Genomic DNA, 144,179 nt, shown 5'->3' with positions numbered 1-144,179 from the left:
ATTTACGTACAAGTATCCAGCAGAGTGGCAAAGAAGACATCTCGAACACTTGCCTACATTGGTCAGAGCATTGAGTATAGGAGTTGGGACGTCATGTTGTAGGTGTACAGGCTATTAGTGAGACCACTTTTGGAGTACTGTTTACAGTTCTGGTCATCCTTCTATAGGAAGGATATTAATAAATTAGAAAGGGTTCAGAAAGGATTTACAAGGATGTTACCGAGACTGGAGCAGTTTGAATTTTAAGAATAAGTTGGCTCGGCTGGGAACTTTTCTCCCTGGAACATTGGAGATTGAGGGGAGACCTTATAGAGGTTTATAAAATCATGACAGGCACAGCCAAAGTCTTTTCCTCGTGTTAGGAAGGCCAAAACAATAAGGCATAGGTTCAAGATGAGAGGAAACACCAACATTTTTTACAAACACACCGACTCCTACAGCTACCTGGATTACACCTCTTCCCAGCCTACCTCCTGCAAAAATGCCATCCCGTATTCCCAATTCCTCTACCTCCGCCGTATCTGATCAGTTCCACCACAGAACACACGAGATGGCCTCCTTCTTTAGAGACCGCAATTTCCCTTCCCACGTGGTTAAAGATACTCTCCAACGCATCTCATCAACATCCCACACCTCCGCACAGAGACCCCACCCCTCCAACCGTAACAAGGACAGAACCCCCCCTGGTGCTCACATTCCACCCTACCAACCTTCGCATAAACCAAATCATCTGCCGACATTTCCGCCACCTCCAAATGGACCCCACCACCAAGGATATATTTCCCTCCCAACCCCTTTCCGCAAAGACGGTTCCCTCCATGACTACCTGGTCAGGTCTACGCCCCCCAACAACCCACCCTCCGGTCCTGGCACCTTCCCCTGCCACCGCAGGAATTGCAAACCCTGCGCCCACACCTCCTGCCTCACCTCCATCCAAGGCCCTAAAGGAGCCTTCCACATCCATCAAAGTTTTACCTGCACATCCACCAATATCATTTATTGTATCTGTTGCCCCTCTACATTGGGGTACTGGACGCCGTCTAGCAGAGCGCTTTAGGGAACATCTCTGAGATACCCGCAACAATCAATCACACTGTCCTGTGGCCCAACATTTCAACTCCCCCTCCCACTCTGCCGAGGACATGGAGGTCCTGGGCCTCTTTCACTGCCACTTCCTCACCAACCGACGCCTGGAGGAAGAACGCCTCATCTTCCGCCTTGGAACACTTCAACTCCAGGGCATCAATGTGGACTTCACCAGTTTCCTCATTTCCCCTTGCCCCACCTCACCCCAGCTCCAAACGTCCAGCTCAGCACTGTCCCCATGACTTGTCCTACCTGCCTATCTTCTTTTCCACCTATCCACTCCACCCTCCTCTCTGACCTATCACCTTCATTCCACCCCCATCCACCCATTGCACTCCTTGCTACCTTCCCCACATTCCTCCCTGCCCTATAACCTTCATCCCAACCCCCACTCACCTATTGTACTCTATGCTACTTTCTCCCCACCCCCACCCTCCTCTCATTTATCTCTCCACTCTTCAGGCACTCTGCCTGTATTCCTGATGAAGGGCTTTTGCCCGAAACGTCAATTTTTCTGCTCCTTGGATGCTGCCTGAACTGCTGTGCTTTTCCAGCACCACTCTAATCTAGAATCTGGTTTCCAGCATCTGCAGTCATTGTTTTTACCTAGTTGACCTTAAGATGAGAGGAGAAAGATTTAAATGGGGATGAGGGATAACTTGGTAAAAACCTTTGTAAGGATGCTTGCCTTGAAGATGTTTTCCTCCTCTCTCTATAAGGGCTACTTTCTCCCCACCCTCCTCTCATTTATCTCTCCACCCTTCAGGCTCTCTGCTTGTATTCCTGATGAAGGATTTTTGCCAGAAACATTGATTTTACTGCTCCTAGGATGCTGCCTGAACTGCTTCCAGCACCACTAATCCAGCCCCAGGGTGAGGGATAACTTGCCAAAGTGGTAAAGGTCGGTACAGTAACAACAGTTTAAAGGAATTTGGACAGGTTCATAAATTGGAAAGGTTTAGAGGGATGTGGGCCAAATGCAGGCAAATGGGACTAGGTCAGATTGGGATGTTTGGCTGGCATGGATGAATTGGACCAAAGAGTCTGTGTCCATGCTGTATGAATCTATCACTCTATAAATACAGTAGCAAGAACATCATGCACACACTATCTGTGCAATTTTGAAGAATTCTTATCAATAATACCAAGAGAGTCATAGCTATAAATACAGTCCTAGAGATATAGAGATGTAGAGCATGGAAATCGCCTTTTCAGTCCAACTCGTCCATGCCGACCAGTTATCCTAATCTAGTCCCATTTGCCAGCACTTGGCCCATATCCCTCTAAATCCTTTCTATTCATATACTCATCCAGATGCCTTTTAAATATTGCAATGGTACCAGCCTCCATCACTTCCTCTTGTAGCTCAGTCCATACACAGACCACCCTCTGTGTGAAAAAGTTGCACCTTAGGTCCCTTCGAAATCTTTTCCCTCTCACCCTCGACCTATGCCTTCCATTTCTGCACTTGCCCACCCAAGGGAATATTTGATTTTATTGGTTTTTTTAAATTTTAGGTACATCACACTTTTCAATTTTTTAAACTATTGAAGTGGAAAACAAACTGGCATTGCACAACAAAGTATCAGTACTGAGTTTCCTTTATAATTTCAGTGTATAAACATGGTTATAGAGGAATCAATGGTACTGAGGGAATAGTTGTTAAAAACAACTTTTAGGAATGGTTTCTCAATCAGTATGCTTGTGTGCATGCTAACATATTAAAAATAACAATCTTTAATATCATATCTTCCTCAAATCACCAAGGAAAAGGACAATTAAACTAGATCAATGTGAAAGCCAATTGCAAAACTGATGCAATTTACTGTTGTTAAATTAATGCATCCTATTGTCATTCCTATTCAATGTTAAGTTGACAGCTACCCATTTAAGTTGAATTTTATTTCACTGTTACGAATTATTTTTAAAGTAGCCTTTGGTGTTTGTTAATGTCCATCAGTTCAATAAAAGGTTTATAAGATGAATAATTCCTTGCTCTCATGCACAGACTGTTTGGTTCATTGCAAATTAAGCTTTGTGATTAAAGTGACAAAACGATTAGTCACAAGACTAAGACTAAAATTGGGCCCTTGAAGACAGAAACAGGGGAATATATTACGGGGAACAAAGAAATGGCAGAAGAGTTGAATTGGTACTTCAGATCTGTGTTCACTGGGGAAGACACAAGCAATCTCCCAGAGGTAACTGTGGCTTGGAGGACCTGAACTGAAGGAATTTATATTTGCCAGGAATTGGTGTTGGAGAGACTGTTAGGTCTGAAGGTTGAGAAGTCCCCGGGGCCTGATGGTCTACATCCCAGGGTACTAAAGGAGGTGGCTCTAGAAATTGTGGATGCGTTAGTGATTATTTTCCAGAGTTCGATAGATTCAGGATCAGTTCCTGCGGATTGGAGAGTCGCTAATGTTGTACCACTTTTTAAGAAAAGAGTGAGAGAGAAAGCAGGAAATTAAAGACCAGTTAGTCTGACCTCAGTGGTGGGAAAGATGCTGGAGTCAATTATAAAGGATGAAATTATGACACATCTGGATAGCAGTAACAGGAGTCAGCATGGATTTATGAAGGGGAAATTATGCTTGACTAATCTTCTGGAATTTTTTGAAGATGTAACTCTGAAGATGGACAAGGGAGATCCAGTGTATGTAGTATAACTGGACTTTCAGAAAGCCTTTGATAAAGTCCCACATAGGAAGTTAGTGAGCAAAATTAGGGCGCATGGTATTGGGGGCAAAATACTGACTTGGATTGAAAATTGGTTGGCTGACAGGAAACAAAGAGTAGTGGTAAACAGCTCCCTTTCGGAATGGCAGGTGGTGACCAGTGGGGTACTGCAGGGATCAGTGCTTGGACCGCAGCTTTTTACAATATATATTAATAATATAGAAGATGGTATTAATAGTAACATTAGCAAATTTGCTGATGATACAAAGCTGGGTGGCAGGGTGAAATGCGAGGAGGATGTTAGGAGATTACAGGGTGACCTGGACAGGTTAGGTGAGTGGACAGATGCATGGCAGATGCGGTTTAATGTGGATAATTGTATGGTTATCCACTTTGGTGGCAAGAACAGGAAGGCAGATTACTACCTAAATGGAGTCAAGTTAGGTAAAGGGGCAGTACAAAGAGATCTGGGTGTTCTTGTACACCAGTCAATGAAGACAAGCATGCAGGTGCAGCAGGTAGTGAAGAAAGCCAATAGCCTTCATAACAAGAGGGATTGAGAATAGAAGCAAAGAGGTTCTTCTGCAGCTGTACAGGGTGAGACTGCACCTGGAATGTTGTGTGTAGTTCTGGTCTCCAAATTTGAGGAAAGACATTCTGGCTATTGAGGGAGTGCAGCGTAGGTTCACGAGGTCAATTCCTGGAATGGTGGGACTATCTTATAGAACATAGAACATAGAACATAGAAGAATACAGCGCAGTACAGGCCCTTCAGCCCTCGATGTTGCGCCGATCAAAGCCCACCTAACCTACACTAACCCACTATCCTCCATATACCTATCCAATGCCCGCTTAAATACCCATAAAGAGGGAGAGTCCACTACTGCTACTGGCAGGGCATTCCATGAACTTACGACTCGCTGAGTGAAGAACCTACCCCTAACATCAGTCCTATATCTACCCCCCCTTAATTTAAAGCTATGCCCCCTTGTAATAGCTGACTCCATACGTGGAAAAAGGTTCTCACTGTCAACCCGATCTAACCCCCTAATCATCTTGTACACCTCTATCAAATCACCCCTAAACCTTCTTTTCTCCAATGAAAACAACCCCAAGTGCCTCAGCCTTTCCTCATAGGATTTTCCTACCATACCAGGCAATATCCTGGTAAACTTCCTCTGCACCCGTTCCAGTGCCTCCACATCCTTCCTATAGTATGGCGACCAAAACTGCACACAATATTCCAGATGCGGCCGCACCAGAGTCTTATACAACTGCAGCATGACCTCAGGACTCCGGAACTCAATTCCTCTACCAATAAAAGCCAGTACGCCATATGCCTTCTTCACTGCACTATTTACCTGGGTGGCAACTTTCAGAGATCTGTGTACATGGACACCAAGATCCCTCTGCTCTTCCACACTACCAAGTAGTCTACCATTAGCCCAGTAATCCATCTTTTTATTACTCTTACCAAAGTGAATCACTTCACACTTAGCTACATTGAACTCCATTTGCCACCTTTCTGCCCAGCTCTGCAGCTTCTCTATATCCCGCTGTAACCTGCCATATCCTTCCTCACTGTCTACAACTCCTCCGACTTTCGTATCATCCACAAACTTGCTCACCCAACCTTCTAACCCTTCCTCCAGGTCATTTATAAAAATGACAAACAGCAATGGTCCCAAAACAGATCCTTGCGGAACACCGCTAGTGACGGCACTCCAAGATGAACCTTTGCCATCAACTACTACCCTCTGTCTTCTTCCAGAGAGCCAATTCCTAATCCAAACCTCCAACTCTCCCTCAATGCCATATCTCTGTATTTTCTGCAGTAGCCTACCATGGGGGACCTTATCAAACGCCTTACTAAAATCCATATATACCACATCTACCGCTTTCCCCTCATCTACCTCCTTAGTCACCTTCTCAAAGAATTCAATAAGGTTTGTGAGGCACGACCTGCCCTTCACAAAACCATGCTGACTATCCTTGATCACATCATTCTTATCCAGATGTGCATAAATCCTATCCCTTACAATTCTCTCTAAGACTTTGCCCACAACAGAAGTGAGACTCACTGGCCTATAGTTACTAGGATTATCCCTACTCCCCTTCTTGAACAAGGGAACCACGTTTGCTAGCCTCCAGTCCTCTGGCACTACTCCTGTCGACAAAGAGGACACAAAAATCAAGGCCAATGGCTCTGCAATCTCCTCCCTTGCTTCCCAGAGAATCCTAGGATAAATGCCATCAGGCCCAGGGGACTTATCTATTTTCACCCTTGCCAGAATTTCCAACACCTCTTCTCTACATATCTCAAAGCCATCCATTCTACTTATTCGTGCCTCAGTATTTATATCGACAACAATGTCCTGTTCCTGAGTGAATACTGACGAAAAGTATTCATTCAGCGCCTCCCCAATCTCTTCAGCCTCCACACGCAACTTCCCATTACTATCCTTGATTGGACCTATTCCTTCCCTAGTCATTCTTTTATTCCTAACATACCTATAGAAAGCCTTAGGGTTTTCCCTAATCCTACCAACTAAGGACCTTTCATGTCCCCTCCTTGCTGCTCTTAGCTCTCTCTTCAGGTCCTTCCGGGCTACCTTACAACTCTCAATTGCCCCTATTGAACCTTCACGCCTCATCTTTACAAAGGCCGCCCTCTTCCATTTAACCAGGGATTCCAACTCCTTATTAAACCACGGCTCCCTCACACGACCCTTTCCTCCCTGCCTGATAGGTACGCACTTATCAAGGACACTCAATAGTTGCTCCTTGAACAAGTTCCACATATCAATTACGCTCTTGCCTTGGAATCTACTTTTCCAATCCACACATCCTAAGTCATGCCTCAACGCATCATAATTTCCCTGCCCCCAGCTATAACTCTTGCCCTGTAGTACACACTTATCCCTCTCCATCACTAGAGTAAAAATCACCGAATTGTGGTCACTGTCCCCAAAGTGCTCACCTACCTCTAGTTCTAATACCTGGCCTGGTTCGTTACCCAGAACCAAATCCAGTATGGCCTCACCTCTTGTTGGCTTATCTACATATTGTGTCAGGAAACTCTCCTGCACACATTGCACAAACACTGACCCATCTAACGAACTTGAGCTATAGCTTTCCCAATCAATATCAGGAAAGTTAAAGTCTCCCATAACAATCACCCTATTACTATCACTCTTCTCCTGAATCATCTTCGCAATCCTTTCTTCAACGATTCTAGGACTATTAGGAGGCCTGTAAAAGACTCCTAACAGGGTGACCTCACCTCTCCTATTCCTAACCTCAACCCAAACTACCTCAGATGGCAAATCTTCGTCCATCTTCCTTTCCACCGCTGTAATACTATCTTTGACAAGCAAAGCCACACCCCCCCCTCTTTTGCCCCCACCTCTGACCCTACTAAAACATTTAAACCCTGGAACCTGCAACAGCCAATCCTGTCCCTGATCTAGCCATGTCTCCGTAATAGCCACAACATCGAAGTCCCAGGTACCAACCCACGCTGCGAGTTCACCTACCTTATTTCGTATACTTCTGGCATTAAAGTACACACACTTCAAGCCACTCTTCTGTTTACAGGCACCCTCCTTTAAGATTGATGCCATATGTTGAAAGATTGGAGCGACTGGGCTTGTATGCCCTTGAATTTAGAAGACTGAGAGGGGATCTGATTGAGATGTGTAAGATTATTAAAGGATTGGACACTCTGGAGGCAGGAAACATGTTTCCACTGATGGGGGAGTCCCGAACCAGAGGACACAGTTTAAAAATAAGGGGTAGGCCATTTAGGACAGAGATGAGGAGAAACTGCTTCACCCAGAGAGTGGTGGGTGTGTGGAATGCTCTGCCCCAGAAGGCAGTGGAGGCCCAGTCTCTGGATTTGTTTAAGAAAGAGTTGGATAGAGCTCTCAAGGATAGTGGAATCAAGGGTTATGGAAATAAGGCAGGAACAGGATACAGATTGAGGATGATCAGGCATGATCGTAATGAATGGTGGTGCAGGCACGAAGGGCAGAATGGCCTACTCCTGCACCTATCGTCTATTGTCTATTATTGTCTATAATCTTGGAATTCATTACCTGAAAGGGTTGAAGGGTTTACTTTTAATACTCATTCATGGGACATGGGCATCACTGGTTGGGCAGCATTAATTACCCATCCTTTGTTGTCCTTGAGAAGTTGACTTGCACCATATAAAATACAGTGACCTAAGAAGAAGATTTGCCACTGTTTTGTCGAGGACAAAGAATGGGAAATAAACTCTAATTTTGTCAGTGATATCCATACCCTAAATATAAATTATTTTTAAATAGTAACAAGATTCTCCATACAAACTTGTCCAACCTAAATGGAATAACAGACCTCCTAAGAAAAATGTACTTATTACAAAGAGACTGAGTAACCTTATTGATGGGACATTAAGCTGTAGAGACTGTGTAAGCAATTTACTAAGAATGTCTTGGTACTGGAAAAGCTTGCCCATCGTCCAGGTCTGTTGGAGTGCAGGGATGATGTGGGAGATTTAATCTGTAATGAGGGTAAGTAGGCCAAAGCTGAATAGCAGCAAAGCGAATGAATGATCGACAGGATTGCTCCTCTGTAATTGTAAATCTTGGAATATTTCTCAGGTGGTTTAATTGGATACCTTCTAAATTAATACAGGCTTGGTCTGTGGGCAAAGGGGAGAATTCAGATTTTCCCTTCAATGTACTTATTCAATTTCTTTTGAAATTGTTTTATTGAATTCTAATTCATTCATCCTTTAAGTAAATGTACTCGAGTTCGATAATTTTTCTCTGATTGCCCTTCTTTCTTTTTGTCAAATATCTTTCTGTTTGTTGCTTACCAACTCCTATGAAAACTTCCTTAACGAGCAATAGAAAGCTAACTTAAAACTGCATAAATAATGTGCAGTTTAGTGAGTTTTGAGAAGATTTGCAGCTCAGGTTGATGTTCTGGATGCTGATCTGGAAGCTTCGTTTTCAGACATTTCGTCATCATATAAGGTAAAATCATCAACGAGCCTCCGGAGAAACACTGGTGTTAGTGACCCACTTTCTATTTATGTGTTTAGGTTTCCTTGGGTTAGTGATGCCATTTTTATGGTGATATCATTTCCAGTTCTTTTTCTCAGAGGGTGGTAAATGGGGTGCAATTCAATGTGTTTCTTGATACAGTTCCAGTTGGAATGCCATGCTTCTAGGGATTCTCACGCATGTCTCTTTTCAGCTTGTCCTAGGATAGATGTGTTGTTCCTTTGTGGTGTGTCAAAGTGGTGTCCTTCCTTATCTGTATGTAAGGATGCTAGTGAGCGTATGCTATGTCTTGTTGTGGTTAGTTTTCTGCTTGTTTGTCCAATGTAGTGTTTGTTACAGTTCTTGCTAGTTATTTTGTAAATGACATTGGTTATGCTTGTTTTCTCTATAGGGTCTTTCAAGTTCATTAGCTGCTGTTAGACCATAAGACCATAAGAACATCAGAAATAAGAGTGGAAGTATGGCCATTCGTCCCATTGAGTCCACTCCGCCATTCAATCATGTCTGATGGGCATCTCAACACCACTTACCCACACTCAAACCGTATCCCTTAATTCCCTGCGAGATTAAGAATTTCTCAATTTCTACCTTGAAGATATTAAACGTCCAAGCCTCCACAGTGCTCCATGGCAATGTGTTCCATGGAAATGTGTTTCACAGGCCCTTCACTCTCTGGCTGAAGAAATAGCTCCTCATTTCTGTTTTAAAATGACCCCCTCTAATTCTAAGGCTGTGCCTATGAGTCTGAGTATCCCTGCCTGACGGAAACAATTTCCCAGCGTGCACCCTTTCTAAGCCATGCATTACCTTGTATGTCTCTATCAGATCTCCCCTTAAACTTGTAAACTCGAATGAATACAATCACAGGACCCTCAGCCAATCATCATTATGTTAGACCTACCATTCCAGGGATCATTAGTGTGAATCTCCACTGGAAAAGCTCCAGTGCCAGTATGTCCTTCCTGAGGTGTGGAGCCCAAAACTGGACACAGTATTCTAAATGGGGCCTAACCAGAGCTTTATAAATTCTCAGTAGCACATCACGGCTTTTACATTCCAATCTTCTTGAGATAAAGAACAAAGAAAATTTACAGCCCAGGAAAAGGCCCTTCGGCCCTCCAGCCAATCCAAATGTACTGTCTAAACCTATCGGTCAATTCCTAAGCATCTTTATCCCTCTGCTCCCCACCTACTCATGCATCTGTCCAGACACATCTTAAATGAATCTACTGTGCCTGCCTCTACCACCTCTACCGGCAAAGTGTTCCAAATGCCCACCAACCTCTGTGTAAAGGAAGGACATTGATGCAGATGGACATTGATGCAGATGCAGTGGGGGGGACAATAAACTGGACGCTACGTCCAGAGCCCTGATGGAAACGGTCAAAGACGCCAAGCTGCACAACATCTTCAGCACCCCTGCAGATGGAGCGCAGCGTAGATACACCTGGTCACGGGCAGACGGGTCTATCCGCTCAAGGATAGATTACCTGTTTGTGTCCCAAACGCTCTCGGTCAGATCCACCGACATCAAGCCGGTGTTCTTCTCTGACCACTGCCTCCTGCTGGCCGACTGTCACCTACAGGACGAACAGCGGGCGGGCAAGGGAACGTGGAAACTGAACACTAAGATGTTGACTCCGGGAAACATCGAAGAGCTCAAGAGGGATTACGCAGGTTGGAGAACCGTGAAGCCCCTCTTTGAGTCTCCAGCAGACTGGTGGGAAACGGTAAAAGGGAACATCAAGAGGTTCTTTATCCTCAAAGGTGTCCAGGAGGCGAGAGAGAGGGGGGAAAACTGTCCCAGCTCCAGGAAAGTATGCAGAACCTGCTCCTGCTGCAGACGATGGAGGTCGATGTCACGGAGGACCTCAAGGAGGTGAAGGGCCAGCAAGCCTCGCTCTTTGCCTCGGAGGCCTCCAGGATAATCTTCTGGTCCAGGGTCCGCTCGGTGGAGCAGGACGAGACGTGCTCACGTTTCTTCTTCCAGAAGGTGCACAAAGAGAGCTCCGTGCTCAGCAGCCTGAAGAAAGAAGATGGCTCGGTAACGTCATTTCAGGCTGACGTCATGAGGATCAGCAAATCCTTCTACGCCAGCCTGTATGACTCGAAGCCAACCGACAGCGCGGCCTCCCAGTCATTCCTGTCCTCTATCACGGAGGTCCTAGATGACGGAACACGAGAGAGGCTGGACCAGCCGCTATCTCTGGATGAACTGACCAAGGCCCTCGAGTCCTTCGAAAAGAATAAAACTCCCGGAAGCGACGGCTTACCGGTCGAGATTTATTCCGCTCTTTGGGACTTGATCGGCCAGGACCTGCTGGAGGTGTATGTCAGTATGCTTCGGGCAGGTACCATGAGTGAATCCATGAGGAAAGGCATCATCACCCTCACCTACAAGCGGAAGGGGGAGAGGGAGGAACTCAAAAATTGGAGACCGATCTCACTGTTAACTGCAGACTATAAAATCTTGTCAAAGGTCATCGCCAACCGGGTCAGGTCTGCTCTGGGATCGGTGATCCACCCGGACCAAACCTGTGCTGTACCGGGCAGGAAGATCTCTGAGAGTCTTGCACTCCTCAGGGATATGATCGCCTACGTGCAGGACAGGGGGGTGGACACCTGCCCCATCAGCCTGGACTAGGAGAAAGCCTTTGACAGGATATCGCATACATATAGGAGGGATGTCCTCTCCAAAATGGGCTTTGGGGAGGGAATCGGAAATTGGATCAGACTGCTCTACACCAACATTGTCAGTGCAGTCTCAATCAATGGGTGGGAATCAGATAGCTTCCCTGTAAGATCTGCCCCCTCTCACCCGTCTTGTTTGTGTGTTGCATAGAGCCATTTGCCAAATCCATCAGGAAGGATGCGAGCCTGAGAGGGGTGACTATTCCTGGCAGCGGGGGCCTGCAGGTTAAGGCCTCCCTGTACATGGATGACGTCGCTGTTTTCTGCTCGGATCCGCTGTCCGTGCACAGACCCGTGTGCATCTGTGACCAGTTCGAACGGGCCTCGGGGGCCAAGGCAAACCGAGGCAAGAGCGAGGCCATGCTCTTCGGGAACTGAGCCGACCAATCCTCTATCCCCTTCACCGTCAGGACTGACTACCTGAAGGTGCTGGGTATTTGGTTCGGGGGGGCTGGGGCGTGCGCCAAGACCTGGGAGGAGCGGATCAGGAAGATGAGACAGAAACTAGGCAGATGGGGGCAACGGTCGCTCTCCATCGCGGGAAAAAACCTGGTCATCAGGTGTGAGGTACTCTCAGTATTGCTATATGTGGCACAGGTCTGGCCTATCCCCAGGACCTGTGCCGCCGCAGTCACCCGGGCCATCTTCCAATTCATTTGGAGATCAAAGATGGACCGGGTCCGAAGAGACTCAATGTACAAAGACCAGTGCAATGGGGGAAAATACACGCCCAATGCCACCCTCACCCTGATGGCCACCTTTGTGTGTGGCTGCATCAAGCTGTGCGTGGATCCCCGGTACGCAAACACCAAGTGTCACTACATACTGAGGTTTTACCTGTCCCCGGTGTTGCGAAGGATGGGCCTGGCCTCGCTGCCGCGGAACGCTCCGAGTAGTTGGACCGTTCCGTATCACCTGTCCTTCGTGGAGAAATTTATGAGGAAAAACACCTTTGACCACAAGTCCATCAGGAAGTGGTCAGCACGTAGCGTCCTTGAGACCCTTCGGGAAAAGGAGAGGGCGGATCCTGTCGAGCGGTTCCCTGAGCACTGTCAAATCCATTTGGCAGAATGCCTCATCGCCAGAACTTTCCAACAAGCACCAAGACGTGGCTTGGCTGGTGGTGAGAAGGGCTCTGCCTGTGAGATCCTTCATGCACGCCCGGACTCTCTGCCGCACCGCACGCTGCCCTCGAAGTGGCTGCAGGGGGGACGAGACTGTCACACACCTCCTTCTGGAATGTGCCTATGCAGAGGAAGTCTGGAGAGGAATGCAGTGGTGCTTGTTGAGGTTCGTCCCGAGCAGCGCCGTGATGCGGGACTCCGTGCTCTAAGGCCTGTTCCCCGGGACTCACACCGAGACGAACATTAACTGCGCCTGGAGGATCATCAACTCGGTGAAGGACGCTCTCTGGGCGGTCCGAAACCTGTTGATCTTCCAGCTGAAGGAGTTGACCCCGACCGAGTGTTGCAGACTGGCACATTCCAAGGTCCAAGTCTACGTGTTGAAGGACACGCTGAAGCTTGGGGCAGCTGCCGACAAGGCGCGGTGGGGAAAGACCACCGTGTAAGATCGGCCTGCCTAAAGAAGAACAGGGGGCCCATGCGGACATTTTTTGGGCTCAGCTGATGCCTCAGCCAAATATATGTATAAGATTGAAAAATGCACAGACCTGTATATGACAAGGATAAAATCGAATCTGTGTTTGTAAATGTGGACATATGTATGGCATGACCAAATGTATAGACCATCAAATCATTTTATGAATAAAGTATATTTTTGAAATTAAAAAAAGTTCACCACTTGCTTAAAATTAAGGCAATCCCCTACTTTAAGCATTATATTTTGCTGTTTACAGTGGCGTTTCAGTGTCTCCTTCGAGGGGACTTGTATAGGGGGACACGAATGCCTTGTCCCCAGGACTGGCGCTTTGGTCTTACTTGTAGAATAATTCGATCCAATCCTCACTTCCCAGGTCCTGTACACAGAACAGTCTCCTGCAGGCTAACAACGGCGCTGTAGCCAAATCCTAAGGTCACCTTAAGTGGTGCTCTAGGACCACAGTCCATCTTCATCTTGTCCTAGGGGATCAGGCTGAGGTCAGATTAGACCACAGCCCTTCTCAGGGGATCAGTGTGCAGATGGCCAGGTTAAACCTAATGAAGTAATTTAATGCAATTTTGCCTCGGGGATCAGCCTGCAGGCTCAGGTCAGGATCACACATGAAACCAATTGAAGCAATTTTAATTGGTCGCACAAACCATGCACAGCCAATTGTACACTAATTGAAGGTTCGCCAATTATTGACGACACTAATAGAGTGAGAGACCCTGCAATGAAGGGAACAACTCACTACGCCAATTGTTGAAGAAAATCACAAGTAGACCTTGAGCATTCACTAGTTTAGTGCACGATGCATCATGGGGAGACCCTCAATTCTAACCGTGGCTCAGTAGGACTTCAAAATATAGCAAAGCACTACAAGATTATACAGGAAAAACTGGCAGGGGGAACTGACCGTTATTACAAAGTTTTAGCATGATTACAAGATGGTACTGAATCAGAGGTCACAACTAAGTAACGCAACACATTCCACAAGTTGACATAATTACCCAGCATACTACAGAGATCCATAACAAATATAAAACAGATGTCCTTAATTAGATGAACAACATTACATTGGGCAATCTATCATAAACTAATTGATGGGGCTAAGCATGCTGGAGCAACAAAGCTATATGTTCTCGTAATACATCACAGTGGGGAAACGTTGAGCAGGCAAACTATCGCAGCTAAGTTACACTTTTAATAAGGGGGCTGTGAAACAGCCACAGCTAATGTGTTTAGTAAATTGTTCTCCTGGAGTGAGTTGCACTTGGTTCCTCAACTGGGAGAGATGTCAAAGCCAAGAAAATGGCTTCCACAATTAACTCTTCTCCAGGTGTCTGTTATTACATATACAAACCACCCTGAGGCCCTTGATTAGATTCCAATCTGAAACTCACTCCTGGGTATCAGATTCTATATACACACTACCTCCAATGTCTCAATTAGATGCTGATCTGAAACTGACTCCACAGCATCTGTTATTCTACACTTAACCCCTTGGTTAGCTTCTAGTCTGTAACTTACTCTTGGGTATGTGTCATTCTGCGCATAAACCACTCCAACTGCCTCAATTAGATTGCAGTCTTTATTTCTCCTGGGTATGTGTTGTTCTATATATAAACCACATCAAACTGCTCAATAAGACACCTCAATTCAAGGCCCCAAAGGATCCTTCAACATTTGGCAGAGATTTTCCTGCACATCCAAACACCTCATCTACTGTGTCTGTTGCTCTTGATGTGGTCTCTTCTACATTGGGAAGACAGGACACCAACTCACACAACGTTTCAGTGAACATCTCAGCGATACATACACCAAACATCCCCACCATCCTTTGGCTGACCATTTCAACTTCCCTTCCCATTCTGCCAAGGACATGCAAGTCCTGGGCCTCCTCTACTGCCAAATCCAATTCACCCGACACCTGATGCCTCATCTTCTGCCTTGGAACCCTCCACTCACGTGGCATCAACGTCAATTTCACCAGTTTCCTCATCTCCTGTCCACCCGCCTCATCCCAAATCCAACCCTCTATTTCGGCACTTCAAGTGTCCCATCTTCCTTCCCAACTATCTGTTCCACCCTCCGCTCTGACCATCACTTCACACCTGCTTCTACCTATTACCTTCCAAGCTACCTTCCCTCCCAGCCCCATCTCCCTCCTATTTATCTCTCAGGCCCATTTTCCCCCCACCTCACCACCACCCACATACATTCCTGCCGAAGGGCTTATATCCAAAATGTCAACTCTCCTGCTCCTCGGTTGTTGGCTGATCTGGTGTGCTTTTCCAGCGCCAGACTTTTCGACTCAATTAGATTCCAGTTTGTAAATAATTCCCGGATATCTGTTGTTTTCTAGCTCAACCACACCAAACCCCTCAATTTAATTCCTGTCTGTAACTCACTCCCGGGAATCTGTTGCGAAGTCTCGAAACCACTGATTAGATACCAGTTTGTAATGCACTCCCAGAAATCTGTAATTCCAAACATAAATTGATTATATTCTAGCCTGTAACTCCCTCCTGGGTATCTATTATTGTATATTTTAACCACCCCACACTCCTTGATTAGATTCAAGTCTGTAATACACTGTTATTCTCAATATAAAATACCCCAAAACCTTTGTATAGATTCCAGTCTGTAACATACTCCCAGGGGTTTGTAAACCATAACAAACTCATCAATCAGATTCCAGAGTGTAATGCCTTCATGGGTATCAGTTGCTCTGTGTATAAACCACCCCAAACCCCTTGACTTGTTTCCAGTCTGAAACTCACTCCCAGGTAGCTGTTGTTCTCAATATGAACCACCACGAAACCCTTGAATGGTTTCCAGTCTGTAATTCACTCCAAGAGGTAAAAACAATGACTGCAGATGCTGGAAACCACATTTTTGGATTAGTGGTGCTGGAAGAGTACAGCAGTTCAGGCAGCATCCAAGGAGCAGCGAAATCGACGTTTCGGGCAAAAGCCCTTCATCCTCATTAAGGGCTTTTGCCCGAAATGTCGATTTCGCAACTCACTCCAAGAGGTAAGTTGTTCTGTATGTAAATCACCCCAAACCCCTCAATTAGATTCCAGTCCGTAACTTCTTCATGGGTATCTGTTGTTCTGGAAATAAACCACGCAGAATCCTTCAATTATATTCCAATCTGTAACACCTGTCCACATATCTGTTGTTCTACATGTAATTCACCCTGAACACCTCAATAAGATTCCAGGTTGTATCTCACTACTGGTTATCTGTTATTCTGTATGTAAACCAGCCCGAACCCCTCAATTAGACTCCAGCCTGTAACTCACTCCCAGGGATACATATTTCTGAAAATAAACCAACCCAAAGCCCTCAATTAGATTCCAATCTATAACTCACACCTGAGTATCTGTTATTCTATATATCAACCAACCCAAACTACTCGATTAGTTTCCAATCTGTATCTCACTCCCGCGTATCTGCTGTTCAGTATACAAAGCACACTGAACCCCTTGATTAGATGGTAGTCTGTAACTCACTCCTCAGTATCTGTTGTTCCATACGTAAGCCAATGTCCCCAATGACTCTGCTTCCACCACTGCATCTGGCAACACATTCCATCCATTCACAACTCTCTGCGTAAAGAACCTACCTCTGATGTCTCCTTTATACCTTCCTCCTAATATCTTCAAACTATGACTCCTCGTACCAATCAATCCTGCCCTGGGGAAATGTCTCTGGCTATTGACACTATCTATTCCACTTGTATATACTGTATATGAACCCAGAAACCATCTGAATCCAGATTGTAACTGACTTCCAGGTATCTGTTATTCTACCTATAAACCTCTCTGAATTCCTCAATTATATTCCAATCTCTAACTCCATCCCAGGTATCTGCTATTCTGGATGTAAACCACCCTGAACCCTCGATTAAATTCCAGTCCGTAACTCCCTCCTGGCTAACTGATGTTCTATATATAAACCATCATGAATCTCTCGATTTGATTCCAGTCTGTAAGTCACCTTTGGGAATCTGTTATTCTATATATAAATGATCCTGAACTCCTCAATTAGATTCCAGTCTGTAACTCACTCTCGGGCAGATGTTATTCGGTATATAAAGCACCCCGAAACATCTGATTAGGTTCCACTCAATAATTCACTCTTGGGTATGTGTTGTGTAGATAAACCACCCCGAACCCCTTCAGTAGTTTCTAGACTATAACTTATTCCTGGGTATCTGTTATTCTATATATAAACCACCCTGAACCCCTCAATTAGATTCCAGTCTGAAACTCAGTCTTGGGTACGTGTTATATAAAGTACTCCAAAAGCCCCAACTAGATTCCGGTCAGTAACTCATTCCTGGGTATTTGGTCTATATATCAACCACCCTGAACCTTTTGGTTAGATTCCAGTCTATAACTCACTACCAGTGATCCTTCATTTTATGTCAAACCATTCCAAGCGCCTCAGTTTGATTCCTGTCTGTAACTTACTGCCGAATATCTGTTATTCTATATATAAACCATGCCGAACCCCTCTATATTAGGTTACAATACGTAATGCATGCCCCAATTTCTGTTATTCCATACATAAACCTCCCTGAAGCCCTCGATTAGATTCCAGTCTGTGAATCACTCCGGGGGAACTATTACCCACCTGGAACTCCTTGATTAGATTCCAGTCTATAACTCCCTCCCGGGTATCTGTTATTCTATATATACACCACTCCAAATGTCACAATGAGATTCCAGCCTGAAACTCACTCGCTGGTATCTGTTGTTCTGCACATAAACCACATCAAACTGATCAATTAGATTCCAATCAAAGGTATCTGTTGTTATATACATAAAACAGACTGAATGCCTCAATTAGTCTGTAAAACACTCCTCGGTATCTGTTGTTTTATATATCAGCTACTCGCACCCCAATATTAGATTCTTGTCTGTAAATCACTCCTGGGTATCGTTTGTCCTAGAAATACACCAATCCAAACGCCTTGATTAGATTCTAGTCTGTAACATCTTCCCACCTATTCATTATTCCAAATATAAACCTCCCCGAACTCATTCTGAGTGTAACTCACTTCCGGATATCTATTATTATATGCACAACCTCCCCGAATCCCTCCATTACTTTCCAATCTGTAACTCCCTCCCAGGTGTCGTTATTCTGGATGTAAACCACCCCGAACCACTCGATTAAAATCCAGTCTGTAACTCCCTCCCAGCTGACTGTTCTGTATATAAACCATCCTGAACTACTCAATTAGATGCCAGTCTGTAACTCACTCTTGGGCATATCTTTTTCATTATAATATAAAGCACCCCAAAACCCTGATTAGATTCCACTCGGTAACTCACTTCCAGATATGTGTTCTCTCTATAAACCCCCCTAAAACCTTTGGGTAGTTTTGAGACTGTAACTTACGCTTAGTATCTGTTATTCTATATGTAATCCACCCCAAATCTCTCAATCAGATTTCAATCTGTAACTCAATCTTGGATATCTAAGACTCCAATCTTGGAGTCTTAAACTCACTCTCTGGGTACAAAGCACCATGAAACCCTGATCAGATTCCAGTCAGTAACTCACTGCTGGGTATGTGTTCTTCTATATATAAACCAACCCAAATTCTTTGATTAGATTCCAGTCTAAAACTCGCTACCAGTTATCCATCATTCTATATCAAACTATCCTAAACATCTCAATTTGATTCCTGTCTGTAACTCACGTCCAGTATCTGTTATTCTGTATATAGGCCACGCTGAATCCGTTAATTATATTCCAATTTGTAACTCCCTCCCGGTTACCTGATGCTCAATATATAAGCCAACCAGAAACGCTTGATTAGATTCCAGTCTGTAACTCACCCCTGGGCATCTGTTATTCTATGAATAAACCATACTGAACCCCTTTATTAGATTCCCATCTGTAATTCACTCCTGGCTATTTATTATTTTAGACATGGACCACACCAAAACCCTTGATTTGATTCCTGTCTGTAGCTCACTCCTGGGAATCTGTTGTTCTGTATATAAACTACTCCAAACCTATCCATCAGATGGCAGTCTGTAACTCACTCCCAGATATCCGTTATTCCAAATATAAGCTAACTCAAGCACCTCAATTATATTCCAGTCTGTAACTCTCTCCCAGAAATTGTTGTATTTCTAAACCAACCAGAATCCCTCAATGAAATTCCAATGTAACTTACGCCCAGGTAGCTGTTATTTTTGATATGAACAACTCCGAAACCTTCAAAAAGGTTCCAGTCTACAACTCACTCCCAGGAGTCTTTTGTTCTGTACATACACCACCACAAACCCCTCAATTAGATTGCTGTCTATATCTCCTTCATGGGTATCTGTTGTTCTGTATGTAAGCCTCCCCAAAACCCTTGATTAGATTCCAGATTGTAACTTCCTCCCATGTATCTGTTATTCTATATACAAATCACCCCAAATCCCTCATTTAGAAATAAAATGGCCCCATAGTGACCATTAATTGACCTCAGTAAGTCAATTTACTGGCAGAAAGCAGGCAGGCTTTCTGACATCTTCTCCACTCACTGTAATATGGGAGATATGTTTCACCCATATTATTTTCTGAGTCCTCCCATGCCTCAATTATGTCAGTTCAGAACCTCAATGATACAAATGATCAGGTTTTGGTATCATAAAATTATAGAATCCCTACAGTGTGGAAATAGGCCATTTGGCCCAACAAGCCCACACCAAACCATTGCAGAATAAACTATCCATATCTATTGCTCTACCCTATTTCTCGACATTTGCCCCTGACTAATGCATCCAGCCTACATATCCCTGTACATTATGGGCAATATAGCATGGCCAATTCACCTAAACCCCACATCTTTGGATTGTGGGAAGAAACTGGAGCACCCAGAGGAAACCCACTCAGACATGGGCAGAATGCGTATACTCCACAGAGGCAGCCGCCCAAGGCTGGTAATGAACTCGGGTCCCTGGCGCTGTGAGGCAGCAGTGCTAACCACTGAGCTGCAAAAGATTGCTAGTTTCCCAAGAATGTACCATTGCCAAAGGAGTACCATTGTTACATCTTGCTGTGTTTCCTTTTGTATCCTGTTTAGGCCTCGCCATCAGTGGCAGAGGTCTGCCTCATAGGTTTAGGCCTCTTGGTGGCCCTGAAGTCTTTGAGGAGGTGATATCTGGATTTCCTGTATTGGTCTTGGCTATCTGACAATAAATGATGCCCATCTGGTCTTCAGTAGGAAGTGGAGTTCCTTGTTCATCCAAGGTTTATGGTTGGGGAACTCACGGATTGACGTCTTTGTTACGCAGTTTCACATATTTTTTAATGAAGCCTATGATGGTGGTGGCGTACTTGTCTATGTATTTGCTGAGTACTTAAATACGGTCCAATCCACCAATTCCAAGCAATCCTAGAGACAGCCTAATACATCCTCGGACCAGCAATGTACTTCCTTTTGTGAAGGATCCTCCTGTTTCTGCTTCTGCTTATAAGCTGGGAGGAGGAACACAGCACTGTGATCGAGAATGGGGCTGTGGGTTTTGTGGTTAATGCAGCAGTGTTCCAGAATCTTTAGTCATCTTGTTGGTCAGGAGGTACTTTGGCAGCACTCAAAAGATCACAGCAGGGTCCATTGCTTTCTATAATTTACATAAACGATCTGGATGTGAACAGATGGGGTACAATTAGTAAGTTTGCAGATAACACCAGCATTGGAGATATAGTGAACAGCAAAGAAGGTTACCTCAGAGTACAATGGGATTTTGATCAGTTGGGCCAAAGGGCCGAGAGTGGCAGATGGTGTTTAATTTAGATAAATGCAAGATGCTGCATTTTGGATGGGCATATGAAAAAGAAGGACTGAAGGTTACATGGGCCAAGAGCTGACAAATGGGACTAAATCAATTTAGAATATCTGGACAGCGTGGATGAGTTGGACCAAAGGGTCTTTTTACATGCTGTACACCTCTATGAATCTATGACTCCCTTGAGGATTGGCCTGGTTGAATTTGTTGTCCACAATAAATAGGGCCTCATGGAATTTTGTCTCTAGAGTGTTTGTGGTGGTGCAAATCATGTTGAGAGCATCTTTCACATCCACATTAGGTGGTGTGGAGAATGCTGTCATGATGGTGGAGATAAACACTAAAATGTAGAAGGGGTGGTATATCAGTGTAAGGTATTCTTGGTCCAGTTGTGCAATGGTTTGTCAGGGTCACTACGTCCGAGCTCTAGGAGCCTTTGACCAGGAAGCATACCCCACCATCCTTCGCCTTGCCCGAGGACACCATGCACCATAATTGTATGGAGAACCTGTAAGGTTGTATGGCACAGTTGGGAATGGCAAGGGTGAGCCAAGTCTCCCTGAGTGAGCACACAGCAGCCTTTCAAATCCCTCTAGTAAACCTGGATCTGAGCAGATAGGGGAAGCCCTTTACTTTGGTTTTCACTAAGGAAAGGGAGCTTGTTGTGAATGAGAAATTTGAGGAGCTGGGATACAAGCTTGACCAGATCAAGATTGATGAAGTTGATGTGCTGGAAACTTTGGCAAACATTATGATTGATAAGTCCCCAGGGCCAGACCAGATTTATCCCAGGTTGCTCCCGGAAGTGAGAAAGGAGGTTGCTAAGCCGCTGGCGAAGATCTTTGCTTCCTCACTCTTCACGGGAGTCGTACAAGAGGATTGGAAGGAGGCAAATGTTGTTCCTCCTTTCAAGAAAGGTAATAGGGAAATCCCTGGCAATTATAGACCAGTCAGTCTTACGTCTCTGGTCAGCAAGGGTTTGGAAAGATTTATGAGGGATAGGATTTATGACTATTTGGAAAAGCATAGTGTGATTATAGGCAGTCAGCATGGCTTTGTGAGGGGCAGGTCATGCCTTTGAGAAGGTGACAAGACAGGTTGACGAAGGTCGAACAGTGGATATGGTGTCTATGGACTTCAACAAGGTATTTGATAAGGTTCCCCATGGTAGGCTCATTCATGAATTCAGCAGGTATGAGATACAGAGAGACTTGGCTATCTGGATTCAGAATTGGTTGGCTGACAGAAGGCAGAGGCAGAAGGCACTGGAGATCAGTGTTGAATGGGGTCCCGCAGAGCTCTGTTCTTGGGCCTCTGCTCTTTGTAGTGTTTATAAATGACTTGGATGAGGAGGTTGAGGGGGGGATTAGTAAATTTGCAGATGGCAGAAAGGTTAGAGGTGCCGTTGATAGTATCAAGGGCTATTGCAGACTGCAGTGTGTCATAGACATGATGCAGAAGTGGGCTGAGAAATGGTAGATTGAGTTCAACCTGGATAAATGTGAAGTGATGCATTTTGGAAGGTCGAACTTGAATGCTGAATATAGGATTAAAGACAGGATTCTTGGCAGTGTGGTGGAACAGAGGGATCTTGGTGTTTAAGTACATATATCCCTCGAAGTTCCCACCCAAGTGGATAGGTTTGTTAAAAAGTATATGGTGTTTTGGCTTTCATTAACAGGGAGACCGAGTTTAAGATCTGTGAGGTTTTGCTACAGCTCTACAAGTCGCTGGTGAGACCACATGTGGAATGTTGTGTCTCGTTCTGGTGGCCCTACGGTGGAGGGTGCAAAGAAGGTTTACCAGGATGCTGCCTAGACTGGAGGGCTTGTCTAATGAAGGGAGGTTGACTAAGCTCTTTGGAGAGAAGGAGGATGAGAGGCGACCTGATTGAGGTATACAAGATAATGAGAGGCATGGATAGAGTCTATAGCCAGAGACTTTTCTCCAGGGCAGGATTGACTGGCACAAAGGGTCAAAATTTTAAGATATTAGGAGAAAGGTATAGAGGAGATGTCAGAGGTAGTGTCTTTATGCAGAGAGCTGTGAATGTGTGGAATGCGTCGCCAGAGGTGGTGGTGGAAGCAGAGTCTTTAGGGACATCTAAGCGACTGTTGAACATGGACATGGACAGCAATGAATTAAGGGGTGCATAGATTAGGTTATTTTATTTTACACTCGGATTAATCTTCGGCACAATATCATGGGCCAAAGGGCCTGTTCTGTGCTGTACTTTTCTATGTTCTATGTTTTACAAGTTTATCCATTTTGTTGTTGATAGACTGGACATTTGCTAAGGAAGGAGGTCTTGAAACCACATTCTTTCAAGCGCACCCTCAGGCCAGTACATTTTCCTGTTTTCTTGTGGGTTTCCTGCATCTGGATGGTCCCAGGAGTCAGAAGATAAGTGAGTTGGGTCTGGTCAGGCTGACCCTCCCCAGGGGCTGGAGGTTGCTGGGTTGTAGTTCGGACATCAGCTGGTCTGGTCTCCTCCGGGTCTGGTCCTAATGGTGGAACTTCCATTCTTTAGCAGTCCTGGGTGCTGATGGAGCAAGTCTTCTCTTCCTTCCAGTAAGTGTATCGGGCTGGGTCAGGCTGGGCCTACACAGGGACTGGTAGCTGGGGGATCTGGAGCTGGCCTTAGGACAGGTGGCATCTTCAAAGCCACGCTGCTACTGGTCTCAAGTCAGTCGGGCCTCTAATGGGTCAAGGAGCTGTTGTGGCCGATTCCGTTCCGGGTCCTGATCAGCTTGTTGTGGCTTTTGGGTAGGTCAGTGTCCTCATGGGTCCTGCAGGAAGCCGGTTGGTCTGTCCTGGATCTGTGAGTCCAGCATCGCCAATACTCAAGCCTGGATGGCAGTAGAATCATCAAACATGTAAGTAGATTTAAAATAACATTATTAGTAATTTTTACACATTTGGAATTTAAGTATAACAGTGTAGCTTAGTTGTAAGAAATGTCACAGTTTGGATCTGTTGTAAGGAGCTCAGAAGGAGTTGCACAGTGTCTGCATCATCTTGGATCGACTTGTTCTGGATATCAGCTCCATCCTGATAGGAGCTTCATCACCCCTCACATTATTTTAGAAAAGAATCCAATATATCACTATTTAAAGAAAAAATTAACAATTTTATTTCTCAACAACTATTTACAACTTCTTTCTCTTTAACCTATTTTTACCTCCCCACTCTACAATAATGGTCCAATAAAAACCCTCATTAAGATTTACAAAAAAATTTAAATTTCAAAACCAGCCAGCTGTCAGATCTTCTGTTTGTATCTTCCTTGGTAGATTTTCCTCTGTTGTCTTTTCTTCAGTATTCTGCTTCACATGACTTTCATATGAACAGGTACATTTCAGAGAGTGAATCTGTGTGTGCTCTTTGCCGATCGAGCTAACTGCTCAAAATGCTTGAATATTTAGCCCCAAAACATCGGACTATCTCATTGGTTTCATGTCATCAAAACATTATATTTCAAATTTGATCGGACGTTGGTATCTTGCGGCAAAATTTAAATTGATTGGCCAAACTCAAATTTGTTGTGTACCATGGCAACTCAGCTGCACTATTGGTTTCACAGTCAAATGACAATGGTACCTAAGACTATGCGGTTTCAAGGCACCACCCTCACCCCTGCTTACTCCTCGCAAATGTACAATCTCTGCAGAACAAAATGGGCAAACTCAGATCATGGCAGTGTGAATTGTAGGACTGCTCCCCAAATCTTGAATGCCTCATCATCAAATGCCGCCCCTTCTATCTACCACGGGAATTTACCGCTGCTATACTAACTACTGTGTACATATCGCCACAAGCAAAGGTTGAGAAAGCTCTGGATGTCCTGTAGTCCACCATTAACAGATTCTGGATTAGTGGTGCTGGAAGAGCACAGCAGTTCAGGCAGCATCCAAGTAGCTTCGAAATCAACGTTTCGGGCAAAAGCCCTTCATCAGGAATATGAAGGGCTTTTGCCCGAAATGTCGATTTCGAAGCTACTTGGATGCTGCCTGAACTGCTGTGCTCTTCCAGCACCACTAATCCAGAATCTGGTTTCTAGCATCTGGAGTCATTGTTTTTACCTCCACCATTAACACCCTGGAGACAGAATACCCCGAGGTCCGGTTTATTGTAACTGGTGACTTCAATCAAGCCAATCTAAGGAAGGTGTTGCCCAAGTACCACCAGAACATTACCTGCTCCACCAGGGCCACAAACATTTTATAGCACTGCTACAAAGGACTACATATAGCACTACATCCTACTGTGAAGGATGCCTACCGTCCATTCCCTGCCCTCATTTCAGGAACTCTGCCCACAATGCCGTGTTTCCTCTCCCAGCTTGCAGGTAAAAGCTCAAGCAGGAGACCCCCCTCATGGAAACAGGTCCAGTGCTGGTCGGAGGATGCAGAGGATCAACTCCAGTTCAGCTCATTGGGCCATGTTCAAACAGTCCACAGATATGAGTACCACTGTCACAGACTTTATCAGCAGGTGTGTGGAGGATTGCATACCAAGGATTGGGAACACCAGTGCCAGATACTAGACTCCTCTAAGGGAGAGAGATGATTTACTTCAGGGGACCAAGTTTGGTGCCAAAACAAAGGACCTCAGCTATTTACAATCTATGTTCATGACTTGGATACAATCCCTCTGTGTCGGCTTAGGATTAGAATCTTAGATGTTAGTATGGGATCAATGTTTAATATTTTCAATCTGTGTTGATGTCACCACTCTATCTTGCTCTTCCCTACTTATAATGTCAGTGTCAGTGATGTACTAATGTAAAATGGCTGCCATGAAGTTGATTGATACATTTGGGTCTGAAACTCTGTCAGCAAGGGAGAGGGGGGATGTGTCAAAACCCATGACCATTTATTGATTAAAATGCAAATTCCAGAAACTGCTTACAGGAAATGCCTGAGGCAATGTCACATTTCAGTAATGTCTGCCTTACTTTGCAAGCTTCAAGCATTTGAAAGATTTGAATATACACACGTTTTGTTCAGAATCAGAGCCTGTCGCACATTGTGACATCATCCCAAGATCAAGTTTATATCAAATTCCATGCTGATCTACTCTGGATTCAAATTATTCAAATTAATGTCTTCAGCGAAAGGGGAAAACATGGGGACAGTGCTCACAGGAGACAAATAGGGAGTCACTCAAGCAGTTCAGTTTATGACTTCATCATAAAGTTTGGCATTGCTCTGAGCAAAAGGAAATTAATCGCGGTCCATTTTAACCTTTCAGAGCAAGCTTTCAATAATTAGATTAGATTTCTTTAGATTAGATTACTTACAGTGTGGAAACAGGCCCTTCGGCCCAACAAGTCCACACTGCCCCACCGAAGCGCAACCCACCCATACCCCTCCATCTACCCCTTACCTAACACTACGGGCAATTTAGCATGGCCAATTCACCTAAACTGCACATTTTTGGACTGTGTGAGGGAACCAGAGCACCCGGAGGAAACCTACGCAGACACGGGGGACTGTGCAAACTCCACACAGTCAGTCGCCTGAGACGGCAATTGAACCCAGGTCTCTGGCGCTGTGAGGCAGCAGTGCTAACCACTGTGCCACTAATCTGATGGCTTTTCCTCACTATCCCACATCAATACCTGGAAAAGTCTGGGAATGCAGCATTTGTCCCCCTAAAGGAGCGGCACGGTGGCACAGTGGTTAGCACTGCTGCCTCACAGCGCCAGAGACCCGGGTTCAGTTTGCACCTTAATAGGTTAGGGACCCAGCATTCTGGCAGGCAGGTTTGCTACTGCAACACAGCTACGTTTAAACTAAATGGCGGGGTGGGGGGGGGGGGGTGCGGGGAGGGGACAAACTGGATGTTTAAGAAGGAAATTGATGGGAAAGTTAGAATAAGAGAAGTCAAGAAAGACAACTGTATCAATGAGGTAGAAAACTCAAAAAGGGATCAAGCTGTAAGGTTGAGTGAAATAAGAGTTGATGGGAAGGGTGAGGGCAGTAACAAATTAAAAATACTATACATGAATGCACAAAGCATTAGAAATAAGATGGATGAGCTTGAGGCTCTTTTGAAAATTGGCAGATATGATATTGTGGGGATAACTGAGACGTGGCTTCAAGTGGACAGGGCCTGGGAAATGAATATTCAAGGCTACACGTGCTATCGTAAGGACAGACTGACGGGCAGAGGGGGTGGGGTGGCCATGTTGGTAAGGGATGATATTCAGTCCCTTGCGCGGGGGGACCTAAAATCAAGGGATGTAGAATCAGTGTTGATAGAGCTGAGAAATACTAAGGGTAAAAAGACCCTCTTCGGAGTCATCTACAGGCCCCCAAACATTAGTCTGGATGTCGGATGTAAGTTGAATCAGGAGCTGAAATTGGCCTGTTGCAAAGATGTTACTACAGTTGTTATGGGGGATTTCAACATGAAGGTAGACTGGGAGAATCAGGATGGTATTGGACCTCAAGAAAGAGACTTTGTGGAGTGCCTCAGAGATGGATTCTTAGAACAGCTGGTGCTGGAGCCGACCAGGGAGAAGGCAATTCTGGATCTGGTATTGTGCAATGAACCAGAATTGGTCAGGGACCTCGAAGTGAAGGAGCCATTGGGAAGTAGTGACCATAATACAATAAGCTTCAATCTGCAATTTGAGAGGGAGAGGGTACAATAGGAAGTGACAATATTTCTGTTGAATAAAGGGAATTATGGAGCTATGAGGGAGGAGCTGGCCCAAGTTCAATGGTGCAATACCTTAGCAGGGATGACAGTGGAGGAACAATGGTGAATATTTCTGTGTATAATGCAGAAGTTGCAGGATCAGTTCATTCCAAAAAGGAAGAAAGATCCTAGGAGTGGGTGGCCATGGCTGACGAGGGAAGTTAAGAAACATATAAAGATAAAAGAGAAAAAGTATAACATAGCAAAGATAAGTGGGAAAACAGAGGACTAGGAAGCTTTTAAAGAACAACAGAGGATTACTAAGAAGGAAATACACAAAGAAAAATGAGGTACAAAGGTAAACTGGCCAATAATATAAAGGAGGATAGTAAAAGCTTCTTTAGGTATGTGAAAGGCAAAAAAATGGTGAAGACTAAAATTGGGCCCTTGAAGACAGAAACAGGGGAATATATTACGGGGAACAAATAAATGGCAGAAGAATTGAATTGGTACTTCAGATCTGTGTTCACTGGGGAAGACACAAGCAATCTCCCTGAGGTAACAGTGACTGAAGGACCTGAACTTAAGGGAATTTATATTTGCCAGGAATTGGTGTTGGAGAGACTGTTAGGTCTGAAGGTTGATACGTCCCCAGGGCCTGATGGTCTACATCCCAGGGTACTGAAGGAGGTAGCTGGAGAAATCGTGGATGCATTGCTGATTATTTTCCAGAGTTTGATAGATTCGGGATCAGTTCCTCGGAGGGTGGCTAATGTTGTACCACTTTTTTAAAAAGGTGGGAGAGATAAAGCAGGAAATTATAGACCAGTTAGTTTGACCTCAGTGGTGGAAAAGATGCTGGAGTCTATTATAAAGGATGAAATTACGACACATCTGGATAGTAGTAACAGGATAGGTCAGAGTCAGCATGGATTTATGAAGGGGAAATCATGCTTGACTAATCTTCTGGAATTTTTTGAGGATGTAACTCTGAAGATGGATGAGGGAGATCCAGTAGATGTGGTGTACCTGGACTTTCAGAAAGCTTTTGATAAAGTTCCACAGTGGAGATTAGTGAGCAAAATTAGGGCGCATGGTATTGGGGGCAAAGTGCTAACTTGGATTGAAAGTTGGTTGGCTGATCGGAAACAAAGAGTCGTGATAAACGGCTCAATTTCGGAATGGCAGGCAGTGACCAGTGGGGTACCGCAAGGATCAGTACTAGGACCGCAGCTTTTTACAATATATGTTAATGATATAGAAGATAGTATTAGCAATAACATTAGCAAATTTGCTGATGATACTAAGCTGGGTGGCAGGGTGAAATGTGAGGAGGACGTTAGGAGATTACAGGGTGACCTGGACAGGTTAGGTGAGTGATCAGATGCATGGCAGATGCAGTTTAATGTGGATAAATGTATGGTTATCCACTTTGGTGGCAAGAACAGGAAGACAGATTACTACCTAAATGGAATCAATTTAGGTAAAGGGGCAGTACAGAGAGATCTGGGTGTTCTTGTACACCAGTCAGTGAAGGTAAGCATGCAGGTACAGCAGGTAGTGAAGAAGGCTAATAGCATGCTGGCCTTCATAACAAGAGGGATTGAGTAGAAGCAAAGAGGTTCTTCTGCAGCTGTACAGGGCCCTGTTGAGACTACACCTGGAGTACTGTGTGCAGTTCTGGTCTCCAAATTTGAGGAAAGACATTCTGGCTACTGAGGGAGTGCAGTGTAGGTTCATGAAGTCAATTCCTGAAATGCAGGATTACACTGAAAGACTGGAGCGACTGGGCTTGTATACCCTTGAGTTTAGAAGACTGAGAGGGGATCTGATTGAGACATATAAGATTATTAAAGGTCTGGACATTCTGGCGGCAGGAAACATGTTTCCGCTGATGGGTGAGTGCCGAACCAGAGGACACAGCTTAAAAATACGGGGTAGACCATTTAGGACAGAGATGAGGAGAAACGTCTTCACCCAGAGAGTGGTAGCTGTGTGGAATGCTCTTCCCCAGAAGGCAGTGGAGTCCCAGTCTCTGGATTAATTGAAGAAAGAGTTGGATAGAGCTCTCAAGGATAGTGGAATCAAGAGTTATGGAGATAAGGCAGGGACAGGATATTGATTAAGGATGATCAGCCATGATCATATTGAATGGTGGTGCAGGCTCAAAGGGCAGAATGGCATACTTCTGCACCTATTGTCTATTGTCTATTGAGGGATATGGGCCAAAAGAAGGAATGTGGGGTTAGGCTGCAGATCAGCCATGATCCTATTCAATGATGGAGCACGCTTGAGGGGCTGAATGGCCTACTCCTGTTTCTATTCTCCAAAATATATATCCTGCTACATTATTTCCATCAAACACTCTCAGGACAGGTATAATAAGGGGTTTGATACCTGGTAAAGGTGCATTTACGTTACCCCAAAACCAGGGCAAGGACAACACAGACTTAGATACAGAGTGAATCTCCCTCTACACTGTCCCATCAACCACTATTTGGACAGGTAAAGAATTGGGTTTGATACGTAGCAAAGTTTCCTTAATGATATCAGAACCAAAAATTTTAACAGCAGTTACAATCTGACAAGAGATGCTGATTTAAACTTATGCTACTCTCTCCACCTTGCATGCACCCACAACTCAAGTGGAATTACTCCATAAATTCAACACTAAGTTCTTTGTTTGATTCTATTTGTTCTATTCTAATTCCCTAATAGATTGCTGGTTCTGAATATCTTAATCCCATCTACCATGTCCTGCTCCCTGGGGAGATGCTATGGAGATGGCTTCACACCAGGTTAAACCTGATATTCCCATACCTGGGAGGTTGCGGTGAAAACAGCATTGGGAACACCAATGCCAGACACTAAACTCCCCTAAGCAAGACAGATGGTTTACTTCATGGGATCAAGTTTGGTGTTGGAACCAAGGACAACCTTCGACCCCAGCCATTTACAGTCTACATTAATGACTTAGATCCAAGTCCTGTTTGTTGGGGACCTTAAGGTCTTAACTCTTAAATGTTTGTGTCAGATCAATGTTTAATATTTTCAACCTGGATTGATGTCGCCACTCTTTCTTGCTCTTCCCTATTTATAAAGTCAATGTCAGTGCTATACGAACATAAAGTGGCTGCCCTGAACAAATTTGGTTAAAAATCACACAACACCATGTTATAGTCCAATAGGTTTAATTGGAAGCACACTAGCTTTCAGAGCGACGCTCCTTCAACAGGTGATTGTGAGGAGCGTCGCTCCAAAAGCTAGTGTGCTTACAATTAAACCTGTTGGACTATAACCTGGTGTTGTGTGATTTTTAACTTTGTACACCCCAGTCCAACACCGGCATCTCCAAATCCTGAACAAATTTAGACAGGCAGGAGGCTGGAAGAACACAGCAAGCCAGGCAGCATCAGAAGGTGGAGAAGTCGACATTTTGGGTGCAACTCTTTTTCAGGATTGGGGTTGGGTGTAGGGGGAGCTGCAGATAAAGGGGTTGGGTGGGACAAGATAGTGAAGTGGGGATAGGTGAAGACAAGCAGAGCTTACGATCTAGTTAGTCAATGGGAAGAATGAATCCAGTAGGTGGCTGGAAGGAGTGGAAGGGAGGGGGCATGTGTGGGAAGAGAGTCGGGGGAAGGGAAGGGAGGTAAATTGAAATTTGAAAACTCAATGTTGAGTCCTCTGGCCTGTAGGCTGCCCAGCTGGACGATAAGATGTTGTTCTTCCAATTTGCATTTTGGTTCGATGTGGCAGTGGAGGGGACCAAGGATGTTCATGTCAGAAAGAGAGTGTAAAGTGGAATTAAAAAGGGCGGTTACTGGGAGATCTGATAGGCCCATGCAGGCTTGGCTGAGATGCTCAGTAAACCATTCCCTAAGTTTACGGATGGTCTCCTAATATAGAGAAATCCACATCAGGAACACCTGATGCTGTAAACCAGGTTGGAAGAGAGGCAGGTGAATCTCTGTCTCACCAAGAAGTACTTTTTAAGGCATTGGATTGAGGCAAGGGAGGGGTGATGTATCAACCTATTTTGCATCATTATCTACCACTCTGCCCTCATCTATCTCTGGTCACTTTCTCAAAAAAAACACAATCAAGGTGTGAGGCATGATTTCCCATGTGCACAGCCATGCTGACTATCCTTAACCAGTTCTTGCCTCTGCAAAAGGATGCAATCTTATCTCTCAAAATCCCCTCCAACTGATTATCCATGGATATCAGACTCAGGCTTCTATAGTTGCCAGGCTTCTACTTATAGCCTTTCTGGCAAATATTAGTCACCCTCTAGTTCTGCAGCACCTCACCCTAGCTCAGAGGCACAGAATATTTTCCCTAGCTTCCCACAATGTCTTGGGGTACACTTAGTTAGGTCCATGAGATTTACCCATCTTTATGTGTTTTAAGAACTCCAACACCACCCTCCCATAACGTAGACTGCTCTCAAGACATCTGAATTTATTTCCCTGATATCCTTAAACTTCACCGTAAATAATGACATGAAATATTCATTTAATAGCTCTTCCATCTCTTGTAGTTCCACACATAGATGACCTTGTTGATCTTTAAGGGGCCCTATTTTCTCCTTTATTGCTCCTTTACTCCTAAAATACATGTTGAATCACTGAATTATCCTTATCTGCCAAGGCTATGTTATACAGAATCATGTAGTCATACAGCATGGAAACAGACCCTACAAAAAACTAGTCCATGCTGAACTTAAGCCCAAATTAAATTAGTCCCTCTTGCCAGTTCCTGTCCTCGATATTTCCAAACCTTTCCTCTTCATGTGTCTTTTCTACGTTGTATTAGTACCTACATCTAATACTTTCTGAGGAAGTACATTCCACATGAATCACTGTGAAAACATTGTCTCGTGTGTCTTTTTAAATCTTTCTCCTCTCACTTTAAAAATCTGCTCCCAATCTTGAAATTCCACACTAGTTTTCTGTGACTCATGAATGAGGACACCCAGATCCCTCTGTACCCAAGCACCCTGAAGTCTCTCCCATTTAGATAATAAAGTTGCCTTCCCATTTTTTCGACCCAAATGCATGACTTCACACTTAACAAAGTTAAACTCCCTCTGCCACATTTTGGTCAATTCTCCCAACCTATCAATATCCATTTGTAAGTTCTTATTTCCTCTTTGCAATTTACTGTTCCGCCTATTTTATGTCATCCACAAATTTATCTATAGAGCCTTCTATCCCTATATCCAAGTAATTATTGTAGATTGTAAATAGCTGGGGTCCAATGTAGCCATTGGTTTCAGCACCAAACTTGGCCACCTGAAGTAAACTATGTTTCTCGCTTCAAGGAACCTAGCATGCAGCACAGGCGTTCCCAGTGCTGTTTTACTGTAACACTCCACTTTGGGAATATCAGCTTTAACCTGGTGTGAAGCCTTCTTCCCATCAGCAACTCTGCTGGAGCAATCCCTGTAGTTTGTGTGAGGGATGATTCTACTATCAAATAGGAACCAGGACAGTTTGGTATTGAGTGAAGGCTGTTGGCTTTTCATTTAAGTCTGTCTCTAATGCATGACTGCATTTTCCACTACACTGGTTTCTGGTGTAGCGGATCTGACATGTAAGTGCACGCTTGCCTCCATGATTTGAAGATATCTGCCACGGCCAATCAGATCCAACAGAACAGTCAGTAGCAATCAATATGCACTTTTATCTTCACTGCAATACTTGAATTACCTGATCCCCAGACTACCAGATCCCATGGAGGCTCGGCCCAACGAAGCCCAGCTCATTTACCTGCAGCAGGAGAAGACTCACTCCATTGGCACCCAGGATTGCCAAATAATGGAAATTCCACCACCGGCACCTGTTCCTGAGGAGACCAGATCAGCCCAGGAGCGATGTACAATCTCACAAAGTCTAGCCCCTGGGGAGTCTTAGCCTGACCAGACTCATCTCACTCATTTATCTTGGTGAAAATGAGGACTGCAGATTAGATTAGATTACATTACAGTGTGGAAACAGGCCCTTCGGCCCAACAAGTCCACACCGACCCATCGAAGCGCAACCCACCCAGACCCATTCCCCTACATTTACCCCTTACCTAACACTACGGGCAATTTAGCATGGCCAATTCACCTGACCTGCACATCTTTTGGGCTGTGGGAGGAAACCGGAGCACCCGGAGGAAACCCACGCTGACACAGGGAGAATGTGCAAACTCCACACAGGATTGAACCCAGGTCTCTGGCGCTGTGAGGCAGCAGTGCTAACCACTGTGCCACTGTGCCACCCAGATGTTGGAGATCAGAGTCGAGAGTGTGGTCCTAGAAAAGCACAGGTCAGGCAGCATACAAGGAGCAGGAAAATCGACGTTTCTGGCAAAAGCGCTTCATTAGGAATGAGGCTGGGAGCCTCGGGGTGGAGATATAAGTGGGAGAGGCATGGGGCTAGGGGGAAGATAGCAGAAAATGCCATAGGTGGATAGAGGTGTGGGTAATGGTGATAGGTCAGAGAGGAGGATGGAGCGAATCGGTGGGAAGGAAGATGGACAGGTCAGACAGTCAGGAGGGCAATGCTGATCTGGAAGGTTGGAATGAGGACAAGGTGGGGGGAGGAGAAATTGGGAAATTGGTGAAGTCCACATTGATGCCAAGGGGTTGCAGGGTCCCGAGGCGGAAGATGAGGCATTAAGTCCGAAATGTCGATTTTCCTGCTCCTCAGATGCTGCCTGACCTGCTCACCCACTTCCGAGAGTCTGGTGCTGGAAAAGCAGAGCAGGTCAGGCAGCATCCGAGGAGCAGGAGAATCCACGTTTTGGGCATAAGCCCTGATGATGGGCTTTTGCCCGAAATATCAATTCTCCTGCTCCTCGGATGCTGCCTGACCTGCTGTGCTTTTCCAGCACTACACTCTCAACTCTGATGTCCAGCATCTGCAGTCCTCACTTTCTCTGTTCACTCACTTTTTCCTGCTCACTCACTTTCTGCTGCTTTCTTGCTGAGGAATAGACTCGCATGACCAGTGGGCGGCATGGTGGTTAGCACTGCTGCCTCGCAGTTCCTGCCTCAGGCGACTGACTGTGTGGAGTTTGCAAGTTCTCCCCGTGTTTGCGTGGGTTTCCTCCAGGTGGTCCGGTTTTCTCCCACAGTCCAAAGATGTGCAGGTCAGGTGAATTGGCCATGCTAAATTGCCCGTAGTGTTAGGTAAGGCAAATGTAGGGGTATGTGTGGGTTGAACTTCGGCGGGTCGGTGTGGACTTGTTGGGCCGAAGGGCCTGTTTCCACACTGTAATGTAATCTAATCTAATCTAACACCGTCCAGATGCAGTAGACGTATAAGGAAACAGGGAAAATATGCTGGCCTGAAGGTGAGGTTGAAACAACATGGTTTCAAGACCCTCTTTCCCCAGCCTACTTTGAGCAAATGTTCAGGCTATTGAAAACAAAGTAGATGAACTCAGATCCGAACGTACCTACCAGAGGGCACTGACAGGCTGTTGTCTGCTCTGCTTCATGGAAACTTGGCTCACTACTGCAATTCCCAACTGCACCCTACAAGCTGACAGGTTCTCCATACACCACAAGGACACCACAGTGACTTCAGGCAAAGTGAAGTGTAGTCAGGTGTGCTTCCTAGTCAATGCCTCCTGGTGCTCGGATGTAGCAACCCTGACAAGTCTTTGCTCCCCTGGACCTGGAATACCTTACATTAAAATGCTATTCCTGCTACCACATTTTAGAATTCAACTCTGCCAAACCTGACAGTGGTCCATATACCACCCCATGCAAATGTGCAAAGGTATGCAGGAGGGGAAGAGGTATTCAAACAAGGGTAAACAATATGGTTAGGTACATGGATGAAAGAAGTGGAAACACCTGGAATCAGTGCAGATTTACGATAATCTGATGGCTTTTCCTCACTATCCCATGTCAACACCTGGTAATCTGTTAACACAACATTTTATCGCCTAAATGTTGACTGAAAGGAGCAGGTTAATTTCCTGTGATTTGTCCTTTTTCCATTTCACTCTACAAGCTATCTCTGCTGAGTCACTGCTTATGTCTAAGACAGTCTTGATCTGGTGCCACTTGGAACTCCAATTAATCTTCTATCCTTTCCTAACTGATGTTCTCTGTGTCAGTGCTTCTCTCCTGTCATTCGGAGTGAATGTAAACCTCCTCGCACAGTAGTTGAATCCTGTGTGGCTAGACTTATTTTTGAGTTGATCCACAGTGGGTACTTTCTCCCCTCTCAAATCTGGTTGTTCTGTATATAAATCATCCATTTCCCTCAATTCGATTTTAGTCTATCATTCAAAATGGATGAACTCCATTCTGTGAGGCAGACAGTGAAGATGTCAACTGCATTAAGATATAGATGGGCTAGTGGAATGGGCAAATAATGAATGAGACAGATAGAATTCAATACAGAGAAATGTGAGATGTTGCATTTTGAGGAAGGAAAGAAAGGAATTAGAGACTTAATTCGCAGGAAAAGAACCTAGAGGATTGAAAGGACATTAAGACAGTGATTATAGAAAGATATGGGATCCTAGGTTTCATAAATAGAGCTTTGAGTACAAAAACAGGAAGTCACACCAAACTTTTATGTTCAGGTCCACTCCTACAGAATTGCATCTAATTCTGGTCAACACACTTTAGAAAGGACGATACTTCAACAGTTTACAGAAAATAAAACAGAATGGTTCCAAGGATGAGAGATTTTAGCCACAAAGTTAGAGAAGCTTGAAAGAAGGGAGAGTTGAGGAAAACTGATAGTTGTCTGCAAGATTATGAAATATTTGGATAAAGTAGCGAAAGATCTGATAGTACAAGAACCAATGGATTTAAGATGTACGGCATGAGATGCACGAGATGCATGCACTTCTTCCTCTGTAATATGGACAATTTTCAAGATGTAACCATCTATTTCCTTACATCCAAATCTTCCATGTCCTTTTCCACAGTAAACTCTGGTGCAAAATATTCGTTTAGTATCTCCCCCATCTCCTGCAGCTCCACACAAAGGCTGCTCTGCTGATCTTTGACGGGGTCTATAATTATCTGGCTTCCACAGCCTTCTGTGGCAATGAATTCCATAGATTCACAGCTCTCTGGTTGAAGACATTTCTCCATTCTAAAAGGTAGAATGGAGATAAGGAGAAACATCAAGGGCTCTTTGTTCTCTGGTTTCACAACCTGCCTCTCCTTTGTCTCTCTCACTCAGCAGTTTTCTTTCTCTCCCTATCTCTGTCCTTTTGTTTCTGTCCCGGATCTTTCTCTGACCTTGGCTCTCTCTATCTCCCCAAGGTTTGTCTCTCTCTCTCTCTCTCCCCCTCTGTCTCTCTGTCTCTCTCTCTCATACTGTCTTCCTGTCTCTGTCCCTTTTACTCTGTCCTTGACCCTGATGTTTTCCCTTCCTATCGGTCCATCTCTGTCTTGTTGTTCCTGTCCCTGAGGTAGATTTGGTCTCAGTGCCATATGGAGCTGTATGCACATTGTTAACACTGTGGGATTTTTCTGTGGCCCGTATATCTCTTTTTTTGTCCAAACTGTCGGGGCAGGTGAGGGGAGATAACACACTTTTCACAGTGGGGCTTTTGGCGCATAGTGACAGGATCCTGGGGACTAGGATCTTGCTGTGCATTAAGGGGGAAGGGCAATTTTTGAGTAGAAGGTCAAAAATTGCCAGAGATCACTGGTCGAGGTAAAATGAGAGGAGAGCAATAATGTAAAGTCTGAAAAATAAGGTGGGGGAGTTGCACAATCGTGGCGGCTGCAAAACCTGTGGATGGCAGAAGAGTGGAGGGGTACAAAATGAAGGCATTACATTCCACTCCCACTTTTGGCCTTCCCCAAGCTGGGGCTGGAGGTGGGGGGGGGGGGGGGGGGGGGGGTGGAGGGGGAGCAAATTGTGACAGATTTGAATAAATTTGAGCTAAATTGCAAGATGCAAAATGGTTGGCACTGCAAAATGTGGGGCATGAGATCCTGACCAAGGCAAATTTAGTGAGAGGAGTTTGTGAAGTGGAATAAAACTACCCAGGAGGGGAAATTAGACATGGTATCTGGGGGTCATTTGGTAGGGGTCCTCAGTTTCTCCTATTTGGTAGAGGCTGCATAATTGGAGCTAAACACAGCATCCAGGGATCATGGCAAAGCTTGGGTTGGGCACATAATTGGTGGGAATATATCAGATAAAACCCCCTGTCACAGTGATGAGTGGATGATAAATGCCATTGTTGCATTAGTCTTCCTTAGCTACTGACTCAAACTGCAAGTTTACCTTGAGAGAATTCTGGACATGAACTCCCAAGCTGGCTGGAGACTGGCTTGCTGTGCATGCCCATGGTCAGTCAAAAGGCCATCGAGTCTCTACATAAGCTCACTGTGCGGAGTACATTGTGCTTTCAGGGAGCAGTGGCTTCCACAGGACAGGTATTTAATGAAGGTGTTCAGGTGCAACGCCTGAGGAGCCCGGGGCAGGACCTGGATCATTTCATGAGGGTTGAGGCATGATGGGCCGAATATCCTCTTTCTGGCCATGGAACCTCAGTGATTCTGGGATGGGAATCTTGCTGTTCATTGAGGACCCAATTGCCTTTTGCTGAAAACAGTTCCAAAGGCGTCTGACCTTGTAGCTCCTACCAAGCTGAAACCCTCATTAGCCTCAACCAGTGATGTGACACTGAGTCAATGTTGTATCTATTCTGCTTCTACCTCTTCAGCCAAATGGGCATCAATTATTCTCACAATTGCAATATGAGATAGTCTTTAATCCACATGAAGGAATTGGACCCAGACAATTCCATTTACACTGTCTCCAAACAATTTTCACAGGATTCATATTGCAGCTGAACAGTGTTCCCAATGAACACAAGGTTCCATACAACAATAAGCTCCCATTTAAGCTGTACCCATTGAAATCTTCTGGGTAGGTAGAGAATTGGTGTAGGTACAGAGTAAAGATTCCTCTGCAATGTCCCCATCGAAATGCCTTCTTCACTATCCTATCTACCTGCGACTCCACTTTCAAGGAACTATGAACCTGAACTGCAAGGTCTCTTTGTTCAACAACACTCCCTTGGACCTTACCATTAAGTGTAAAAGTCCTGCTAAGATTTGCTTTCCCAAAATGCAGTACCTCACATTTATCTAACTTAAACGCCATCTGCCACTTCTCAGCCCATTGTCCATTTGATCAAGATCCTGTTGTAATCTGAGGTAACCTTATTCGCTGTCCACTGCACCTCCAATTTTGATGTCATCAGCAGACTTACTAACTTATACCTCTTATGCTCACATCCAAATCATTTATATAAATGATGAACAGTAGTGGACCCAGGACCCTTGTGGCACTCTACTGGTCACAGGTCTCCAGTCTGAAAAACAACCCTCCACCACCAACCTTTGTCTTCTACTTTTGAGCCAATTCTGTGTTCAAATGGCTAGTTCTGACTATATTCCATGAGATCTAACCTTGCTAACCAGTCTCCCATGGAGAACCTCATTGAGTGCCTTACTGAAGTCCATATAGATCACATCTACCACTTCGCCCTCATCAATCCTCTTCGCTACCTCTTCTTAAAACTCTACCAAGTTTGTGAGAGATGATTCCCCACGCACAAAGCCATGTGGACTATCCCTAATCAGTCCTTGCCTTTCCAAATACATGTACATCCTGTCCCTCAGGATTCCCTCCAACAACTCGCCCACCGATGTCAGGCTCACCAGTCTATAGTTCCTTGGTTTGTCCTTACTACCTTTCTTGAACAATTAGCCAATGTTAGCCAAACTCCAGTTTTCCAGCACCTCACCTGTGACTATCAATGATACAAATATCTCAGTAAGAGGCTTAACAAGATATTCAACTTCCTTAGTAAACCACAACTCCTACACTCGACAATTTTCTCCCTGTCTGACAGTAGCTGTTCCTTGAATAATACCCACATTTCTCCCATCCCCTGCAGTTTCCTTCCCTATCCTTGTCCAATTGCAGCATAATTGCCTTTCGTCCAGCTGTAGCTCTTACCATGTGTACCTGTCCTTTTCCATTACTAAAGTAAACATAACAGAATTGTGGTCAGATTCATCATGGTGCTCACCGACCTCCAAATCTGACACCTAGTTCATTACCCAGTACCAAATTTAATATGATTTAAAAAGATTTCGAAGCTCTTTGGATGCTGCCTGAACTGCTGTGCTCTTCCAGCACCACTAATCCAGAATCTGGTTTCCAGCATCTACAGTCATTGTTTTTACCTCCCAAATTTAATATGGCCTTGCCCCTTGTTGGCCTGTCTTTAAACTGTGTCAGAAAACCCTCCCACACGCAATGGACAAAAACGGACCCATCTAAATTACTTGAACTATAGGATTCCCCGTCAATATTTGGAAAGTTGAAGTCCCTCATAACAACTACCCTGTCACTCTCCTCCTATCGAGAGTATCTTTGCTATCCTTTCTTCTAAATCTCTAGAACTATTCAGAGGCCTATAAAATCTCTCAAAAGGGTGACTGCTTCTTTCCTGTTTCTAATGTCAGCCCATACTATGTCAGTTGACAAGTCATCAAACATCCTTTCTGCAGCAATAATACTGTCCTAGACTAACAGTGCCACACCACCCCCTCTTTTACCAACTTCTCTGTTCTTACTGAAGCATCTAAATCCCAGAACATGAAACAATCGTTCCTTTCCCTTCTTTACTCATGTCTCTCAAATGGCCACAACATCAAAATTACAGGTACCGACCCATGCTGCAAGCTCACCCGCCTTATTCCTGATGCTCCTGGTGCTGAAGTAGACACACTTCAAACCAATTTCTTGCTTGCTGATGCGTTCTTGCTATCATGAAATCTTAGTTCTGACTTCACTACTCTCATCCTCCCCATAGTTGAGGTACAATTTTGGTTCCCATTCCCCTGCTGAATTAATTTAAACCCACCCGAAGAACATTAGCAAATTCTCAACTCTCCCCACGCACCCCCTCTCCCCAACCCCCCCACCCCCCTGCACCACCCCAGGATATTGTTACCCCTCTGGTTCAGGTGAAGACCATCCTATTTGTAGAGGTCCCACCTACCCCAGAAAAAGCCCCAATTATACAGGAAACTAAAACCCTTCCTCCTGCACCATCTCTGTAGCCAGATGTTCAACTCCTCTCTCTTCTTATTCCTTGCCTCACTAGCACATGGCAAGGGCAACAAACCAGAGATAACAACTCTGTTTGTCCACCCTAGCTCCCTGAATTTCTGCCTTAAATCCCTATCTCTCTTCCTATTATGTCATTGGTGCCCATGTGGACCCCGACTGGGACTGCTTCTCCCACCCTGCAAGGATCCCAAAAACATGATCAGAGACATCATGAACACTGGAACCTGGGAGGCAAAACACAAACTGTGAGTTTCTCTTATTTCCACAGAATTCCACAGTTAAGGTGTGATCTGATCAAAGTCTTCAAGGTATTAACAGGATGAGACGGAGTAGATCAAGACCAATGATTCCCACTGTTTGTGGAGATTCTAGAACAAGAGGGAGCAGAGTTTGAGAATTTGTGCCAGAGCAGTCAGGAAAGATGTTGGAAGCATTTGGACACCCAAAGGGTGGGAGAGATTTGGAGCTTTCTTCCACAAACAGCAGTGGATTCTGGATCAGTTGTTCAGTTTAAATCTGAGAGAGATGTATTTTTGTTTAGTGAAGGTACTGAGGGATATGGGCTTAGGCTGCACATCAGCCATGATCCCACTGAATGATGGAAGAGGCTAACGGGCTGAATGGCCTACTTATGTTCCAAAATAAATATTCTGCTATACTGTCCTAATCAAAGACTCTTAAGACATTTATGATATGCATTAGATACATGGTAAAAGTGCATTGACTGTATCCCCATCAAACATCCTAGGCCAGGGTCAGCACAGGATTACATACAGAGTTTAACTCCCTCTGGGAACATTGCCCCACTTAATCACTCCCTTGACAGATAAAGCATTGGGTTTGATACAGAGTAAAACTCCCTTAATGACATCATAATGAAAAATTTTAAAGTCAGGTGTACTCTGTCAAGAGATGCATATTTAAAGGGCAGACACACACACACACACACACCAAATGAAATTACCCAATAAATTGAATTAGAGGTGCCATTGTTGGACTGTGGTGTACACAGTTAAAAATCACACAACACCAGGTATAGTCCAACAGGTTTATTTGAAGGCACTAATTTTCAGAGCACTGTTCCTTCATCACATGGTTGTGGAGTATAAGATTATAAGACACAGAATTTATAGCAAAAGTTCACAGTGTGATGTAACTGAAATTAAATATTGAAAAATATTGTTTATTAAGTCCCTCATCTTTTAGAATTAACATGTTGGTTTCCCTCCTTTCATATGTAAATTGCAGAACTTTTTTTTAAAAGTTACATTCTCAAGTGAACTTTAACAATTGGTGTCATGTCAGCCCAGATAATGCCTTGAAGGTGTGAGGTGCCCTGTGTAAGGCTGGAGTGTGTTGCTGGAAAAGCACAGCAGGTCAGGCAGCATCCGAGGAACAGGAGAATCAACATTTCGGGCATAAGCCCTTCATCTCCTGCTCCTCCAATGCTGTCTGACCTGCTGTGCTTTTCCAGCAACACACTCGCGACTCTGATCTCCAGCATCTGCAGTCCTCACTTTCGCCCTGTGTGAGATTGTCTGTGCCCCAATATTCAGACTGATTCTATTCTAAAAGAGGGATTTACAGAATCTTACATGAATTCATGCAGTTTTTGAGCAAGATAAGATGTAATTCTGCAAATACAAACTCACCCCACAAATTTGAGTGTGTGTGTTTGTGCGCGCGTGTGCATGCACATGTGGTTGTGTGTGTGCGGGTTGGAAGTATGAGTGTCTGTGACAGAATGTGTGTATGAGTGTGCGTGTAAAGGGGTATAAGTCTGAGAGAGGGTGGGTGTGTGCATGTGAGTGTGGGAATGTATGTGTGAGCATAAGAGAGAGAGCTTGTGTATGAGAGAGAGTCTGCATGAGTGTATAGGTCTGTAGGAGTGTGTGAATATGTCTGTGGGAGTGTCAGTGTGCCTGTGTGCGCGTGTGTGCGCGTGTGTGTGTATGTGTGTGTGTGTGTGTGTGTGTGTGTGTGTAGTACAGTATAGTCACCTGTAGTGTGAAAGGAACCCAAGGTCCTGTTTGAGGCCATCCCCATGGGTACCGAACAGCCTCTGCTCGGCAACTTTGTGTTGCTGTTTGTCCCGAAATCTGCCTTGGAGGATTGTCACCTGAAGGTCCCAGGTCAAATGTCCTGGACCGCTGAAATGTTCTCCATCTGGGAGAGAACATTCCTGTCTGTTGATTATTGTGCAGTGTCCATTCATATATTTCCGTAGCCTTTGCTCAGACTCGCCAATGTACCGTGTTCAATAAATTCAACACCAAGTTCTTTGTTTGAGTCTCTTTTGATCCTGGTTCTCAACATCCACATGAACAATTGTCCATGTGCTATACCCTGCTTCCAAACACAGCATCTTGATTCCAAGATAGTGACAAGATATTGTTATAGATTGAGTTACTGATAGGAATATTGTCGAGGGGTACAGTGTGGTTGATATGTTAATCAACTGATACTATGAGGAACATCAAGTGAGGTATTGACTGGAATCTCATTGAGGAGTCTGGAGTATTTATGTATAAAATCACAGACACTCAGGAGTCAGATACAGACTGAAATCTAATTGAAGGGTCCAGATTATCTTATACATGGTACAACAGATAATTGGAAGTCAGTTACAGACTGAAATGTTATTGAGGCGATTGGGTATTTATTTACAGGATAACAGATGCTCCGGTACTGAGTTACAGACTGGCAACAAATTGAGGAGATAGGGATTCTTTACGTATAGAATATCTGATATTCCAGAGTGACTTACAAACTGGAATTGATCGAGCATTTTGGGGTGGTTCATGTCAAGAGTAACAGCTACCTGGGAGTGAGTTACAGACTGGAATGTAATCAAGGGATTCGGGTTGGTTTATACAGTAATTACCACCAGTAATGATCACCATCAATCTACATTCTAGCTCAGCATAATAAAGCTCTGTTACAACAGTAGTATACTTATCAATCTACACAGAAGCAGTGTGATAAAGCCCTGTTACACCTGTAACAATCACTGTCAATCCACAACCTAAGACAGCATAATACAGCTGTTACAGCAGTAATAAATTCTGTCAATCTACACTCTGACACAGTGTAATAAAGCTCTGTTACATCAATCTATTGATCTATACTCTAACATAGTACAATATAGCTCTCTTGCTCCGTTAATAAACCCTATCAAGCTACACTCCTAGCACACTGTAATAAAGCTCTGTTACACCATTAATAAACCTAATATCGGCATGCAAGGTTTTTTTTTGGCATAGTTGGCACAGAGTCTCTGGTTGCTTAGGATCACACAGGTAAACTGTCCCTTCTTGTACACCAATGCTGGCAATGGCAAGTCCACACAGCAGAGCAAGTTCGATCTTCATCAACTCCCCCCACTGCAAGGGGCTCATCTGATGAACTTGCAATGATGAACATTTGGCGACCTTAGCAGCAGTTGGAGTGGTGAGGAGGACCTGGAAGAGTCCTTCCCAATGAGGTTGGAGGCCATGGAGTGTCCATTGTAATTAAGTATAAACCATTTTCGCCTTGCCCAAGTATATACAAAATACACATAATCAATTAAAATAATCAGCAGCAAAGAAGGAACACAAACTTGTCCAGTACGGGTCACCCACATTCTGGTTTGAGTATCAACAGAGTACCCTATTTGAGGTAAAAACAATGACTGCAGATGCTGAAAACCAAATACTAGATTAGTGGTGCTGGAAGAGCACAGCAGTTCAGGCAGCATCCAACGAGCAGCGAAATCGACGTTTCGGGCAAAAGCCCTTCATCAGGAATAAAGGCAGTGAGCCTGAAGCATGGAGAGATAAGCTAGAGGAGGGTGGGGGTGGGGAGAGAGTAGCATAGAGTACAATGGGTGAGTGGGGGAGGAGATGAAGGTGATAGGTCAAGGAGGAGAGGGTGGAGTGGATAGGTGGAAAAGAAGATAGGTAGGTCGGACAAGTCCAGGCAAGTCAAGGTGACAGTTACTGAGCTGAAAGTTTAGAACTAGGGTGAGGTGGGGGAAGGGGAAATGAGGAAACTGTTGAAGTCCACATTGATGCCCTGGGGTTGAAGTGTTCCGAGGCGGAAGATGAGGCGTTCTTCCTCCAGGCGTCTGGTGGTGAGGGAGCGGCGGTGAAGGAGGCCCAGGACCTCCATGTCCTCGGCAGAGTGGGAGGGGGAGTTGAAATGTTGGGCCACGGGGTGGTTTGGTTGATTGGTGCGGGTGTCTCGGAGATGTTCCCTAAAGCGCTCTGCTAGGAGGTGCCCAGTCTCCCCAATGTAGAGGAGACCGTATCGGGAGCAACGGATACAATAAATGATATTGGTGGATGTGCAGGTGAAACTTTGATGGATGTGGAAGGCTCCTTTAGAGCCTTGGATAGAGGTGAGGGAGGAGGTGTGGGCGCAGGTTTTACAATTCCTGCGGTGGCAGAATGGGAGGGTGGGTCGTAGGAGGGTGTGGACCTGACCAGGTAGTCACGGAGGGAACGGTCTTTGCCGAAGGCGGAAAGGGGTGGGGAGGGAAATATATCCCTGGTGGTGGAGTCTTTTTGGAGGTGGCGGAAATGTCGGTGGATGATTTGGTTGATGCGAAGGTTTGTAGGGTGGAAGGTGAGCACCAGGGGCGTTCTGTCCTTGTTACGGTTGGAGGGGTGGGATCTGAGGGCGGAGGTGCGGAATGTGGACGAGATGCGTTGGAGGGCATCTTTAACCACGTGGGAAGGGAAATTGCGGTCTCTAAAGAAGGAGGCCATCTGGTGTGTCCTATGGTGGAACTGGTCCTCCTGGGAGCAGATACGGCGGATGCGGAGAAATTGGGAATACGGGATGGCATTTTTGCAAGAGATAGGGTGGGAAGAGGTGTAATCCAGGTAGCTATGGGAGTCGGTGGGTTTGTAAAAAATGTCGGTGTCAAGTTGGTTGTCATTAATGGAGATGGAGAGGTCCAGGAAGGGGAGCGAGGTGTCAGAGATAGTCCAGGTAAATTTAAGGTCAGGGTGGAATGTGTTGGTGAAGTTGATGAATTGCTCAACCTCCTCGCGGGAGCACGAGGTGGCGCCAATGCAGTCATCAATGTAGCGGAGGAAGAGGTGGGGAGTGGTGCCGGCGTAATTACGGAAGATCAACTGTTCTACATAGCCAACAAAGAGACAGGCATAGCTGGGGCCAATATGTGTGCCCATGGCTACGCCTTTGGTCTGGAGGAAGTGGGAGGATTCAAAGGAGAAATTGTTAAGGGTGAGGACCAGTTCGGCCAAACGAATGAGAGTGTCAGTGGAAGGGTACTGTTGGGGACGTCTGGAGAGGAAAAAACGGAGGGCTTGGAGGCCCTGGTCATGGCGAATGGAGGTGTAGAGGGATTGGATATCCATGGTGAAGATAAGGCATTGGGGGCCGGGGAAACGGAAGTCTTGGAGGAGGTGGAGGGCGTGGGTGGTGTCTCGAACGTATGTGGGGAGTTGCCATAGTTTGTGCTGTTCAGCAGAGGCTTCCCCCATGATTTCTCTACCTTACCCAGGTCTGGCATACCTGCCCTGTGTCTAACTGGGTTTTGCTGGGGACCAGAAGTTTGGGGTGTAAGGCTGCCTACTTGACAGCTGCATCCATTTGCCCACTACTTTGGAAACAGTATCAGTTTCTCGGCATGAGCCGAACATCTTGATAACTGCCAAGTTGATTGGACAAAACAGCATCACTATGACGCTGCCCCTTGGTGGTTAAAAGTCTTCAATGTTCCCACAAGGCTCCAAAATTGTGGATCATACCAAAAGCACAATGTCAGCCTAAATTAGTAGATTTTCCTTTTGCTAGGACGCAAGTATGTTGATTCCCCACATCAGCTCCAAGGTAATATTAAAGACACATCACTCCCTAGTGACCACATTTCAAAAGTTTAAGCAAGGTCCAGCTAAATGTCCCTTCGGGATTTTGCTGTCTTGTTCCCAGTCTCAAAGATGAAATGCTGGGGCCTGCCTGTCCGCATTTTCAGGTTCCACCCCTGGTGCTAATCAACCCTGTCAGGGCTGGCATTCAGTATTTGAGATCGCAAAGGCAGTGGATATAATCAGTTTTACTTGTAACTTGCTTCGTTGTTCAGTCTGCTTCTGCCATCCCAATAGAAAACCATCGCTAACCTCACTTGCAGCTGGAAATTCCTGGACTGGTTCGTACTATTGGTCCGGATCATGTCAGTGACTCCAGGTGGAAAAGTTGCAAAAGCTAATTGGGCTTCTTGGTTATTGATCAATTGTATATCACTTCCATCAGACAGATAGCCACATCTTTCAGTATTGTTACACAAGCCATTCATATTCAGTCTACTCCCAGAATGCATTTACAGTCATATCACCCTTGGACATACTGAGCAATTTGGGCCGGTTTGGTCTTGCGGACAGGGGCATGCTTCATTAATTCCTGAGATGGGACCCAGTTTAGGATGGCAGAGGCTACTCATCCCCATGATATTGGCTATGAAGACTGGATGCTTCATTTTCAAAAGAAGGAAAGGTTTGTAATAAATGGATGATGTGCTGGGGACTGAGATGTTAGGGGCTCAGCTGTATCCAGGAACAAAATACCCATCCTCAAGAAAAGGGTTGGTATACCAAACGTAGATTCTACTCAGAATCCCGAGCCTAAGTTCTTTATTTTACAGTGTTGTTGCTTTAACCCTGTTTGTATATTCCTCAACCTTAGTGGCCTGATACCGTTTCTCATGTCCCTTTTAATTTTTTTTAATCTATTGTCCCTTTTATTTTTCATATACTCATTCGTGGTCACCTCCCAGCTTTTGGGAGTTCCGTCTGCTCTATACCTCTATCCCCCAATTACATGCAGTAAGGTTACTGCAATTACTGGCCAGTAAGGTATCTTCCCATTCTTTAGTTAGCAATGAATTAATGCAGCCATGCTTCAAATTAACCATGAGACAATGAGACAGGTCACTGACAATTTGTGAAGGAATAAAACCAATCGATCCTGCCAATTAATTTTGATTTTATGATTCGGGCTAATAGAGTTGATTATTAAAAATAATTTTAAAAATAATCATTATCTATAATTCGGAGATGGAAACTAAACACGTGACTAAGGAATTTTAAAAGTCATTAATATAAATTGGATTCAATATTTAAAATGTAAAATATATAGTTTCCAATTTTGAAATCCACTATAATTAACTGGTTCAAGTCCCTTAATTTAAATCCAAGATTAGGTTCCTTAAGGGGTCCTGACTAGTCATTGCTCATATACAATGCTATAGGTCGTGAAATAACCTAAAAAGGTCTTGTCTACTCACATGGTAACAAAAAACCTCTAATGCACGAATAATGACCAAATCCAAAGACACAGATATTAACCATAGGATATTAATTTTGTTACATGATTTATCACAACCTAATGTTGAACTGAAACTTCAATTGTCTTTGAGGGACGGGATGCCCTCAATAAAACTATGACTGGCACATCATAATCACCAATGAAACACAGCAGTCTTAAAATTAAATGGAAACAAATGAGTCTGAAACAAAAAAAGGGTTATAATGTTGTCTTCCTCTATATTAAACTGATTTGAAATTTAAGGATAAAAGAGATTAGTTAGAAACTGGCAGTAAGGTAGTCATGGCCTGTAAAAAGAACAGGGGTTAATATTGCATTCATAACCTTTAAACTTAAAAGAAATCATGTTAAATTTCCAAAATGCAAATCAACTCCAAAACAGTTCTGGATTCGAGCTTCAGGCAACAAACACACCATTCAATCACCAAAAAGCAAATGTGCATCCAAACCAAATCTGAAAGGGTTAAACTTTCTGCAAGCTGTGTGGTAGTCTCACGCACACACACACTCCAACAGTCAAAGTTAGGGCGTTTTACCCTTATAAATCCTGGCTGTGGCACATAGCTGCTTAACTAAGTGTGCAAGAATTGTATCGCTGGCCAGCTTTCTTTTTTTTAACACAACAAAGGCAGCACTCACACTCCATATTTCATAAACAAAGAACAAACACCAAAAACGAACAGAACAAAACAAAGCAGCAAAGCAAGACAAGTCAAGCTGAACAGATACAATAGAAATAAACTTGATGTAAAACTTTCACTAGTCAACAGCCTAACAACGAACAACAAGACTAGTGAGTGGCCAACCATGGAACTGCACAGCTCTGTTGACTACCAGTCACCGGTGACTTTTCCTTTTGTTTCTGTTGATGTTTAACTCGAGCACATACATTTTTGAGGACTTCAATAGATTTCATGGTACCATTATAAGTTAATTCAATTCCCAATTTGGTGGTAGTATCCTGCCATGAGTGCAAAACTGATTCTTTGCGTCTTTCGTCACAGAATTGCCACCACAGTCTAATTAATTATTTTCTTTGAGCCTATGTTTCATCGCCAAATCAATTGCTGGGCTGATTTAATCAATTGAGTGTTGAGCAATCAGCCACCCAGACGTGAGTTTTTCATATCCGTCTGGTTTTCGTCTCATTCAAGTAGTAGTTGACCTGACCCTTCGCTGTCTATCACCTCAATCCAGCCTGTGACAGAGTGGTCTCAGTAAGATTGAGGGTTGGGGACCCTAGATAAAGAGAAAAGAAAATGATAAGATAGAATCCTAGCAAGTTAGGGACCTGTAAGCAGAGTTGGGAACTCTGATTAAAGAGAAAAGAAAATAAATAGAAAAGATAAGGTAGGATCCTAGCAGTTCGGGGACTTGTACGCAGAGTTGGGAACTCTGATTAAAGAGAATAGAAATTCAAGAGGAAAGAAAAGATAAGATAGAATCCTAGCAGATCGAGGATCTGTAAGCAGAGCTGGGAACTCTGATTTGCTCACATTGGCATTATTCAAATTGGTACTTAAATTGTTCTGTGAGATAAGGAAGTATCACGATATATATTAGGGGAGAAAGTGAGGACTGCAGATGCTGGAGATCAGAGCTGAAAATGTGTTGCTGGAAAAGCGCAGCAGGTCAGGCAGCGTCCAAGGAACAGGAGAATCGACGTTTCGGGCATCAGCCTGAAGAAGGGCTGATGCCTGCAACATCGATTCTCCTGTTCCTTGGAGGCTGCCTGACCTGCTGCGCATTTCCAGTATCACGATACATTATACTAGGATTATTGAGGGTTAAGGAAAGTCGAGAAGGGTCTGTGGAAGTTGCGGAAGTTGGTAGATTGTTGTGTGTTGATGGGCTGTTAAATAGTAAAGGTTTTGGGTCAGGACTATAAAAGGAAGATTGTTTAAGGTGGGTAATACTATATGTATGAGAAGTTTCCAGAGAAATCTGACAGTCTGTGGAAGCTTTTGGTGCCTTAAAAAAGACATTAGGTGACGAGCAGTGGCCCTAAAAGTATTCAATTTCATCGCCAAATCAATTGCTGGACTGATTTAACCAATTGAATACCTTTAGGACCACCTACTGGCTACTGCTCATCACCTAATACCAATTTAAATGATGCGAATCTGACCCAATCAGAGTTCCCAACTCTGCTGACAGATTCCCAATCTGCTAATGGAAGTTCCCAACTTCTGTAGGATTCTCGAACCTATCTTATCTTTTCTTATCTCTTTAATTTCTTTTCTCTTTAATCAGAGTTCCCAACTCTACTTACAAGATCCTATCTTATCATTTTCTTTTCTCATTATCTAGGGTCCCCAACCCCCAGTCTTACTGAGACCAATCTGTTACAGCTGGACTGAGATGATAGACAGCAAAGGCATCCAGTCAACCACTACTTGAATGAGACGGAAACCAAATGGATATGAAAAACTCACACTTGTGTGGATGATTGCTCAATAGTGGAGGACTCAAGGCTCTTAAACTGCTGTCCACAATCCGTCCGTGCCGGATCTGAATCACAGGCAACTTATGTAGATCTGAATCCCGGGAGGGGCCTCTCAGATCCGCGATCAGTCAAATAAATACAAGCAGCTCGGTCTGATTCAACAATGTATTACAATGCCAGGCATTGGTTATCCAGCAACACAGGGGTTAAGCACCTCTGTGTACTCTGTAAAAGCTGCTGCGCTTTAGCATAAACACAGGCAACTTTTATAGGTCTCTTAACAAACAGTCATGATTTGGAGATGCCGGTGTTGGACTGGGGTGTACAAAGTTAAAAATCACACAACACCAGGTTATAGTCCAACAGGTTTAATTGGAAGCACACTAGCTTTCGGAGCGACGCTCCTTCATCAGGACAATCACCTGATGAAGGAGCGTCGCTCTGAAAGCTAGTGTGCTTCCAATTAAACCTGTTGGACTATAACCTGGTGTTGTGTGATTTTTAACTTAACAAACAGAACAGCTTTAATTGCAAAATTAGTCCAGTAAAATGAAATGAAATGACAAGTAGACATAAGATTAAGCCAATGATATTTCCTTGGAACTGACTTGTTTTGTGCATCTTTATCTCTCTGCACCTGTGTCTACAAAGCCAGTTAGGGTATTTTAATAATGTCATATCTTGCTTAGTTAATTCATAATATGAACAGGGCATTGTTTGCTAATCTCTTTCAATTAGTTCAGGAATGCAGTTTTCAGCAGAGTTAGATGCCATTACAAACAAAATTGTTAATTTGCTCCTAGAAGCCATTTTGTTATGTTATTTTATGTTATTTGCATTAAGAAACCATTTCATAATTAATAAAAGCATGCATTAATTGGATGCTCCTGACAACATCCTAAATCCAGATTTTAGATCCTCACAGGCAGCATCCGGGGAGCAGAAGAATCGATGTTTTGTGCATAAGCTCTTCATCAGGAAGGCTTCTTCACCCTAACCTGGTATGGAGGGATGGTCTTGCATGGTATGGAGGGAAGGCTGAGGGACTTTTGGCTCTTTTCATTAGAGAGGAGAAGGTTGAGAGTCGACTTAATTGAGACATATAAGATAATCAGAGGGTTAGATAGGTTAGACAATCAGACTCATTTTCCTTGGATGGTGATGGCTAGCACAAGGAGATATAGCTTTAAATTCAGGGATGATAGATATAGGACAGAGGTAGTTTCTTAACTCAGAGACTAGTTGAGGCATGGAACACACTGCCTACAACTGTAGGAGACTCGCCAACTTTAAGGCATTTAAATGGTTATTGGATAGGCATATGGATGAGAAACCGGGTGCTCCGGTTTCCTCCCGCAATCCAAAAATGTGCAGGTTAGGTGAATTGGCCATGCGAAATTGCCGGTAGTGTTAGGTAAAAGAGTGAAATGTAGGGGAATAGGTCTGGGTTGGTTGCACTTTGGTGGGTCAGTGTGGACTTGTTGGGCTGAAGGGCCTGTTTCCACACTGTAAGTAATCTAATCTAAAGTAGTATGCTGGAAATCAGAGTTGAGATTAGAGTGGTGCTGGAAAAGCACAGCAGGTTAGGCAGCATTCGAGGAGCAGGAAATCGACGTTTTGGGCAAAAGCCCTTCATCAGGAATGAAGGCAGGGAGCCTCCAGGGTGGAGAGATAAATGGGAGGGGGTGGGCCAAACCTTAGTCATCAGGCAGAAATATTTGCATCATCTATAGCTACGAGTGGCTTATGTTGTACCTTTGTTTAAGAAAGGTTGTAAGGAGAAACCAGGGAACTACAGACCTGCGAGTCTGACTTCAGTTGTGGGTAAATTGCTGGAGTTGATAGGATTTATGAAGATTTAGAGAGGCAACAAATGATTAGGGATAGCCAGCAGGGTTTTGTGTGAAGAAAATTCTGTCTCATAAACTTGACTGAGTTTTGTGAGGAAGTTACAAAAAAGGTTAATGAAGGCAGAGCAGTAAACATTGTTTACTTGGATTTTAGTGAAGCCTTTGATAAGGTTCCACATGGTAGACTAATTAGTAAAGTTAGGTCACAAGGGATTCAGGGTGAGCTTGCAAATTGGATGCATAATAGACTTAATGGCAGGAGACAGAGTAATGTTGTAGGGTTGATTTTCAGACTGGTGGCCTGTGATCACTGTTGTTCTACAGGCATCAATTCTGGTCCTCTTTTGTTTGCCATTTATATGAAAGCGTGGTTAGTAATTTTGTGGACAACACTAAAGTCTGTGGCAGTGAAGAATATCAGAGTACAATGAAAAGCTTTGTTCACTGAGCAGCCCAAGCAGATCATAGTAAGCAATGATGTACAGAACAGAGATTATAAACAATCTTAAATGGAGGTTTACAGGTTACCTTGCACAGGGCATGTGCATGGCAAGATCAACGTCAGCAAGATCAGCATTATTTGAAGTGACAGAGTTCACTCATCAATCTAAGAATGGCAAGGAAGAAGCTGTCCCTGAACCTACTACTGCATGTGTTCAGGCTTCTGTATCTTTTGCCTGACAGAAGGAATTGTAGTTGATCATTACTGAGGTGAGATGGGTCTTTGATGATGTGGCAGCCTTTCTGCAGCAGTGAACCAAGTAAATTGAGTCCATGGATGGAAGGTTGACATTGGTCTGTGCTGTGCAAAACGTCTTCTGTAGTTTTTTTACAGTCCTGAACAGAGCAGTTGCCGTAAAAGGCAGTTGTGCACCTGGATAGTCTGCTTTCACTGTTGCCTGTGTACAAGTTGGTGAGGGTCCTTATGGATATATCAAATTTCCTGAGCCGCCTGAGAAAGAATAGACATTGTTGTGCCTTCTTGACCATTGCATCCACATGACAAGTCCAGGACAAGTTGATGGTTATTGTGACTCTGAGGAACTTGATGCTCCCTGCCCTTTCAAACTCAGTTCTGTTGATGTAGACATGGGTGTGTTCTCCTCCTTTCTTTCTGAAATCAATTGTCAGTTTTTTAGTTATACTGACATTGAGAGAGAGATTGTTCTCTTGAAAAATGGTAGATGGAGTTCAATCTCAATAAATGTGAGGTATTCTATTTTGATAAACAAACAAGGGGAAGGCTGAAACAATTAATGGTTGCGCCTTTGGTAGTGTTGTCGAACAGAGAGACTGAGGGATGCAGGTACATAATTCTTTGAAGTTTGCAACATATATAGAGAGAGAGTGTTTAAAAATGTGTTTCGGATACTTGCCTTCATTGCTAGTCCTTTGAGTACAGGACTTGGGAAGTCATCTTGAGATTGTACAGGATATTCTCGATCATAGAAGTCACAGAATCCTTACAGTGTGGAAACATGCCCACATTAACACTCCAAAGAGTAATTCACCCAGACCCATTCCCCTACCCTATGGCTCTACATTTACCCCTTACTAATGCACCTAACCCACACATCCCTGAAAACTATAGGCAATCTAGCATGACCAATGCAATTTACCTCATAAAAGTCATAGAGTCACAGAGATGTACAGCATGGAAACGGACCCTTCGGTCCAACCCGTCCACGCCAACCAGATATCCCAAACCAAACCCAGGGATATTCTTACAGATAGCTGAGATCTCCTTCCAAGTTTGTTTCTCAATTTCCCTCTGACTATTAAGGGGTCTATAATACAATCCCAATAAGGTGATCAGCCCTTTCTTATTTCTCAGTTCCACTCAAATAACCTCCCTGGATATATTTCTGGGAATATCCTTCCTCAACACAGCTGTAATGCTATCCCTTATCAAAAATGCTACCTTACCCTTTGCTTCCCTTTCCAGCCTTCCGGTAGCATTTGTATCCTGGAACATTAAGCTGCCAGTCCTGCCCATCCCTGAGCCATGTTTCCGTAATTGCTATGATATCCCAGTCCCATGTTCCTAACCATGCCCTGAGTTCATCTGCCTTCCCTGTTAAGCCCCTTGCATTGAAATAAATGCAGTTTAATTTATTAGTCCTACCTTGTTCTCTGCTTTGTTCTCAACTGTACCAGTCTCAGATTGATCTCTTTACTCACTATCTCCCTGGGTCCCACCCCCCACCTTACTGGTATAAATCCTCCCGAGCAGCTCTAGCAAATTTCCCTGCCAGTATATTTGTCTCCTTCCAACTTAGGTGCAATCTGTCCTTCTTGTACAGGTCACTTCTACCCCAAAAGAGATTCCAATGACGCAAAAATCTGAATCCTTCTCCCATACACCAGCACCTCAGCCATTCATTCATCTGCTCTATCCTCCTATTCCTGCCCTCATTAGCTCGTAGCACCGGGAGTAATCCAGATATTACTACTCTTGAGGACCTCCTTTATAAGTTTCTGCCTAACTCTCTGTAATCTCCCTTCAGAATCTCAACCTTTTCCCTTCCTGTGTCATTGGTTCCAATGTGGACAATGACTTCTTGCTGGTCCCTCTCCCCCATGAGAACATTCTGCACCCTCTCTGAGACATCTTTGTTCCTGACATCAGGGAAGCAACATACCATTCTGCTTTTTCTCTGCTGGCCACAGAAACGTCTGTCTGTACCTCGGACTACAGAGTCCCCTTACACAATTGATCTCTTGCAACCCAACGTACCCCTCGTTGCATTAGAGCCAGTTTTAACACCAGAAACTTGGCTGTTCGTGCTACGTTCCCCTAAGAATCCATCACCCCCTACATTTTCCAAAACAGCATACCTGTTTGAAATGGGTATATCCATAAAAGAGTCCTGCACTAGCTGCCTACCTCTCTTACTTTTCCTGGAGTTAATCCATCTATGTGACTGTATCTAAGACTTTCCCCCCCTTCCTATAACTGCCATCCATCACATACTGTTGCTGTTGCAAATTCCTCATTGCTTCTAATTGTCTCTCCAACCGATTCATTCGATCTGATAAGATTCGCAGCCAACAGCATTTATGGCAGATATAATCCGCAGTAACCCTTAAACTCTCTTTAAACTCCCACATCTGACAAGAAGTACATCTCACTCTATTAAAGACCATTTTTGCTCATTCGCAATCTGCAGACCTAGAAATTAACACCATCTTATTCCTCTACAAACACTGCCCCAGGTAAAATTAATAGTTATGGCTTATATTTTAAGTTTAATCAAGAGACATATCTCCAAAAACATATAATCAAGAAAGAATTCACTTTACTCACTACTGCAGATTCTCTGCAGGCCAAACTTAAAACAACGATTAACTTATCTGATTCTGTGCTGTGAACTTCGCCCAATAGTTCCTCCAAGATCAGTTGTGAATTTCACTGTTTGTTAATTTTCTCAGATGAACTCCGATGTCCAACAATACATGTATTCAAACAGCAAAGACAGTATCTGTGCAGTTTCTCTCCCTCTCCTACAATGACCTCACCTTCCTTTGTCTGTTGTTCTCCCTTTTAAAACTGCTGTTGTTTTGACTTTTTTTTTCCAAAGTTCCAAAACAATGCAACAGCATATGAAACAGTAATTGCTTCTCCTGGAATTTGAGGAAATCACCTCCATATGGGAGGAAATCGGAGCACTCTAGGAAACCCATACATACACGGGAAGAATGTGCAAACTCCACACAGACAGTCGCCCCTGGCTGGGATCGATCCCAAGTCCCTTGCACTGTGAGACAGCAGTGCTAACCACTGAGTCACCATGCCACCTTAAAGCTTCTTGAATTCATGAAGCTTCTTCTGGAATATTGTGTCCAGTTCTGGTCGTCCAATTAAAGAAAGGATATTATCAAGCTAAAGAGGGTTCAGGAGAAAGAGAGGACTGCAGATGCTGGAGATCAGATTTGAAATGTGGAGATCAGAAAAGCATAGCAGCAGAAGCTATACAGGCTGATCCTAATATAACGGCCCCGAGGATTGGTACAGGTAAACATAAAATTACCCTTTATGCAGATGATGTTCTTCTATTCCTCAGTAATCCTCTGATGTCCATGCCTCGCTTAATCCAAGTTATTAATACATTTAGTGCATTCACAGGCTATAAAATTAATTTTTCAAAATCGGAGGCTATGCCAATGGGTGGCCTTGCTATGACACCCCACTTAGTGGACGGATCCCACTTTTCCTTTCGGTGGTCCCTGGAGGGTTTCTTATATTTAGGCATTTTTATTGTCCCAGTATTTAGTCAGTTATACAAGGCTAACTTTGTGCATTTACTGGAAAGGATAAGGCAGGACCTCCAGTGATGGGGAGACCTTCCAATTTCCTGGCTGGGCAGAATAGCACTAATTAAAATGAATGTCCTGCCCCGTCTCCTATACCCTATGAGAATGCTTCCGGTGATGCTGCCGAGGCTGGCACTACGTAGATTATATGGCTGGTTGGGTTCCTTTATCTGGAATCATAGACCGCCCCTCATTAAGCTGAAGAAGCTATGTTAGGAAATATCAGTTAAGCTCCCTATTAAGTTACGTAGCTGATTGGCTCTTGTCTGACCCGCAATCAATCTGGCTGGACATCGAGGCTACTCAAGTAAAATGCCCACTTATTAACCTTTAATTTTCAGACAAGAGGAAAATCATTATGGATCACTGTAAAACCCTATAATGCTAAACACAATTAAAGCTTGGAATATAATGTGGCAAAATAAAACATCCCCCTATGCTCCGATAGTGGGAGCATGGGGATTTCAACCGGGGTTTACAGATGCCACTTTTAAACTCTGGAGATCCAGGGGTATCTCATGTCTAGGGGACCTATTTAAAGAAGGGGTCCTGATGTCTTTTGAACAGCTGTGTCAGAAATTCAGACTACCGAATGGAGACCTCTTTTGATATTTCCAAATTCGAGATTATATACAGAAGAAGACTACATTATTAGATAGTCTTTATAAATCAGATAGAGAATGTAGAGTGCTACGACCAATGGGGGTATCTTCCGTCAGTACTAGTTATCATTTACTACATGATGAAGTATCGGGAGACAATCTGCTTAAAACATGGGATCAGGATTTGGGACTAGAAATCTCTATAGAAACGTGGAATGACATCAGGCTATCCAGCTGAAGATACTTCATAGGGCCCACATAGCACCGGATCGATTGGCAAAATTTAAGGCAGGAGCATCTCCAATGTGTCCCAAATGTAAAATAGAGGTGGACACTCTTGTACATTGCCTAGGGACCTGTCATAAGATCCGTAGATATTGGACTAAAGTAGCAAGTACCCTGACAGAAATTTTAGGAACAAAAATTAAAGTGGACCCTGTATCTCTCCTTTTGGGCTTTTCGAACTCACCCTCCCTGGATATGCATGGGAAGAGATTATTTTCTATTCTCTCTTTCTGTGCAAGGAAAAGTATTTTGGTAAACTGGGTGGCTGAGGGCCCTCCTGGCCATTCAAACTGGCACAGATTAATTATGAAATGTATTCCCCTTGACTTCCTTACAAATATGGTGCACCGAAAGACTGAATTATTTCATAAAATATGGCAGCCCTTCTTGAATTATATAAATACAGATATTTCGGCTATCCTAACAAGGGCTTTTATTTAATTGAGATTGCGAACCTGGCTGGTTCGGGGCCCCTTGGGAGAGGAATCCCGCACAAATACGGGTTTTGTTACATTTGATGTTAACACATTCCGAGCATGTATCTCACTATCCAATTTCTGTGTTATCCGTTGGTTTTTATTTTTCTTTGTCTTATTTGAATAATGTAAGAGACTTAATTATACACTCTGGTTAATTGTATCTTAGATTAGTAGTTAGTTGAGTTTTGTTTTTTTTCTCTCGGTACTTTTGTTAAATTTTGGTTATTATTTATTTAAGATTTAATTGTATATTAATGATTGTACTTGAGATTTTTGTTTAATTTTGTAAACTTGTAAAAATGTTAAATTTCCAATAAAAATATCTATTAAAAAAAAAGAAAAGCAAAGCAGATCAGGCAGCATCTGAGGTGCTGGAATAAGGGCATAGGGCCTTCATCAGGAATGTGCGGGGGGATGGGCTGAGAGATAAATAGGAAGGTGGGGATGGGGAGAAAATAGCTGGGAAGACAATAGGTAGATGCAGGTGGGGGGTTGATTGTGATAGATCATTGGGAAGGGTTGAGCAGATAGGTCAGAAACTAGATGGACAGATAGGAGAGGTGAAGAGGGCAGTGCCGAGGTGGAAGGTTAGTTCTCGGATGAGGTGGAGGGAGGGGAGATTTGGAAATTAGTGAAGTCAATGTAGATTTCTTGTGTTTGAAGGGTCCTAAGGCAGAAGATGAGGCATTCTTCCTCTAGTCATTGGGTGGCTTGGATTTGGTAATGGAGGAGGCCCAGGACTTGCATTTCCTTGGTGGAGTGGGAGGGGTAGTTGAAGTTGTTGGCCACAGGGCAGTGGGTTGTTTGATGCATGTGTCTCAGAAGTGTTCAATAAAATGTTCTGCGAGTTGGTGGTCTTGTCTCCCTGATGTAGAAGAGATCAAATTAAGAGCAACGGATGAGATGTGTGGATGTGCAGGAAAATCTCTGCTGGATGTGAAAAGATCCTTTCAGGCTTGGATGGAGGTGGAGTGGGAGGTGTTTTACAAGGGAAGGTACCAGGTGTGGAGGGTGGGTTGGTGTGGGAGTGGATCTCATGAGGATGGAGGGAATGGTTTCTGCAGAATGCAGATGCAGATAGGGGTTGTGAGGGAATTATATCTTTGGTAGTGGAATCTGATTGTAGGTGCTGGAGGTTAATGCGCTGTATCTGAAGATTCGTGTGGTGGAGAGTGAGGACGAGGTGGGTTCTAGCCATGTTGCGGTTAGAGGGGTGAGGTTAAAGGGCAGAGGTGTGGGAATGGAGGAGATGAGCTATGGGAATTGTTGATCACATAGGAGGGCAAATTATGGTCTTTGAATTAGGAAGCCATCTAGGATGTCCTGGAGTAGAATTCCTTGTTGCACTTGGAAGAGATGTAACAGGGTGTGGCCAGGTATGGAAGGTTTGATTTATGAAGAAAGGCTAGATAGGCTGCGACATTTTTCACTGGAAGATAGGAATTTGAGAGGTGCCTGATAAAAGTTTATAAAATAATGAGGTAGTTTTTTTTCCCAAGGATGGGGTTTTCAAGATTAGATTTTTAAGGTGAGAGGAGAGATATTTAAAAAAAGGCTTCAGAGGAAAGTTTTTGACACAGACTGTGGTTCACGAATAGAATAGAATAAACTTCCTAATTATAACTTTTCAAAGACATTTCGATAACTACATGAATAGGCAAGGCTTGGAGGAATACGAGCCAGGAGCAGGCAAGTGAGTCTAGTTTAGTTTGCAATTATGTTCGGCATGGACTTGTTAGACCAAAGAGTCTGTTTCTGTGTTATGTGACTCTATGACCCTTTGTGTATTACAATGTGTTAACGTGTAGATTTTTGGGTCTATCTTTGGTGTCGGAGAGCTTCATTACCCAGGGTTACAATGTAGATTGATACGATTTTAACCGATGTAACACAGCTGTATTGCACTGAGTAGAGAGAAGACTGATAGGCTTTATTACTGGGGTAACACAGCTGAATTACATTGTGTTGAAGTATGGATTGCTAGTGATTATTACTAGTGTAACAGAGCTTTATTACACTGTGTTAGAGTGCAGGTTGACAGGATTTATTACTGGTGTAAGAGAGCTTCATTATACTGTAATATGTAGATTGATTGGGATTATTACTGGTATAACAGAGCAGTATGACATTGTTTTTGAGTGTGGATTGATAGTGACTATTATAACAGAGCCTTGTAACAGATATAACAGACCCTTATCACGCTGTGTTAGAGTATAGATCAATAAGGTATATTACTGGTGTAACATTCCTGATGAGTCTTTTGCCTGAAACGTCGATTCTCCTGTTCCTCGAATGCTGCCTGACATTCTGTGATTTTCGCCACACTGTTTGATTGTGTTACAGTGCAGAGTGACAGTGTTAATTACTGATGTAACAGAGCTGCATTACACTCTGGTAGAGTGCAGAATGTTAGGGTTGATTAATGACACAGTGTTAGGGCATCGATTGATAGAGTTTATAACTGGTGTAATAGAGCTTCATTACATTGTGTTAGATTATTGTAAATTGTTAGGGTATATTATTGGCATATCATATTGGCTTTATTATTAGTGTAAAAGAGCATTATTGGACATTTTAGAATGCAGATTTATGGGGATTATTACTGGTGTAACTGAGTTTTATCCCAATGTGTTATTGTGTAGAATGATTGGGTTTAATTCTAGTGTAACAATATTATTGGTCTAACAGAGCTTTTATTACACTCTGTTAGAGTGTAGATTGAGAGGGTTTATTACTGGTGAAACAGAAGTTCATTAACTTGAATAGAATAGAACATAGAGAACATAGAACAGTACAGCACAGAACAAGCCCTTCAGCCTGAGAAGCTCCACCGCTCTCATCATCCAAGGTTCCTTTATCTTACCACTTCTTGCCTGTCTCAGAGGGACATATTTATTCATCACTTGCAACAACTGTTCCTTAAACAGTCTCCACATGTCTATAGTGCCTTTACCATGGAACAATTGCTCCCAGTCCATGCTTCCTTACTCATGTCTAATCGCATCATAGTTTCCTCTTCCCCAATTAAATATCCTCCCATTTTGCCTAATCCTCTCCTTCTCCATAACTATGTAGAATGTGAGGCAGTTGTGGTCACTATCATCAAAATGCTCTCCCACCACAAGATCTGATACCTGCGACGGCTCGTTTCCGAGCACCAAGTCTAGAATGGCCTCTCCCCTCGTCGGCCTGTCAACGTACTGAGTTGGGAAACCCTCCTGAACACACCTTACAAAAACAGCTCCATTCAAATCTTCTGCACTCTTGCAGAATGTAGATTGATAAGGTTTATTGTGAAGCACCAGATCTTTTCAGTTTAGATTGATCAGGTGTATTACTGTTGTAGCAGAGAAGTATTAGATGTTTTGGAGTGCAGATTGACAGAGATTGTCACTGGTGTAACAGAGCTTTATTGCCCCGTGTTAGAGTATATATTGATAGGGCTTTGTTTCACTATTGCAACAGTACTTTATTAGTCTGCATTAGGTTTCATACTGGCAGAGTTTTTCAGTGGTGTAATAGAGGTCTATTGCATCTGAACCCTAAGCAGATTTATAGAGTTTATTACTTGTGTAACAGAGCATTATCACACTGTATCAGCGAAGATTGAGAGGGTTTATTACTAGTGTAAAAGAGCATAATTACACTGCATTAGAGTGTAGGTTGATAGAGTTTATTACTGGTGTAACAGAGCTTTACTCTAACACTGTGTTAGAGTGTAGGTTGGTTATTATTCTTGCAGAAGAGATTTCTCACACTACGATAGGGTTTATTTGGAGTCACAGAGATGTACAGCACAGACCCTTTGGTCCAACTCATCCATGCTGACCAAATGTCCTAAATTAATCTCGTCCTGCTTGGCAGCATTTTACCCATATCCCTCTAGACCCTTCCAATTCATGTTCACATTCAGATGCCCTTTAAATGTTGTAATTGTCCCAGCCTCAACCACTTCCTCTGGTAGCTCAGTCCAAAAACAGGCCACCCTCTACTTGAAAAAGTTGCCTCTTAGGTCTCTTTTAAATCTTTCCCCTCTCAACCTAAACCTAGAGGTAGTTCTGGATTCCCCCACCTCAGGAAAAAGACCTTGTCTGTTTACCCTATTCATGTCCCTCATGATTTTATAAACTGTAATAAAGTCACCCCTTAGCCTCCGATGCTCCAGGGAAAACATCAACTAGTTATTCAAAACTTATTCAACTAGTCACTATAGCTCCAACCCTGGCAACATTCTTGTCAATCTTTTCTGTACCCTTTCAAATTTCACAACATCCTTCCTACAGGAGGGAAACCAGAATTGCATACAATATTCCAAATTTGGCCTAACCTGTGTCTTGTACAGTCACAGCACGACGTCCCAACTCCTATACTCAATGTTCTGACCAATAAAGGCAAGCGTTTCAAATGCCTTTGTCACTATTTTATCTATCTGCAACTCCACCTTCAAGGACATGTCTTCCAAGGTTTCTTTATTACTCTGTGTTAGATTCCAGATTGGTAGGCTTTACGCCAGAGGTTTTTTACACTGTTCTACAGTGCAGATTGATAAGGTTTACTACTGAGGTAACAGAGCTTTCTGACGCAATGTAAGTGTGCAGATTGATGGGATTTATTACTGGTGTGAAAGCGCTTTACTACAATGTGTAACAGTGTGGATTGACAGGATTTATTATTGGTGGTGGAGGGGTTTATTACCCTGCATTATAGTGTAGATTGATGTGGTTTATTACAGGTGTGACAGAGCTTTACTATGCTCTCATGCAGATTGTTTGGGATTATTACTGGTGTAACAGAACATTATTAGTCATTTTTAGAGTGCAGATTGATAGGGTTTATTAGTTATGTAAGAGAGCTTTATTACACTGTGTTGGAGTGTAGACTGGTAGCATTTATTTCCAGTGTAATAGAGCTTTATTACCCAGTGTTCAGGTGTAGACTGATAAGAGTTTATTACTGGTGTAAGAGAGCTTTATTATACTGTGTTAGAGTATAAAGTGATAGGCATTATTCGTGGTATGTCGCAGCTTTATTGTACTCTTAGAGTGTAGATTGATGGGTTTTGTTACTCTATATTACATTTTGTTAACACTTAGATTGATTTAGGTTTTTAGTTGTATAGAAGAGCTTAATTACACTGTGATGTGGAGGTGCTGGTGTTGGACTGGGGGGGGGATAAAGTTAAAGATCACACAACGTCAGGTTATAGCCCAACAGGTTATTTGAAAGTACAAGCTTTTGGAACGCTGCTGCTTCATCAGGTAACTGGTGAGGCAGGATCATAGGACACAGAATGTATAGTAAAAGATCAAAATGTCATACAACTGACATGATGTATTGAACAAGCTTAGATTGCTGTTAAGTCTCCAGTCACTGAGAATGGGATGCAGATTTTGATTGATTAATCTGTAAATCTCAGAACTTCTTTCACAATTGATACAGGTCATTACTGATGGAACAAAGCTGTAGAGAGCTCTGGTAGAGTGTAGAATGATAAAGCTGATTTTTGATACAGTGTTAGGGTGTAGATTGACAGGGTTCATTACTGGTGTAACAGAGATTTATTACACTATGTTACAGTGTAGATTGATAGGGTTTATTATTGGTGTCAGAGAGCTGGATTACCCTGTAGTTACAGTGTAGATTGTTTGGGTTTTAACTGATGTAATAGAGCTTTATTACATTGTCTTATAGTGTAGATTGGTAGAGTTTATTAGTTGTGCAACAGAACTTTTATTACACTGTCTTAAGAGTGCGGACTGATGGGGATGATTACCGGTATAGCAGAGCTTTATTATACTTTGTTAGTGTCTAGACAATAGACAATAGGTGCAGGAGTAGGCCATTCTGCCCTTTGAGCCTGCACCAGCTTTCAATATGATCATGGCTGATCATCCTTAATCAGTATCCTGTTCCTGCCTTATCTCCATAACCCTTGATTACACTATCCTTGAGAGCTCTATCCAACTCTTTCTTCAATTAATCCAGAGACTGGGACTCCACTGCCTTCTGGGGAAGAGCATTCCACACAGCTACCACTCTCTGGGTGAAGACGTTTCTCCTCATCTCTGTCCTAAATGGTCTACCCCGTATTTTTAAGCTGTGTCCTCTGGTTCGGCACTCACCCATCAGCGGAAACATGTTTCCTGCCGCCAGAGTGTCCAATCCTTTAATAATCTTATATGTCTCAATCAGATCCCCCCTCAGTTTTCTAAACTCAAGGGTATACAAGCCCAGTTGCTCCAGTCTTTCAGCATAAGGTAATCCCGCCATTCCAGGAATTGACCTTGTGAACGTACACTGCACTCCCTCAGTAGCCAGAATGTCTTTCCTCAAACTTTTGAGACCAGAACTGCACACAGTACTCCAGGTGTGGTCTCACCAGGGCCCTGTACAGCTGCAGAAGAACCTCTTTGCTTCTATACTCAATCCCTCTTGTTATGAAGGCCAGCATGCTATTAGCCTTCTTCACTACCTGCTGTACTTGCACGCTTACCTTCACAGACTGGTGTACAAGAACACACAGATCTCTCTGTACTGCCCCTTTAGCTAACTTGATTCCATTTAGTTAGTAATCTGCCTTCCTGTTCTTGCCACCAAAGTGGATAACCATACATTTATCCACATTAAACTGCATCTGCCATGCATCTGACCACTCACCTAACCTGTCCAGGTCACCCTGTAATCTCCTAACGTCCTCCTCACATTTCACCCTGCCACCCAGCTTAGTATCATCAGCAAATTTGCTAATGTTATTACTAATACCATCTTCGATATCATTAACATATATTGTAAAAAGCTGCGGTCCTAGTACTGATCCTTGCGGTACCCCACTGGTCACTGCCTGCCATTCCGAAATTGAGCCGTTTATCACTACTCTTTGTTTCCAATCAGCCAACCAACTTTCAATCCAAGTTAGTACTTTGCCCCCAATATCAAGCGCCCTAACTTTGCTCACTAACCTCCTATGTGGAACTTTATCAAAACCTTTCTGAAAGTCCAGGTACACTACATCTACTGGATCTCCCTCGTCCATCTTCAGAGTTACATCCTCAAAGAATTCCAGAAGTTTAGTCAAGCATGATTTCCCCTTCATAAATCCATGCTGATTCTGACCTATCCTGTTACTACTATCCAGATGTGTCGTAATTTCATCCTTTATAATAGACTCCAGCATCTTTTCCACCACTGAGGTCAGACTAGCTGGTCTATAATTTCCTGCTTTATCTCTCCCACCTTTCTTAAAAGGTGGTACAACATTAGCCACCCTCCGAGGAACTGATCCCGAATCTATCAAACTCTGGAAAATAATCAGCAACACATCCACGATTTCTCGAGCTACCTCCTTCAGTACCATCAGGATGTAGACCATCAGGCCCCGGGGACTTATCAACCTTCAGTCTCTCCAACACCAATTCCTGGCAAATATAAATTCCCTTAAGTTCAAGTCCTTCAGCCACTGTTACCTCAGGGAGATTGCTTGTGTCTTCCCCAGTGAACACAGTTCTGAAGTACCAATTCAATTCTTCTGCCATTTCATTTTCCCCATAATATATTCCCCTGTTTCTGTCTTCAAGGGCCCAATTTTAGTCTTAACCATTTTTTTGCCTTTCACATACCTAAAAAAACTTTTACTATCCTCCTTTATATAATTGGCCAGTTTACCTTCGTACCTCATTTTTTCTCTGCGTATTTCCTTCTTAGTAATCCTCTGTTGTTCTTTAAAAGCTTCCCAGTCCTCCGTTTTCCCACTTATCTTTGCTATGTTATACTTTTTCTCTTTTAACTTTATATGCTTCTTAACTTCCCTCGTCAGCCATGGCCACCCACTCCTAGGATCTTTCTTCCTTTTTGGAATGAACTGATCCTGCATCTTCTGCATTATACACAGAAATATCCACCATTGTTCCTCCACTGTCATCCCTGCTAAGGTATTGCACCATTGAACTTTGGCCAGCTCCTCCCTCATAGCTCCATAGTTCCTTTTATTCAACAGAAATATTGTCACTTCCGATTGTACCCTCTCCCTCTCAAATTGCAGATTGAAGCTTATTGTATTATGGTCACTACTTCCCAATGGCTCCTTAACTTCGAGGTCACTGATCAATTCTGGTTTGTTGCGCAATACCAGATCCAGAATTGCCTTCTCCCTGGTAGGCTTCAGCACCAGCTGTTCTGAAAATCCATCTCTGAGGCACTCCACAAAGTCTCTTTCTTGAGGTCCAATACCATCCTGATTCTCCCAGTTTACCTGCATGTTGAAATCCCCCATAACAACTGTAGTAACATCTTTGCGACAGGCCAATTTCAGCTCCTGATTCAACTTATATCTGACATCCAGACTACTGTTTGGGGGCCTGTAGATAACTCCCAAGAGGATCTTTTTACCCTTAGAATTTCTCAGCTCTATCCACACTGACTCTATATCCCCTGATTCTAGGTCCCCCCCCGCGCAAGGGATTGAATATCATCCCTTACCAACATGGCCACCTCACCCCCTCTGCCCATCAGTCTGTCCTTACGAAAGCACGTGTAGCCTTGAATATTCATTTCCCAGGCCCTGTCCACTTGAAGCCACATCTCAGTTATCCCCCGTTATCTCCTTCTCTCCAGCGAGAAAAGTCCATGCTTAATCAACCTCTCTTGGTAAGACAAGCCCTTCAGTCCAGGCAGCATCCTGGTAAACCTTCTTTGCACCCTCTCTAAAGCCTCCGTATCTTTCCTTTTACTGATTACTGATGGAACAGAGTCTTATGTTAAGGTACAGATTGGTCGACTGTGTTGCTGGTGTAGCAGAGCTTTATTACATTGTGTTAGAGTGTAGATTGATAGGGTTTTTCAGTGGTGTAGCAGAGCTTTATTATACTGTGTTACAGTGCAGATTAATGAGGTAAATTACTGGTGTAATAGAGGTTTATTATAATCTGTTTGAGTTTTGATTGATAAGGAATATTTCTAGTGAAACAGATTAATTGCATTGTATTAGAGTATAGATTGATTCAGATTATTACTGGTGGAACAGAATTGTATTATACTCTCTGAGAGTGTGGATTGATACTGATTATTACTGGTATAACAGAACTTTTCACACTGTGTTAGAGTGTAAATTAAGAAGTTTTAGTACTGGTACAACAGAGCTTTATTTCACTGTTTTAGAGTGCAGATTGATAGAACATAGAATATAGAAAAGAACAGACCCTTCAGCTCACAATGTTGTGCTGAAGATTATTCCTAACCTAAAACAAAATACTCTAACCTACGCACCCCTCAATTCACTGCTGTCCATGTGCATATCCAACAGTCACTTAAATGTCCCTAATGACTCTGCTTCCACTCTCTGCTTAAAGAAATCACCTCTGACGTCTCCTCTATACCTTCCTCCTAATATCTTAAAACTATGAGCCCTCATGCCAGTCAATCCTGCCCTGGGGAAAAGTCTCTGGCTATTGACTCTATCCATGCCTCTCATTACCTCGTATACCTCAATCAAGTCACCTCTCTTCCTCCTTCTCTCCAGTGAGAAAGGTCCACGTTTAGTCAACCTCTCTTGGTAAGACAAGCCCTTCAGTCCAGGCAGCATCCTGGTAAACCTTCTTTGCACCCTCTCTAAGCCTCCGTATCTTTCCTATCATAGGGCAACCAGAACTGGACATAATATTTCAAGTGTGGTCTCACCAGGCCTTGGAGAGCTGCAGCAAAACCTTGCATTTATAAATAAATAGTATTTATTATTGGTATAACAGAGGTTTATCATATGTCTTAGAGTGTGAATTGATGACGATTATTACTGTCTAGCACAGCTTTATTACACTTAGTGAGCTTGTAGATGTTTGGGGTTCATTGCTGATGTAACAGAGTTTTATTACATTGTGTTAGAGTGCAGATTGATAGGGCTTATTACTTATGTGTAACATAACTTTATTATACTGTCTTAGAGTGTGTTGACAGCGTTCATCATTAGTGTCGGGGAGCTTTATTATCCTTTGGTAGGGTGTAGATTGATAAGGTTCAGCTCTGATGTAACAGAACTGAAGAATATGTTTCAGAATAAAGATTCAGAAAGATTACTACTGGCATAGCAGAGCTTTTATTACTCTGTGTTACAGTGTGGATTGATAGCATTTATTATTGGTGTAGGAGAGCTTCATGAACCTGTGTTAGAGTGTACATTGATAGGGATAATTACTGGTGTCACAGAGCTTTATTACACTGTGCAAAAGTGTTGATTGATAAGGTTTATAACTGGTGCAAAAGAGCTTCATAAGGTGCATTACTGGTTTTATTTATTACTGCTGTAACACAGCCTTCTTACACTTTGTTAGAGTGTAGATTGATAGAGTTGATTATTAGTGTAACAGAGTTTTATGATACCGTGTTAGAATGTAAATTCAGTGGTATTTTTGCTGATGTAACGGAGCTGTATCACATTGTGTTCAGTTTGATGACTGGTGTAACAGAGTTTTATTACACTGCTCTATGTATATTTCTGGTGTAACAGAACTTTATTAGATGTTTCAGAGTAAAGATTGATAGGGATTCTTACTAGTTTTACTGAGCTCTATCATATTGTGTTAAAGAAAAGAATTATATAGTTTATTACTGGTGTAGCAGAGCTTTATAATGTTGTTTTACAGGGTAGAGTGTTTGTGTTTTATACGGTGTAACAGAGCTTTATTACCATCTGTTACAATGCAGATAGATAGGGTTTACTACTGGTGTAACAGAGCTTTGTTGACCTGTGTTAGGCTGGAGATTGATAGGGTTTATTACTGGTGTAACAAAATACACTCTGTTATAGTGCAGATTGTTGGGATTTTTTACTGATGTAATAGAGCTATACGATACTGTGCTAGACTGTAAATTTAGAGAGTACATTGCTGATGTAACAGAGCTTTAGAGCACTGTGTTAGGGTGTAGATTTATAGGGTTTATTACAGATCTAACAGAGCTTTATTACATTTTGTTCGAGTGTGGATTGATATGGTTTAAAACAGAGCTTTATTACACTTTACAAAGTTAAAAATCACACGGCACCAGGTTATAGCCCAGCAGGTTTATTTGGAAGCACTAGCTTTTGGAGCGCTGCTCCTTCATCAGGTGGTTGTGGAGTATGTGGAGCATGGTTGTGTGCTTCCAATTTAACCTGTTGGACTATAACCTCGTGTTGTGTGATGTTTAACTTTGTACACTGCAGTCCAACACCGACATCTCCAAATCATTATTACACTGTGTTAGAGTGTAGATTGATAGGAGAAAACGAGGACTGCACATACTTGATGAAGGGCTTATGCCCAAAACGTTGACTCTCCTATGCCTCAGATACTGCCCGACCTGCTGCGCTTTTCCAGCACTGCACTTTTTGACTGTAGATTGATAAGGGCTTATTACTGGCATGACAGAGCTTTATTAGATATTTTTAGAGTGTAGATTGATGTTGTTTATTACTGGTGTAGCAAATCCTTATTACACTGTGTTAGAGTGTGGATTGATAGGCTTTATGATGTTGGTTTCAGAGTTTTATTACATTGAGTTAGAGTGTTGATTGATGGTGATTAGTATCAGTCTAGCAGAGCTTTATTTCGTGCTGTTGATTAATTGGATTCATTACCTGATGCAGCAGAGCTTTATTACACTGTGTTAGAGTGCAGACTAGTAGCATTTATTTCTGGTGTAACAGAGCTTTACTGCCCTGTGTTGGGGCGTAGATTGATAGGGTCGAGATTGTGGTGCTGGAAAAGCACAGAAGGTCAGGCAGCATCCGAGGAGCAGGAGAATTGCAAAAGCCTTTCATCAGGATTGTATATTTATGATAAAGGAATTTTGTCCGAAACTTCGATTTTTCTGCTCCTTGGATGCTACTTGACCTGCTGTGCTTTTCCAGCACCACACTCTGATCTCCAGCACCTGCTTGCAGGTTGATAGGGTTTATCGCTGTTGCAACAGAACTTTATTTCCCTGGATCAGAGCGTAGAGTAATAGTGGTTTATACTGTTGTAACAGAGCTTTATTACCCTGTGTTAAGGTTGTAGATTGATAGGGTTTCTTACTGGTCTAACGAACCTTTATTACACTGTATTAGGTTGTAAATTGAGAGGTATTATTACGGACATAACAGATTTTTATAACACTGTGTTAAGAATGTAGATTGAGATAGGTTATCACTGGGGTAACAGAACTTTGTTAGAATTTAGATCGATAGCTCATCCGCCTCCCAACCCATGTTACAAGTTCACCCACTTTTTTCTGGATGCTCCTGGCATTGAAGTGCACACATTTCAAACCAACATCTTGATTGCCGGTGCCCTCTCGCAACCTTGTAAAGCTATCCCTGACCTCACTACCCTCAACATCCTGTACACTGGAATTACAATTCAGGTTTCCATTCCTCCTGCTGCATTAGTTTAAACCCCCCAAGAGCATTAGCAAATTTCCCCACACAGGATATTGGTATCTCTCTAGTTCAGGTGAATACCATCCTGTTTGCAGAGGTCCCATCTTCCCCAGAAAGAGCTCCAATTATCCAAGAATCCAAAACCTTCCCTCCTGCATCATCCCTGCAGTCATGTGTTCAACTCAGCTTTCTCCCTGTTCCTCGCTTCACTAGCATGTGGCATGGGCAACAAACCAGAAGTAACAATTTTGTTTGTTCTAGCTCTAAGCTCCCTGAATTTTTGCCTTAGATCCCCACCTTTTTTCTACCTATGTCATTGGTATCTATGTGGATCACGACTCAGGGCTGCTCCCCCTCCCCTCAAGAATGCCAAAAACATGATCAGATCAAGCCCTGGCACCTGGGAGGCAACACACCAATCATGAGACTGTCTCGTTCCCACAAAACCTCCTATCTGTTCACCTAACAATGCAGTCCCCAATGACTAAAGCTCTGCTCCTCTTCATCCTTCCCCTCTGAGCAACAGGGACAAACTCTGCGCCAGACACCTGTGCCCCATTGCTTACCCCTAGAAAGTTATCCCCACCCCCCCAACAGTATCCAAAATGGTATACTTGTTGTTGAGGGCAATGGCCACAGGAAATCCCTGTACTATCTGCCGGTTCCCTTTCCTAACCCTGACGGCAACCCATCTACCTTCTTTATTTGGCTGTGGAGTAACTACCTCCCTGTAACTCCTCTCAATAACCTCCTCTGCCTCCTGAATGATCTGAAGTTCATCCAGCTCCAACTCCAGCTCCCTAACACGGTTTTCAAGGAGCTGGAGTTGGTTGCACTTCCCACTAGTGGTGACTCTAACCTCCCACACACTGCAGGAGGAACATTCAGCTGCCCTAATCTCCACTCCCACTATTCAAAATTCCCAAATAGACTGCTGAAATGAAACACAAAACACTTGCCACTTTACCAATCTGGCGCACAGAACCTTTTTTTTGGGGTTAGAGGAAGATGATGGGTGGGAGACACTCCCAGAGTAGTGTTTTGGGTAAAGCAATCACCCAAATATGTAACCTCATGACCTCTCCGACTGCCTCCAGGAAGTGAAGAACACTGGACCTAAAAGTAAGTAATTTATATTGACCAGGTTTAGGTGGAAAAGATGTTTTCTACAGTTCGAGAAATGACAGTTAGGGTCATTATTTAAAAATATGGAGTTGCTCATTTAAGACATTTAAGGATTTTTTTCTCTCAGCGGTTGACAAGTTCTGAATTCTAGTTTGGGGCAGCAGACCCACCACCAGACACACTCACCATCACAGAATTAGAATCTAATTGGGCCAATTGTTCTCGAGAGGTGGATGCACAAATAAACAAACTGCTTCTGAACAAAACTTATAAATGATCATAATTTCTAAAACAACAACATTCCTTTGCAGAATTAATGATGACAACTGAGAGCTACCAAAGTAAGTGAATAACTGTCATAAATCATCATAAATGCATTCACCTCATTGATAAGAGAATAATTTTGCAGACAATTTCTCCAAACAAATATCTGCTTTACGTTTTGCCTAACACCTGGTAAAATTTCTCAATACAGGCATCTCTCATTTACATTTAGAACAAGTTTATTGTTAGAGTATAATGTGGAGGTTTCAGCTCTGATCTCCAGCATCTGCAGTCCTCACTTTCTCTGAGAGGAAAGAAGCAACAGACAAATTAGCTGCAATGTGGGAATGCCATTGTAAATGGTGAGATGGTCACTTGTAAGGGAAATAGGCATTTCTGTGGCTGCAAGTGAGATTTCAGGATGAGATGTTACCTCCTGCATGCTAAGGTCAATAATGTCGCAGAATGGCTAGACATAGGTAATAAAAGAGAATGAGATCCACAAGCAGCTTATAGGAAGTTAGAATGAAAATTATAAAGTAAGCCTTTAAGGTACGAGGTGTCAGTAGAAATAGCAGGATTAATCAGATGAGTACAGGGCTGGAGTGATGTTGCAAAGGGAAGGATTTCAGATTCCTGGAACATGGGGACTAGTTCTGAAGAAGATGGTACCAGTACAAGCTTTATGGGCTGCACCTGACAGAAAGACAATGGAGGACTGAAAGATAGGCAGTGTGGTACCTTTATTCAAAAACTCAGCAAGGGATCATTAAGGAAACTCCAGGCTAAGCACAATAGTGGGGAAACTATTGGAAGAAATTCTGAGGGTCTGAATCAATCTGCATTTGGAGGGACAGAGATTAATGAAGAACAGTCAGCGTAGTTTTATTATGGGGTGGTCATTTCTGACAAAATTGATTACATTTTTCAAAGAACTGACCAGGTGTGCAGACGAGGGCAATGCTCTTGACATAGTTTTCTTGGACCTCAGCAAGGCATTCGGTAAGGTCCTGCATGGGGAACTAATTGCCAAAGTCAGAGTGCATGGGATCCAAGGAAATTTGGCAATTGGTTCCTAGCCATCTGCCATTTTAGTTTAAACCCTCTCTAATCACACTGACGATTACTCTCCCTGGGATATTAGTTTCGGTGCTGTACAGGTGCAGCCCGTACAGCTTGTAATGGTACCATCTGGCAGTCCCATGTAATCCTTCAAACCCCAATGTTATCATGGTAATTCAGCACTACACACTTTCCCAAGGTTGGTTTTGACGAGGATTCGGTTACTGTGTAAGCACAACTATCATTCTAATTCTAAGCACAGTCATATATCTCTATTTATTAATCCCCTGGTCATTCACTCTGATCCTTAAGCAATCTAAGTCTTCACCTGGATAGAATCATAGAATGCCTACAGTGTGGAAGCAGGCCATTTGTTCCTCAAGACCACAACAAACTTTCAAAGAGCATCCCACTCAGGCATATAATCCTGCATTTCCCATGGCTAATTCACCTATCCTGCACATCTTTGGACATGATGGGCAATTTAGCACCAATTTATCATCATCCATATCAAATTGACCATATCTAAATGGTGTGCATGCACTGTAACAAACACTTATAGGTCTACTTCTTTCTTTTAAAATTTAAAATCACACAGCACCAGGTTATAGTCCAACGGGTTTATTTAGAAGTTAAACATCCACACAACACTAGGTTATAGTCCAACAGGATTAATTGGAAGCACTAGCTTTCCAAGTGCTGCTCCTTCATCAGGTGATTGTGGAGTACACAATTGTAAGACACAGAATTTATAGCAAAAGTTTACAGTGTGATGTAACTGAAATTATACATTGAAAAATATCTTGATTGTTTGTTAAGTCTCTCACCTGTTAGAATGACCATGTTAGTTTCACTTCTTTCGCAAAATCATAAAATGTTTTTATAAGTTACATTTTCAAGTGAACTTTAACAATTGGTGTCAGCTCAGATAATGTACTGAAGGTGTTAGTGCCCTGTGTGCTGCTGTCTGTGCTATAATGTTTAGCCTATTGTACAAAATGCGGATGAATGTGATTGTGGGAGATATTCCTGATGAAGGGCTTTTGCCCGAAACATCGATTTTACTGCTCCTTGGATGCTGCCTGAACTGCTGTGCTTTTCCAGCACCACTCTAATCTAGACTATAATGTTTAGACTGATTCTAATCTAAAAAATGAATTAACAGACTCTGACATAGATTCATGCAGTTTTTGAGCAAAGTACAATGTAACTCTGCAAGTAAAATTCACTCCTCAAATGTATAAGTGTGTGTGTGCATATGGGTTTGTGTGTGCGTGTGTGTGTGTGTGTGTGTTGGGGGGTGTTGTGAGTATCTGTGAGAGAGTGTGCATGTGTGTGTGAGTGTAAAGGGGTCTAAGTCTGTGAGAGGGTGCATGTGAGAGTGTGGGTGTTTCTGTGTCTGTGTGTGTAGGAGCACCTGGGTGCGTGTGTGTGTGGAAAACTATGCCACGTTCTTCACGGCCTGCAACACATTATCAATGAGGATTAGCACCTCACCAAGAACTTTACCACATCTTCACTGCTCACCTTTAAACAACCACCAATCTCAAACAGATCATTGTTTGTAGCAAACTGTCCAGCTTTCAGGATAGCTCATACAACCCTAGTTGATGCTGCAAGGCATGTCAGAGAGTGGATGTGGATACTACCATTACATGTGGGGACACCTCCTACTCCACTGTGTAAGTGGCAGGTACTCAGACAACGTTGGCTGAATTGCTTATCTCACACGCTGCAGGCAAGGATGCCGGGAGGCATGGTACATTAGTGAAACCAAGCAGAGGCTATGGCAATGAATGAATGGACACCACACAACAATCAACAGACAGGAGTGTTCCCTCCCAGTTAGAGAATACTTCAGCAGTCCGGGACATTCGACCTTGGACCTTTGGGTGATCATCCTCCAAGGCGGACTTCGGGACAAGCAGCAGCGAAAAGTGGCTGAGCAGAGGCTGATAGCTAAGTTCGGTACCCATAGGACGGCCTCAACCAGGACCTTGCAGGTGACCCCATTGCATTATACACACACACAGACACTCCTGTATACACACAAACACACACAGACACAGACATTTCCACACTCACATCCGCACCCTCCCACAGACTTAGACCCCTTCACACTCACACATGATTATATACGCTCTCTCTCACAGACACTCTCAACTCCCCACGCCCACCCCCTGACACACACCCAAACCCACATGCACTCATACACACATACGTTTGAGGAGTACTTGCAGAGTTACATTGTACTTTGCTCAAAAACTGCATGAATCCATGTAAGATTCTGTTAATTCACTATTTAGATTAGAATCAGTCTAAACATTTGGCACAACAGCAGCACACGGTGGCTAACAGCTTCAATACATTATCTGGGCTGATACCAATTGTTAAAGTTCACTTGATAATGTAACTTTTTAAAAAAGTTTTGCGATTTACATATGAAAGAAGTGAAACTAACATGGTAATTCTAACAGGTGAGAGACTTAACTAACAATCAAGGTATTTTTCAACGTATACTTTCAGTTACATGACACTGTAAACTTTTGCGATAATTTCTGTGTCTTACAATGGTGCACTCCACAACCACCTGATGAAGAAGCAGCGCTCGGAAAGCTAGTGCTTCCAATTAAACCTGTTGAAGTATAACCTGGTGTTGTGTGTGATTTTTAACTTTGTATACCCCCGTCTAACAGCGCTACCTCCAAATTATTTATAAGTACAAGCTTTCTAAGCACTGCTCCTTCCTCAGGTAGCGAGTGGAGCAGGATCACTGGACACGGAATTATGTCCTATGATTCTTCTCCCCTCGCTACCTGACGAAGCAGCAACCCTCCAAAAGATTGTACTTTCAAAATAAACCTGTTGGACTACAATCTGGTTTTGTGTAATTTTTAACTTTATCCACCCCAATCCAACATCGGCACCTCCACATCTTCCTTTTAATGGAGCACACGATGCAACGCAGAGGTAGGTGAACTTCCAAAGATTTCTCAATGTGAATGCAACTGAATTCTAGCACACTTTGTGTCAAGCAATATTTTGTCACTTGACTTGTTTTCGGCTACAATTGCAATTTAGTTATTTTTATAAGTGCAGAGTTGCAACATACTTAACTCAGCAGCATTAATTCGTTGCCTGATTATTTTGTTTGTGAAGCAGGAGTCCATAGAAACCAGGACAAATTCTGACTCTTGACATGAATTTTATCTCAGAGCGACAGCAACCGGGAGGCGAGGACAGAGTAATCAGTCGGATCTGGCACCATGCAGATCTGGGTCGTGTCTTTACACGGTACTCAGTACCAGGACGTAGACAGGGACACAGTTACCGGCATTCCGACAAACCTTGCGCAATGTCTATCGGACATCGCAATGTCCCCGGAAGCGGGGACGCAGTAACTGGTAAATTTATGGATATGGCGCGGTGCCTAGTCTTCACAGGGCATTTAGCCTGGAACAGCGCCAGGAGGCTGTTAACTAGTAACCCTACAAACTTGGCTCGGTGAGGATTAAGGCCTAGTTTTTATCGGACATGACATAGAGGTGCCGGTGTAGGTCTGGGCAGGTCAAAATCCTAAATCACACAACACCAGGTTACAGGTCATGTTGGATTATAATCTGGTGTCGTGTTACTGCTGACCTTATCGGACACTTATTCGTAACACCTGGAGGAGAGAACAGTAGCCGGCAAGTCTATAAATCGAGTACGGTGCAGTTTTGGGCATTAGAGTAGGTTGCACAATAGAGAAGCGTTGTTGTGTTGCCATAGATTTACCAGTCCATAGGAGCTATTCTCTCATTAGAGAGAGAAGCGACTGGTGCTGAATTAACCTGAGGGTCACCAGGCCTCAGGCGAGGGAAGAACTTGAGAAGGAGAATCCTTCATGTCACCTCAAACCAGTGATGGGAATTTAACTCACACTGTTGGCATCACACTGCTGGGCAGACCAATCGTCCAGCCAACTGAGCTAAACCGATCCCCTAACCAGAATAATACCGTGGTTGAAGTATTAAAAACAAAGAAAATTTACAGCCCAGGAACAGGCCCTTTGACCCTCCAAGCCTGAGCCGATCCAAATGTACTGTCTAATTCTGTCGGTCAATTCCTAAGCATCTGTATCCCTCTACACCCCACTTACTCATGCATTTATCCAGGCGCATCTTAAATGAATCTACCGTGCCTGCCTGTACCACCTCTGCTGGCAAACCGTTCCAAACGCCCACCACCCTCTGTGTGAAGTAATTGCCATGTGTATCCCCCTTAAACCTTCCACCTTTCACCTTGAAAGTGTGACCTCTCATTATTGAATCATTCACCCTGGGAAAAAGCTTGTCTCTATCCACCCTGTCTATACCCTTCGTGATTTTATAAATCTCAATCAGGTCTCCCCTCAATCTCCATTTTTATAATGAAAATAAACTTAACCTACTCAACCTCTCTTCATAGCTAGCACCTTCCATACCAGGCAACATCCACATAAACCTTCTCTGCACCCTCTCCAAAGCATCCACATCCTTTTGGTAATGTGGTGACCAGAACTGTACACAGTATTGTAAATGCGACCGAACCAATGTCTTGTACAATGTTAACATGACTTGCCAGCTCTTATACTCAATACCACGTCCAATGAAGGCAAGCATACTATTTGCCTTCTTGACTGTTCTATCCACATGTGCAGCAACCTTCAGGGTACAAAGGACCTGCACTCCCAGATCTCTCTGCCCATCAACTTTTCCCAAGGCTCTTCTGTTCATTGTATAATTCATTATAGAATTAGTCTTGCCTAAATGCATCAACTCACATTTGTCTGGATTGAAAATCATCTGCCACTTTTCTGCCCAACTCTCTGGTCTGTCTGTATCCTCCTGTATTCTCTGACAGTCCCTTATGCTTTCTGCTACTCCACCAATCTTCGTGTCATCTACAAACTTGCTGATCATACCAACAGTGCCCTCTTCCAGATCATTTATGTATATTACAAACAACAGTGGCCCAACGCTGACCCCTGTGGAACACCACTGGACACCTTTCTCCATTTCGAGAAACTCCCTTCAACTACTACTGTCTATCTCCTGTTGCTTAACCAGTTCTTTATCCACCTAGCTAAAACACCCTGCACACCATAGGACTTCACTTTCTCCATTAGTCTACCATGGGGAACCTTATCAAATGCCTTACTAAAGTACATGTATATGACACCAACAGCCCTTCCTTCATGTATCAACTTGGTCACTTCCTCGAAGAACTCTATTAATTTGGTAAGGCACGATCTCCCCTGCACAAACCATGTTGCCTATCACTGATATCTCAAATGTGGACTTCCCTTCAAGTAGCTGTGTCCAATCCACATTTCCAAGCTCCTGCCTATTTTGATATAATTGGCCTTGGCCCAGTTTAATACTCTCCCCTTAGGACCACTCTCTTCTTTATCTACGAGTATTCTAAAACTTACAGAATTGTGGTCACTGTTCCCAAAGAAATCCCCCACCGCAACTTCTCCCATTCTTTTCCAAATATAAATAGATCCTATCTCTCAGTACCTTCTCCAGCAACTTATGTCAGGCTCACTGGTCTGTAGTTACCCGGAATATCCCTACTACCCTTCTTGTACAGGGTGACAACATGAGCAACCCAGCAACCCTACACTCCTCCAGCACTTCACCTGTATTTAAGGTTGCCATAGAAATATCTGTCAAGGCCCCAGCTATTTCCTCTCTCAGCAACCTGGGATAGATCCCATCCGGTCCTTGGGATTTGTCCACCTTAATAACCTCGAGCCTACCCAACACATCTTCTCTACTTATGTCAACGTGATCCAGACTAATCAAACTTCTATCTCGAATCTCAACATTCGTCATGTTCCTCTCCTCAGTGAACACTGATGCAAAGTAATCATTCAGAATCTCACTCATTCTCTCAGGTTCGACATACAGTCTCCCTTCGTTATCCTTTACTGGACCAATCCTTTCTCAGTTACCCGCTTGCATCTTATATTAGAATAAAATGCTTTGGGATTCTCCTTAATTCTGCTCGCAAAAGCTATTTCATGACCCCTTTTAGCCTGCTTGATTCCTTGTTTAAGACTTGTCCCACTCTTCTGATATTCTTTCAGGGCCTGTTCTGTTCTTAGTTGCCTAGACCTTATGTATGCTTCCTTTCTCCTCTTGGCTAGTCGTACAATTTCTCCTGTCATCCAAGGTTCACGAATCTTGCCCTTCCTATCCTTTGCCTTCAATGGGACATGTCTATCCTGCACTATCTTCAACCTATCTTTGAAAGCCTCCCACATCTCAAATGTGGACTTCCCTTCAAATAGCTGTGTCCAATCCACATTTCCAAGCTCCTGCCTATTTTGATATAATTGGCCTTGGCCCAGTTTAATACTCTTCCCTTAGGACCACTCTCTTCTTTATCTACGAGTATTCTAAAACTTACAGAATTGTGGTCACTGTTCCCAAAGAAATCCCCCACCGCAACTTCTCCCACCTATTCTGGCTCGTTCCTCAGTACCAGGTCAAATATGGCCCCTTCCCTCGTCGGACTATTGACATACTGCTCTAAAACAAAATGTTTCATAGACAAAGCGTCCACTTGAGTCTAGAAGCTTATGGATTATATTGTTATTTCAGGGATTTGTCGGAGAACATAGAGAGAAACACTTCTCTTTAGAGGAATCCAGCACAAGGACGCACAATCTTAAAATTAGAATTAAGGCAATCAGGGTGATGCCAGAAACCATATCTCACAGACCAGATGGTTGTGTCAACTGAAAATTTTAGAACTGGCATTGATAGATCGCGAGTTAGGTAAGGGTGAAAAGAATTATGGAACCATGTGGATGAATGTTTTAGATGTAGATCAGCCATGGCCTAACTGACAAGCATGTTGTCCTAAAAGAGTTGAATTATGCCATTTTCCTACTTCAGGAGTCATAGAGATGTACAGCATGGAAACAAACACTTTGGTTCAACTGTTCCATGACGACCAGATATCCAGACCTAATCGCGTTCCATTTGCCAGCACTTGGCCTGTAACCCTCTAAACCCATTCAGATGCCTTTTCAATGCTATAATTGTACCAGCCTCCATCACTTCCTCTGGCAGCTCATTCCATACACACACCACCCTCTATGTGAAAAAGTTGCCGCTTTGTTCCCTTTTGCTGTATAGCTTTCTCCTCTCACCCTGAACCTTTACCCTCTGGTTCAGGAATCCCCCATCTCAGGGAAAAGACCATGTCTATTTATCTTGTCCATGCCCCTCATGATTTTATAAACCTCTAAGATTACCCCTCAAATCTCCGACACTCCAGCAAAAACAGCCACAGCCTATTCTGCCTCTCACTATAGCTCAAATCCTCCAAACTTGGCAACATCATTGTAAATCTTTCTGAACTCTTTCAAGTTCTATAACATCCTTCTAATAGAAAAGAGACCAGAATTGCACGCAATATTCCAAACGTTGCCTAACCAATGTCCTGTACAGCTGCAACATGACCTCCCAACTTCTATACTCAATGCTCTGACGAATAAAGGAAAGCATACCAAATGTCTTCTTCACTATACTATCTACCTGCAACTCTACTTTCAAGGAACTATGAACCTGCACTCCAAGGTCTCTTTGTTCAGCTACACTTCCCAGGATATTATCATTTGTAAGTCCTGCTCAGATTTGCTTTTCCAGGATGCAGCGCCTCACATTTACCTAAATTAAACTTCATCTGCCACTCCTCAACCCATTGGCCCATCTGATCCTATTGTATTCTGAAGCAACCTTCTTTGCTGTCCACTGCACCTCCAATTTTGGTGTCATCTACAAACTTACTAACTACACCTCCTATATTCACATCTAAATCATCTATATAAATGACGAAAAATAGTGGACCTGGCAGTGATCCTTGTGGCACACAGCTGGTCAATGGCCCCCAGTCTGAAAAGCAACCCTCCACCACCTTTGAGCCAGTTCTGTATCCAAATGGCTAGTTCTCCCTGTATTTCATGAGATCTAACCTTGCTATCCAGTCTACCATGAGGAACCTTGTCGAATGCATTACTGAAGTCCATATCGATCACGTCTATTACTCTGTCTACATCAATCGTCTTTGTTACTTTTTCAAAAAACTGAATCCAGTTTATGAGACATGATTTCCCATGCACAAAGCCATAGCTGACTATCTTTATCCCTGATTCCTGCCCGAAACATTGATTTTCCTCCTCCTCAGATGCTGCCTGACCTGCCGTGCTTTTCCAACACCACTCTAATCTTGACTGTATCCCTAATCAGTCCTTGCCTTTCCAAATACATGTAAATCCTGTCCCTCAGGATTCCCTCCAACAACTTGCCCACCACTGGTGTCAGGCTCACTATAGTTCCCTGGCTTTTCCTTACCATCTTTCTTAAATAGTAGCACTGTGTTAGCCACCCTCCAGTCTTCCAATACCACACCTGTGACTATCGATGATACACGGTGCCCAGCAATTGATTCCCTAGCTTCTCGTAGAGTTCTAGGGGACACCTGATCAGGTCCTGGGGATTTATTCACTTTCATGGGTTTCAAGACATCCAGCAGCATCTGTAATATTAACATTACGTTTTTGAGGCGTTTTAGAAAAATGTTAACAAACTTAGAATAATCATTTGAAATATATAATTTCATTTTCCAGGTGTTGCTAACACTTAGACTCTCTTACAAATGCTATATTTATGGATTATGGCTTGTTATAGGGTCTGACTAATAACTTGGCAAAATTGCGATTTCGACAAGATTGTACGATAGTTTGTCCTTGAGCAGCGCCTATACAGATACATTGGAGTGACAAGTGGCATGGCCGCGCGTAGTAAGGTGAACCTGGGTTCTCGGGATAAGGGATCAACCTAGGACAGGGATTCTTGGGATTGCGGCAGAGACAGGGGAATGTGTATCAATACTGACTCGCTGGATCATTTGCACGTGATGTCGTGAGAAACAGCTCCAGCAAGTTGTCGTTATTGAAACTGCGTCCAGGTTTGACCTAACGTTACAAATCCTGAGAAGGAGAGGGTGCATGTGTTCGAGGTTCTTCCATGTGTTTAGTTTAGTCTTATGGTTTGCTTCACAGTGAATGTCGCATTAGTTTTGTTTTCCACTGATGTTCTGGTATAATAGTCTCTCCCAGCTATGCACAGGCAGCAGTCCTGAATTATATTGGCGGTTGAAGATCGCTGCCTGGGCAGAGAACACTTATAAATCTACTACTTACTTTAAATTTAAATGTGAATAAATTAGCTCGTAACTTGTGTTAATTAACAACGTGAACAGCAGACTGCCCAGGAACCATTGGAAGCTTAATTTGTACTGGCCACAAGGGTGAAATTGAAATAGTCTTGTACCTCTTAGCAACGATAATGCTGAGTCACTTGGGAATTGTCTAAATGTATATTTAAAACTGTTCTAACATTATTTCGTTTTATCATTTGTTGCCTGGGCCTTTCAGCATCGCGAGATCATAATTAACATAATTTCCAGTGTGACTTGATTGGTGGCTCGTTTGCTTCCTGATATCTGTTCGTGACTGTTTTTCCTGCCACCCACAGTTTCTGCGGACTTAGGTTATGGCTTTTTCTTTCACTGTCCACACTTACGAACTCATATGTACTCCTTCGATCTAAAGCTTACGTTTACCAATGGAATTTAGCAAAGTAACTATTTAAACTTGGAGGGTATAATGCTCTAAGATTATTTTTTAAAAAGCTAAGGTCTTAAAAGAACCTAACTGCAGTTTTAATGAGTTCCAATGAGACACAATTTCACTTAGTTATTATCTTCAACAACATTGGTACAGTTGGGAAAGGGAGCAAGTCAAATAGTTGGGGCAAGCAAGAACAAAGCAGAGAACAATGTAGGACTGATAAATTAAACTGCGTTTACTTCAAATGCAAGAGGCCTAATAGGGGAGGCAGATGAACTCAGAACACGCTTAGGAACATGGGTCTGGAATACCATAGCAATTACAGAAACAGGGATGCACAGGATTGGCAGCTTAATGTTCCAGGATACAAAAGCTATTGGAAGGATGGCTGGGGTGGGTAAGAGAGGAGGGGGGAAATGGCGTTTTTGATAAGGTATAGTGTTCCTGCTGTACTTAGGGAAGTTATTTGGGTGAAACTGAGAAATAAGAAAGGGATAATCACCTTGCTGCGATTGTATTATAGACCCAATAATAGTCAGTGGGAAATGGAGAAATACATTTGTAAGGAAATTTCAGTTATCTGTAAGACTAATAGGGTGATTATGGTTGGAGATTTTAATTTTCCAAACATAGACTGGGACTGTCCAGTCTAAGTATTTATATGGAGAGGAAGTGTATACAAGAAAATTTTCAGATTCAGTACGCAGGTGTACCAACTAGAGAAGTTAAAACTTGACTTACTGTTGGGAAATAAGGCAGGGCAGGTGACTGAATTGTCAGTGGGGGAGCAGTTTGGGACTTTAAAATATGAATGGAAAAAGGTAGAATAGATCTGAAAGTTGAAATTCTGAATTGGAGGAAGGCTAATTTTGATGGTATTCAGCAAAAACATTCAAAAGCTGATTGCAGGCAGATGTTTGCAGGTAAAGAGACAGCTGGAAAATGGAAAGCCTTCAAAAATGAGATAACGAAAGTCCAGAGACAGTATATTCCTGTTATGGTGAAAGGAAAGGCTGGTAGGTGTAGGGCATGCTGGATGACGAGAGAAATGAGGTTTTGGTTAAGAAAAAGAAGGAAGCATATGTCATGTAGAGAAGGCGAGGTCGAGTGAAACCTTAGAGTATAACACAGTAGGAGTATACTTGAGAGGGAAATCAGGAGGACAAAAAGGGCACATGAGATTGAACAAAGAACCTTACAGCACAGGAACAGGCCCTTGATCATTCAAGCCTGCACCAATCCTATCTAAATCTGTCACCTATTTTCCGTATCCATTTGCTCCCAGACCATTCATGTATCTTATTTAGATACATCTTAAATGACGCTATCGTTCCCGCCCCTACCCCTCCAACGGCAACGCATTCCAGGCACCCACCATCCTCTGCGTGAAAATCTTTCCATGCATATCTCCTCTAAACTTTTCCCGTCTCACTTTGAACTCATGACCCCAGAGTCCTTCACTCTGGAGAAAAAGTTTCTTTCGATCCACCCCATCTACAGCTGTTGTGATTTTGGGAGGCCTCAATCAGGTCCCCTCTCAACCTCCTTCTTTGCAATGAAAATAATCCTAATCTACTCAACCTGTCTTCAGAGCTAGCACCTTCCATACCAGGCAACATTCTGCTGAAGCTCGCCAAAGCATCCACATCCTTTTGGTAATGTGGCAACCAGAACTGTACACAGTATTCCAAATATGGCCAAACCAAAGTCTGAAACAACTGTAACATGACCTGCCAGCTCTTGTACTCAATACAAGATGAAGAAAAGCATGCCGTATGCCTTTTTGACCACTCTATTGACCTGTGTTGCCACCTTCAGGAACAATGGACAACAACACCCAGATCTTTCTGTACATCAATTTTCCCCAGGACTTTTCAAATTACTTTAGCAAACACAGTTAAGGATAATCCAAAGGGTTTTATAAATACATTCAGGACAGAAGGGTAATGAGCAAGAGAGTAGGGCCTCTCAAAAATCAGCCTGGCAGTGTATAGGGGAGATACTAAACGAGTATTTTGCAACAGTGCTTATTGTGCAGAAGGACACGGGAGGTATAGAATTGGATGATGACATCTTGAAAAATGTACCTATTACAGAGGAGGAGGTGCTGGATGTCTTGAAATGCATTAAAGTGCATAAATCCCCAGAACCTGATCAAGTGTACTCTAGAACTCTCTGGGAAGCTAAGGAGGTGATTGCTGGGCACTTGGCTGAAATATTTGTATCATGGATAGTCAGGTGAGGTGCCAGATGACTGAAGGTTGGCTAATGTGGTGTCACTTTTTAAGAAAGGCGATAATGAAAGGCCAGAGAACTATAGACAGGTGAGTCTGACATCAGTGGTGGGCAAGTTGTTGGAGGGAATCCTGAGGGACAGGATGTACATGTATTTGGAAAGACAAGGACTGTTTAGGGATAGTCAGCATGGCTTTGTCATGACCCATGAACTTGATTGAGTTTTTTGAAGGAGTAACGAGGATTGATGATGGCAGAGCGGTAGACGTGATCTGTATGGAGTCAAGAATGTGGTGGTGAAAAAGCACAGCGGTTCAGGCAGCATCCGAGGAGCAGAAGAATCGATGTTTCGGGCAAGAGCCCTTCATCAGGAATGAGGCTTGCGACCTGAGTGATAGAGAGATAAATGGTGGGTGGGGGGGTGGGGAATGGTAGCTGAGAGTGCGATAGATGGATGGAGGTGGGGGTACTGGTGATAGGTCAGAGAAGAGGGTGGAACGGATATGTTGGAAGTAAGATGGACAGGTAGGATAAGTCATGAGGGCTGTGTCAAGTTGGAAGGTCTGAACTGGTAGGGGGAGGGGAAATGAGAAACTGGTGAAGTCCATATTGATGTTGTGTGGTTGGGGGGTGCCAAGGTGGACAATGAGGTGTTCTTCCTCTGGGCATCGAGTGGTGAGGGTGTGGCGATGGAGGAGCCCAGGACCAATATGTCCTTGGCGGAGTGGGAGGTGGAGTTGAATGGTTCGGCTACGGGAAGTTGGGGTTGCAGGTGTTCCGGAGATGTTCTCTGAAGTGCTCTGCAAGTAGGTGTTCTATCTTTTCAGTAAGGCGTTTGACAAAGTTCCTCATAGTAGAGTAGTTAGCAAAGTTAGATCTCATGGATTACAAGGAGAACTAGCCATTTGGACACAGAACTGGCTCAAAGGTAGAAGACAGAGGGTAGTGGAGGAGGGTTGCTTTTCAGACTAGAGGCCTGTAACCAGTGGTGTGCCATAAGGATTGATGCTGAGTCCACTACTTTTCGACATTTATATAAATGATTTGGATGTGAATGTAGGAGGTATAGTTAGTAAGTTTGCAGATGACACCAAAATTGGAGGTGTAGTGGACAGCGAAGAAGGTGACCTCAGAGTACTACAAGATCTTGATCAGATGGGCCAATGGGCTGAGGAGTGGCAGATAGAGCTTAATTTAGATACATTCGAGGTGCTGCATTTTGAAATAGCAATTGGACTTATATACTTAGTGGTAAGGTCCTGGAGAGTGTTGCTGAACAAAAAGATCTTGGAGTGCAGGTTCATAGCTCCTTGAAAGTAGAGTCACAGGTAGATGGGGTAGTGAAGAGGGCATTCGGTATGCTTTCCTTTATTGGTCAGAGCATTGAGTATAGGAGTTGGGAGGTCATGTTGTGGCTGTGCAGAACATTGGTTAGGCCACTTTTGGAATATTGTGTGCAGTTCTGGTCTCCTTCCTATCCGAAGGATTGCATGAAACTTGAAAGGGTTCAGAAAGGATTTCCAAGAATGTTGCCAGAGTTGGAGGATTTGAGCTATAGTGAGAGGATGAATAAGCTGTGGCTATTTTCCCTAGAGCGTCAGAGGCTGAGGGTTAACCTTATAGAAATTTAAAAATCATGAGGAGCATGGATAGGATAAATAGACAAAGTCTTTCCCTGGGATAGGGGAGTCCAGAGCTAGAGGGCATAGGTTTAGGGTGAAAGGGGAAAGATGTAAAAGGGACCTAAGTGCAGCCTTTTCATGTGTCTATGGACTGTGCTGCCAGAGGAAGTGGTGGAGGCTGGTGCAATTATAGTATTTAAAAGGATGGGTATATGAATAGGAAGGGTTTAAAGGGATACTGGCCAAGTGCTAGCAAATGGGACTAGATTAGGTTAGGGCATCTGGGCGGCATGGACGAATTGGGCTGAAGGGTCTGTGTCTCTGCTGTACATCCCTATGACTCAATGACTCTGTAACATAACCATACCTTTATCTGAGGGGCGGCTCAGTGGTTAGCACTGCTGCTTTACAGCGCTAGTGAGTACAGTGGGTACAATTCCTGCCTCCAGTGACTGTCTGCTTGGAGTTTGCATTTTCTCTCGGGGGTTTCCTCCGGATGCTCCGTTTCCTCCCATTGTCCAAAGATGTGCAGGTTAGGTAGATTGGTTATGCTAAATTGTCCATAGTGTCCAGGGATGTGCAGGTTAGGTGGATTGGCTATGCTAAATTGTCCATAGTGTCCAGGGATGTGCAGGTTAGGTGGATTAGCCATTACATTAGGATATCAGGATTAGAGTAGTAGAGTGAGTCTGGGTGAGATGCTCTTCTGAGAGTCAGTGTGAACCTGTTGGGCCTAAAGGGCTATTTTGGAATTCTATAAACGTCTATAAAAACTTGCTGTATGTTGATTTCAACTATGTTGTAAAATAACTCCTTTGATGTTAGCTTTTGAAATATTAAATGTTTCTGTAAACTGTGGTAATAAATTGTACATTATGTAATGTTAACTTTCCAAATATTGACTGGAAATGCTATAGTTTAGATGAGTATTTTAGATGGGTCAGTTTTTGTCCAACATTGTAGGAGTGTTTCCTGACAGTATGTAAACAGGCCAGCAAGGGGCAGGGCCACATTAGATTTGGTACTCATTAATCAACCCAGCTAGGTGTTAGATTTGATGGGAGGTGAGCACTTTGGTGATATTAACCACAATTCAGTTATGTTTACTTCAGCAATGGAAAGGGATTGGTATATACCGCAGGTCAAGAATTATAGCTGGAGGAAAGGCAATTATCATACGATGAGGTAAGATTTAGGATGCATAGGATGGGGAAGGAAACTGCATGGAATTGGGAACAATAGAAATGTGGAGCTTATTCAAGGAACAGCTACTGTGTACTTACCTGTCAAGCAGGGAGAAAGTGGTTGAGTGAGGGAGCGGTGGTTTACGGAAGACATTGAATCTCTTGTCACGAGGAAGAAGAAGGCTTATTTGAGGATGAGACGTGAAGGTTCAGTTAGAGCGCTTGAGAGTTGCAAATTAGTGAGAAAATTCCTAGAGAGAGTGCAAGGAAGAGCCAGGAGTGGACATGAGAAGTCGTCAGCAGGTAGGCTCAATGAAAACCCAAGAAAAAGCTTTCTATAGGTATGTCAAGAATAAAATAATGACTCGAGTAAGATTAGGGCCAATCAAGGACAGTAGTGGGAGGTTGTGCATGGAGTCAAAGGAGATAGGAGAAGCGCTAAATATTTTTCGTCGGTATTCACACTGAAAAAAGACAACGTGTCAAGGAGAATAGTGAGACACAGGCCACTAGACTAGACGGGATTGAGGTTCACAAGGAGGTGGTGTTAGCAATTCTGGAAAGTGTGAAAATAGATAAATCCCCTGGGCTGGATGGGATTTATCCTAGGATTCTCTGGGAAGCCAGGGAGGAGATTGTAGAACCTTTAGCTTTGATCTTTATGTTGTCTTTGTCGAGAGGAATCATGCCAGAAGGCTGTTCAAGAAGGGGAGTAAAGACACCCCCGGTAATTATAGACCAGTGAGCTTCACTTTGGTTGTGGGTAAAGTGTTGGAAATGGTTATAAGAGATAGGATTTATAATCATCTAGAAAGGAATAAGTTGATTAGAGATAATCAGCACGGTTTTGTGAAGGGTAGGTCGTGCCTCACAAACCTTATTGAGTTCTTTGAGAAGGTGACAAAACAGGTGGATAAGGGTAAAGTGGTTGATGTGTATATATGAATTTCAGTAAGGCATTTGATATGGAGTATGGGATTGAAGGTGATTCAGCGGTGTGGATCAGAAATAGGCTAGCTGCAAGAAGATAGTTGCTGGAAATGCTCATCCTGGAGTTCAGTTACGAGTAATGTATCACAAGGAACTGTTTTGGGGCCAGTGTTTGTCATTTTTTTATAAATGACCTGGATGTTCTCATAGAAGGATGGGTTAGTAAATTTGCAGATGACACTAAGGAACAAAAACAAAGAAAATTTACAGCCTTTGGGGCCTTCCAAGCCTGATCCGATCCAAATGTACTGTCTAAACCAGTCGGTCAATTCCTAAGCACCTGTATCCCTCTGCTCCCCTCTTACTCATGCATCTGTCCCGTCACATCTTAAATGAATCTACCATGCCTGCCGCTACCACCTCTGCTGGCAACGCGTTCGAAATGCCCATCACCCTCTGTGTGAAGTAATTGTCACGTGTATCCCCCCTTAAACTTTCCATCTTTCACCTTGAAAGTGTGACTTCTCGTTATTGAATTCTTCACCCCGGGAAAAAGCTTGTCTCTATCCACCTAGTCTAGACCCTTCATGATTTTGTAAACCTCAATCTCCTTTTTTCTCATGAAAATAAACCTAACCTACTCAACCTCTCTTCATAGCTAGCACCTTCCATACCAGGCAACATCCTCGTAAACCTTCTCTGCACCCTCTCCAAAGTAGCCACATCCTTTTGTTAATGTGGCGACCAGAACTGCACACAGTATTCTAAATGCGGCCAAACCAATGTCTTGTACAATGTTAACATGACTTGCCAGCTCTTATACTCAATACCCATCCAATGAAGGCAAGCATGCTATATGCCTTCTTGACCACACTATCAACCTGTACAGCAAACTTCAGGGTACAATGGACCTGCACTCTCAGATCTCTCTGCCCATCAACTTTTCCCAAGGCTCTTCTGTTCATTGTATAATTTGCTTTAGAATTAGTCATGCCTTAATGCATCACCTCACATTTGTCTAGATTGAAAACCATCTGCCACTTCTCCAGTCTGTCTATATCTTCCTGTATTCTCTGATAGTCCCTTATGCTTTCTGCTACTCCACCAATCTTCGTGTCATCTGCAAACTTGCTGATCATATCAACAGTGCCCTCTTCCAGATCTTTTATGTATATTACAAACAACAGTGGCCCCAACACTGACCCCTGTGGAACACTACTGGTCACCTTTCTCCATTTTAAGAAACTTCCTTCAACTACTACTCTCTGTCTCCTGTTGCTCAACCAGTTCTTTATCCACCTAGCTAGAACACCCTGCACACCATATGACTTCACTTTCTCCATTAGTCTACCATGGGGAACCTTATCAAATGCCTTACTAAAGTACATGTATATGACACCAACAGCCCTTCCTTCATGTATCAACTTGGTCACTTCCTCGAAGAACTCTATTAAGTTGGTAAGGCATGATCTCCCCCGCACAACACTATGTTGCCTATCACTGATAAGACAATTCTTTTCTGAATATAAATAGATCCTATCCGTCAGTATCTTCTCCAGCAACTTTCCCACCACTGACGTCAGGATCACTGGTCTGTATTTAACCGGAATATCCCTACTACCCTTGTACAGGGGGACAACACGAGCAACCCTCCAGTTCTCCGGCACCTCACCTGTATTTAAGGATGCCACAAAGATATCTGTCAAGGCCCCAGCTCACGTCCCTCAGCAACCTGGGATAGATCCCATCTGGTCCTAGATTAGATTAGATTACTTACAGTGTGGAAACAGGTCCTTCAGCCCAACAAGTGCACACCGACCCGCCGAAGTGCAACCCACTTAGACCCATTTCCCTACATTTACCCCTTCACCTAACACTACGGGCAATTTAGCACTGCCAATTCACCTAACCTGCACATTTTTGGATTGTGGGAGGAAGTGGAGCACCCGGAGGAAACCCATGCAGACACAGGGAGAATGTGCAAACTCAAAATAGAGAGTCGCCTGAGGCGGGAACTGAACCTGGGTCTCTGGCGCTGTGAATGCAGCAGTGCTAACCACTGTGCCATCCTGGGGATTTGTCCACCTTAATTACCTCTAGCCTACCCAACACATCTTCCCTACTTATGTCAACGTGATCCAGACTAATCAAACTTCTATCTCGAATCTCAACATTCGTCATGTTCCTCTCCTCAGTGAACACTGATGCAAAGTAATCATTCAGAATCTCACTCATTCTCTCAGGTTCGACATATAGCCTCCCTTCGTTATCCTTTAATGGACCAATCCTTTCTCAGTTACCCGCTTGCATCTTATATTAGAATAAAATGCTTTGGGATTCTCCTTAATTCTGCTCGCAAAAGCTATTTCATGACCCCTTTTAGCCTGCTTGATTCCTTGTTTAAGACTTGTCCCACTCTTCTGATATTCTTTCAGGGCCTGTTCTGTTCTTAGCTGCCTAGACCTTGTGTACGCTTCCTTTTTCTTCTTGGCTAGTCATGCAATTTCTCCTGTCATCCAAGGTTCACGAATCTTGCCCTTCCTATCCTTTGCCTTCAACAGGACATGCCTATCCTGCACTATCTTTAACCTATCTTTGAAAGCCTCCCACATCTCAAATGTGGACTTCCCTTCAAATAGCTGTGTCCAATCCACATTTCCAAGCTCCTGCCTAATTTTGATATAATTGGCCTTGGCCCAGTTTAATACTCTTCCCTTAGGACCACTCTCCTCATTATCTACGAGTATTCTAAAACTTACAGAATTGTGGTCACTGTTCCCAAAGAAATCCCCCATCGCAATGTCTACTACCTGTCTTGGCTCGTGCCCAAGTACCAGGTCCAATATGGCCTCTTCCCTCATCGGACAATTGACATACTGCTCTAGAAAACTCTTCTGGACGCTTCTTACAAATTCTACCCCATCCAGACCTCTGACGCTAAGTGTGTCCCAGTCAATGTTGGGGAAATTTAAATCTCCCCTCACGACTACCCTATTGCTTCTAGATCTTTCCATAATCTGTTTACCTATTTGTTCTTCTACCTCACACTCACTGTTGGGAGGCCTGTAATACAGCCCCAACATTGTAACTGCACCCTTCTTATTTCTCAGCTCCACTCATAATGCCTCACTACCCAAGACCTTCATAGTGAGTCCTTTAGCACAGCCATAATATCGTCCCTGACCAGTAATGCAACTCTACCAATTCCCCCCCCCCCCGCCCCCACCACCACCACCACAACCGTCCTGTCTGAAGCATCTATATCCTGGAACATTTAGTTGCCAATCATTATGCCCTTCCTTCAAGTCTGTGATTGTAATAATGTCACACTGTCTGGCACCAATCCAAACCCTAAGTTCACCTGCCTGTCACACTATACTCCTTGCATTACAGTAGATGCATTTCAGGCCACCAGTTTTTGTGCACTCATCTGCTCTCTGCCTACTCTTCCCTTTATTAATGCTACCATCATGATTCTTACAGTCTCCAATCTCTACCTCGCTGCCTAATTGTTTTCTCTTCTGGTTCCCAGCCCCCTGCCACATTAGTTTAAAACCTCCACAACAGCAGTAGCAAAAACTCCCCAAGGATCGGTGGAGTTGTGGATAGTGACGAAGGATATTACAGAGAGACATAGGTAAGCTGCAGAGGTGGGAGCTGAGAGGTGGGAAATGGAGCTTTATTTGGAAAAATGTACGGTGGTTCACTTTGGAAGACGCAACAGGAATAAAGAGTACTAGACTAATGGTAAGATTCTTGCCAGTGTAGATGAGCAGAGAGATCTCAATGTCCATGAAAGTTGCCGCCTAGCTTGATAGGGTTGTTTAGATTAGATTACTTATAGTGTGGAGCGGGCCCTTTGGCCCAACAAATCCACACTGACCCTCCGAACAGCAACCCACCCAGACCCATTCCCCCTCATCTTCACCTTACACTGCGGGCAATTTAGGATTGCCAATTCACCTAACCTGCACATTTTTGGACTGTGGGAAGAAACTGGAGCACCCGGAGGGAACCCACACTGACACGGGGAGTATGCGCAAACTCCACACAGATAGCTGCCTGAGACGGGGATTGAACCTGGGTCTCTGGTGCTGTGAGGCAGCAGTGCTAACCACTGTGCCACCGTGCTGCCCACAAGAAGGCATACAATGTGTTAGTTATTAATGGTAGATGGATTGAGTTTCGGAGCCACAAGGTCATGTTATAGCTGTACAAAACTCTGGTGTGGCCATATTTGGAGTATTGCATACAATTCTGGTCACACGTTCTTGGAAGGATGTGGAATCATTGGAAAGGGTTCAGAGGAGATTTAGTAGGGATGTTGCCTGGTATGGCAGGAAGGCCTTATGAGGAAAGGATAAGGGACTTGAAGCTGTTTTTATTAGAGAGAAGAAGGTTGAGAGGTGACTTAATTGAGATGTATAAGATAATCAGAGGGTTAGAAAGGGTGGATAGTGTGAGCCTTTTTTCTCAGATGGTGATGATGTACAGCCTAAGGGAACATAGTTTTAAATTGAGGGGTGATAGATATAGGACAGACGTCAGAGGTAGTTTCTTTACTCGGAGAGTAGTTGGGGCATGGAACACCCTACCTGCAACGGTAGTAGACTCGCCAACTTTAAGGGCATTTAAATGGTCATTGGCTAAACATATGGATGGAAATTGAATCATGTTTGTTAGATGGGCTTGAGTTTAATTCCACAGGTCAGCACAACATCGAGCTCCAAAGGGCCTGTACTGCGCTGACATGTTGTATGTTCGATATGTAAACATTTGGTTTGAGTATCATCTTTTCACTTTGGAAGGTATTGCAGCTTTTCAAGGCTTTACATAGAACAAGAAAAGAAGTGTTTAAAGGTGATGATGCTGCCCTAGAAGGTAAGCATTTTAAAAATAAACAAGGTTATTGCAGGTAGAGCTGATGTGAATATTGTTCTTGAAATTAATATACTAATGCAGATGCAGTGATATATTTATGACCTTATATGAATATGTCAAATTTAAAACAAATTTTATCACACGTTTTAAGTAAGAAGGGAGGATATTATGGAATGTGAAGATCCAACCTGGTAATATTGAAAAAAAGCAATCAGAAATTTTCAAACTAGATTATATGTATTTTTCAAAATGGAAGAGCCATTATGTCATCGAGTACTTGCTTTGAGCACTCCTAACTGAGTTCAGCTTAAATAAGTATAAGTCTACAAAACATTATGAAACACTGATTTTGTTTTTGAATGATAGAAACAGGTTCTGTTTTTCAAGTTGAGGTTTTCAAGTTTGTAAAAAAAAATACCTTGTATGATATTTGAAATAGTTTTTTTATAAGGAGACTTTTAAAACTTGTTTAATGTTTATGTTGCCACATCCTTCCGATAGTGTAGAGATCAGAACTCCACAAAATACTCCAAATATGCTCTAACTGCAGTTAGTACAGTGGTAACATGACTTGCCAACTTTTATACTCAATGTCCTGACTGATGAAAGCAGGCATACCATACTCCTCTTTTACCACCTTATAAACTTTAGTTCAAACTTGCTATTGACTTGCACCTGAAGATCTCTTTGTCCTAAAATTTACAGTACACTTCCATCTTGCATTTTGACCTCCCAAAATGTATCACCTCACACTTATCAGATTAGACTCCACCTAACTTGTGAAAAGATTAAAAAAAAGGTGGCTCAGTGGTTAGCACTGCTGCCTCACAGCGCCAGAGTTCTGGGTTCAATTCCTACCTTGGGCAACTGTCTGTGTGGAGTTTACACATTCTCCCCATGTCTGCGTGGGTTTCGTCTGGGTGCTCTGGTTTCCTCCCATAGCCCAAAGATCTGCAGGCTAGGTGAATTGGCCATGCTAAATTGCCTGTAGTGTTAGGTGCAGGGGTAAATGTAGGGGAATGGGTCTAGGTGGGTTGCTCTTTGGAGGGTCGGTGTGGACTTGTTGGGCCAAAGGGCCTGTTTCCACACAGTAGGGAATCTAATCTAATCTAACCTAATCCTTGATAACCTTGCTGACCATCCACAACTGCAGCAAACATACTAATCAGGCCACCAACGTTTTCATCTAAATTATTGTAAACAACAGTGGTTCCAGCACTGATCCTTGTGGAACACCATTGGTCATAGACCTCCAGCCAGAAAAACATCCCTCCACAAATACCCTGGGTCCTCTATGATTAAGCAAATTTTGTATCCAATGTACAAACTCAAAATGGATCTTATTTGACTTAATCCTCTGGGCGAGTCTACATGAGGGACTTTGTCGGATACTTTGGTACAGTCGATGTGGACATTATTCTCTGCTTTACACTCATTAATCATTTTCGTAACTTCCTCAAAAAAAACTCAGATTTGTGAGACAAGATCTCTCTGATAACTGAGACGTGGCTTCAAGTGGACAGGGACTGGGAAATGAATATTCAAGGCTACACGTGCTATCGTAAGGACAGACTGACGGGCAGAGGGGGTGGGGTGGCCATGTTGGTAATGGATGATATTCAGACCTTTGCACGGGGGGACCTAGAATCAGGGGATGTAGAGTCAGTGTGGATAGAGCTGAGAAATACGAAGGATAAAAAGACCTTCTTGGGAGTTATCTACAGGCTCCCAAACAGTAGTCTGGTTGTTGGATGTAAGTTGAATCAGGAGCTGAAATTGGCCTGTCACAAAGATGTTACTACAGTTGTTATGGGGGATTTCAACATGCAGGTAGACTGGGAGAATTAGGATGGTATTGGAACTCAAGAAAGAGACTTTGTGGAGTGCCTCAGAGATGGATGTTTAGAACAGCTGGTGCTGGAGCCGACCAGGGAGAAGGCAATTCTGGATCTGGTATTGTGCAACGAACCAGAATTGGTTAGGGACCTCGAAGTGAAGGAGCCATTGGGAAGTAGTGACCATAATAAGCTTCAATCTGCAATTTGAGGGGGAGAGGGTACAATCGGAAGTGACAATATTTCTGTTGAATAAAGGGAATTATGGAGCTATGAGGGAGGAGCTAGCCCAAGTTCAATGGTGCAATACCTTAGCAGGGATGACAGTGGAGGAACAATGGTGGATATTTCTGTGTATAATGCAGAAGTTGCAGGATCAGTTCATTCCAAAAAGGAAGAAAGATCCTAGGAGTGGGTGGCCATGGCTGACGAGGGAAGTTAAGAAACATATAAAGATAAAAGAGAAAAAGTATAACATAGCAAAGATAAGTGGGAAAACAGAGGACTAGGAAGCTTTTAAAGAACAACAGAGGATTACTAAGAAGGAAATACACAAAGAAAAATGAGGTACGAAGACTAAAATTGGGCCCTTGAAAACAGAAACAGGGGAATATATTACGGGGAACAAAGAAATGGCAGAAGAATTGAATTGGTACTTCAGAACTGTGTTCACTGGGGAAGACACAAGCAATCTCCCTGAGGTAGCAGTGGCTGAAGGACTTGAACTTAAGGGAAGTTATATTTGCCAGGAATTGGTGTTGGAGAGACTGTTAGGTCTGAAGGTGGATCTGGGAGTGCTAGTCGAGGATTCTCTAAAGATAAACATGCATGTTGAGTCTGTGATTAAGAAAGCGAATGCAATGTTGTCTCTTATCTCAAGAGGGTTGGAATATAAAAGCAGAGATGTACTACTAAGACTTTATAAAGCTCTGGTTAGGCCCCATTTGGAGTACTGTGTCCAGTTTTGGTCCCCACACCTCAGGAAGGACATACTGGCACTGGAACGTGTCCAGCGGAGATTCACACGGATGATCCCTGGAATGACAGATCTAGCATATGAGGAACGGCTGAGGGTACTGGGATTGTATTCATTGGAGTTTAGAAGATTAAGGGGAGATCTAATAGAGACGTACAAAATAATACATGGCTTTGAAAAGGTGGATGCTAGGAAATTGTTTCTGTTAGGCGAGGAGACTAGGACCCGTGGACACAGCCTTAGAATTAGAGGGGGTCATTTCAGAACAGAAATGCGGAGACATTTCTTCAGCCAGAGAGTGGTGGGCCTGTGGAATTCATTGTCACGGAGTGCAGTGGAAGCCGGGACGCTAAATGTCTTCAAGGCCGAGATTGATAGGTTTTTGTTGTCTAGAGGAATTAAGGGCTACGGGGAGAATGCTGGTAAGTGGAGCTGAAATGCTCATCAGCCATGATTGAATGGCGGAGTGGACTCGATGGGCCGAATGGCCTTACTTCCACTCCTATGTCTTATGGTCTTATGGTCTTATAAGTCCCCGGGGCCTGATGGTCTACATCCCAGGGTGCTGAAGGAGGTGGCTCGAGAAATCGTGGATGCGTTGGTGGATTATTTTCCAGAGTTCAATAGATTTGGGATCAGTTCCTGCGGATTGGTGGGTGGCTAATGTTGTACCACTTTTTAACAAAGGTGGGAAAAAGAAAGCAGGAAATTATAGACCAGTTAGTCTGACCTCAGTGGTGGGAAAGGTGCTGGAATCTATTATAAAGGATGAAATTATGACACGTTTGGATAGTAGTAACAGGATAGGTCAGAGTCAGCATGGATTTATGAAGGGGAAATCATGCTTGACTAATCTTCTGGAATTTTTTGAGGATGTAACTCTGAAGATGGACGAGGGAGATCCAGTAGATGTCGTGTACCTGGACTTTCAGAAAGCTTTTGATAATGTCCCACATAGGAGGTTAGTGAGCAAAATTAGGGTGCATGGTATTGGGGGCAAAGTACTAACTTGGATTGAAAGTTGGTTGGCTGATCGGCAACAAAGAGTAGTGATAAACGGCTCAATTTCAGAATGGCAGGCAGTGACCAGTGGGGTACCGCAGGGACCAGTATTGGGACCGCAGCTTTTTACTGTATATGTTAATGATATAGAAGATGGTATTAGCAAATTTGCTGATGATACTAAGCTGGGTGGCAGGGTGAAATGTGAGGAGGATGTTAGGAGATTACAGGGTGACCTGGACAAGTTAGGTGCGTGGTCAGATGCATGGCAGATGCAGTTTAATGTAGATAAATGTATGGTTATCCACTTTGGTGGCAAGAGCAGGAAGACAGATTACTAACTAAATGGAATCAATTTAGGTAAAGGGGCAGTACAGAGAGATCTGGGTGTTCTTGTACACCAGTCAGTGAAGGTAAGCATACAGGTACAGCAGGTAGTGAAGAAGGCTAACAGCATGCTGGCCTTCATAACACGAGGGATTGAGTAGAAGCAAAGAGGTTCTTCTGCAGCTGTACAGGGCCCTGTTGAGACTACACCTGGAGTACTGTGTGCAGTTCTGGTCTCCAAATTTGAGGAAAGACATTCTGGCTATTGAGGGTGTGCAGCGTAGGTTTACGAAGTCCATTCCTAGAATGTAGGATTACCTTACACTGAAAGACTGGAGCAACTGGGCTTGTATACCCTTGAGTTTAGAAGACTGAGAGGGGATCTGATTGAGACATATCAGATTATTAAAGGATTGGACACTCTGGAGGCAGGAAACATGTTTGAAACAATAGTGAGGGGCACAGATAGGCGGTTTTGCGGGGCGACAGAGACTCACGATTGGTATGTTGCCTCCCAGGTGCAAGGGTACGTGATGTCTCTGATCGTGTTTTCCGGGTCCTTAAGGGGGAGGGGGAGCAGCCCCAGATTGTGGTCTACGTTGGCACCAACGACATAGGTAGGAAGAGGGGTGAGGATGTTAGACAGGCTTTCAGGGAGCTAGGTTGGAAGCTCAGAGCTAGAACGAACAGAGTTGTTGTCTCTGGTTTGTTACCTGTGCCACGTGATAGAGAGTCGAGGAATAGGGAGAGAGAAGAGTTAAATGCGTGGCTACAGGGATGGTGCAGGAGGCAGAGATTCCGGTTTCTGGACAACTGGGGTTCTTTCTGGGGAAGGTGGGACCTCAATAAACAGGATGGTCTACACCTGAACCTGAGGGGCACCAGTATCCTTGGGGGGGGTGGTTTGCAAGTACTCTTTGGGAGGGTTTAAACTAACTCTGCAGGGGCATGGGAACCTGGAGTGTAGCTTTAGGGTACAGGACCTTGAGTGTAGGGAGGTTAGGAACATGGCATCGATCTCGAAGGAGGGTGCCTGTAAACAAGAAGGAGGCTTGAAGTGTGTATACTTCAATGCCAGAAGTATAAGAAATAAGGTAGGTGAGCTTGCAGCATGGGTTGGTACCTGGGACTTCGATGTTGTGGCCATTACAGAGACGTGGGTAGAACAGGGACAGGAATGGCTGTTGCAGGTTCCAGGGTTTAAATGTTTTAGTAGGGTCAGAGATGGGGGTAAAAGAGGGGGAGGTGTGGCATTGCTTGTCAAGGATAGTATTACAGCAGTAGAAAGGGTGATGGAGGAAGACTTGCCATCTGAGGTAGTTTGGGCGGAGGTTAGAAATAGGAAAGGTGAGGTCACCCTGTCAGGAATTTTCTACAGGCCTCCTAATAGTCCGAGAGAAGTAGAGGAAAGTATTGCGAGGATGATTCAGGAGAAGAGTGAAAGTAGCAGGGTGGTTGTTATGGGGGACTTTAACTTCCCAGATATTGACTGGGAAAGCTATAGCTCGAGTTCGTTAGATGGGTCGGTGTTTGTCCAATGTGTGCAGGAGGGTTTCCTGACAGGCCAACAAGAGGTGAGGCTATACTGGATTTGGTTCTAGGTAATGAACCAGGCCAGGTGTTAGACTTGGAGGTAGGTGAGCACTTCGAGGGAGGTGACCACAACTCAGTGACTTTTACTCTAGTGATGGAGAGGGATAAGTGTGCACTGCAGGGCAGGAGTTATAGCTGTGGGCAGGGAAATTATGATGCGGTGAGGCATGACTTAGGATGCGTGGATTGGAAAAATAGGCTTCAAGGGAAGAACACAAATGATATGTGGAGATTGTTCAAGGAACACCTAATGGGTGTCCTTGATAATTATGTACCAGTCAGGCAGGGAGTAAAGGGTCTTGTGAGGGAGCCGTGGTTTAATAAGGAATTGGAATCCCTCGTGAAAGGGAAGAGGGCGGCCTATGTAAAGATGAGGCGTGAAAGTTCAGTTGGGGCGATTGAGAGTTATAAGGTAGCCAGGAAGGATCTAAAGATCAGCGAACAGCGAGAAGGGGACATGAAAAGTCCTTAGTTGGTAGGATTAGGGAAAACCCAAAGGCTTTCTATAGGTATGTCAGGAATAAAAGGATGACTAGGGTAGGTATCGGTCCAGTCAAGGATAGTAGTTGGACGTTGTGTGAGGAGGCGGAGGAGATTGGTGAGACACTAAATCAATACTTTTCATCAGTATTCACTCAGGAACAGGACACTGTTGCCAATGTGAATATTGAGTCACAAGTGATTAGAATGGATGGCCTTGAGGTACGTAGGGAAGAGGTCTGAGGAATACTGGAAAGGATGAAAATAGATAAGTCCCCTGGGCCTGATGGCATTTATCCTAGCATCCTCTGGGAAGCTAGGGAGGAGATAGTGGAGCCATTGGCCTTGATTTTTATGTCGTCGTTGTCTACGGGAATAGTGCCAGAAGACTGGAGGATAGCGAATGTGGTCCCCTTGTTCAAGAAGGGGAGCAGGGATAGCCCGAGTAACTATAGGCCAGTGGGTCTCACTTCTGTTTCTGTTCGTAGAGAGAATTGTAAGGGATAGGATTTATGAACATCTGGATAGGAATAATGTGATCAAGGATAGTCAGCATGGTTTTGTGAAGGGCAGGTCGTGCCTCACAAACCTTATTGAATTCTTTGTGAAGGTGACCAAGGAAGTGGACGAGGGTAAAGCAGTAGATGTGGTGTATATGGATTTTAGCAAGGCGTTAGATAAGGTACCCCATGGCAGGCTAATGCAAAAACTACGGAGGTATGGCATTGAGGGTGCATTAGAGGTTTGGATTAGGAATTGGCTGGCTGGAAGGAGACAGAGAGTAGTAGTTGATGGTATAGGTTCATCTTGGAGCGCAGTTACTAGCGGTGTTCCACAAGGATCTGTTTTGGGACCATTGCTGTTTGTCATTTTATAAATGACCTGGAGGAGGGGCTTGAAGGATGGGTGAGCAAGTTTGCGGATGACACGAAAGTCGGTGGAGTTGTGGACAGCGAAGAAAGATGTGGCAGGTTACAGCGGGATATAGATAAGTTGCAGAGCTGGGCAGTAAGGTGGCAAATGGAATTCAATGTAGCTAAGTGTGAAGTCATTCACTTTGGTAGGAGTAACAAGAAGATGGATTACTGGGCTAATGGTAGACTACTTGGTGGTGTGGATGAGCAGAGGGATCTTGGTGTCCATGTACACAGATCTTTGAAAGTTGCCACCCAGGTAAATAGTGCTGTGAAGAAGGCATATGGTGTACAGGGCTTTATTGGTAGAGGAATTGAGTTCCGGAGTCCTGAGGTCATGTTGCAGTTGTATAAGACTCTGGTGCGGCCTCATCTGGAGTATTGTGTGCAGTTTTGGTCGCCATACTATAGGAAGGATGTGGAGGCATTGGAACGAGTGCAGAGGAGGTTTACCAGGATTTTGCTTGGCATGGTAGGAAGATCGTATGAGGAAAGGCTGAGGCACTTGGGGCTTTTCTCATTGGAGAAAAGAAGGTTTAGGGGAGATTTGATAGAGGTGTACAAGATGATTAGGGGTTTAGGTAGGGTTGACAGTGAGAACCTTTTTCTGCTAATGAAGTCAGCTGTTACTAGGGGACACAGCTTTAAATTAAGGGGTGGTAGGTATAGGACAGATGTTAGGGGTAGATTTTTTACTCAGCGGTTTGTGAGTTCATGGAATGCCCTGCCAGTAGCAGTGGTGGACTCTCCCTCTTTATGGTCATTTAAGCGGGCATTGGACAAGCATATGGAGGTTATTGGGCTAGTGTAGGTTAGGTAGGCTTCGGTTGGCGCAACGTCGAGGGCCGAAGGGCCTGTACTGCGCTGTATTTTTCTATGTTTCTGCTGATGGGTGAGTGCCAAACCAGAGGACACAGCTTAAAAATACGGGGTAGACCAGTTCGGACAGAGATGAGGAGAAACATTTTCACCCAGAGAGTGGTGGCTGTGTGGAATGCTCTTCCCCAGAGGGCAGTGGAGGACCAGTCTCTGGATTCATTTAAGAAAGGGTTGGATAGAGCTCTCAAGGATTGTGGAATCAAGGGTTATGGAGATAAGGCAGGAACAGGATACTGATTAAGGATGATTAGCCATGATCATATTGAATGGCAGTGCAGGCTCGAAGGGCAGAATGGCCTACTCCTCCACCTATTGTCTATTGATACAAAACCATGCCAACACTCCCTAATAAGTTATTTCATTTCCAAATTAAGTGAATCCTGTCTCTCAGATCTTCTCCATCAATTTTCCTGCCATTGCTGTCAGGACCACTGGGTTATAATTTACAGTATTATCCCTATCCCTCTACTTTAAAGAAAACATTGGCTATTCTCCACTCTTCTGGAATGTCACGCTCAAGAGGGTATCAAGACCTCTGTCAAGGCCTAGCGGTTTTCATGCTTGTCTCCCTCAGTATTCTGGGATAAATCCTATCAGGTCATGGGCAATTATCTACCTCCATGATTTTCAAGACACACACTATCTCTTCCTCCTTAACATTGACATGGCCTAGAATATCAGCATATACCTCTTTAATCTAATCATCTCTTCTCCTCAGTGAATACCAATGCAAAATACTTATTAAGAACCTCAAGTTTGAAATATCGTCTAAAGACATTCTGCATTATCAAACATAATGAAACAAACACAAATTAGGAAAATGCAATTTAACAAATACAATTATGTACAAAATACAATGAAAATTCCTTTATTAGCACAATAAAAGTTGGTGTTCCATTTCCCAGTAACAAAAATTGGCTTATAATTCAGAATCCCTCACTTTTAACCTTATGCACATGATAAAAGAATCTTGACAGTAATTGTCAAGGAAATAAAGAGATGCACAATACAAGACCTTCTTGGATTGACAGATTGATTCAAGTTATTCAGGACAATGTGGTTATTGAAAGATTGAGAAATTAGGCACTTTTCCTGTGCAAGACTTTGAATCTGTTATCTAATACAATGAACAAAATTTAAATTGGAATATGTCAAATAAAATAATCAGGAAGAGAAGATTAGCATCCTGTATGATGCTTTTGATGTCAAAAATAGAAATTGCTGGAAAAGCAGAGCAGGTGTGGCAGCATCTGTGGATAGAAGTCAGAGTTAATTTTTTGTGTCGCGAGACCCTTCCTCAGAACTTTGATTTCTGCCCACAGATGCTACCAGACCTATTGAGCTTTTCCAGCAATTTCTATTTTTGTTATAAAGTTGAAGGTGTACCCTGTAACTATATGAGAGAGAGAATGCTCTTCTGAACTGAAAAATTATAAGTACCTGTGTACACGACTTGATGGCAGTCCCAGAGTGTCCTGGAAAATTGAAAATATGTAGCATTTGGCTGTGAAATGGATATCTGAGTTTTGGTTGCTGTTTTGAGAACAAGTTAAATTTAATCAGTCAACTTAAATTGTGCCCCAGAATATTAAAACCCGATCTAGTTTGAATTTACTGTTTTGGCAACATCAAACTAATGAGATGATCCGATGTTGGGGGTGCAAGAATGCGAACGTTTTAAAAACTGGTCAGGGAGCAACTGCCAATGAGAGAAACTGCTGGAAAGCTAACTGCCAATATAGCGTCTTGCTCTCAAAGAAATTAGAAAACGCTCTCTCAAAGGTATCTTTTTATGTGAAACATTCTCGCACTAAAAGGAAAGATGATGACCCAGAGAGATCAGCAGCCGGAAGAGTGAGGGCACAGAAGAAGACTTAGACTGTTTTTAAGATCGTTAATGTAATTTTAATAAGTGTCTTATTGGAACAGCATATTATTTTTATAGAGTTAGAGCCAGATAATAAGCAGTTAAGAGAAAGGGAGGCTTAGATTTGTGAATAGTTTTTGTTTAATGTTCATGTTATTTTCTTTAAATAGTGGAATTTAGGACTTCTCTGTCACTCATATTTTAACAGATTGCGAGATGAGATTTTTCTGGGTGTTTGGTTTAGTTAACAGAGGGATTCACCTCCGTGTCATAACACTGATTTACCATATCCATAGTTCTTTATATTTTTATGTTTTTTATATCCTTGCATTCAAACTAATTTTATTTTATTCTTTAAATTGTTGCTGGATAAGTAATGGAGAATAAATTCTTCCAGATGTCGCAATTTTGTGACTTTGACTTCTTGCAATACAAGGTTGGCATGCAAGTTACAGACAATAATTTATGACGGAATTTAAGCGATCATTAATCTCATGGCTCTCCTGGGAACCCAACTGAAAATACAATAAAAACCCTAGAGAGACTCAGGATGTTTAAAATTATCAAGAACTCAGAACAAGGACTCAGAGCTTAGCCAGACCTCCAATTCTTAAAAATTTACTTAATTATATCAAAGGAAACAAAAAACTACATATTAAATGGTTGAATTATGCATTAGTAAACAGTGTATAGAGCTTGAAGAATGTGTATATTGTCATTCTGCATGTATTGTTAGCCATTTAAAATGAATAGAAGAAAAATAAAAATAAAATGCCAAAAAAAAACTCAGCAAAACTCATCTGTAGAACATTGGATAAGAAATACTAAGTACTTATCTCTCCATAGATGCGTCAGACCTGTAGATTTTTCTCCAGCACAAGTCATAGAGTCACACAGCCTGGAAACAGACCCTTCAGTCTAACTCATCCATGCCGACCAGAAGGAAAGCCTAGTTTGAATAACTTGAATCAACCTGTCAATCCAAGAAGGCTTGTACTGTGCACGTCTTCATCCTTTGACACTGATTGTTTTAACCTGATGCATATAATAAAACATAGAACACAGAACAGGCCCTTCAGCCCACGATGTTGTGCCGACCACTGATCCTCATGTATGCACCCTCAAATTTCTATGACCATATGCATGTCTAGTAGTCTCTTAAATGTCCCCAATGACCCTACCTCCACAGCTGCTGCTGGCAACGCAGTCCATGCTCTCTCAACTCTCTGTGTAAAGAACCCGCCTCTGACATCCCCTCTATACTTTCCTCCAACCAGCTTAAAACTATGGCCCCTCGTGTTAGTCATTTCTGCCCTGGGAAATAGTCTCTGGCTATCGGCTAAAAGTGAGGGATTCCAAATTATATGTTGATTTATATTACTGTATACACATAGGAAATGGAAGGTCAATTTTTATTTCACTAGTAAAAGAATTTTCATTATATTTTGTTCGTAATCATATTTGTTAAATTGCATTTTTCTGATTTGTGGTTGTTTCATTGTTTGGTAATGCAGAATGTCTTTAGACAACATTTCATGTTAGAAAACTTGTGATGTTCCTTAGGATCTGAGGAAAATTGCTTAAGCCTGAATGAGATTTTACACATGAGATTTTAATTTATGGCATATTCATGTTTGATGTTTGATAATGAATTGAAACTAACTTTGTGTCCTGCTGCTTAGCTGCAAGACAGAATATTAATGCTGGATTCCGAAACAATCTTACTGAGTCGTCTCCAGAGAAAATAATTGAGGTCTGTTAATGGAAATCTTTAGAAGACTGTATACACATCTCGTATTATGCTGATTAAAAATTGTGTTGCTGGAAAAGCGCAGCAGGTCAGGCAGCATCCAAGGAGCAGGAGAATCGACGTTTCGGGCATGAGTCTTTCTTCAGGAAACCCGAAACGTCGATTCTCCTGTTCCTTGGATGCTGCCTGACCTGCTGCGCTTTTCCAGCAACACATTTTCAACTCTGATCTCCAGCATCTGCAGTCCTCCCTGATTAAAGGTTGTGTTTATCATGAGCTCAGTGTTGAATTACTGAGAAATGTGGCTGTGTTACCTTTATATTTATTTAGAGTGTGTGCATAAGTTTTGATTTATAAGGCCCAAGGGGATTTATGATCAAGTTCTGTCATTGGTATTGGCAGCAAAACTAACACAGTGACAGGAACAAATTACTGCAGATGCTGAAATCAGACAGCATCCATGGAGAGAGAGCAAGCTACATTTTGAGTCTAGATGACACTTCGTCAGAGTTGAAGTGAAGTGTGGACAGAGCAGGATTTATGCGATGGTTGGGTGGGGGGAGGGAACATGTAGAGGGCTTGGAGAAAAGATGTTGATACAGTGTTAACACAATATCAGTTGTGATTATTTACACAAATAAAAATTGTTCTTTTGTATGTTAAAGTCCATGTCTACTGTCCTGCCCTCATTAATAGACAATAGACAATAGACAATAGATGCAGGAGTAGGCCATTCTGCCCTTCGAGCCTGCACCGCCATTCAATATGATCATGGCTGATCATTCCTAATTAGTATCCTGTTCCAGCCTTATCTCCGTACCCCTTGACTCCACTATCTTTAAGAGCTCTATCCAATTCTTTCTTAAAAGAATCCAGAGACTGGGCCTCCACTGCCCTCTGGGGCAGAGCATTCCACACAGCCACCACTCTCTGGGTGAAGTAGTTTCTCCTCATCTCTGTCCTAAATGGTCTACCCCGTATTTTTAAGTTGTGTCCTCTGGTTCGGCACTCCCCCATCAACGGAAATATGTTCCCTCCTGCCAGAGTGTCCAATCCTTTCATAAGCCTATACGTTTCAATCAGATCCCCTCTCAGTCTTCTAAACTCAAGGGTATACAAGCCCAGTCGCTTCAGTCTTTCCGTGTAAGGCAATCCTGCCATTCCAGGAATTGACCTCGTGAACCTACGCTGCACTCCCTCAATAGCCAGAATTACCTTTGTCACTTCCTCGAAAAACTCAATCAAGTTTGTTATCCCTGCTCGAAGTCCTACTGCCTATTGGTAATAAATCAATGTTTTTCCAAATGTGAATAAATCCTGTTCTTGAGAAACTTCTCCAATAATTTCCTTACCACTGGTATTGTCTCAGATTATCCCTTCGGTCCTCTTTAAACAAAGGAACAACATTGGCTCTTATTCAGTCCTGTGGAGTCTCTTCCGTGACTAAAGAGGATACAAAGATTTCATGCAAGGCCCCAGCAATTTCCTCGCCTCCCTCCCTCAGCATTCTGGTCCTGGGAACGTGTATACCTTACTGCTTTTCAAAATGCCCCAACATCTTTTTTTAATATTAAAAACTGAAAGAACTGTAGATTAGAAACAAAAACAGAAATTGCTGAAAACGCTTAAAGGTCTGGCAACATCTGTGAAGAGGAATCGGAGTTAACACTTCAGGTCCAGTGACCCTCCTGAGAACTGAATGCTCACTGGGCCTGAAATGTTAACTGATTTCTCTTGACGGATGCTGCCAGACTTGCTGAACTTTTCCAGTAATTTTTGTATTTTAAATATTGGCATGCCGTAGAATATAAACATGCCCCTCCTGAAACTCACCATCCACCATGTCCTTCACCTTTGTAAAGTATTCATTAAAGATCTCACTCCCTTCCTCTGTCATTGAGTGGATCTCTTCTTTCTATAGCTATCCTCTTGCTACTTATGTTTGGGATTTTCCTTAATCCTATTTGCCAGAGGTATTTCATGATACGTTTTAGCCTTTGTAATTGCTTACTTAAGTTCTTTGCAACTGTGTTTGTGTTCTGTCGTCAGTTTCCCAAACCTGATGTATGCCTCCTTTTTTTTTGATTAAGCTCTCAATTTCTCTTATCATCTAAGGTTCCTGAATTTTGCCATGTTTATCCCTCATTTTCACAGTAATGTGATAGTCCTGAACTTTAATCAACTGGTCTTTAAAAGATGTCAGATGTGGATTTACCCTCCAATAACTGCCCCTGTTCCTGCCTACCTTTAGTGCTATCACCTGAGGACTAATCTTATCCATCAGTAACTTAAAATTTACTTAATTATGGTCATTATTCCTGAAATGCTGCCCCACTGAAAATTCGATTACCTGGCCAGCTGAATGCCCAATACTAAGTCTAGTATGGCCCTTTCTCTAGTTGGAGTATTTACATATTGTTTCAAAGAACTGTCCTGGATACAACCCTGTTGTTTTCATATTTCTTCCTGTAATCTGTCCATATACCTGTTCCTCTATCACCCATTGGCTGTTGGGGCACCTGTAGTACAATCACATCAAAATGATTGCACTTCTCCTATTCCTGAGCCCCACCCATATGGCCTTGCTGGATGAGCTCTCCCTCAGAACATGTGCTATTCTACCTAACCAGTAAAGCTACTCCTCAACTTCTACAATCTTTATACTGCCTGAAACATCTAAATGCCAGACTGTTAAGCTGCTAGTCTCGTCTTTCTCTCAACAAAATTATGTAACAAGAGCTTGCATTTCTAATGTGATAAAACTTCACAAGAACACGATAAATAAAGTATGAGAATTGAGGAAGTATAGTCACTAAGTTTGTGGATGATACCCAGATTGATGGTAAGTTAGACAGTAAAGAAGGTTATGTACATTTACAAAGAGATCTTGATCAATTGGGCCAACGAGCTGAGGAGTGGCAGACAGAGTTTAATTTGGATAAATGTGGGTCATAGAGATATACAGCACGGAAACAGACCAACTGGTCTATGCCACCCAAATATCCTGACCTAATTTGCCAGCACTTGGCCCATGCCCCTTTAAACCCTTCCTATTCATATACCCATCCAGGCGCCTTTTAAATGCTGTCATTGTACCAGCCTCCACCACTTCCTCTGGCAGCTCATTCCATACACACACTCACCTCTGCTTGAAAAAGTTACCCCTTAGGTTCCTATTATGTCTTTCCCCTCTAACCCTGAATCTATCCCCTCGAATTCTGGACTCCCCAAATCCAGGGAAAATGCCTTGTCTATTTATCCTATTCATGCCCCTCATGATTTTATAAACCTCTATAAGGTCACCTGTCAGCCTCCAAGGCTTCAGGGAAAACAGCCCCATCCTATTCCATCTTTTCCTTTAGCTCAAATCCTCTAACCCTGGCAACATTCTTGCGAATATTTTCTGAACCCTTTCAAGTTTTACAACATCCTTCCAATTGGAAGGAGACCAGAATTGCGCACAATATTCTAAAAGCAGCCTAACCAATGTCCTGTATAGCTGCTACATGACCTCCTAACTCCTATACTCAATGCTCTGACCAATAAAGGAAAGCATACCAAATGCTGCCTTCACTATTCTATCTACGTGCGACTCTTCTTTCAAGGAGCTATGAACCTGCACTCCAAGGTTTCTGTTCAGGAACACTCCTAGCAATATACCATTAAGTGTATAAATCTTGCTACGATTTGCTTTCCCAAAATGCAGCATCTCGCATTTACTTAAATTAAACTCCATCTGCCACTCCTCAGCCCATTGACCCATCTGATCAAGAGCCCATTTTACTCTAACCCGTTTTTGTTGTCCATTACATCTCCAATTTTGGTGTCATCTGCAAGCTTACTGACTATACCTCCTAAGTTCTCATACAATTCATTTATATAAATGATGAAAAGCAGTGGACCCAACACCGATCCTTGTGGTCACAGGCCTTCAAGCCAGTTCTATATCCAAATGGCCAGTTCTCCATGTATTCCATGAGCTCTAAACTTGTTAACCAGTCTCCCATGATGAACCTTGTCGAACGCCTTACTGAAGTCATACAGATCACATTACTGCTCTGTTCACATAAATCCTCTTTGTCACTTCTTCAAAATGTCAGTCAAGTTCGTGAGACATGATCTATCATGAATAAAGCCATGCTGACTATCCCTAATCGGTCCTTGCCTTTCTAAATACATGTAAATCCTGTCCCTTAGGATTTCCTCCAGCAACTTGTTCAACACCGATGTCAGGCTCACTAGTCTATAGTTCCCTGCCTTTTCCTTACTACCTTTCTTAAGTAGTTATCAAACTATTTAATAACTAGTAATTATTAAATACTATTTCTGGCACTTCACCTGTAACTATTGATCATAGAAATATCTCAGCAAGGTGGCCAACAATCAACTTCCTAGCTTCCCACAGAGTTCTCAGGTACACTTAGAGTCATAGAGATGTACAGCACAGAAACAGACCCTTCGGTCCAACTTGTCCACACCGACCAGGTATCCTAACCCAATCTAGTCTCACCTGCCAGCACCCAGCACATATCCCTCCAAACCCTTCCTATTCATATACCCATCCAGATACCTTTTAAATGTTGCAATTGAACTCGCCTCTACCACTTCCTCTGCCAGCTCATTCCATACATATACCATCCTCTGCGTGAAAAAGTTGCCCCTTAGGTCTCTTTTAGATCTTTCCCCTCTCACCCTAAATCTATGCTTCTAGTTCTCAATCAGGTCCTGGGGATTGATCCGCTTTAATGCATTGCAAGACATCTAGCACCACCACCTCTGTAATCTGGACATTTTTCAAGATGTCACTATCTATTTCCCCATATTCTATATCTTCTACGTCCTTCTCCACTGCAAACCTGATGCAAAATACTCAGTTAGTGCCACCCCCATCTCCTGCAGCTCCACTCCATATCAAGCCTGCTGATATTTGAGAGGCCCTATTCTCTCCCAAGTTACCCTTTTGACCTTAATGTATTTATAAAAACCCTAAAGCTATCTCATGTCCTCTTTTTGCCCTCCGTGTTCCCTCTTAAATGTACTCCTACTGCCTTTATGTACTTCTAAGGATTCACTTGATCTCTCCTGTCTGTACCTGATATATGCTTCCTTCTTTTTTCTTAACAAAAGCCTCAATTTCTGTAGTCATCCAGCATTCTCTACGCATACCAGCTTTTCCTTTCACCCTAACAGGAATATATTGTCTCTGGACTCTTGTTATCTCATTTTTGGAGGCTTCCCATTTTCTAGCCTTCCCTTTTGCATTTTAGAAAGTAAACAAGGGCAGGTCTTGTACAATTAATAGTGGGACCCTGGGTAGTGTTGGAGAACAGAATCTTTGAATTTAGCATCCCACGTTGACATTGTAGTTAAGGAGACATTTAGCATGCTTGCCTTCATGCTCAGAGCATTGAATATAGGAGCTATATTGAGGTTGTACGCAGGATGTTGGTGAGATCTTTTCTGGAGTACTGTGTGCAGTTCTGGTTGCCCTGCTTATAGGAAGGATATTATTAAATTGGAGAGGGTTCAGAAAAGATTTACCAGAATATTGTTGGAAACAGAGAGTTTCAGTTATAAGAAGTGGCTGGGACATCTTTCTCTGGAGCATAGGAGGTTGAGGGTAGACCATTATAGAGGTTTATAACATCATGGGGAGCATGGTAAGGTGAATAGCAAATGCCTTTTCCATAGGGACGGAGAGTTCAAACCTAGAGGGCATAACTTAAAGGTGCGAAGACAAAGCTCTGAAAGGAATTTGATTGGCAACCTTTTAAGAGAGAGGGTGGTTCGTAAGTGGAATGAAATGGTAGATACAGCATTTAAAAGGCACTTGGGCAGGTACATGGATAGGAAGGCTTTTGAGGAATATGTGCATAATGCAAACAAATGACACTAGTTTATTTTGAGAAACTTAGTTGGCTTGCCGAGTTGGACTGAAGCTTTTGCTCTGTGTGCTGTATGACTCTAAATGTTTGGAAAAAAAATTTTGGTCAAAGTGTTAGGTTTTAAGGAGCATCTAAAAGAAGGATAGAGAAATGGACATATTTAGAAACGGAATTCAGAGCTTCAGATGTCACAGCTTAAGATACAGCTACCAATGGTGGAGCAACTAAAAGCAGAATATTCAAGAGGCCAGAATTAGAGGAACATAGAGATCTTGAGTGGATATAAGACAAAGAGAAAGTAGGGACTGCAGATGCTGGAGATCAGAGCCGAGAGTGTGATGCTGGAAAAGCACAGCAGGTCAGGCAGCATCTGAGGAGCATGAGATGTTTTGGGCATAAGCCCTTCATCAGAATGAAGCTGGTGGGGGAGGGGGGTGGGGTGTAGCTGAGAGATAAATAGGAGGGGGGGTGGGGCTGGGGGAAGGTTGCTGAGAATGCAGTAGGGAGGTGAAGCTGATAGGTCGGAGAGGAGGGTGGAGCGGGCAGATGGGAAGGAAGATGGATGGGTCAAGGGGGTAGTTCCGAGTTGGAGGCTAAGGACTGGGATAAGGTGGAGGGAGGGGAAATGAGGAAATTAGTGAAATCCACATTAATCCCATGTGGTTGCACATGGTGTTCTTCCTCCAGGCATTGGGTGGGTAGGGTTTAGCAATGAAGGAGGCCCAGGACCTGAATGTCCTTGGTGGAGTGGGAGGGGGGGATGTAAGACTAGAGGAGATTGCAGAAATAGCGAGGGATATGGCTGTAACTTAGTTTTAAAAATAAGCATGAGAACTTTAAAATGGAGTCATGTTTCAGCAGGAGTCAGAATAGATGAGCAAATGTAGGGAAGGTAGATAAATGGAGTTGTTCTGAGTTAGAACACTTAAGTAAGCACTGAGTAGATTCCAGTGATTACCTAAGTAATGTAAGTCACTCTCTCTCTATACAATTGATCAGAAATCTGTTTCTGTTAAATTCAGTATATTGTTAGTTTGATGAAGTATATCAAGAATTTATTTAGTAATTGTCTCCATATTAAATGTTTTATTTTCTTTGCAGTTACTTAAATTTGGTACAGATGTTGAAATTATTCTTCGAAAAACTGTAATACAGGGGCTTCACAAAGACCATGATAGAATATGTAAGTAAGGTCCTTTAAGTACAAAAGTCCTAATCAAAAGGATATGTTGTAAACCAAAACAGGAATTGCATTTTTTGTAACAATGCTGAAATTGAGATTAATTTGGAGATTTCCAATTACTGTATCTTTGTAATGGTTTGGAGATAGCGGTGTTGGACTGGGGTGTACAAACTTAAAAATCACACAACACCAGGTTATAGTCCAACAGGTTTAATTGGAAGCACACTAGCTTTTGGAGTGCGGCTCCTTCATCAGGTGGTTGTGCTCCACAAACCGCCTGATGAAGCAGCGTCGCTCCGAAAGCTAGTGTGCTTCCAATTAAACCTGTTGGACTATAACCTGGTGTTGTGTGATTTTTAAGTTTGTGTTTTTGTATGAAGTATTTAAATCAGTTTCACATTTGATCCTGTCCTACACTTGATAATAATCCAAGAATAACTATATCGAAGCTTAGAATTTTGCAAACTAGGATCAACAACTGTTTGAATCATTGTGACATGGCAACTCAAGAAGGTAAAAACAGAAATTGCTGGCACTGAAGAAGGGTCACTCGACGCGAAATGTTAACTGTGATTTCTCTCTGAGATGCTGCCAGACCTGCTGAACTTATCCAGCAATTTCTGTTTGTGTCTCTGATTTACAGCTTCTGCCGTCTTTTCAGTTTTTATCTCTAATGGAGGTATTCATTCATCTTACTCTTCTTTTTAAAAAGTTAATTTAACTTCCGTATCCACCGATGATTAGGTGCAATGTTGCGTTGTAACTGTTTTTTGAGTTTCCCCAATATCTCCTTCATTTTTTTCTTGCAGTGTTAAATTTCTGCCCACTGTTCATTAACTTGCTTCCAGTTGATGTTCCACATAGCTTTCTCCTATTTTATTTTCTCATGTAAATCTGGCATTGCAATCATCAAAGTCCTTGTCCATTAGCATCATTTTGCTCTTACATTGCTAACTAGGACAGGAAGTATTCATGAGGGTTTTATTAGTATTGTTAACTGCAGTACTTTACATGATCTTTAGCCTAACCACCACCACCATCCATGCAGATCCTTGGCAGAGGTTTCTCTGGTTTCAGCCTGAGGAATCTCCAGGAGATATTAAATGCTATGTTTTCCTTTTTAAAATTTATTTTGAGGTATTTTATTGATCAGTGTTGGAATTTAGCCATTTAATGCAAATGAGATAGTATTTCCTCTTGCAGAATCACCTAACTGTGGTTTTAACATGGATTTTAATCGGGAAAGTCTTTTCATTATCATCATGATTTTCAACAGTGCAATTCCAATTTTAAGTGAGGAAACCCGATATACTATTTGTTTTGATCACTCAGTGATGTACAGCAGGGAAACAGATCCTTCGGTCCAACTTGTCCATGCCGACCAGATATCCCAACCCAACCTAGTCCCACCTGTCAGCACTCAGCCCATATCCCTTCAAACCCTTCCTCTTCGCATACCCATCCAAATGCCTTTTAAATGTTGTATTGTACAAGCCTCCCCATAGCTCAAATCTTCCAAACGTGGCAACATCCTTGTAAATTTTTTCTGAACCCTTTCAAGTTTCACAACATCTTTCCAATAGGAAGGAGACCAGAAGTGCACGCAATATTCCAACAGTGGCCTAACAAATGTCCCGTATAGCCGCAACATGACCTCCCAACTCCTGTACTCAATACTCTGACCAATAAAGGAAAGCATACGCATTATAAAGTCATACAACAGAGAAATAGGCCCTTCGATCCAACTCGTCCATGCCAACCAGGTTTCCCAAAATAAAATAGATCAGATTAGATTACATTACAGTGTGGAAACAGGCCCTTCGGTCCAACAAGTCCACACCGACCCGCCGAAGCGCAACCCACCTACATTACCCCTTACCTACGCTACGGGCAATTTAGCATGGCCAATTCACCTGACCTGCACATCTTTGGACTGTGGGAGGAAACCGGAGCACCTGGAGGAAACCCACGCAGACATGGGGAGAATGTGCAAACTCCACACAGTCAGTCGCCTGAGTCAGGAATTGAACCCGGGTCTCTGGCTCTGTGAGGCAGCAGTGCTAACCACTGTGCCACCGTGCCGCCCAAAATAGTCCCATTTACCTGCATTTGACCCATATCCCTCTGAATGTTTTCTATTCATGTCCAGATATTTTTTAAATGTTGCAATTTAGAGTAACAAAATTTCTTCTGATTTCTTGTCATTATGGGTTCTAGTTATGTTCCTCATGACAAGCGGAAGCATTCCCTTTGTATACACTTTATCAAACTTCTACACAATTTTCAAGACATTGACTATCGGCTCAGTGGTTAGCACCGCTGCATCAGCACAAGGGACCTGAGTTCAATTCCAGCCTCAGGCTGGAATTAGAACATAGAACAGTACAGCACAGAACAGGCCCTTCACCCCACGATGTTGTGCCAACCATTGATCCTCATGTATGCACCCTCAGATTTCTGTGACCATGTGCATGTCCAGGAGTCTCTTAAATGTCCCCAATGACCTTGCTTCCACAACTGCTGCTGGCAACTCATTCCATGCTCTCTCAACTCTCTGTGTAAAGAACCAGCCTCTGACATCCCCCTTATACTTTCCTCCAACCAGCTTAAAACTATGACCTCTCATGTTAGTCATTTCTGCCCTGGGAAATAGAATTGGTGTGGACTTTGCACATTCTCCCCGTGTCTGCTTGGGTTTCCTCCGGATATTCCAGTTTCCTCCCATAGTCCAAAGATGTGCAGGTTAGGTGGATTTGCCATGCTAACTTGTTCATAGTTTCCAGGGGATGAACTAGTCATGACGGGTGGGGTTACAGGAATAAGGTGTGGGACTGCCGCTGGCTGGTATGCTCTAAAGAGGGGCTGCATGGTCTATTTCTATGATTTTATGATTTTTATCTGATTTTTCTGCGTCACCGCTTGACACGGAGGCACAGGGTGAATGTGCAAACTCCACACAGACATATGCCCGAGGCTGGAATCGAATCCAGGTCCTTGGCGCTGTGAGGCAGCAGTGCTAACCGCTAACCATGTTGCTGCTCTCCAGTTCAGGCCTTGTGCTTTTCTTTTTTTATCACCATCCGTATTTGTACAGTTTTAAAAACTAATTCAGGTGATGTAGGCTTTCCTGGCTTTGCTAGCCCTTATTACCCATAGTAATAGCCCTTTAAGGTGGAAATGAGTTGTCTTTCTGAATTGCTGTGGTCCATGTTGTTTAGATAGGCACGCCATGTTCGTGGAGTGGGAGCATCATAATTTTGAACCAAAAATCCTGAAGGTATTTAAGATAATTTCCAAGTCCAGATGATGAAAGGCTTGGAGTGGAACTTGCAAGGGGTGCTTGCAAAGGTCTGCTGCCTTTGTCCTTCCAAGTGGTCAGGATTGTGGGTTTGGAAGGTACTGTTTAAGGAGCCACTATTGTTACTGTGCATCAGTGACGAAGAAAGTGAACATCAGTGGATGTGGTGTGAATCAAGCTGGATGGTTTCAATTTCCTTGTTTTGCTGGAGCTACACTCATCCAGGCATATGGGGAGTATTCCAACAAACTTCAAACTTCTGCCATGTAATTGGTAGATAGACTTTGCAGAGTCCATAATGACTTAGTCACTGCAGGATTCCTACCCTCTGTGCTACAACAGCATGTCAATATTTATTTGAAAACGAAAAGACTGTCTATGCTGTAAATCAAAACCAAAAACAGAAGTAATTGGAAAACCTCAGTAGGTCTGTGGCAGCATCTGTGGAGAAAAATCAGAGTTAATGTTTCGGGTCTGGTGACCCTTCCTTAGAGCAAGGGTCTGTTTTTGTGCAACATTTATTTGGCTTGTCCAGTTCAGTTTCTGATCAGTGGCAACCTCAGGGTGTCGATCGTGGTGAATTCAGCCATGATTATGGCAAAAGACAATCATGAGATTACACAATAAAACAATCTTGAGAGGTTTTCCTTCACCAACTTCCTCAAATTAATGTTCATCGGGAGGCCTTACAGTCCATTTTAAGAATTTAGTCATTTGATTTGCAGTCAAGCCCTAAGCCTAAATTGTACTTCTATGTCCAGGGAAATCTAAGTACTGCAAAACATAAGACACTCATTCTTCATCTAGAAGAAGTTGATGTGATTTTGCTAATTACTTCTGAATCTCATGCTACTACAATAGTATATGTCCTGTTAGATCTTAGTATTCTACATTTAGGATCCCTGAATACTATGGGCAATTTAGCATGGCCAATTCACCTAACCTGCACATCTTTGCATTGTGGGAGGAAACCGGAGCACCTGGAAGAAACCCACGCAGACACGGGGAGAATGTGCAAACTCCACACACACAGTCACCCGAGGCTGGAATTGAACCCGGGTACCTGGCGCTGTGAGGCAGCAGTGCTGACCACTGAGTTGACATGCTGCCCCAAACAAATTAGATTTTTAATATTTATTCATGGGGTAAATTGGGAAGTTGCGCAAATTGAAACAAGTAATTGATGCACAATAAATATTCCTTCTTAGATTAGGGGAGGGCATGGCCTAGTGGTATTACATAGAACATAGAACATAGAAAAATACAGCGCAGTACAGGCCCTTCGGCCCTCGATGTTGCGCCGACCGAAGCCTACCTAACCTACACTAGCCCAATAACCTCCATATGCTTGTCCAATGCCCGCTTAAATGACCATAAAGAGGGAGAGTCCACCACTGCTACTGGCAGGGCATTCCATGAACTCTCAACCCGCTGAGTAAAAAATCTACCCCTAACATCTGTCCTATACCTACCACCCCTTAATTTAAAGCTGTGTCCCCTAGTAACAGCTGACTTCATTAGCAGAAAAAGGTTCTCACTGTCAACCCTATCTAAACCCCTAATCATCTTGTACACCTCGATCAAATCTCCCCTAAACCTTCTTTTCTCCAATGAGAAAAGCCCCAAGTGCCACAGCCTTTCCTCATACGATCTTCCTACCATGCCAGGCAACATCCTGGTAAACCTCCTCTGCACTCGTTCCAATGCCTCCACATCCTTCCTATATAGTATGGCGACTAAAACTGCACACAGGACTCCAGATGAGGCCGCACCAGAGTCTTATACAACTGCAACATGACCTTAGGACTCCGGAACTCAATTCCTCTACCAATAAAGCCCTGTACACCATATGCCTTCTTCACAGCAGTATTTACCTATTTACCACAGCACTATTTTGGGTGGCAACATTCAAAGATCTGTGTACATGGACACCAAGATCCCTCTGCTCATCCACACTACCAAGTAGTCTACCATTAGCCCAGTAATCCATCTTCTTGTTACTCCTACCAAAGTGAATGACTTCACACTTAGCTACATTGAATTCCATTTGCCACCTTACTGCCCAGCTCTGCAACTTATCTATATCCCGCTGTAACCTGCCACATCCTTCTTCGCTGTCCACAACTCCACCGACTTTCGTGTCATCCGCAAACTTGCTCACCCAGCCTTCAAGCCCCTCCTCCAGGTCATTTATAAAAATGACAAACAGCAATGGTCCCAAACAGATCCTTGTGGAACACCGCTAGTAACTGCGCTCCAAGATGAACCTATACCATCAACTACTACCCTCTGTCTCCTTCCAGCCAGCCAATTCCTAATCCAAACCTCTAATGCACCCTCAATGCCATACCTCTGTAGTTTTTGCATTAGCCTGCCATGGGGTACCTTATCTAACGCCTTGCTAAAATCCATATACACCACATCTACTGCTTTACCCTCGTCCACTTCCTTGGTCACCTTCACAAAGAATTCAATAAGGTTTGTGAGGCACGACCTGCCCTTCACAAAACCATGCTGACTATCCTTGATCACATTATTCCTATCCAGATGTTCATAAATCCTATCCCTTACAATTCTCTCTACGACCTTGCCCACAACAGAAGTGAGACCCACTGGCCTATAGTTACTCGGGCTATCCCTGCTCCCCTTCTTGAACAAGGGGACCACATTCGCTATCCTCCAGTCTTCTGGCACTATTCCCGTAGACAACGACGACATAAAAATCAAGGCCAATGGCTCCGCTACCTCCTTCCTAGCTTCCCAGAGGATCCTAGGATAAATGCCATCAGGCCCATGGGACTTATCTATTTTCATCCTTTCCAGAATTTCCAACACCGCTTCCCTACATACCTCAAAGCCATCCATTCTAATCACTTGTGACTCAGTATGCACATCGGCAACAATGTCCTGTTCCTGAGTGAATACTGACGAAAAGTATTGATTTAGTGTCTCACCAATCTCCTCCGCCTCCACACACAACTTCCCACGACTATCCTTGACTGGACCGATACCTACCCTCGTCATCCTTTTATTCCTGACATACCTATAGAAAGCCTTTGGGTTTTCCCTAATCCTACCAACTAAGGACTTTTCATGTCCCCTTCTCGCTGCTCTTAGCTCTCTCTTTAGATCCTTCCTGGCTACCTTATAACACTCAATCGCCCCAACTGAACCTTCACGCCTCATCTTTACATAGGCCACCCTCTTCCCTTTCACGAGGGATTCCAATTCCTTATTAAACCACGGCTCCCTCACAAGACCCTTTACTCCCTGCCTGACTGGTACATAGTTATCAAGTAAGTATGTATCATACTGGTACATACTTATTATTAGCTGTTCCTTGAACAATCTCCACATATCATTTGTGTTCTTCCCTTGAAGCCTATTTTTCCAATCCACGCATCCTAAGTCATGCCTCACCGCATCATAATTTCCCTGCCCACAGCTATAACTCCTGCCCTGCAGTGCACACTTATCCCTCTCCATCACTAGAGTAAAAGTCACCGAGTTGTGGTCACTGCCCCCGAAGTGCTCACCTACCTCCAAGTCTAACACTTGGCCTGGTTCATTACCTAGAACCAAATCCAGTATAGCCTCACCTCTTGTTGGCCTGTCAGGAAACCCTCCTGCACACATTGGACAAACACCGACCCATCTAACGAACTCGAGCTATAGCTTTCCCGGTCAATATCTGGGAAGTGAAAGTCCCCCATAACAACCACCCTGCTACTTTCACTCTTCTCCTGAATCATCCTCGCAATACTTTCCTCTACTTCTCTCGGACTATTAGGAGGCCTGTCGAAAACTCCTAACAGGGTGATCTCACATTTCCTATTTCTAACCTCCGCCCAAACTACCTCAGATGGCAAGTCTTCCTCCATCACCCTTTCTACTGCTGTAATACTATCCTTGACAAGCAATGCCACACCTCCCCCTCTTTTACCCCCATCTCTGACCCTACTAAAACATTTAAACCCTGGAACCTGCAACAGCCATTCCTGTCCCTGTTCTACCCACGTCTCTGTAATGGCCACAACATCGAAGTCCCAGGTACCAACCCATGCTGCAAGCTCACCTACCTTATTTCTTATACTTCTGGCATTGAAGTATACACACTTCAAGCCACCTTCCTGTTTATAGTCACCCTCTGGTATTATCGCTAGCCTGTTGATCCAGAGATCTGGTGGTGTCCCAGGGATCCGGGTTTGAGTTCCACCATGGTGGGTGGTGGAGTTTGAATTCAATGGATATAGAACATAAAACAATACAGCACAGAACAGGCCCTTCGGCCTTCGATGTTGTGCTGACCTGTGAACTAATCTAAGCCCATCACCCTACACTATCTCATCATCATTCATATCGTTATCCAAGGGCTGTTTAAATGCCCCTAATGTGGCTGAGTTAACTACATTGGCAGGCAGGGAGTTAACTACATTGCCACGCCCTTATCATTCTCTGAGTAAAGAACCTGCCTCTGACATCTGTCTTACCTCGATCACCCCCTCAATTTGCAGCTATGCCCCCTCATACAAGCTGATGTCATCATCCTAGGAAAAAGACTCTCACTGTCCACCCTATGTAATCCTCTGATCATCTCTATTAAATCCCCTCTTAGCCTTCTTCTCTCCAATGAGAACAGACACATGTCCCTCAGCCTTGCCTCATAAGACCTTCACTCCAGACCAGGTAAATCTCCTCTGCACCTTTTCCAATGCTTCCACATCCTTCCTGTAATGGGGCGTCCAGAATGCACAGAATACTCCAATTGAAGCTTCACTAGCATTTTGTACAATTGTAGCATGACATCACAGCTCTGGAACTCAATTCCTCTAACACACTATATGCCTTCTTAACAGCACTATCAACCTGGGTGACAACTTTTAGGGATCCATGTATATGGACACCAAGATCCCTTTGCACTTCCACACTACCAAGAATCTTTCCATTGACCCAGTATTCTGCCTTCCTGTTATTCTTCTCAAAGTGAATCACCTCACATTTATCTGTGTTGAACTCCATTGCCACCTTTCAGCCCAATTCTACAGTTTATTGAAGTCTACCTGCAACCTGCAACATTCTTCTACACAGTCAACCACTCCACTGACTTTAGTATCATCTGCAAACTTACTAATCCATGCACCTACGCCTGCATCCAAGTCGTTTACAAAAATGACAAACAGTAATGGTCCTAAAACAGATCTTTGTGGCACACTACTAGTAACCAGACTCCAGGCTGAGTATTTTCCATCAACCACCACTCATTGCCTTCTTACAGAAAGCCAGTTTCTAATCCAAACTGTTAAATCACCTTCAATCCCATGACTCTGCATTTTCTTCAACAGCCTACCATGTGGAACCTTATCAAAGGCTTGACTGTAGTCCATGTACACCACGTCAACTGCCCTACCCTCATCCACAAGCTTGGTCACCTTTTCAAAAAAAACTCAGAGGTTTGTGAAACACGACCTTCCCTTGACGAATCCATGTTGACTATTTCCAATCAAATTGTTGCTTGCTAGATGATTATAAATCCTATCTCATAATCCTTTCCAAAACGTTTTCTACAACAGATGTACAGTTCATTGATCTGTAATTACTTGGGTCATCTCTTCTTGAACTAGGGCACAACATTTACAATCCTCCAGTTCTCTGGTGCTAAACCTGTAGACAATGATAACTCAAAGATCATGGCCAAAGGCTCGGCCATCTCCTCCCTCGCTTCCCAGAAAATTGTCAGAAAAATCCCATCCAGCCCAGGGGACTTAACTGCTTTCACTCCTAGAATTGATAACGCCTCAATCCTTTCAAGTCTAATAGCCTGTATCTCAGTCTTCTCCTCGACAATATTCTCCTTTTCCCGTGTGAAAACAAATGACAAATATTAGTTTAGCCTCTCTCCACAGGGTCCACACGTAACTTCCCACTTCTGTCTGACAGGCCCTGTTCCTACCCTAGTCATTCGTTTATTCCTCACATATCTATAGAAAGCTTTAGGGTTCTCCTGGTAAAGTTTACTCAAGTTCCCTCCTTCCTCCTCTTAACTCTCTCTTTAAATCCTTCCTAGCTACTCTGTAACTCTCCATCGCCTCATCTGAACCATCTCGTCTCGACATTACATAAACCTCTCTCTTCCACTTTACAAGAGATACAATTTCTTTGGTAAATCACAGTTCCGTTATCACTTCCTGCCTGCCTGACAGGGACATATCTATCAAGGACACACAATATTTGTTCCTTAAGCCAATGGTACATTTCAATGGTCCGATCCCCTGCATTTTGCTGCCCCATTCTATGCCTTTTAAGTCTTGCATAATCACATTACAATTGCCCTTCTCCCATCTGTAACTCTTGCCCTGTGGCATGTACCTATCCCTTTCCATCGCTAAACTAAACGTAACTAAATTATGGTCACTCTCTCCAAAGTGCTCACCTACAACTAAATCAAACATCTGACCTGGTACATTACCAAATATCAGATCCAGTGTGGCCTCCCTTCTTGTCCACCCTTTGACATATTGTGTCAGGAAACCCTCCTGCACACATTGGACAAAATGTGATCCATCCAACGTACTAGAGTTATCACATTTCCAGTCAATGTTGGGGAAGTTAAAGTCCCCTGTAATGACCACCCTGTACCTTTCACTCCTGCTCAGAATTGATTTGCCAATCCTCTCCTCCACATCCTTGGAACTTTGCAGAGGCCTTTACAAAACACCTGGCAGCATGACCTCTCCTCTCCTGTTTCTAACCTCAGTCCATACCATATAATTTCAGTAGATGAGTCCTCATCAGAAGTTTTTAGCCACCGTTATACCATTCTTGACTAACAAAGCCACACCTCTCCCTCTTTTATCACCTTCCCTGATCTTAATGAAAGTTCTAAACCCTGGAACCTCCCATATTCAGTCCTGACCTTGCTCTACCCATGTCTCAGAAATGGCCACAATATCAAAGTCCCAGGTACCTATCCATGCTGCAGACTCATCTACCTTATTCCGGATACTCCTGGCGTCCATACAGTGATATCTGAAATTAAGGGAATTCATTGTCAGAGGATCCTATCTGGTTCACTGGTGTCTTTTGGGGAGGGAGGCTGCTATCCTTATCTGGTCTGGCCTACATGTGGCAGGGTGTGGTTGGCTGTTGGCTGCCTTCTAGGTAATGGGGGTGGGCAACCGATGCTGCTCGGCCAGCAATGCCCTCATTCCATGAATGAATAAAGAAAAAAAAAAGTAGGTGTGTGGAACAACCTGTGCTTTGTATGTATGCATCAATTCTTTATTGATCAAACTTTGTTTTAGAACGAGCAGGACAAATACCTTTGCAAATGAGGTATTGAACTCTGGGAATTAATCTTGAAGTTCATCCATATGAGTCCCAGGAGATTAAATCACATCAGACTCACCAAATGCATTTTTCTGTTCACGTTTCGTAAATCCACAGCTTGTATCTGTATAAAAGTGGAATAAAAGGAGGAAAGGCCGGGAACATACAATTGAAATGAAGAGCTGGGTCCTGCAGTTATGAACTTGCACACACTTGGGATTTTAGTCAGTTCTGAAAATGATTGGTATGATATGGGACATATCATATTTACCCCATCATGGACCTCATTTGGCTTCTTGTGGTTAGCACCGCAATACATTCCCTAATAAAAGTATAATGAGACAAGGAAATAGAGTCATAGAGATGTACAGCATGGAAACAGACCCTTTGGTCCAACCTGTCCATGCCGACCAGATATCCGAATCCAATCTAGTCCCACCTGCCAGCGCCCAGCCCATATTCCTCCAAACCCTTCCTATTCATATACCCATCCAAATGCCTCTTAAATATTGTATGGTTTTGACTGCTTCTTGTCTCTGAACCTGATTTCAAGGTGCTGGGATAATTCCATTCAATATTTCTGGCTCAGAGACCTCTCAATTACCAACCAAACAAGATTTCAAATGAATTGAAGAAAGATTTAGTTGTGGAAACATCTTTTTATGAAATAAGTTAAGAGCGAGACATTCGAGTGAATAATGGAAACTGAAGAGTTGATAACTGAGATAAAGTAGTGTGATGCAATACAAAGTTAAAAAGAAATCTGAAATGTTCAGGTGCCCCTCAAATATGCCTTTAAAAATGCTCATCTGATCACCTTCTATATTTGGATGGCAGTTTTTTTTACAGAAATTAACTTGGGATTGCTATAATCAAGCATGTAAGCTATGTTGTAAAAACATAGTGCTGGAGAACCTCAGCAGGCATCATCTATGGAGAGAGAAAAAGTTGATGTTTTGAGTCCAATGTGACTCTTCACATCATATCAGATTTGAAACATTAGTTCTGTTTCTGTCTATACCCAGACCCTGCTGAGTTTCTCCAGCACTTCCTCTTTTTATTCATAAGACCATCAGTGCAAACATTTGACCATTTGGCCCATTGAGTCTGTTCTGCCATTCGATCATGGCTGATAGATTTTTCAACCATATTTTCCTGCTTTCTCCCCGTAACCTTTGATCCCCGTGGCAATCAAGAACTTATCTATCTCAGTCTTAAATGTACTCAATGACCTGGCCTCCACAGCCATCTGTGGCAATGCATTCCACAGGTTCATCACTCTGGCTAAAGATGTTTCTCCTTCTATCCATTCTTAAAGGTCTTCCCTTTTACTCTAAGGCTGTGCCCTTAGGTTCTTGTCTCTCCAGCCAGTGGAAGCATCTTCCCAACATCCACTCTGTCCAGGTCTTTCAGTATTCTGAAAGTTTCAATCAATCAGAATCCACCCCCCTCCTCCCCCAATATTTCTAAACTCCATCGAGTATAGACCCAGAGTCCTCAAACATTCCTCATATGTTAAGACTTTCATCCCTGGGATCATTCTTGTAAACCTCCTGTGGACCCACTCCAGGGCCAATGTATCCTTCCTGAGGTATGGGGCCCAAAATTGCTCAGATTACGCTGATTGTGGTCTGACCTGAGTCTTTATAAGGCCTCAAAAGTACATCCCATCTCTAGTATCTACGGTACGTAGTTTACGATGTATAAAAGCTGTGTCCAGAGCAACTCAATCCAGTGATGTGCAAGTTAGGTGAATTGGTTAAACTAAATTGCCCATAGTATTCAAGGATGGGAAGGTCGGTGTGGAGTTTAGATTAGATTAAATTAGATTAGATTCTCTACAGTGTGGAAACAGGCCCTTCGGCCCAATAAGTCGACATCGCCCCTCCAAAGAGAAACCCACGTAAACCCATTCCCTTATTCTATATTTACCCCTGACTAACGTACCTAACACTGTGGGCAATTTAGCATGGCCAATTCACCTGACCTGCACATCTTTATATTGTGGGGGGAAACCCACGCAGACACAGGGAGAATGTGCAAACTCCACACAGACAGATAGGAATCAAACCCAGGACCCTGGTGCCGTGAGGCAGCAGTGCTAACCACTGTGCCGCCCCATCTTGGGCTGAAGGGCCTGTTTCCACACTCTAGGAATTCTAAGATTGCCTAGCAATGAGTTAGTTAATCTTAAATGTTAGCGTTAGATTGGTCAATGTTGAGTGCTTGTATATCATTGAAATATCATTGAAATGAATTCAGTTCTTGTACAATGGTCATTTTTAATGGTCATAACTCTACAGGCATTTTTTACAACCTTTTTCTCCAGTCAGTAATTCACAGCAATCAGATCGACAAGTTTTTGATAGTTAGCCATGCTAAATTGCCCATGGTGTTCGGGGATGTGTAGGTTAGGTGAAGTAGTCAGGGGTAAATGTAGGGGGAATGGGTCTGGGTGGCTTACTCTTCGCAAGGTTGATGTGGACTTGTTGGACCGAATGGCCTGTTTCCATGCTGTCGGGATTCTATTTTATTCAATGATTGTATTCAGTCATGTTCATATATTGAATGACACAGATGGTTTGAAAGTTGAATGGCCTTCTCCTCTGTTTTTTGTTTCGACATAATAATCCTTTATAAGGCCACAGCTAAAAAAAGTAAATATAATTTATTCTGACAACATAATTATTTATTCAGCAAAAATAGAACAGAGACAGAAATGAGAAATCATTCCATTCAGAATTTGAGTGATGGTTTTGCTATTGTCCTAACTGGCCTCCACATTTGATGAGCTTTTACTTATGGAATACAAAATCTGTCCACCTCCCTCACAAAGATCTGCAGAAATGCAATTAACACCTCAGTAGTCATCAGTTTCCATACTTCTAAGATGCTGATCCAAATAACTAGTCTTTTTCTTTTTCTCCACAGGTATTAGACCCAGAAAAGAGATTCTTCTGGATAACATACCTGTCAATCATAATCCCACAACGAAAGATACATAATGTAGGAAATATTTCCGATTGGATTCAGATTATGGTTTGTATTTTTGGAGGTTCTAAAATCCTAAGTACCTATAACAATAGTAATGTGAAAGTAGTCTTCTGGTAATATTGGATCTTCTTTTTTTATCTGGTGGAAAAGCTATGTAACAACGTAGATTAAAAACAAAATGTTGGTTGCACTTGAGGCTAAGCAGAGAAAAATGGTTAACATTTCAAATTTACAGCTTTTCATCAGATTATTTAGAATGATGCAAAATACTTTGAGTAGTAGTTCAAGATTGTTTTACTATATTACATTACATAACAATTTCCAACTATAACCGTACAGTAATTTGGTAGTTATACAAGAATATAAAATAGAATTGTAGTTTTTGGCAGAGAAGAAGGTCACTTGGCCCATAGTGTCTGTGCCAAACAAAAAATGAGCCACCCAGCCTAATTAGCGGCATTTCATTTGTAGCTCTGCAGGCTAAGATGCTGATGAGTGGAGAGTTTCTGCATCTATTACCCTTTCAGGCTGCGAGTTCCAGATCCTTCCCACTCTTTGGGTGAAAATATTTTTCTTTATCTCCGAGTCGTTTAAAGTAAATGCGTACTACTCGCTGACTAAGGTGGCTACTAAGGTAAAAATGTCTCATCCGGTCTATTCAGGGTCTTAACACCGCAGTCAAATCACTTTTCAGCCCCCTCTACTCTCAAGCCAAAGTAAATCCAATCTTTCCTCATTGTTGCCAAGACAGGAAAATGCAATTTCCTCATAAAATTGCCCTACATACTGTCTAGTGTAATGATGTCCTTTCTGTAGTGAGTTGACCAGACTGTACACAGTACTCCAGCTATGACCCAGCTAATGATATATATAGTTCCAACATAATCTCCATGCTCTCATATTCTATGCCAAAAGTTGTAAAAGTAATGCACATGCCTTCTCAAACACCATGTTGACCTGCTTTACTATTTTGACAAACTCAAGTGAGTGCCTTTTCTCAGTGTTTACATTGCTCGTCAACAAGGTGAAAACCTCTGTTCACTAACCAAGCAGATGGGAAGTAGAAGACAGGACTGCCAACAACCAAGTACAAGTCCACTCACAAAAACAGAAATGGCTGGAAAAGTTCAGCAGGGCTGGCAACATCTGTGGCGAGAAATCAAGAGTTAATGTCTCAGGTCCAGTAGCCCTTTCTGAAACATTGACTAATTCTGCCAGGCCTGCTGAGCTTTTCCAGCCATTTCTATTTTTGGTTCTGATATCCAGCATCTGTAGTTTTTTTCAGTTTTTATTATGGATCAATTCATATCTTCTGCTAATGTTATTGTCTCTGTTGCAACACAGGAGAGATGTCCAAATTGTAGAATCACAACACTCATCCTCATAATAATGACAGAAGGCATTTGAATCTCATGGCATAATGAGTTCTCTGTTTCTATTACAGGACAACAGAGGAGCAGTTCATCTGCTTTTAAGTGCATCCAGAATTATACTAGATTTTTAACAAAAAAGTGACGAGAAGGTGGATGTACAGGACATCCTCTGGGTGTATCCCAGCCAGGCCTGCATAACCATTTCCATCAATCCCATTGAATGGCCAAGGCAGTATTTCCTCCTCCTGTTTTCCGTGTGTTCTGTACATCTAATGAACTTACTTTCATTCATTTTATTGTTAGGTGTCGATAGTTTTATTTGAAAATTTTGAAAAGTAAGGGCAAGATGATGTGACTGGTGCACCTATGATCTGTGTGATGAACTATTTGTTTTATGTAAAATAAAGTGATCCTAAATATGTTTCTCTGGGCCATCTTTCTTCACGTTACTGATGTGCTTTTAACCTGACTAGTTACTCTATACTTAACCTCCAGATATTCTTTAACCTATCTGGAAGCAAAACGTTCAGTCATTATCAGGCCAACAATGCTCTTCATTAGATGAATGATGAGTCATCTAGTTTGAGAATTGATCTTGCACATTAATATGTTTGTTCTTAGTCTGTCATCCAGTGTTTTGAGATGCTGGCCAGGCATTTAATAACCCTCATTATATGCGAAGGCGTTTCCTTGGGCATGTTTGTTTTTTCGGGTGACTCAATTTCAGGAGCATATCGAAAAGGTTTTTTGAAGTTCTGTTTGGAGTCTCAACGTGTGTATGCTGTGTTCCTTTTTGTTTATCAGAGATCTGTTTAACAGCCTTGGTAGTAAGGATTCCCCCATAATTTGTTTATTAATTGCGTAGCAAACACTGAATCTCTGAATTCCTGAAGAAGATTAATTGCTCTATTGGCCCACGTTTAGAATTTGATTTCAAGGCTGCCCGGTTTCTCTTTTTGCAGCTCCGTTTGTTTAATGCATTTGTGTTGTCCAAGGGCAATTTTGGATGTAAATCTGAAGTCATACAACTACAAGTATGATGACAGGTTGTTTTGGCAAACCAGATTCTCTACTTTTAGTGTTGTGGCAGGTGATCGCACAATATTTACTCCTTTGATCTTTGAGGAGTCTGTGGGCATTAACTCCAAAGTGGCAAAAATGAGTACTGCAGATGCTGGAGAGTAGAGTCAAGAATGTGGTGCTGGAAAAGCACAGCAGGTCAGGCAGCATCAGAGAAACAGGAAAATCAATGTTTTGGCAAAAGCCCTTCATCAGGAAATCCCAGCCTCATTCCCAATGAATGTCTTGTGCCCGAAACATTGATTTTTCTACTTCTCTGATGCTGCCTGGCCTGATGTGCTTTTCCAGCACCACACTCATTCATGTCAAAGTCCCCATTCCTCTACATCTCTTGATATTCTTGCATTGGTTGTGTAATCCTTTGCCATGTTTGACTTCCCCGAAAGGATTAAATCACACTTGCCCACATTGAATTGCATTTGTCAGTGATCTGCCTACCTGACCAGTCTATTAATATATTACTGCAATGTACAAGCTATCTACCACACAGCCAATTTTCCTATTGCATACATTTCAGTCACTGCTCCTATATTTATGTCCAAATTATTACTCCATTCTATAAAAAGGAGAGGACTTTGAATTGGTCCCTGCAGAACCCCATTGAAATGACCTTCTTGTGACAAAATCTACCAAACTATCATCCTTTGTTTCCTATCACTGAGTCAGTTTTATATCCAGCTTGCTGAATTCCCCTGGATCCTGTGGGTTCATTTCAGTCTGTCTGTAAGTAGAATTTTGTCACAAACATTCCAAAGTCCATGTAATTCCAACATTGCACAACCCTCATTAATCCTCCTTATGTCCTAAAAAACGTAACCCAGTTAGTCAGAGACAATTTCCTCTTAACAAATTCATGCAAATTAATCCGTGCCTTTGTAAGTAATGCTTTCTTCTGTCTCTCAGAAACTAATAATGTGTCCATTACAGAGTTATATTGTCTGGCCTGTAATTATTCAGTTTTTCTGTTGCCCCTTTGAAACAAAAAACATTAGCAGTCCTCTAAACCTCAAGCATCAAAGTTACATCAAGTGAGTATTGTAAAATGATGGTCAGACTTTGTTATTTCCTCCTTGGCTTCTTTTAATAGCCTGAGATACGTTTCATCAGGAACTGATGATTGATCCATGTCAAGGATGATAATCCCACTATTACTTCCTTGATCCTTAGCGTCACAACATGCTGACATCTGAAATAATCCTTACTTTTGTTTCGTTTAACTCAAAAGGTCTGAGCTGTCCCATGTAGATGTTGTGGTAGTCCTGGAGCCCACTTGTAGAAAACTTACCTAACAAATTAAAATGCAGAAAGATAATTAGAAAACATAATTAATTACTTTGTCTTCTACCATCTATTGCAAATATGGTGAATACGAGTTTGTCAACAGATCAGTATTGGTCTCTTTCAAATAATCTACAACAGACATGATGCAAGAAAAATATCAGTAGGTGAAATCAAAGTCTTGGTATACTCTTCATGCCCGTGCTCTTCAATAGTAACTCAGTTAGTTCCATTTACATATTTCTTTTCCCTCTGCTGCTACAATTTTGTTTTCTCTTCGGATAATCATTTAGTTTTATTTTTAGAACAATTAAACCTGCCTCCAACACGTATTCCAAATATAAGACTTCAGTTACTCTACATCATTTTTAACTGTACTGTTTATTCGTGATCTGTAGGTCTTGAGTGTTTGCTGTGGCAGTGGCAAATATAAAATCATGACAAGTAACAGAATCTTTTTTTTCTGATTCCCTCTGCTACATCCTCTGTCAGACTGTTAGATCCAGTGCAGAAAGTTTATATGTTTGTGTAAAATTACATAATTACACTGATATTCATAGCAAATTGAGCTGGGTTCATATCTGTTGCAAGCATGCAAAATTTTGTATTAACAAGAGGAATTGTCTGAAATTAAGCCTTAGCTTTGTATTTGTGTAGGCTGTTGAAGAATGCTGATGAGAGTTGAGTCCACCTTCTGTTTATGATTCCAAGAAAGAATGGCTTAATATCGTTGAAAATCTGAAGCTCATCCTTTTTGATCCAGAAAGACTTTGAAGGTTCATTGATCATAATATATTTTTTCTTCCAAAATCAGCTCTTCACATTTGATTTTTATTTTTGAGACTGATTTCAGCTTGAAGATGAAGGCACCATTCATAGTGGCTGTACAATTGTATAGGACTACACAATTGTAACTGCTTTTATCCAAGCATGTGTATAAAGTACCTTGCTAATCTAACCAAACTGTTCTGTTGATTTACTAACTAAATCTAAAGCAACTTTTTTGTTTAAATGAAGTTTCAACTCTTTTATATTATTGCAGTTATAATCCATGTTCATACAGATACCTTATTGTAAAATAAATCAGTCTTTTCTGTTAGCTTTTCTTTTCAATTTTTTATCCATTCATTTGTCTGACTTATATTGGGATGTTTTCTCTTGTTTCTCAACCGTATGTTGCTTATATCTTAAAGCTAAGAATTACATGTTGCAATGCATGATTACTTACATAAAAGTTACCGATGGTTATTCGTATTGGTATGGTCTTTTTCTTTCGTAATCTTGCTGATACCTTAACTCTCCCTGCCTTGTAACCAACTTCTTCAACCTTTTAAAATGGTATGAATTCCTGATTTCATGAATTGTTCTAATTACTTTCTTCCCTGAACAACATAGAGCCATAGAGATGTACAGCACATCCTGTCTACTTGCTGCTAAGAATTGCACAACTGACTTGAGATGGGACCTATTCATTGCAATGTATAGCAATGGGTTAGGAATTGACCGACAGGTTTAGACAGTAAATTTGGATCAGTTCAGGCTTGGAGGGCCGAAGGGCTTGTTCCTGGGCTGTAAATTTTCTTTGTTCTTTCATAGTTCTCCTACTTAAGCTCTGCTCTACAAATAAATTATTTGTATGTTTTTTACCACAGCAAAACAGTGCTGACTGTTTTACATAAATCCTAAATTTCTCTTGAGATCATCACTGTTCCATTTCGTATAGCATTTACGCATTTAATTCCCTGCCCAGGTGCTACGTATTTTCCATCTGTCCTCATATTTTTAACTGCCAATTATTTGTCCCAAATACTTGAAAGATCTACTTCCTTCTGAATCTGCAATTTTCCTGAATATTTGTGCTGTCTCCAATTTTGGCATCATGTACAACAAGGTTGAATGTATGAAGTCATTATTAAGCATTTGAAATAGTGAGTGTCCCAATACAAACTGAGGATATCTAATTTTGTTCCAGCATTCAGTTGAAAAATAAGACACAAACTGGCAAATGTAAACCAGTTAAAATAACCTCCATGTTGCTTGAGGGCTTTCTGAAATTCAATGAAAATCTAAGTATGGTTTTAGAAGTAATAGGTTATGCCTTACAAACCAATTGAAAATATTTGCATTCATTAGAGTTCAGAGGATGTCATTTATTTCGATGTTTTAAAAGTAATTTGAAGATGTTTTCTTCTGTAAGAATAATAGGGTGTTCAAGAGTAATATACTGTTACTGTTTGTTCCCATAATAAGTTGTGTAAATAGGTTCAAAAATGGGCTTAGTAACAGAATTGAAGATAATTTACTGACACGTCGAAGCTTCAAAAATAAGGTATGACTTTGTTAAATTATGCTTTTGTCGAAAGACTTGCTTTTGAAGGTGTTATCTTAAAATGCATGATTTAACCATTGATATAATCATGCTAGCAAGTTGTGAGAAGACTTGTAGCTCAGGTTGAGGTTCTGGATGTAAGTTCGCTCACTGAGCTGGAAGGTTTGTTTTCCTTCCAGCTCAGCGAGCAAACTTACATCCATATAATCGTGCTGTCTAAAATGATTGTGTTACACTTGAGCAGTCATAGGCATCCCCCCAATAACTAATACTAATCTTTTCTTCTACAGAGCTTTTGCCACATGATTACCTTCAAAAGCTCAAAATCTCTGAGATGCGGTTCCATTTATCTGTTTGAGATTATCTATTGTTTCCAATGTTTGCCTAACTTGAAATGCTGCCAGAAAGATATCAATAAACAATATTGAAACATGACTGGTTTGATGGGGTATTGAGGGAATGAACAGTGTAAATTTATCCAAATGCTGAGCTTTTTAAAAAAAGTGATCACAGTAAACTAAACGAGTAATTGACATGTTGATTTATCATTACAGAAGAACAAGGAAGACTTGAATCGAGAGTCAAATACAAAGTCTTGATTTGTCGGTGGCTGAGTAATATTTTTCCTCTGCCTTTAATTTTGTTGGCTTTTCTGTTATTCTGACATGTGCTTAAAAAAAAAATCAGCCTTTGTTGAAACATGAACAAAAGGGTTGAATTCCAGAAGTGAGCCCTTGACATCAAGGCTGCATTGAACTGAATGTGGTATGAAGGCACCCTAGCAAAACTCAGTGGGTATCAGGGGACAAACATTCTGTTGGTTAGAGCCATATCTGGCAAGTAAGATGGTTATGGTTGTTAGATGTCAGTCATTCCAGCAGCAGGAGTTCCTCAGGATAATGTTCCAGGCTTAACTATCTTCATCTGCCTCATCAATGACATGTATAGGGTGAATAGCCAAAGTCTTTTTCCCAGTTGTAGGAAAGTCCAAAATTAGAGGGAATAAATTTATTTGAGAGGGGAAATATTTAATAATTGGATCTAAAGGGCAACGTTTTCACACACAGGGTGGTGCCTGTATGGAATGAATTGCCAGAGGAATTGATGGAGGCAGGTATAATAACATTTACCCTAGAATCCCTACAGTGTGGAAACAGGCCATTTGGCCCAACAAATCCACATGGATCCTCTGAAGAGTATCCCACCCAGGACCATTCCCTTATGACCCTATATTTCCCATGAATAAGGCACCTAATCTACATATCCCTGAACACTATGAGAATTTAGCATGGCCAATTTACCTAACCTGCATATCTTTGGATTGTGGGAGGAAACTGGAGCACCTGTAGGAAACTCACACAGACACAAGGAAAATGTGTGAACTCCACACAGTCACCCAAGGCTGGAATCGAACCTGGGTCCTTGGTGCTGTGAGGCAGTAGTGCTAACCACAAAGACACCATGGATTTGGATGGGTACAAGAATGGGAAGGATTTAGAGAGATATGGCACAACTGCTGGCAGATGGGACTAGATTAACTACGGATTTTTCATCAGCATGGACGAGTTGGACAAGTGGGTCTGTTTCCATGATGTGGAGATGTATGACTATCGCTCTGATCTTCTATAGAACCACCCTTATAACCTTTCATTCGACATTATGTTTAGATGGTGATGAATTATCATTCAGGTAAATTTGCAGAAGAGAAGTTTATCCTCTTATTAGTTTTGTTAATCCATTCTTGATGCTTACAAGTAGCAGGTAACTTGAACTATACAGTTGACTGACATTCGGTCAACCTGCTGAGTTTCTCCAATGATTTCTGTTTTTGTTAGCCAAAATGGTAAGAGATATTAACTATATATTACCCTACACGTGCCTTATTATACTGCTGCCTGAATGTGCAATTTTAGAGCAATGATTCATGTTAACTTTGAAGAAAAAAAGGCAAACAGCCCATATTATGTAGTTTTGTTTTTGGCAGTCAGTGAAATTGTCATGGTATAGCTTAGAGAGCACCTTTTGGAAATTGAAAGTACTAATATTTAAAAGTCATATTGCTTAGGAACTAAATTCAACTATCAGTTACTGTTAATTTTCAACACCAGATGGCACTGCTGCATATCAAGAAACAAAATGCACAAGATCAATTTACCTTGTTCTGTGTTGTCATTCTTACCTGGAAAGGATTCATTTGATTGTGGTTGTGTTTCAGTTCACCTTACATGACTTATATTTCAAAACAATTCATGTTTTCAGAAATAATGTTTTCATAAAATATAATGAATATTATGAATTTCACAAACATATATTTGGAAAAATGACAACGGAAGATAATTGTGTAGTTTGCAAATTTCCCAAATTGCTAATGTATGAAACAAGCAGAGTCCCAAATCAAGCCCTACAGAACACCACTTGAAGCAATGTTTCATTTGTAAGAGCAGCCATCAACCAATTCCCTTTGTTTCATGTTTCAAAGCCAACTTTTGATCCAATTCGACATATTACTCTTATCTCATAGGCTTTTACTTTTTTGACCAGCCCTGCCAAGTGGACCTTGTCAAATGTCTTAATAAAATCCATGTATACAACATCCACTGTACTATCCTCATGGATTCCCTCGTCACTTCCTCAAATAATACAATCTAAATTTGTAAGGTATGATCTTCCCTTAACAGAACTATGCTGACTGTCCCTGACTAGTCTCCTCATCCAGGCAAGTGGGGAGTATGACATGACTTCTGACATGTGCATTGCAGATGGTAAACATGGTTGGGAAATCAGGTCCTGCATCATTGGCTGCAGGATTCCTACCCTCTGACCTGCTCTTGTAACCACAGTATTCCTATAGATTGAGCAGAACTGAACTGGTGTATGGTAAACCATGAGATGTTGATAGTGGGGATTCAGTGATGGTAATGTCATTGAATATCAAGGAACAATGTTTAGTTTCTCTCATTGATACAGGATCCTGTTCAAAATTGGACGTGATTAGTAACTGTGAAAATAGCCTACTTATTGAGCATCCACAGTCTGGGGTGGCAATGGAATCTAAAGTACAGTTTTATAGTAGCCTCTTTTATAAGCATTTCTTACATACAGTAAAATTTTTGGAACATGATGTCACGTAGTTATGTCTAATATACACAAGCTTGTGCGACATCTGTCCTGGGGAAGCAGGAGATGGTTTAAGCACTTGCTAAATACTGGCTGTTTCTCCTGGGATGGGATTAGAATATCTGTCCGGTCTGATTTTGCATAATTAAGAGGTGTCAGTCCTTTTATCTTTGAAGTTAGCAATGTTAGTTGCTAACACGATGTAAATAATTGAGAAATTATACGTGTTCTAAATAAAAGTGCTGGTTTCAACAGTTCTTACACATTCCTTGGTGTAATTTCACAGAAACACTGTTTTGATAGTAAGTTTCTTAAAGGGAGTAGCAGCCCTATTTAAGGTGTATTTAAAAAGTATAAACTTCTACGTTAGTACAAGATGGTAGTCCTAAATACAAGTTAGAAATAGTTAGTGTATAAGGAAATTTCAGAGAGAAAAGGAGCAGCAGACAGTCGGGACAGTGAGGTCTGCAGATGCTGTAGATCAGAGTTGAGGGTGAGTTGCTGGAAAAGCGCAGCAGGTTAGACAGCATCCGAGGGGCAGGAAAATCAACGTTTCAGGCCAGAGGCCTTCATCAGCTAGGGGAGGAAACTGTTTGATTTCTGCTACCTATTCAGGTCTCGAGAGATGATTCCTAATGGCAAATTAATATTATAATCTTTCCATAGTTTCACGTGAATAATTGTTCTGAGTATTAACAAGTATTAACGTTTATTCAGTGGCAGCCTCTGATACTGAAGCAGGTCGAAACGCTGCTGCAGCATGGGGCTGATAAGAATTGAAAGACAGAAAGAAGACAGAAAGATATAGTAATGGCTGGAACGGATGTTTAATTTAGTTGATCTTGTAAGACTAAAATGTACTATGAAAACACGATTTTATGAATGAATGGAAATGCGATATAGTATACATAAAGCGCTTGTGAGTGCATTTGTAAAGAGAATCATAATAAATATCTTGCATTGATCTGTAATTGATACAATGATAATTTCCTTGCCACTTGTCTAGGTCTTGTTGTATTTGGACATGGACTAGTTCAGTATCTGTGGAGCCATGAATGGTACTGAACATTGTTACCAACGAATATTCCCACTTCTCATTTTATCCTGGTCATTGATTAAATTAGATTCCCTACAGTATGGAAACAGGCCCTTCAGCATAACAAGTCCACACCGACCCTCCAAACGGTAACCCACCCAAACCCAGTCCCCTACGCTATATTGATCCTGACTAATGTACCTCACACTATGGGCAGTTTAGCATGGCCAATTCACCTGGCCTGCATATCTTTGAATTGTAGGAGGAAACCAGAGCACCCGGAAGAAACCCACATAGACACGGGAGAATGTGCAAACTCCACACAGACAATTGCCGAGGTGGGAATTGGACCCAGATCCCTGGCGCTGTGAGGCAACAGTGCTGCCCCAATGATGGAACACCTAAAGATGGTTCAGCCTAGTGCACTACCCTGAGGAACTTTTACTGAGTTGTCCTGGAGCTAAGCTGACTGAGCTCAATTACATCTTTCAATGTGCTAGGTATGACTGTAACCGGTAGAAAGGTTTTCTCTGATCCAGTTCATGTTCACTGCAGTATTGGAGGTGGATCTTGATGCCACACTTGGTCAATTGTGGACTTGATGTCAAATGCTGTCACTGCACTCTTAACTGGAAGCCTGTGCCTATGCTTTGTAATATACATTAATGATCTATTCAGAAAAGTATCTTGGTTTGATCAGTTATTTTTCCTGATAAATATGAGATCATGTATTTTGGTCAGACTCACAAGACAAAAGAGTTCGAAATGTGTGCTTGGATCCTGGGAAGGAACGAGAAGGACCTGATTCATATCGCACAGAAAAGGCCCTTCAGTCTATCAAATCTACACCAATGTAACTACCAGTATAATGTGCTGGACTTATTATATATCCTTGAATATTACAATATTTGAAGTACTCATCCAAATATCTTTTAAGGGTTGTAAGGTTTCCAGCGTCCACTACCTTACCAGACAGTGCATACTAGTTTCAGGAGTGTTTTTTCCCAAATCCCCTCTGAATCTCCTGCCCCTTACCTTAAAACTATGCCTTCTCGTGATTGGCCCCTCAACCAAGGGGAACAACTCTCTATTCACCCTGTCCATACCCCTTATAATCTTACATATCTTGATCATGACCCCACTCAATCCTCTCTGCTCCACAGAAAACTATCCAAGCCTATCTAGTCTGTCCTTATGGCTCAGTTTCTCCATCTCAGGCAACATTCTAGTGAACCACCTCTGTACGTTGATCCACTTTTCTATTGATCTTTTGAAAGGCAAAAGGGCTGGTGGTTAAAAAAGACATATGTGAAACTTGAAAGGTTCTTTAACGCAGTGGGTTTTGGGTTTCTGAAACTCACTGTCTGAAACATTGGAAGAGCTGGGAATTGTCACAACATTTTAAGTACTTTAAGTATTTGTATACTAGGGCATTTTAAATCATTCAATGCTGCAGAGAAGTCGGTTTAGAGTAGATAGGTGATTGATGATGAGTGTGGGCATAATGAGCTGAAGGGGTCTTTCTATGCTACTATATGCTGACCGTGTGACCTTCTTCCTGTAAATATTGTTGAATATTTATTCATTGTGCAAGTATTTACCAATCAAATCAATGTTGATTTTAAACTAAAATTGGGAAGGAGTAAACAGAAATTTCCAAAATAGAAACCTGACATGAAAAGTCTGTATTCAAAACAATATTTTTCTACTCACCACTGTTTCTGAATTAACAAAAGACAATGGCATAAATTAACTTAGAACATTTCAGTGCAGTACAGGCCCTTCGGCCCTCGATATTGCGCCGCCCTGTCATACTAATCTGAAGCCCATCCCACCTACACTATTCCATGTATGTTCATATGCCTGTCCAATGAGGGCTTAAATGCACTTAAACTTGGCGAATCTATTACCATTGCAGGCAAAGCATTCCATACCTTTACTATTCTCTGAGTAAAGAAACTACCTCTGACATCTGTCTTATACCTATCTCCCCTCACTTTAAAGTTGTGTCCCCTCGTGTTTGCCGTCCCCATACTTGGAAGAAGGCTCTCCCTTTCCACCCTATCTAACCCTCTGGTTACAATTCATTGAAAGGCAGATTTAAGGAAAAACCAAGTGTTTTTGTGACAGCTTTGAAAATACTTAATGTACAATTGTTTCATCTACCATTTTTGTTATGTGATATGAAGTCCCCAACTCCTCTTAATAAATACCAGTAAAATCTCATAGTGCAAGATTTTTTTCTCAGACTGGGGTTCTTTTAGATTAGATTCACTACAGTATGGAAACATGCCATTTGTCTCAACAAGTCAGAAAATGATTTCTGATTACACTAACATATTCCAAATTTCCTTAAAAAATGAATATGGAAACTCAATGATAAGTAGCACCAATTTACTCAGGGCAAGACCTAAAATGGGCAAGCTAGAAGTCATCTGAAGGTTAAATTCAGAAGCTTTTAAACCTGAATTTCCCTAATGATGCGTGACTGAGCCATACAGATGTTCAAAAGGACTACCAATATCAAGGCCTTCCATAACAGCTTCTCCTCCAAATACACCCTCCCACCGACAACAATCACTTCTCCCTTTCCCACCAGTAGATATATATGAAAACAAGACACATTCCTTTGGATATATCTGTTCAAATAAAGGATATTCTGTACAACTGAACTGAGAACCTTGATATAAATAGTATTAAATGTATGTAACTTTTTTTCACAATTTACACTGCAAAGCAGTATAGCAACGATAAAAGTATTTAATATTATGTTTTGTATATTAAATTTACTATGTAATTAACAATGGAACATTAGAATTAGTTGCAGGAGTAGGAAACTCCGCCCTTCAAGATAACTCTGCCTTTTAACATAGAGTCATAGATATGCAGCACGGAACAGACCTTTTGGTCCAACCCGTCCATGCCAACCAGATATCCTAATTTAATCTAGTCCCATTTGCCAGCCCTTAGCCCATATCCCTCTAAACCCTTCCTATTCATATACCCATCCAATGTATTTTAAATGTTGTCATTGTACCAGCCTCCACTACTTCCACTGACAGCTCATTCCATACGTGCACCACCCTTTGCATGAAAACGTTGCTCGTTCGGCCCCTTTTATATCTTTCTCCCCTCAGCCTAAATCTATGCCCACTTGTTCTGGACTCCTGGTTCCCAGGGAAAAGATCTTGTCTAGTTATCCTATCCTTGCCCCTCATGATCTTATAAACCTCTATAAGGTCACCCTTCAGCCTCCGATGCTCCAGAGAAAACTGCCCTAACCTATGGATATCATGTCATACTTTTATGTACTTAGTTCAAAACCTGTTGAAAAGAAAATCTTGATAATCTTAAGCTGGCATTCTAAATCTCCAATGTCTTAAAGAAACCATTTTCTAAACCTTTCCTTCAAGACCACCTTCAAAAAGAAACAAATATGCAAACAAAACATTTCTCATTCCAAATTCGAAGTTCAAAAAGGTATGTTTTGACAACAAGCTAAATTATTCTTTCTTTCACAGAATCTTTTCAACAGAAGTTTGAAAACAAACACTTTTTTTAAACTTTCCATGAAATAAGATTTCAAAGTTTTGAACTTATAATACTTTAGGATTACTCCCTGTTTCAGTGCTGGTATCAATCAAATGTACAGAATGCTCTCATTGTAACTTGTTTGGGAACACTGTGAATACAATGCAATTTTCACAGAAGGTTTCTTTAACTTCTTTGGGGGAAAGGGATTTATTGATCTCTTCCTTAACTGTCCCGAAGGGACCTACTCTGCTGCTCATCCTTTCCAGCTCCAGGGTAATGCTACAAATTTGTCTCACTACACAGAGAATTTAAGATTTAAGGAAAAACCAAGTGTTTTTGTGACAGCTTTGAAAGTACTTAATGTGTGATTGCTTCATCTACAATTTTTGTTATGTGGTATGAAGTCCTAACTCCTCTTCATAAATACCAGTAGCATCTCATTGTGATTCCTTAAAGCAGTTAGGGAAATATTATCAACTTCATTCTCAAGGTTATCTGCCATGTATTGAAAGATAACAGCCCCAGCTGCCATCTGTTAGTAGATACCTTTCTGAGGTGTTTTGATTTTTTGCAATACTGAGAAGTCCGTTTCATCATCAGTCCCAACATCAACATTTGGTTCGTAGAACTGCAATGCTGGAAGTCCACAGAAAAATTCAGAAATTCAAATTGGGAGGTCTGCCATTTTAGGTTAGATTTCCTACATTTGGCCCAACTAGTCCACACCAACCCTCCAAAGGTAACCCGCCCTCACTCATTTCCGTTTCACCAGTGCACCTAACGCTATGGTCAATTCACCTGATCCACACATCTTTGGATTGTGGGAGGAAACCAGAACACTCTGAGGAAACCCATGCAGCCACAGGGAGAATGTGCAAAGTCCACACAGTCACCGAAGGCTGGAATCAAACCCGGGCCCCGGCGCTGTGAAGCAGCAATGCTAACCACTGAACCACCATGCCACCTATTTGCTGTGAAACAAAATAGTATCCTTCCACTTCAAGCAAAACGTGCTAACAAGTCTACTGTTCAACACAAATTATATACATATTTATTGAATATATAAATACTCCATATTATGCAGATAGTTTACTGCTGAATCAAAGGAGCAGGGTGAAGGCACATTGATTTAATTACATCAACAACCCTCCTCTTCTTCCTGGACGAAGATAAGGGCTCTGTGTCATCTTATTTTTCACAAGAAAGGGAGGGTCAACCTTCTTTCTTAGATTTCATCATCGTCAAACTCCGTGACATCGGTTTTCTCAGACTGTAGTAGAGGGAATTACCATTCCAAAGTTTCCTCTTTTTTTTCTGAGCACCAATTCACACCAACAAACATTTAAGATGAGCAAATCTTATTATCTGAAATTAAAGATTCACTCATGTATTACATTAATATTTGGAAGTGCACTCTGGCTAGAAAATGATATGGCTGATCTTCTCCTGGTCTCAGCACCACTCACCTGCCTCCTCCCCACAGCTCTTTATCCTGCTTTTCATCAGAAACATCTTTTTTTTTATTTGAATCATTTGATTGATTCTGCCTGCACTGCATTCTGGGGCAGTGAGTTCCACAGATTCACAATCCTCAGCAGTTTTTCTTTGTCTCAGTTTTGAATCTACATCTCACTCTATGATCTCATGTTCAAGACTGTCCCACAAGGGGGAACATCTATTCAACATCCATGTTAACAATCACCTTAAGCATGTTAGATATTTTCCAATGATATCAATCAGATCCCCTCTCATTCTTCCAACTGTAGCAAGGACAACACTAAGCTATGCAACCACTCCTTGTCTTAACCTGGTGAACCTCCTCTGAACTGCCTCCAGTGCCCACCAGATCCTTCCTCAAGTAAGGAGACCAAAACTGGACACACTACTCCAGATGTGGTCTCACCAATGCCTTGCATAATTGTAACAACACTTTCTAACTTGTGTAATTCAGTCCTGCAATAATGTAAGGATTCCATTTGTCTGTCTTATATACTGCTTCTGCATACCCACTTTCTGCCATTCATGTACAAAGACACCCAGATCCTTTTGCACTGACATATTTTGAAACTGCTTCCCATTTAAATAATAATTTGCCCTTTTTATCTTGCAGCCAAAATGAACAACTTCGCACTTACCCAAATTAAACTGCCAGATTCTGACAGTTTTCTTCTAGGAAAACTGGAGGATTTTTTCTAGTTCCCTAGCCAATCAAAATCCATCTATAAGCTCTTTATCTCCTCATCATTTCCTATCAATTTTAGTCTCATCCACAAATGTTGCAACATTACACTTTGTCCCTACTGCAAATTATTTATATACATTGTAAATAGTTGAGGTTAGACAGCCGAATTCTGTGGCACCCCACTAATTACAGTTTGCCACCCAGAGAAGGACCTATTGATTCCTGACCCTCTGCTTTCTGTCAATCAACCAATCATCTATCCAAACCAACACTCTACCTTTAACCCCTTGGGATCTAACCTTCTTAATCAGGTTTTTTTTAAAATTGGCATGTTGTCAACTGACTTCTGGAAGTTTAGATATACAATATGCAATGGATCCCCATTATCCACCTTCCTGGTTATATCCTCAAAGAACTCTAGCTAGCTTGTCAAGCACCACCTACCCCTTTTGAAAACATGTTGGTGTATTAAGCCTTAATTTTCCAAGTGTTCAGGTATCTCCTCTTTCATGATTGACTCCAACAATTTCCCCACTACAGAGATCAAACAAGCTGTTCTGGAGTTTCCCTTTTTTGGCCTATCTTCTTTTTTGAATAAGGATGCTACATTAGCATGTTTCAAATCCACTGCTATCTTTTCAGATCCAGGGAATTTTGGAATATCAAAACTAATATATCCATTATCTCTGCTGCCACCTTCTTTAATACCATTGGATGCTGCCATCAGGACTTGGGACTTATCTTCTTTAATTTTATATGTTTACTTAATATGCTGTCCCTAGTTATGGTAATTTCACCAAGGTTATCTTTAGTAGCTGCAGTTTTTGGGAAGAAATTATTATTTTCCACTGTGAAAACTGAGACAAAATATGGGTTTAGTGCCTCTGCTATTTCTGAGTTTCCCATTCTTGCCTTGCCATTTTCATCCTCTAAAGGGTCAACATTTACGTTCACTACTCTCTTCCTTTTTATACACTTGATCAACCAATTACTTCAGTCAATATACATATTCAAATCCTGATGAAGCGCTTATCCCCGAAATGTCAATTCCCCTGCTCCTTGGATGCTGCCTGATGGCTGTACTTTTCTAGCACCACACTCTTCGACTCTGATTTCTAGCATCTGCAGTATTCATTTTCTTCCATATTCCAATCACCCTTGGTTCCCTTGTCACAAGTCCTCTTTATTTTCTGGTTTTTACCATGTCCTACTTTTGAAGTACTGTTTGGGTGTTTGGGGTCCTGTAACTTACTCCTACCAAGGGGTTTCTTCCCTTGCTTTGTACTTCCACCCAGACTGATTCAACATTTTGCTCCCTAGTGCCAAAATCATTACTAAATACAGCCTTGATGTCGTCCTTAATACCAAAGCAATCTCCTTCCATTGCTTCTTTTCCATCCTTTCAGAATATTGAATACTCTTGGACATTTAACTCCCAGTGATGATCTTCCTGTAACCACATTTCAATCATTCTCCCCAAGTTGTAGCCATTTGTCTCTATTTGTGCCTCAGCTCATCAACTATATTCTGAATACTGCATGCTTTTAGGTACACAGTTTTCAAATACTTTCTACTGATATGTCTTTCTCTTTTAATATTTTCTTGTGCACTGTGCTCTCCACATTGTGTGTCCTCATTTATTCAAACCGGCAGACAAGGGAGGCGCAGTGGTAATTTGATGCACCGATCTTTACACCGCTGAAGCTAGACGCCAACTCGCGGACACTTCCTCCTACTGCCCCCTTGACCATGACCATACCTCACACCACCAAACCATCATCTCCCAGACCATCCATAACCTCATCACCTCAGGGGATCTCCCATCCACCGCCTCCAACCTCATAGTCCGATAACCCCACACCGCTCGTTACTACCTCCTGCCCAAAATCCACAAACCCGACTGCCCCGGCTGACCCATTGTCTCAGCCTGCTCCTGCCCCACCGAACTCATCTCTGCATACCTCAACACTGTCCTGTCCCCCTTAGTCCAAGAACTCCCCACCTACGTTCAGGACATCACCCACACCCTCCACCTCCTCCATGATTTTCGCTTCCCAGCCCCCAATGCCTTATCTTCACGATGGACATGCAGTCCCTATACACTTCCATCCGCCATTACAAAGGCCTCCAAGCCCTCTGTTTCTTCCTCTCTCACCGACCCAACCAGTACCCTTCCACTGACATCCTCCTTCAACTGACTGAACTGGTCCTCACTCTTAACAACTTCTCCTTCCAATCCTCCCACTTCCTCCAAACCAAAGGAGTAGCCATGGGCACCCGCATGGGCCCCAGCTATGCCTGCCTCTTTGTCGGAAATGTGGAACAGTCCATCTTCTGCAGCTACACTGGTGACATCCCCAACGTTTTCCTCCGCTACATCGATGCTTGAATTGGCGCTACCTCGTGCTCCCATGAGGAGGTTGAACAGTTCATCCACTTTACTAACACCTTCCACTCCAACCTCAAACTTACCTGGACTGTCTCAGACTCCTCCTTCCCCTTCCTAGACCTCTCCATTTCTATCTCGGACGACCGACTCAACACAGACATTTACTACAAACCGACCGACTCCCA

General features: G+C 42.7%; 1 protein-coding gene across 1 annotated transcript; it reads left to right on the top strand.

Annotated features, from left to right (window-relative positions):
* The first annotated feature begins 82,507 nt into the window (after positions 1–82,507).
* Positions 82,508–130,572, top strand: LOC140492220 (complex III assembly factor LYRM7-like). Its single transcript, XM_072591128.1, has 6 exons — positions 82,508–82,525; positions 93,295–93,367; positions 104,923–104,993; positions 111,977–112,058; positions 125,614–125,721; positions 130,065–130,572. The coding sequence occupies exons 1-5, from the start codon at positions 82,511–82,513 to the stop codon at positions 125,685–125,687; spliced, it is 315 nt and encodes a 104-aa protein (XP_072447229.1). The 5' UTR covers positions 82,508–82,510; the 3' UTR covers positions 125,688–125,721; positions 130,065–130,572.
* Positions 130,573–144,179: the final 13,607 nt, after the last annotated feature.

Source organism: Chiloscyllium punctatum, chromosome 2, assembly GCF_047496795.1.
Source record: "Chiloscyllium punctatum isolate Juve2018m chromosome 2, sChiPun1.3, whole genome shotgun sequence".
Lineage (NCBI taxonomy): Eukaryota > Metazoa > Chordata > Chondrichthyes > Orectolobiformes > Hemiscylliidae > Chiloscyllium > Chiloscyllium punctatum.
The sequence above is the reverse complement of the archived record's forward strand: the minus strand, read 5'-3'. Positions and strand labels throughout refer to the sequence as shown.

What these genes read in the sequence shown, in the direction of transcription:
- LOC140492220 (XM_072591128.1), top strand. An exon ending in TGATGATGCTGCCCTAGAAG is followed by an intron (nt 93,368 to 104,922) that starts GTAAGCATTTTA and finishes CCTGCTGCTTAG; the next exon opens with CTGCAAGACAGAATATTAAT. An exon ending in CTCCAGAGAAAATAATTGAG is followed by an intron (nt 104,994 to 111,976) that starts GTCTGTTAATGG and finishes TTTTCTTTGCAG; the next exon opens with TTACTTAAATTTGGTACAGA.